Here is a 144,179-nt window from a genome sequence, read left to right as displayed (position 1 = left end):
AAATAGGAGCCAAGTCCATAAAAGTTATGGCAGACTCTGGTGCAAAGTACACGTTGATTGGTGACGATGTTTTGTTAAAAGAATTTCCAGATGTAATGTCCTTATTTCCCTCTGACATAAGACTAAGGGGTTATGGTAAAAAACCCATTGAGGTATTTGGGTACTTTCATTCCACGTTATCTTTTAAGGGCAAGCCAATTCCTGCTAAAGTATATGTTGCCAAAGATGGGTCGTGCTTATTAGGTTGGCCACAACAAAGAGAGTTAATGATGAAACTCGATCCTAATCATCCTGATCAGGTGCTGGGGTATTCTGATTTTATCAATTCAGTTGATGTGTCTTCAGACAACAAATGGGAAACTATCTTTCCGCAAGTCTTTTCCCCTAATTTAGGCTTGCTTAAAAATTTTAGTCACAAAATCATTCTAAAACACAATGCTGTTCCCAAGGTACACAAAGTACGCAATATTCCTTTGTCTTTAAGAGAGTCCGTTAAAAAAGAGCTTCAAAGATCATGTGACTTGGATGTAATTGAGGAAATTGAATCCTCTGAGTGGCTTTCACCTGTAGTTGTTGCTCATAAACCCAATGGGAGAATTCGCCTTTGTGTGGATATGCGCGATCTAAACTCCAATGTGTGGGTTGATAGGCATCCTCTACCTAACATCGGAGAGATGTTCTCTAAGCTTAAAGATGCATCTATCTTCACCACATTGGATTTATCTAACGCATATCACCAGATATCCCTCCATGAAGACAGTAAACATCTTACATCATTTATTACCACTGAAGGTGCTTACAGATACAAGAGAATGCCTTTTGGCTTGGTGTCCGCATCCTCAGTGTTTCAGCGGGTCATGCACAACATGTTCAAAAATGTTCCTAATGTATTATATTTTCAGGACGACATATTGGTTTTCGGCAAAAATGAATGTGAACACTCTGAAATTTTATTTAGGGTTTTGTCCATTCTTCAAGACAATGGTCTTACTCTCACCATGGAAAAGTGTAAATTTGAGAAAGCTTCAGTAGACTATCTAGGCCATTCCATCAGCAAAGAGGGTATTTCCCCCAAGTTGAGTTTAGTTAAAGCCATCGAGAATGCTCCCGAACCGACCAATAAGGATCAGCTCAGATCCTTTCTCGGGTTAGCCGAATACTATGCAAAGTTCATTCCTTCCTTTTCTGATAAAACTTCACATTTACGGAAGTTAATGAAAAACCAACAGCAATTCATTTGGGATGACAATTGCAAAGCTCAATTTAATTTTGTAAAGAAATGTATTATTTCTGCCCCTGCTTTATCGCCTTTTGACACCAATTGTAAATCATTTATTGTCACTGATGCAAGTAACATTGGCCTTGGTGCGGTGCTGATGCAGAAGCAAAATACTGGTTTTGTCACCGTTGATTTTGCATCAAGACCGTTACGTGGTGCTGAAACAAAATATTCCACTCTAGAAAAAGAAGCATTGGCTTGTTGGTGGGGAATCGAGTATTTTCGCAGATATGTTTATGGTACTGATTTTATTGTGCGCTCAGATCATCGTCCCCTTGTTGATCTTTTATACGACCAAAGGATGTAGCAAAGCCACCTCCAGGATTGCGAGATGGCAGTATAAGTTACAAGATTTTCATTTCTCAGTCGAATATATTCCTGGTGCCAAAAATGTCCTTGCCGACTTCCTTTCCAGGTTACCTGTTGAAGATGACAATTGTGTTGCCCCTGATGATGATCCCGATAAAGTTGTGTCAATATGTGAGGTTTCCAATGGTTGCATCCGAGAAGATGATTGGGCTCTGGCTTGTGGTGATGATCGTGATTATTTAGATGTTTTGTCTTTTGTCAAAAATGGTTGGCCTTCAAAGAACAGCTTATCTTCTAGCATTTTGCCATACTTTCATGTTGCACAAGAACTTTCTGTCCAGGGAGAAACTTTATTGAGGGGTTTGCTTTTGGTTGTACCTCATGGTATAAGAGACTCCGTGTTGGATATGGCTCATGAGGGTCACCCGGGCATGTCCGGCATGAAAAGAAGGATAAGAAGTGAATTCTGGTGGCCTGGTGTCGACAAGTTTATTGAGAAAAAGGTAAGATCTTGTATCGAATGCTGTGTGAGTGATAAATCGCAAAAGCCTATAAAATATCAACATGACTCTATTTCGAGGCCCTCTAAACCCTGGGAGTGCGTTTCCATTGACATTGCTGGTCCGATGTCTTTGGGTCATAGCCCTGTCTATGCCATTGTTTTAATAGACCAGTTCTCCAGTTGGCCTGAGGTAAGATTTGTTCCTCATGTATCTTCTAGGGTCATTATTGACTTTCTAAACTCCATTTTCGAAAAAGAGGGTTTCCCTACTTCCATTCTATCAGATAATGGCACTCAGTTCACCTCCATGGAGATGAAATTCTTTTGTTGCAACCATGGCATTTTACACAAACGTTCTTCTGTGTATTATCCTCAAGGTAACGGAATGGTTGAGAGGTGGATTAGGGTGCTCAAAGAAGGTTTACAACTTGCTGTATGCAATGGAGAGATTTGCTACGATGCTGTTAGGAAACTCTTGTGGAGTTATAGGAATACTCCAAAGTCTGTGGGTGATTTATCTCCTTTCGAAAAAATGCGAGGGAGGAAGGGTGTGTGTAACATGAGTCAGCCCTGGATGAGGGATCTTGTCGATGGCAAGTTCAGGAAACAGGATACTTCTGTGATTTGTAACAATCCCAACAATCCCTGCAAGGTTGGTGATTGGGTACGTGTGAGGAAGTCTGGTTTTATTAGTTCTGGTATGTCACGCTTTTCCGACCCAAAGCTGGTTGTAAGAGTGGGCAGGCAAGTTGTGGAACTGTCAGACGGTAATGTTTGGAGTCTCTCCAAGGTTGTTAATGTTCCGTCTCTTTGTATGAGACCGTCTCCCTCTAGTGGTTCTTCTTCTCCCAACCTGACCGTAACCTCTCAATCTTCCAACAAATGCCACCTACCTTCAACCTCTCGTCTGCAACTTCCTGTTCCCATTACCTCCCGCAAATTGTATACTCCCCGCCTAAAGAAACCACCTGTGTGGCATAAAGATTACAATGTTGGTAAATGAGTTTTCACCATATCAATCTGTAATGTTGTTTTATTCCTTATGTTGCTGGTATGCATTTTGGTCGTTATGTTTTCTTTTTCTTTTCTAGTAAGGGGGATGTGTGGTATCCTCGTGTATTATCTCGAGCACACCCACCGCATGCATTGGAACTTGGAATCTCTGGTCGGGGATTCCGTCCTGTCCTGTGCAGCGGTTGGCGTGGGTTCCTGATGTCTCCTTCTTAACCAAACAATAAATCTACTTTACCAACACCTCTATGTGTAGAGATCTTCTTCCTTACCTGGATTCTTCAGGGGGGAAATGGGTTAAGGACAGGGAAAAAAATATATATACAGTGACCTTAATAGATCGCATTTTCCCATGGGATGGATTCATTTAATCCGGAGACAGCCGTCTCCAAAATGAAAATCCAATACACTTCTCTTTTACTCCACAGGGCATCCGAGTTTCCATCTCTCGGACCATGGATGCGTTCAAGAATGAGCCATCTAAGATCTTCGATCTTATGCCCCAACTCCTTCCAGTGGGCTACAAGAGGGGCTCCCAGCCGGGAGTTTCTGATGCATGATTTGTGCTCGGAAAATCGCAGACGAAATTCTCTGCCTGTTTCACCCACATAGCCCTTCGAGCAGGGGCAGGTCAGTAAATAAACCACATTATTGGTCCTGCAGTTGGTCATCTCTTTAAACTTTATGTTCCTTTTTCCCCATTTTAGCTCAGGGGTACAGATGACTTGGTCACACACGTGGCATCCGCCACATTTGTGACTCCCCGTAATAGGGTTGGTTCCAGTGATACTTCTTTGGACAGAACCTATGGGCTCAGGTGTTGATGCCCAAACTAAAACAATTTTTAGGTTCTTATTGCGTCGAAATGCAAAGATGGGTTTGTCCAGTTGGTCTGAGGTTTTGTCTATATTGAGAAGGTGCCAATATGAGTTAATGATGAACCTCAGTTTATCATTAAAATTAGAATGAGTAGAGATCATCACAAGTCTGTTGTCGTCTTTTTTCTCTTTAGGTTTCAGTAAGCTCTCACTATTGTAGTATTTCGCTCTTTTATAAGAGTCTCTAATAAGTCTCTTGGGATAACCTCTGTCTATGAATTTCTTTTTCATAATTCCAGCGTGGTATTCAAAATTGCTCAATTCAGAACAGTTCCGACGGAGCCTGAGAAACTGGCTGAATGGTATGCTATTTCTCTGGCTCCGTGGGTGGTAGCTGTCGTACAAGAGCAAGGTGTTGCGGGCAGAGGGCTTAGTATAGAGAGATACTTCAATATGGTTGTTTTTCTCTAGAATCCAAACATCCAGAAATTCTATCTTATTAGAGCTGATATTCGTACTGAACTTTAGGTGTGGGTCGCAAAGATTCAACCACAAAATGAACTCATTCAATTGTTTAGATGAGCCTTGCCAGATGAAAAAAATATCATCTATATATCTGTTATACTGGGTCACGTTCTCAAAAAAGGGGGCAAGTTCGTTATATATATGTTTTTCTTCAAACATCCCCATGTACGCATTGGCTACATTCGGGGCGCAGGCCGCTCCCATGCTAATTCCCAGTGTTTGCTGGTAGATGTTTTTTATCAAATTCGAAAAAATTCTCCTTAAGAACTACCGCAAGGCATTCTAGAACAAATAATTTCTCAAACGGGCACTCAGCACTGTCTAGCATCTTTTTGACTGCTTTCAGTGCCCCATCTTGTGGAATGTTTGAGTATAAGGCCTCAATATCCATTGAGACGAGGAGGTCAGTCTGAGGATTAAAATCTAACCCTTTGATTTTGGTAATCAAGTGCCCAGTATCACGTACATAGGCAGGAAGACGGCATATAATTAGGGCAAGACAGGCATCCACAAATTTGGAGAGCGGTTCTGTAAGAGACCCAATGGTCGATACTATGGGTCTAAACGGTGGTTCTGTGAGATTTTTGTGTAATTTAGGGAGTCCGTACAATACTGGTATTTTGAAAAAGGTTTTATTGAACTAATCCAACTCCTGACTACAGATCGAACCTCTTGATAGGGCATCGTTGGTGATATCAAAAATCGTTGTCATAATTCTTCTTGCTGGATAGTTATTGACCTTGACAAAGTGTTCTGGACAATTGAGCATAAACAAAATACGTTCTTTATACGTCGAACTATCCAGCAGAGCAACGCCCCCTCCTTTGTCACAAGGTTTGATGGTTAGTGAATTGTCCGCTGACAGCTTCTTGAGGGCCTGATACTCGTCATAACAAGGTTATATGATGGTCTAGGGACGTATTTCGCAAAATCTCTGGATTTTAATACAGACCGCTTTCTCAAACACACCAACCTCCGGACCCACTTGTTCCCGAGATGGTGTGAAAACAGAGGGAGGTCGGAACCCAGAGATGTTATTAGAGGGTCCAATTTCTTTGTTCATAAAGCATTTTTTTAGCCTAATCTTGCGGAAAAAAGATTGAACATCTTTATGGAGTTCAAAAAGGTTGAATGGGGCCGTTGGAACAAAAGACAATCCACGGGATAAAATATCCACAGTGATTTTTTCCATAGGTTTCTTGGACAGATTGAAAATTGGGATGATAGATGTGTCCCCTGTACTAACTATTCTCTCCAATACTGGTTCCGCCTGGTTTCCAGAAAACGTGGGGGATTCTCTGTTTGTTGATACCCACTCTGTTGGTAACGTGTGTTCTCCTGGGGTCTGAATCTTACCCGTGACGTGCCTCGGCGGTTCCCCAAAAAACGATTAGATCTCTGGGGTCCGTTAAATCGTGCACGTCTGCTCGAGAAGTTATCATTGGAACTTGATGCACCTTCATTGTCAGATTCTGACGTTTCAGAGAAATTCCGGAGTTGTCTATTGGACCAAAATTGTTGGTCTCCCTGTTGCATTTCTCTAGAGGAATAATATTGAGCATTCAGGTAGGGATACACCCTTTCCTCTGAGAAATAGCGGATGTCTTTTTTAAGTTTATCGGTTTTTCTACGAAGGATATATTCGCTAAAGGAGTCTAGTTCCAAATTAACTTCCTCTAATTTGCGTTTTGCGTCACCGACTGCATCATTTTTCAGAAGTAGATCTTCCATTTCAGCAATTTCTTTCAAGAGACCGCTGGCTACTTCCCTAGCTGTTTCAATATTTAATAACATCAGGTCTCTTGAGCAGCGGTTGGCAATAAGAGACCATCTTTCCAAAAAGAGACGGATTTCTGCAAAAAGGCCTGGAATATTTCTCACGCGTAGGCCATTCGGAATTACCCCGGCTTTTAAATATTGAATCATAAACTCTGCGTGGGAATCAGTTCTCTTAGCTTTTTTCTTTAGGTTAAGAAGTTTCAACCATTCATCATTGGATCCTTTATTTATTGAAAAGGGTTGTTCTGAAGTCGAGGATGGCACCCCGTGTTCAGACATTAGTTGGTATTTTTTAGTTAAATGTGTAGTGTAGTTCCTATAGTCCCAATAGGCTCTGCGCATTGGAATAATATCTTCAGTAGTGTAGACGTAGGACAGAGGTTAACTAGGTCTTCTACTGACTATATTAGACTTAAGTTTTTTGCCAGCTAGTGCAGAGTTCACTAGAAACTTTCTCGAATAAGCGAGGAGGAGTTTAACCTCCTTGGATAGACAAGAAGGGATTTAGTTTCTGACAACCATAAAACATGACAACTTTGCTCTCCCTGAATAAGAGTATATCTCTAGAGTCGTGTGAAAACAAAAGACAGCTATTTCACTCAGTCAATAAGTGCATAGTTAGTTTCACCAGATTGCAGAGAAAAAGAGAGACGGGCGTTTTCAATAAAAGGTGTTATTTATTGAGCAGTCTCTTTCCTCATACAAGAGAAATGAATTGCTACAATTGCAATACTTGTAGTAAAGTAAAGTGCATATAGTAAAATCAGGATTATGAAATAATACTGTAAAAGCATGGATATGGTTTCTTAGCCATATGATACTTTAAAATGGATAAAATAGATACATACATATATACATTGACTAATCGTACTCAACTGGTGCTTCTAACTACGCCTACCCCGGTGTACCTGACCTAAGCCTAATACGTGGGAAGGAGTAAGTAAGTAGCAGTTTAAGTTAAGTTTGTTTTGCCAAGAATCTGACTCAAGAATTCTCTGTAAGGGTTTAGTCAGTTCAGTACCTGGGTATTAGAAGGCAGGAGGGCTGGTATCTCTCTCTCAGGACTCGGTATCCTAGTCACCCGCAAGGGTAAGCTGGAAACGCCGGAAGCTGGATTTCTTGGCAAGAGAAAAGACCGTCTTTCTCAGCGCGTCAAAAGGGAGGGGCAGCGTCCGTGGCTCTCGCATCAGCTGGGCTCTTCGGAAGTGGATAGCTGCTCTGCTCCAGGATTACCACCGTGTGTTTGCTTAAGGCAACGTTGGTATATTTATACCTGAGAGGTGTTGGGTTTGACGTAAGGATGGACATAAGACGTCAATAAAGATGTCACTAAGAACTGGTCGTTCTTACAGTGCTTTACAGGAGTTCTCGGACGAAATCAAAACAATAGCAGCGGGGATTTCCCAGGTTGCTGAAGGCTTGGATTTGTTTAAGAACTCGGTGTGCTTTCTAGGGGGCTGAAGGAATAGTGCTTGCTTAATGTGACAGCATGCGCTATGACTGAATTATGAAAAGGGTTTCTATGCCGTTGTAGGGATATTATTGATTTATAACCGGACCAGGGCAAAGAATATGAATATTGATTCAGGTACCTAGATAAACACACTACACCCACTCCACGAATTCATGTCCATAATTACTAAACTAAGCAAATAGTAAACATATCTAATAGTGCATGTGTATACCGATCCACTCCAAAATATATTTTTTGCATTTGAAATGGCATATGCGAAATACACGAAAAATGAGTATAGGTACAGTATTTCAAGCAGAGTAATCATTCATAAAATAGGATACGTATATCAGCGGAATGATTTTGCGAAATTACACATGAAATGGCTCTTAATACAGAAAAGAAGGTTCAAGACCACTTCATCACATATAAATACAGTTATTTGTAAATATGCTAGAGGCTGAGGTAATGTTGTTGTCTCTAGAGTTCCTAAAATTAGAAGCTCTGTTCTCTAAGAATAGTTCTACTTTAAGCAGAGGATGAGTGCCAAAAAAAATATATATATTTTGGAATCGGGAAAGAAAATAATTTTGTTTTTCAGGGGAAGAAGAAAAACAGTTCCAAATATTTCCAGTAGCTCTTGTTTTTCAAAGCTGAAGGCCAAATTTCAGAGTTCAGGGAACGCTGAGTGCTCGTTTGCTTAAAAGTTATTCTTTTTGTTCGGGGGGAAAACATCATTTCAGACAGACTTTCAAAAAAGCAGTTTACCGCCTCAGGTGAAAGTTCGACCAAGTTGGTGAATGTCGCTACCATGCAGTCTTGAGCATGATTGCTTTCAATGATGTTTTGATCAGCATTGCTTACAGAAGGTCGTACCTGGTTGATGCTGCTCTCATCTTGTACTTCACTACCCTTTATTCGCAGTGGTGAAGTTTCCACGAATGCCGTCATCAGGATAGATAACCGCTGGGGACAACACGATGCATGAGCCGTTAATGGACCTAGCAAAGTATCTGTATCCAATGGTACTTCTGATTATAGTGTTAGACAGATGTCTAACACGTATTCTTCTCCGCACAGCATACATCTCAACACAGGTAAGATACAATTCTGCCAGATGGGTCTGAATGAAAGAAACCAGGTCATATTTAGATCTCTTAGCCGGGCTAATCCAAGGACTTTAGTTATGCGGTCCCGATAGCGTATAGCTAGGATTGTTTCTTCCATTGTTGCAGGAGTATTGTCTGTGACATGGCTTGCCATAGCGAAGCAGGAGTATCAAAAATAAAATGCCTGCTACGAGTCCCAACAGGAGTGGAAGGCCGCCAAAGATCGAATGGACAAAATTAGGAAAAATGCCCAGGACTGCTTTGAAGGGTGTCAACAGTCCCGAAAAAAGTGTCTTAAATACACTTGGGATACCATTCGTATCAGAAATGTTTAAGATTTGGTTTAGCATTTTTGCGAAGTGTAGGGGGCAATTTGTTGATAATAATGCATGTATCTCTGTCGTTGTCCTTGCAACTTGGAGATCATACGTTTCTCTCGATGACGTCAAGGACACAGGCGTCTGTAGAAGAACAGACTTTATTCTGCTTAAAGTATCAATTCGAATAGAAGAGATTTTCAAACTGGGCCAAATTCTTCCCTCCCTGTCTGGAGTGTCGTTCGGATACAATACTTGCATACAACAAGTGACCATGGACGAAAAGCTTACGAGATAAGCTTTTCCTGGCACCAAGCCACAACATCTGTGGTCCACAATTAGAATGTAGATCCCGTTAGAAATCCGTCTAAAGAATGGCTCTATTCGAGTTGCAGGTGTGCCATGCTGGTGACATGAAAGGTTATTTGAAGTCCCCCCACAGGCCCCATGCAAATTTATACCCTGACACAGAAGTATACCACTTAGTGATTTTTCACAATTATTACCACTAAGAAATACATTCTGTCCTTTTTCACTATAACATGTGTGTGTGTAAGGTAATTTCCATTGTGACTTAATGTATCCTTTACCCAACCTTTCATACTGGCCTGCCTGTATATACTTTTGGCAGTATCGAAATTGGAAAGTTGTTACGGAATATTTATGATTCCGTGTATTATCCATTCAATGACAGGTCGTTCTGACATTGTCAATGGTAATCTCTCAAGTTTTTCAATGCTCAGAATTGTATATCCTGCTCCTTTTTGTGCCAAGCTGATTTGTGTATCAGTAAGGTTAAAGATAGAGAATAATGACGTTGTGTTGATTAAACGCCAAGGCACGTAGCCTGAACGCAGATTTTGGAGCGTCCAGCCAAGCTGTACAATAGAACGCAATTGGGACTGACCATGTTGTAACATTAGTAAGTCCTGCTCTATTATATCGATTGCAGATGATACAACACTGTCCAGTGAATATATTCTGGAAGACAGAGTCATTAACCCGTTGTCCACAACAGAAAGTGATTTTTCCAAATTAATACGGTCAATTTCCCGTATTTTCTCTGCTGTTTCAATTTGAGTTTCTTTCCAAGCTTCGTTATAAGCTGCATATATAGAGGCCACTATGAAACGTTTTTTACGCTGTTTGCGTGGTCCCAATATGAAATCACGCAAGTCAGCACCTTCTTTAAGTAAAGTCAAGTGTTGCTTAATTTCTGCCAGTGTGGATGTCTGTAGCCATTCGAGGCAGAGTTTTCCTACACTGTATGTTGTTACTATCCCTGGATGTTGTCTCTGGGAGTATCTAGGGTCTGGCCTGGTCAATTTGAACCCCTGTATTTTGTTCAGGAATCTATCTTGACAGTTATTTGTGTCTGTGGGCCAGATTAACCATTTTTTCCAATCAGGATGTGTTCTGTTCTGGTTTAAAATATGGGATACGTCTATCTCAACATCTGTAGTGCTATTACTGTCAGGTGTTGGCTTCGGAATAGACGGTTTGTTTAAGTCTTTAATTTTGGCTAGGCCAAAACAGGATGTTTGTTGAATTGTGTCATTCAAAAATATAATTTGTTCTGGGATCATGCAGGCTCTGAATAATGATTCTATACCTTGGACCTGCCAATCTCTGGTACCCCAGATGGTTTTCGTTTCAATGTTTTTGTTCCAAAAATCAAAACCAAATGTATTCATTTTTTCAAAAAATGATTCTGAATAGATTAATTTTGTATTTGTCAGCATGTTTTTCATTCTTGTCTTATTTAACAGTTTGAAATAAAACGTTTCTGTTTCACTTGTGTTAAACCCTGAGAAGTATGGGAATTTCTCATAAAATGTTTTTGAACTACCTTTTGGTGGAGTTGCACAATGTTCCCATTGATTATAATTTAAAACATTTCTAGGTTGAGCAGATTTATGCAAATAATGGTTAGCATAGTGGTTGTAGCAATACATCTGTTCATAATTTGATGAACCCTGTTCTGTAAATTTTGCTGACATAACTAAGTCTGACATCATATCATTAATACTCTCAAAGTCCCAATCATCAGAGAATGTGGTCGGTTTTACAAAGTCACTTAATGAAACCTTAAATTGATGAGAATACTTCAAGAGCTCGACCGGGCCATATATTTCGTAATCTGTTTTGTCCCATGCTACCCCACTGGGAATTGGATTGGCTGTGAAGTTTACTGAAGAAAGTTCTCTTTTCTCGATGTTTGAAGACTTGTGTGGCTTCAGGACCAAGTTGATATTCTGACTTGCTGTGTCCAATGTAATATATTTTCCCTCAATGAAATGTCCCAAGCATAGTACCATGATGAGCCAAAGCAGGAGAAAAAATACACCTAGCACCACCCAAAATTCAATCCATGGAGAAATCAGATAGGTTTCTTGTAGTTGATGAAAGTTCTTTAGCTTTGTTTTTAAAAGTTTTTGTTGTTGATGGCTGTTCCTCAGGTTCGCTCGGATCCTCAGAAAAGTCATCGAAATTGATCAAGTAGCCTGATGCAGTTCTGTCAATTGTTGGAATTGCTTCTGGATTTTTCTTTGTTTCATTGGCATAGTCTGTGGCTACATCGTTGTAGACAGGTGTTTCTTGACGAATTGTTGCAATTTGGGTTTTAAGAGGTGTAAGTTCCATGGCATTGTTGCATAGTCCTTGTTGAATCACTGTAGGTTTATCAAATGTGATTAGTCTCTCAGTTTGAACCTCTTGATTTGTAGCAAACTTTGGTGTTCTGCTATTTCTTGGGAGTCCACTTGGCCTACTACTTATTATTGGCCACATGATTGTGGTTTAACCAGGTCGATGGATACAACTCGGTTCTCCTTTTTACCAGCAAGGGGCGGTAGTACAACTGATCTTGTTCCGTTGATAGCTAAGACAGGTACTGCTTTTCTGTAAGAAGGCCCAAATTCCTTCTTCACCGCGATTTTCTCTCTGACCAGATCCCCAATCTTTGGAATCCAGACAGGCCTTGCTGGGACAGGTGGTTTCTCTTCAGTGGCTGTTGGCTGTTGTTTCAACTTTATGTTGCTCAGGTCTTTTCTTGTTTCATTTAAGTCCTGTAAAATAGCCAAACGATCTTTGATATCAAAGCATTTTCCTTCTACCACTGAAGTTTGACTATCGAGATCCTGGATATGCATTCTAGTCCCGAACAATAGTTCGTACGGACTGAAAACTTTTAGAGAATTTTTTGGCAGATTGTTAAGACTACGTTGGACACTTATTAAATGTTTGACCCACCCAACCCCCGAACCTAATACCTTTGCCGTTATAGATTGCTTTATGTCTCGGTTTTTTCTTTCCACCATCCCATTTCCCTCAGGAAGGAAGTGATAAGATTACCGCAATGCAATGCCCATGGTGGTCCTGGCCTCCTTATAAGCTCGAGAGCTAAAAGTAGGACTCTGGTCAGAATGTAGCATGCCAATTGCGTCTATGCCACTATAGACTCGCAAATCTTTTTATAACAGTTCAGACGTCAGCCGAGCGCTGGGGTCTACATTCTAAGTGAAACTAGTCTCTATATGTTAATATGACGCATTATTCCTACTGGGTTTTGCATATAGATAGCATTGTCCTATCTAAGCGAAGGGCCATGGCAATACACCGGCCGGTTCGCCACTGCGATCTCTGTTGCAGTCTGGGCAGTTTATTGTGAATTTGTGATGTTGCAGGCTCATTCCTGGCCACCAGTACACCAGTACATTGATTGTAATTCTTTCAGAGATTCCTTAATCTTAAGGTGTCTAAGACCCTCACCCATGTGTGCGTCTGCTATTAACAAGTTTCTCCTGTTCGTGTTTGGAATTACCCTATCCCCCACTCCAGGGATTTGAGCAAAAGGAACGGAGTTTGCATCGATTATGTATGTATAATTGAGTGGATAGTTGACGGGTAGCGCTGCTGAGTTGCCTTTTGATGACGTTTTTACTGCCAGTATCGTTTCCCCGTCTATGTATTTTTCTGAACGCTTTTTTGTAGCTACGGAAGCCGGTTTAGTTACTTCCGCTGTGGCTGTCTCAGCCAATGAATTCCTTGAAAAGTGAACGCCATCACGTTCATGACTCAGTGAATGTATCACGTGAGTCTTTTGTAGTTCTTTCTGCAAAAGAACTACCTGTTCCCAAAGCGATTTATGCTTTATTGTGGCACCTGTGTCATCTTTGTAACCGCTTTGAACCCATTTCTGCAAGTCGTTATTGTATGATTTGACGCAGTAATACGAATCGCACACTATTAGTGTCGGGAATTCGCGATCGGCATTATCTAGCGCCATTTTTAAAGCTATTACTTCAGTTTGTTGTTCTGAATTGTTCTCTACATAGTGTGATATTGTTACCAGAGGTCTCAATTTACCTCCGCGCCACACATTTTTAACAATTTCGCATGTGGCGTTATAGGCTTGTTCTCCCCAAACTGAGGGTTGTGCATATCCGTCTGTATATATTACACAGGCGTACTGTCGTATGGGCAGAATGTCGATTGGCAGAGGATATTCTCTTTCATATTCTAGATTTTTTAATTTTTTCAAGTTTGGACCAAAATAGTATTTCACTTTGTCTGTAGCAAGAGAATTTTCCCATTGTATCCATTTTGGATTTAATGCCACGGTAGTTAAATTACATGGGCTTGTTAATGCCTCAAAGGCTGATTCTGCTGTTATAACAGTAATCCGTCTGCCTTCGGCTTGGGCTTTTTCTTTTGCTACAGCTGTTTGAACCGCATGTACAATGTTTTCCTTAATACTGAATGTTTTTTCAGCTTCTGTGTACAAATGTGATTTGTATGCTATTGGTACCGTTTCTCCCTCATTAGAGGTTAGGTATGTGAATCCGCATCTTCCTGGGATGACTCGGATCACAAGGTTGCGTGTGTTATCGGGTGTTTGCAATTTTGTTTTAGCTAACATGTCTGTTTGCAATCATCTCAAAATTTCTGTGAGTTTTGAGTCCAATTGATTGTTTTAAAATCTGGTTTTATTAGTTCATAGAGAGGTTTAACCCTCTCTGCATAATTTAGAATGTAAGTTCTTCCGAAATTCAGGAAACCTAGAATTGATTGTAAGTTTTTCAGCGTTCTTGGTGCTTGGATTACAGCACATTTCTCTAAGAAATTGTCTGCCAGGCTTTTGCCTTCACTTGATAATTCATATCCTAAAAACAGGACAGTTAGATGGGCAATTCGTGACTTTTTAAAGTTGAATTTGTAACCCTCTGCTGCGAACCCAAGTATTATGGTGTTCACTCTTTTCAAGTGAGTATCCAAGTCATCATCTGTTAGATAGATGTCATCGACATAAGATAATGCCTCATCATCATACATTTGTAGTAACTCTGTTACTCTTGCTGAGAATAGTCCTAGGCTGTTCTTGAACCCCTGTGGGAGTCGACAGATTTTTTCTGCGAGCCCATTATTGAGAAAGCGGTCAAATACCTGCTTTCAGGTGCTATGTTTTGACAAAAGAATCCATTAGAGATGTCTAATGTTGTTTTGTATTTTTTGCGCACAATGTTATTCATCAGTGCGGCACTGTGTGAGTTTTGTACTGCAAAAGTTTTGCAACATGAGTTTAGGTGTCTGTAGTCCGAAACTAGACGATATGAATCGTCTGGCTTGGAGACAGGAAACAAAGGATTGTTCATTTGTGAGGTGCAAGTTTCAATCACCCCCTGGTATTCAAGTTGATCTAAGATCTCCCTGACCTGTTTTTTAGCTTCTTGCTTAATTGGGTACTGCCTCTGTGCAGTTGGTTGCTTTTTTAACTGGATTTTGTGAGGAGGAGAGTCCTCATCCCACCCAACATGTTTTTTATATAATGCAGGAGCTTGGGCTACTGCCCACTTTCTTGCAAGTGTATTTTTTTTATGAATTGGAATATGATTTGAGAAGGCAGGCATAATCATTTCTTCGCCATGAGGGCACTCCCTGACAAACTCCGGTGGCCAGTCTTTTTCAGCTAAAAGGATGTCATAGCCTTTGGAGAGGTTATCCCAAAATAGACCCCCTATTTTCCTAGTCTTATCTCCCTCTATACGTAATGTTATTTCATATATTTTATGAGGTTTGCTAACTCTGGTATCTGCAGTTTCCACCTGAATGTATTCATTTGTGTCCACTGTCTCCAGATGATTCATCAGGATCTTGCGAGCTATGCTCACTTCTGCTGCGCTGTCTAGCATTGTCTGAGCCCACTCTCCGTTTTTCAGCTGTGTCCTCAGGATCCTCGGCATCTTTGATTACTTTAATACTGGCTACCTTCTTTTTGGGAAATTGTAATTTTTTACTTTGATGAGCAGGTTCCTTGTCTTTGGACTTGGCGTGCTCTTCCCTGTGTTCTGACCGTCCTCTTCTTTCCGATTTCTGCGAGGAAGTCTGAAAAGATCGAGAGGGACGTGTATCAATATCTTGATATCTATCAGGTTTCTTTAGATTATCCCTATTTCTAAGGTTATATCTTTTCTCAGAGGGCTCCCTCTGGGGAGACTTGTGTCCTTGGTCCGGAGATCTTTCTCTCCGCCGAGGAGACCGTCCTTTGGACTGGAGTCTTTTTTCTTTGGGAGTGGATTGTTTATTTCCATCCCAGGTCTTTTTTGGAGTGTTTAGATTATTTTTAATAAATATATTTTCAGGATTTTCAGTTAGTTGGGGTTTTACTGGTTTCCCACCCAAACTATCTCTTCCTAGTTCTTCATAGGATTTTTCTATGATTCTGGCAAGTTCAAATGGTTGGTCTGCTATATCTGTTTCTTTCAGTTTCTGGCGGATCGCCACAGATGCTGCTTCTCCTTTTATGTTAGATAATAATAAAGCTGAGACCTTCTTGAAGTCTTTCAGTAATTTCATACCCAGAGTTAAAGCAGGTTCTGGACCGTATTCATTTTGAATCTGTCTTAGCACATCGGGTATTACCGCCATGGACGGAACACCATGTGTTTTTGTGTAAATGGAAGCAAAGACTGTGCCCCAAGTGTCACAGTCCTCCACATGTGGTGCGATCCCCATTGGAAGACAGATAGTTAGAATTCTGTGTTTCTCAACAGGAGTAGTATCCGGAAATACTGCCTCTATCTGAGTGATTTTTTGTGCTAACCAGAATGGAATTTGTTCCCGTTTTATGGGTACTTTACCCAGACATGACTGTATGTTCTGTGGTGTAATTTTATTTGTGTTCCCCTGATGAGGGGTCAGCTGTGGAATGTTAAAAGCTGGTTGAACTGTTGAAGTCCGCATTACATATTGGACTAATTGTCTATGTATTTTAATCAGTTGTTTTAGCTGTGCTAAAAGTTCTGGTATTGACATTTTTTCGATGTCTGGATGTGGTGTGTAGCTGGCTAGAACAGGCCACGTTGCTCCTGGTCTACCTAGTGGACGAGCCTGGTGATGTGATTATTATGTTTTAGGGCGCCTTTAAACCAGAGCAGGTGCTCTTGGTATTTTAATGGGATTTCCACCTCCTCGAAAAGAGTGTAGTCATCCGGAGGTTCCTCTATTTTGCAATAGTGGAACTCACGTGTGACAGCGTTTGCTGCTGGAAAGTTTATCCATGAAGAAAATACCTCTGTCTGCCGATATTCATGTGCCGATATTCATGTGCCTCAATTACGAATATGACTGTACCACCTCTCGATGTTAGTCCATTTTCTATAAGTTTAAGAGTTATAGTTTTTCTTATGTTGACCGGGATGAGTATTGCATCCGGGTCTGTCTGTAGGAGACTATTGTCATCCTCTAGTAGACGAGCTGCTATTCTAGCTTTCTCCCTTTCTTCTTCACTTTCTGTCATTTTACTCACAGGAAGGTTTTGTTTGCAGATCAAGTTTCAAGGAAACAAAGATTAGGTGCACAATATTTTGGAACACTGTATCCTTCAACGTTGAATAAACCAAAAACTATACATAGAAATCTCTTCCTACTAAGTTCCAGCGGATTTTTAACCTTTGACCCACTCCAGACGTCTTTGGAGTATTTACGGGAGAAAGGGTCTGTGTGAAAAAGCACGACTGAGTTACTCTAATGTCTTGCGTTAGATTTATTGCCTTACCAAACGTTGGGCGCCATGTAGTGTAGTTCCTATAGTCCCAATAGGCTCTGCGCATTGGAATAATATCTTCAGTAGTGTAGACGTAGGACAGAGGTTAACTAGGTCTTCTACTGACTTAGACTTAAGTTTTTTGCCAGCTAGCTCAGAGTTCACTAGAAACTTTCTCGAATAAGCGAAGAGGAGTTTAACCTCCCTGGATAGACAAGAAGGGATTTAGTTTCTGACAACCATAAAACATGACAACTTTGCTCTCCCTGAATAGGAGTATATCTCTAGAGTTGTGTGAAAATAAAAGACAGCTATTTCACTCAGTCAATAAGTGAGTACTTAGTTTCACCAGATTGCAGAGAAAAAGAGAGACGGGCGATTTCAATAAAAGGTGTTATTTATTGAGCAGTCTCTTTCCTCATACAAGAGAAATGAATTGCTACAATTGCAATACTTGTAGTAAAGTAAAGTGCATATAGTAAAAGCAGGATTGTGAAATAATACTGTAAAAGCATGGATATGGTTTCTTAGCCATATGATACTTTAAAATGGATAAAATAGATACATACATATATATATTGACTAATCGTACTCAACTGGTGCTTCTAACTACGCCTACCCTGGTGTACCTGACCTAAGCCTAATACGTGGGAAGGAGTAAGTAAGTAGCAGTTTAAGTTAAGTTTGTATTGCCAAGAATTAGAAGGCAGGAGGGCTGGTATCTCTCTCTCAGGACTCGGTATCCTAGTCACCCGCAAGGGTAAGCTGGAAACGCCGGAGGCTGGATTTCTCGGCAAGAGAAAAGACAGCGTCTTTCTCAGCGCGTCAAAAGGGAGGGGCAGCGTCCGTGGGCTCTCGCATCAGCTGGGCTCTTCGGAAGTGGATAGCTGCTCTGCTCCAGGATTACCACCGTGTGTTTGCTTAAAGCAACGTTGGTATATTTATACCTGGGAGGTGCTGGGTTTGACGTAAGGATTGACATAAGACGTCAATAAAGATGTCACTAAGAACTGGTCGTTCTTACAGTGCTTTACAGGAGTTCTCGGACGAAATCAAAACAATAGCAGCGGGGATTTTCCAGGTTGCTGAAGGCTTGGATTTGTTTAAGAACTCGGTGTGCTTTCTAGGGGGCTGGAGGAATAGTGCTTGCTTAATGTGACAGCATGCGCTCTGACTGAATTATGAAAAGGGTTTCTATGCCGTTGTAGGGATATTATTGATTTATAACCGGACCAGGGCAAAGAATATGAATATTTATTCAGGTACCTAGATAAACACACTACAAATGGGTTTCCTTTCTTTTCTCCTTCTATCCTTCGTTACGTGTATGATCCAGATTTAGTAAATACCCTAGCTGTTTCCCCCCCCTTTTTTTGTACTTTAATGATGAAAATATGTTCTGGCCACCTCTTGTTGAGACAGGAGATGTACTTTGGAGCCTAAATAAAATGTTTCTTTTCTTTTGCTACATTCTTTTCTCATCTAGACTTTCTGAAGCTATTTTTCTTTTCTCTTCTTTATTCTTTTTATCTTAGACTGCCCTCAACTGGTAGCGCCCATCCTTCGCTCTGCTAGAAATTAGGTTGTTTTTAGATATGTGTATTTAGTGTACGAACTGAACTGTGGTATGGATGTACTCCAAGATTGACCTGTTTCTTTCCCCCTATTTTAGTGGTTTTGATATTTTTGGTTTACATTAATTGTTTTTGCCCACAGATACGCTGCGATATGTTGCTGTTTGCCCAGAAACTTTGGAATTGAATTAAATATTCTATTCCCTCTACAAATTGGAGGACCTTGATGGCCACATACAAATGAATCACTTGCGCCCTGATGAAGGAATCCTCTATGGTGGCACTTGTTCCGAAACGCGCGTCGGCGCTTACTTTTGTCTGTTGGTTATGAATGTGGATGTTGTTTACTGTAATTTGATGTATGTGGTGATTTTTGGATGTGCGTATGTTTGAGGATATGAATGACCATTGTATATAAAATGTTTTTATTGTTCTCTGCTTTTCTGGGTAGACTCTATATGAACTACATGTGTTGATAGAAAATTTGAAGTAATGAAGTCTTTTTTATAAATATATTTGTATATGAAAATAAAATGATTTGATATCAGCAGCTGTTCTGTGAGCAATTGTTTATTTCCGGAACCTATTGGTCCGTTAAAGTAATGGGAACTTCCCGTTCATGTTTCTTTGATGGTGTGTTGATAACCTATAACTGCAGGGTAACAGGACAGCAAGTTACTGGTTAGACTGAAATATTCGGGGTAAAAATGTTCATTGTCAAGATCAGACATATTTGCCTGCTGGACTTACTGTAAACTATACACATCACTAAGTCAGTGTTGCTTTGTTTTGACTGCCAACTCTAAAATTCTGAAACTAGAAGGGGCGAGGTCAAATGACCTTGACCACAAAAGCCAAATTCCTAACACACCAATTACTGTGGCATCATGTGACTAAGTAGCAGATATTTTATGAGGACAACCCCTACCAAAATTACATATTACATGGGAAGACATTTTAATTCCACTATAGGTCGAATACCTAGAGAAGAGTAAAAAAAAGTGCAGAGCACCAAACAGAGTCAGGATTCATAAATGTTAAGGGTGTGCAAAATGTATGTAATTTCTATTTGTATAATGGCATTAAATGGAAATCTGGTATTTAGCGCCAACGTTTAGGGGAGAATGTGCCTCTGGATGATGTATTTCGTTCCTAAAAATATAGCGCAAGAAATAAAAGTGCTGCAAACAACACTTCATGTTCGGTTCGTTGACGTTGTTCACGTGCTCACGATAGTATTTCCACTCGAATGGTATTTAATAATGATCAGGAAGACGTCTTGATTTGTGAAATCTCACGTATGAAGCATAATGCAAAATGCCAGAAATTATGCTTGCGTGAAATACCAGAAGGTATGCCTACATTACAAAAAAGTTCACAGAGGTCAAATAAAAATGTGTAAAACAACACCGTGAAATATCAGATTGATATATAAGCAAGACACAGAACTTTTACAAATGAAACCAGATTGTAAACAAAGCTTACATTTTTAATGCATTTCAAAGGGTTTGTCGGGACCCGGTGTGTAATATTTATGCGCATAAAAGGCTTAAAATATGGGGCATTATTTATGAAAAGTGACGCATCGCTGCGTGAAAACAGCGATGCGTCACTTTTCACTGCGCACTCCTTGCGACACCAATGATGCGTCATATTTAACGTATGACGCATCATGTCGCAAGGAGTTACAGATACGTCAGTATTTCTGATGTATCTGTAAGCGCAAAAGTGGCGCATTGCTGGAGTGTGTCACAAAAGTGACGCAACTCCAGCAATGCGTCCTTTCACATGGGGAAAGCCCCATGTGAAAGGGCTTGCGTCAGTCTTACGCCTGCTGTGAGGCAGGCGCAAGATTTTGACGCAACAGCGTCCTAAAAGTGACGCAGTGAAATCTCATAGATTTCACTGCGTCACTATTATGAGGCTTTTTGCGGGGGAACGCCCCCTCTGCATACATTATACCTGACGCAGGTATAATGTGGCGCAGGGGTTTAAAAAGTGACGCATCTACCTAGATGCGTCACTTTTTAAATATGGCGCAACAAGGCGCATGTTTTACGCCGCCGATGCGTCACAAAAAGTGACGCATCAGCAGCGCAAAACTGACGCAAGGCCTCATAAATGAGGCCCATGATGCGGCAGCCCAGTCCCACACAGCCGACAGGTAGGGGCAGAACAGCTCTCAGAGGAGTGCTTTCGCGCAGAGCACCTCCAGCCTTCACTCGAGGCTGATTTCAGCCCAGACCCATAAAATGATGAACCGTCATTGATTCCCGCAGCTAGTGAAGACACTCACCGCACTTGTAGTGACCTAAATAATGATAAGCCCGGCAAGTGAAGACTTAAAGTCAGACAAAAAACTGTCTGATCTGGGATCCCTGCTGTAGGCTGAGCCGTGTGCACCACAGGCAGACTATACAATGGCGGCACTGGATGCAAACCCGCTGGTACTGAGATTCAACAGCAGCAAGAGAAACAGAGAGAGACTGCAGGAGGTGAGATGCTGGTGATGTAGGAGGTGTAGTGGAATGCTTGAAGCACTGTTTATTTCGCCTATTGGAAACTGACTCTTCAAAACCAACGCAACGAAGCCAGCAGGCGTTTATGACTTGTTGAGGGAATGCCCTTCTCATGACCTCATGGTCCTGCTCATGGAAACAAAAGGGAGGAAGGAGTTAAGGGTGGGTGCCTGTGGAATTGTGACTTAGGGGGCCCTTACAATGCCGGATGGAAAACCCCTCTGACCGTCATGGTGTTGGAAAAAATCCCCCCACTTGGCCCGCGGCATGTCCGTAGGTCAAATTACGATGCAGCGTACATAAAAGCAGATTGCAGCGTACGGATGTTACAAAACACCGTCCACCACGGTCGGAAAAAAGCTGAAATTCCAACCGCGGCAGACGGGGATAGCGGTACAATGGCTCGAAAAGGCCGCTCCTGCCACAGCATGACCGCATGGCCAATTATGAATAGAATGCGGAGCTTGCAGACTGAGCACTGACATCTGACCGCATCACACGCACACAGGCCAAATGAATGGCAGGCGTAACCAACCCCACAATAACGCAGAAGTGTGCCTGTACTCCCTGCCGCCCTCAATCACAACACACACACCACAGTGACACACCCCAACTTGCTCCTGGTAGGGAAAGCCATGCACAGCATGGACAAGACATCTAGAGGTCATAAGCCATGTGGACACACCCATATACCACAGATGACAGCAAACCCCTACCTGGACCATCAGCCTCTGCACATCACAAGGCAAGACAGAGAGACAGGACATCATTGACTCATACTGCACAACATCACAATCATCTATCTTCACACAATATGACTTACACCCACACACCTCACACACTACAAATATCACTACCATTACCTTGCACCCTGCACCCCTCATCCATTTGTACCATGCCCTCCCGAAAATGCCCAACTTCACCGACTCAGAGCTGAAAGTGATGATAGACGAGACAATCAGGGCCGAACCACATTTGTCCATGCACCTGGTCCAACACACCCGACCTGCGCACAAGAATCATATGTGGTCCAGGATCTACAGCAAAGTCAAGTCCGTAGGGACCCCCTTATGCACTGTGTGTGATATCAGGAAGCGGTGAGGCGACCCCAAGGGCTGGGACAAGCATCCGACCCAGAGGAACAAAGCGATGGCCCAGAGAACTGGTGGCGACCCTCTCATTCCAACACCAACCTTCCTTGAATGGGATGGGAAGGTGCATGCCATGATGCATCCAGAGAGTCTCACAGGAATCGAGGGGGGTCCGGAGTCTGGTAAGTCCCAAAGAAATGATCACATCACACTACAATACACCGCTGTGCACGACAACTGAGCCCCAATCACTGCCCACATCAAACTCATGTGGAATGGACGCTTACAATATGAATGAGTCACAAGGACAGCATTTCCTCAATCAGTTCACCCTCACAGGTAGGTGGCCAGCTCATGCACCATGGCCTCCCTCCCGAAAAAGCATGGCTCACCCTCAACATCCTACATCCATGTGGCAACTAACACAGTCGACTGTGCCTCCCAAAAGGTAGCTAGGCATCTCACTGGGGAGGGGGATGTCGAGCCCCGACAGCAACACCACAACTCTCACATGGCCCTCTGTCTCCCCTCACAAACACCATGGAGCCAGGGATCTATGACATAATATCGACAGACAGAATATCTACATACAAAAATATCGACACAAAAATATCGACATCAAAAATATCGAAGTCATATCTTCATGAAGGTAAGTACAAAAATATCGAAAAAATAATATCGTTGTACAAAAATATCGAAATTAAACATATTGCTTTTTTAAATGTATTAATAAACATGTAGAAATAATTTAAAAATACATATAATTTTACAAATATTAAAGAAAAACATTAAAACATATTAAAAAAATTATAACTAATACATATACATTTAAAATAAATTAAAAACTCTACATATAAATGTATATATATACTTACTCCACATATTGCAACAGTAGGAAAAGCATTGGATAGCGTAGGGGTAACAATTACTATTCCCACTCCAGAGGGTGCAACAGTAGGGAAAGCATTGGATAGCATAGGGGTAACAATTACTATTCCCACTCCAGAGGGTGCAACAGTAGGGAAAGCGTTGGATAGCGCGGGGGTAAAAATTACTATTCCCACTCCAGAGGGTGCAACAGTAGGGAAAGCGTTGGATAGCGTAGGGGTAAAAATTTCTATTCCCACTCCAGAGGGTGCAACAGTAGGGAAAGCGTTGGATAGCCTAGGGGTAAAAATTACTATTCCCACTCCAGAAGGTGCAACAGAAGGGAAAGCGTTGGATAGCGTAGGGGTAACAATTACTATTCCCACTCCAGAGGGTGCAACAGTAGGGAAAGCATTGGATAGCATAGGGGTACAAATTACTATTCCCACTCCAGAGAGTGCATGAGTAGGGAAAGAGTTGGATAGCGTTGGGGTAAAAATTAGTATTCCCACTCCAGAGGGTGCAACAGTAGGGAAAGTGTTGGATAGCGTAGGGGTAAACATTACTATTCCCACTCCAGAGGGTGCAACAGTAGAGAAAGCGTTGGATAGCATAGGGGTAAAAATTACTATTCCCACTCCAGAGGGTGCAACAGTAGGGAAAGCGTTGGATAGCGTAGGGGTAAAAATTACTATTCCCACTACAGAGGGTGCAACAGTAGGGAAATCGTTGGATAGCGTAGGGGTTTAAATTACTATTCCCACTCCAGAGGGTGCTACAGTAGGGAAAGCGTTGGATAGCGTAGGGGTAAAAATTACTATTCCCACTCCAGAGAGTGCATGAGTAGGGAAAGAGTTGGATAGCGTAGGGGTAAAAATTACTATTCCCACTCCAGAGAGTGCAACAGTAGGGAAAGTGTTGGATAGCGTAGGGGTAAAAATTACTATTCCCACTCCAGAGGGTGCAACAGTAGAGAAAGCGTTGGATAGCGTAGAGGTAAAAATTACTATTCCCACTCCAGAGGGTGCAACAGTAGGGAAAGCGTTGGGTAGCGTAGGGGTAAAAATTACTATTCCCATTCCAGAGGGTGCAACAGTAGGGAAAGCGTTGGATAGCGTAGGGGTTTAAATTACTATTCCCACTCCAGAGGGTGCTACAGTAGGGAAAGCGTTGGATAGCGTAGGGGTAAAAATTACTTCCCACACTACTCCCCCTTTAACACACAACCCACTACACATTAAGAAATCACATCATTTAATCACTTAATAATTATTAATTACCAATTAATTATTAAATAACAATAACAAAAAAATAAATATATTAGCACATTAACTCTAATATTTAATTAACTAATTAATATTATTTAATTACCAATTAATTATTAACAATAACACTAAATTAAAGGTATTAGCACATTAACTCTAATGAACTAATTAATATTAATTAATTACCAATTAATTAATGTAATTAACTAATTATTATTAATGAATTACCAATTGATTATTAATTAAAATTATTTACAAATATATATTAATTAATGAATTATTATTAAATTACTTCCCACCCTATTCCCCTATAAACCCACAACCCGCTCTGATACTAAAACGCAAAATGTAAATAAAATTACAAATTTTCAAACATACATTACAAAACATATTTAAAAAACATATAAACAAAACATATAAACAACATAATAAAATACATAACACTAAACAAAATTTAGATATTAGTAAATTTCGATATTAGTAACATACATACCTTAAAAAAACGATATTCTGTCTGTCGATATTTTACACATCGATATTCTAGTAACATACATACCTTAATAAACGATATTCTGTCTATCGATATTTTACACATCGATATTCTATACCATCGATATTAAAACATCGATATTATTGTATATCGATATTTTAATTTCGATATTTTGTCTCACTACCGCCAAGGGAACCCCACATCCCACACTTTGTTACCAACTCTGGAAACCGCCATCAGTTACTAGGCCGGGCCCATACAGAGCAATCCATCCAGAGGCCACATGATTCACAGTGTCGGTGATGAAGGAACATGCAACGGAAAAGCAGAACACAAGAAAGCGACCAGGAAAATCCTATGTGTAAGTCCCATTGCCTCAAAGCAGACACACTCGGTACAACACAACACATGCATGGAACTCTGTTAAATATCACAAAAACACAGGAGGCAAGCACAAAAACACAATACAGAGCATGAAGGGGTGGCAGAGTAGTGACATACACATAGAAAAGACACAAATGTCCAAGCATTAACTGAATCGATGAGCTCAATCCAGTACCAGAGTACATGTCCTCGAAAATTCTACATCGGCACATACGAAATAGGCCCTTTAGCCATGTCACATTGCTAACGAGCAATGTAGCTACCCAGGGCTTTAAGTGGGATGAAAACACTGTGGGAGTCCCTCAAAGGAGCCTGAACAATATAATTAAGGGCATGGCCCAAAAACCACAGACAATAATCTGGTTTTAGCAGATTGGGCTACACCACCAGCATTTCCCAGACCACTGCCATTGCACCCAGATGCATGAGACAACAAGGAACATGATACCTACCACAACTCCATACTACTGGCCATGGCAATGTCTGTCAGTTGCATAAGATAAGTAAGCTGCAACTATGGCTTGCATCTAATGTTGGAAAATATCACACTTAAAAACCAGATGACATCTAATGTTGGGAAATATCACACTTAAAAACCAGATGACACCACAAGGATGACACTGCTCATGTGTCTCCAAAGGAGTTATTTCCAGAGACAAAATGAATGCACAAAGGATTTTACTTCCCCACAACACTCACCTGTCATGATGTCATGCAGTAACTACTCAATCAGTGAGAAGTGAGGAGTGTGACCATGTGCACATCGTTGTGCCTGCTGGTTATGCATTCCAGCAGTAACGACGGACCGCCTGTATCAGGGCAGAAAAGAGAGCACGAAAGAGACCCAAACCGAGGCACACTCAGAAAAAGGGACGGTGCACAGCACCGGTAAGAACTGGTCCACTGAAAACCCTGTATGTACATCAACACCATGTGCGACTGATGACATTCTGAAATGAATGCCTAGTAAAGCCAAGGCAAAAGTCATATCACCTCACTTCAAATGTGACAAACATGAACAGCTAAGTTGTGCTGTGTGCAGAACATGCTGACAAAAGTGACCTAACTCCAAAAGGTGACCCGCTAGCAACAGAAGGTAACCTTGCCAATGGATGATCCCAATCAGCCCACCCCCGGAAGATGAAGCCTCGGATGTATAGGCCCTAGTCTGTTCAGGTGAGGAGGACCTACATGGCCCCTCCAGTGTGCACAGCCCAGGCATTACGCATATGGTTACAGTTGCACAACATGTTCTTTCTGTACCAATGTTCTGCTAACTCCCCCATAAGTGATTCTGGATAGTCAATTGTGGTCTCACATTTCCACAGCTAAAGCATACTACCATGAGTGAGCATGGACAAGTAGTCGCTCCCACACCAGCCCACAGACCTTCGGATACCAGGTGTCGTCACCGTCCTGCGTGATTCAGCCAGTGCTGAACAAGGCTTGCCCACTATTTTCATGGTGAACAGAGACACAGAGTATTGATAGCATCTGATACTGAAGGCTGTTGCACACTTTTACCAGCCTTGTGGGCTCTGGCCTTGTCCCTTCCTTCCATGCTTTACCGGGAGTACCTCCAGGTGTCAGTCCTCCAATTAGCACACTGCATTTTGTGCTTTGTGATCATAAGTTTGGCTGTACAGCTGAGTGCTGGTTCTGACTTTGAGCTCACGCCTTGTCTGACCGTCCAGTGGGCCAGGCTGAGCCCGTTCACTTGCAACTGTACTGTGAGTGCATGCAGCTTCTCTGTGGATGTGTCCCACTGGCTGTGCTGGGCATCAGTTATGGTCTAACGTTCGGCCATGCATATTTCACCTGCGTTCAACCCGTCTTTTCCCGCAGAAGATGTCTGTTTCAGTGGGCCATGGATGTCTGCCTTTCAAACACATCCCTCACTGATCTGGATCATGAGCTGTGGGTGACTCCATTGGTGGTCCACGTGCAAGACTGCTTTGGTGAGACACATCTATGGGATGCCTTACAATGTGTAAGGCAGGCTGGCATCTGCGCCTTTGCATTTGTGCAATGGCTCCAGTGCAATGCCTACATCAAACCTCTACCAGGTTGCGATGTGATGCACCGTGCAACCTCATGGTGCGAGGAACACATCTGTTCCTTGCTACTGCTGTATTGGATGGCGGTCCTCTTCGCTGAAGATGAACTGGATCGTCTCTTGGAACTGATTGCCTTCGAACCTGCGTGAGTCTTCTGGGATTCGTAACTGCCTCACAGCAAGAGGATCTGTTGGTGACTAATGCAATTGTCATTTCCCTTTCTTCATGCCACCTGGCAGGAATTGGCAACCAGCTCTCTGACTCTGGCCCTGTCTGCATTGACTTGGATTGTGCTGTAATAGGTGGTCTGTTTATCTTGGTACCACAGACCGGAGCAAGGGGAGGCTGTCAGTTGACCATCGTGGACATTGTCATCTGGCATTTTCCCGGCTTCCATGATGCAGCTGGTGCGCAAAGATTACATGGCGTTGTTGTTTTGCAAGTACACAGGGTTCAAGTCACGGGTACACACAGCTACACGGCGCATCGCCCTCTTTGCACGGGGTGGACGCTGTCCCCTCTGCCAGGATCCTGGTCCACACATGGATATCCTGAATTTGTCTGGGTCTACCCTCCAGATACCGGGGAACGTTCTGCACCACCTGCACGTTGACTGATGTCCATTCCCAGCAGCAATGTGCAGGCATCGAGTGAGCCTTTTCTCACCTCTAGCCAGGCTGAGCTGAAGGGGCCATCCGGCCTCCTTTTGTTTGTACATGCTGATTGGGCTTGCCTTGAACCTTACATTTAGATGTAGATGCCACTGAGGGAAACATATGCACACAGCTTGCCTGCTCTTCACAGGTACTTAGGGGAGGCATGCTTTTGCCGCTGTACAGTCCCTGTATATCACTGCAGACGCTGTTAGACTGTTAGGCCGGTTAGTCTGTCCCAGTATTTGCACATATAATGTTATTCGCACTATTTAGCTTCTTTCATAGCGTTGTGAAGTCATTTGCATTTTGTCTTACTTGGCCAATCCCCATCACTTCATTGTTTGGGAGCTGTGCCCTGCAAGTCCCTTAGTACATGTCTGTCACATGAGAGGTGTCCGCAGAGCTTGTTCTCTGCACGGTCCTGGAGAACTGTCTGGACATTCTATCTGTGGTCAGAGAACCTTGTCTCTTGTTATTCAGTTCTGTTCAGGCCCTAGCACCCCTTCTCTACATAGTCTCACAGCTGCAGGAAGACATGGATCCCCTTTGAATGACATGGGTTTGCGGGCCAGATACCCCACACTTGGAGGGTGATCCATCCAGTGATGAGTTTGACACAGCCAATGTGGTGTAATTTCACCATTCATAGGCTGAGTAATGGGTTCTGCTGACAAAGGCAGTGGACCAGGGACATCCCATTCAACTCCTTCCTACAAGGGGTGGGGGATATGCACGTGGTTCTATGTCCAGAGGGATTGTTGATGCAACATCTAGCTTCATGTTGAATGGATGTGTCACTGTGGTTACTGGTTGGGTACTTTTGCATTTTCAACCTGTTGTGGCACATATGTTGCATGCTTTGAAACTGTAGTAAAAACTTCACTTTTGAAAACGTCTCTTGTCTCCAACTTGTCTACTTGTGTACAGGCTCTTGTATGCCTCAGAGTGAGTAGGGGATCAAGTGGGGCAGTATGGCAATCATGTCCTGTGTGTAGGAGTGGTACAAGGCCAATGTGTGTACCATCAATTGATGCAATCGACATTTGTGATGCTTCCCAGGCAGGGCCAGTTCAGGGTATCTTTATTTGTGTTGTTCAACGAGGAATTCGGGTGGGCCACTGCGTGCCCACTTTGTCACTTATGTCTCTCACCTCACCTGCATCAGGGCTATCCTTTATCTTACCTCAGGTTTACAATGGCCATGGGGACACATTCCTTCCTTCCTAATTCTCTTGCTAGATGTTGTCACTTTCAAGAAGTGTGTTTTTTCCATTGCAGGTACTCCTGATGGGAGGAGGAGGTTTCCGGAGGTGGGAGTGTCAGACAAGTTACACTTCTCATGCTCTCACTCATGCCATCCTCATCGTATTCCCTCTCTGCCACCCTCATCCAGTGCCCTTCATCTCTCCATAGTCATTCGCTCATGTGCATTTCATTTGTTGTATGGCGCTACTGATATGAGTGTAGGGTGAGACAGTACTTTACATTACGCACACATTGTACAGAGACAATCAGTCAGGCAAGTATTTTAGTACATCAGTCTACAGGGAATGTCACGTAAGCCAATGAGGATTGCAAGGTCTGGTAATCACATGTTGTTCATGATGGTGGGCAGGATTTTTGAGTGTGTTTGGTTTGGAGAACCACTGACTCTGCACATGTGTGGGGACATTCACAGGCACACCAATACGTGTGTTGGACGGGCTAGAAATAACATGTATGTCTGATTTGCAGATAATGGACACCTCTGGTTGTCTGCCTATGCCACTGACCCTTCACAAGAGGACCCCTGGCCCAGAGACACCAGCCAGATATCAATGCATATTCAGGCGGTGTCCACAGGTTGGATAGTTAATTACACAACATTGGTACAGTGCTGGAGGCCTTTGTCCTTTTTGGCTACTTCCCTCACTTAAGTCCTTGTTGGCCATGAGGCATGGCTATCTATTTAATTTCACTCCCATTTCCTTGCACATTCCATGTGTGTGAAGAGTTAGCTCATGGGTCACACTCTCTCATCCCTTCACAGTGTAGTGACCTGCTGGTCGCTGTTCTAGTTGTTCTGATGTGCCAGTCACTCCCAGAGGGCTAACTTATCCCCCACCCCACAACCACCCAGCTCAGCCGTCACTGCACATGTGGCCCTGCCAACAAATGGGTCCAGACGCACGTGCCCTGGGCAAGTTCTCCTATGCATGTACGGAGTCTGTGTGGTTACTCGATATGCATGTGGGCCTCATGCCACACAACATTACACATGGGGTGCACCATTCACTTTGAGCAAATGAGTTGTGATGTGTGATGTAATAGTCAGGGGGCTTATGCAAATGCAGTATGTGTTCTCATGCGTGGTAGCTGGCATTTGCAGCGATGATACGCATTGGCCCCACTAGAAAGTTGCAGGGTTGCGGTCGCAGCTTCAATGCCACCAGGGTGTGGCACACAAAATGCGGATGAGCCATCAGCCAATGGGTGCCTTAGGCGTCCATGTTCAGATGTTGTGGAGTGTGCGCTTTGCAACGGCGAGGCTCGTCATTGGCTCCGATTGCCTTCTGGGGCACAGAGGGTCACTCGCACATTTTTGGGTGGGCCACGCACTTTGCATTTGGCAGGTTGCCACATTCATCGCGGTGCCGCCACGCTTGCTGGGAGTTGTAATTATTCAGGTGTTGTATGCGTGGACATGTCTGGTACTTACCTCTGCTGTTGGGCACAACGCAGTCTTGTCTGCCGGAGTTGAAGCCAGTAGTGCAGCGGGGAGGCCTGTGGCGCAGGTTCCATGGCAGGCTCAGGGGTTTAGATGGGTACTGTATCGGCTCTTCCTGTACGATGTTGTATTTCTGCCATCCGCAGTGTGGTGGTTTTTATGCGGCGGTGGGAAGGGCTGTCTGCAACATCGTGATTTGCTTGGCCGAGGGAAAAACGTGCGGAGCCTGAAAGGCGGTGGCGGACGGTAAATGGCCTCTTTGGGTCCATTGTGATTTGTTGGTCTCAATGACCGCACCTGGGGCAGGCCACCCCCCCCCCCCCCCCCGGAACGGGTAGTCTTAGTCCATCATCGTAATGGGTCCCTTAGTGAGGAAAACGTAGATAAAACCCCCAAAAAAAGCTGATTGTCTTGGAGAGAGGAAGTTTGTAAAGGGACAGGTGGCCCCTTAATATGAATTTGAACTGAACAATGACCATAGAAGATAAATAAGTTCTATGTTGAAAAAATTAAATTAGAAAAAATATAGATATTTAGCCAATCACTTAACACACAGAGACGTAATAAAAGTGGGAAAGAACAAAGGAACTGAAAAGTTATTTTCCAGCTCAGACGTTTTTGCAGTGACTGTAACAATAATAACCACATAGTGTTGCACATTTTTTGAAGTACCGATGCTATCAACTTAGGGACCAAAGACATTTGCGATAGTCATGGTACTGTATGTTGATGATGTTTCAATCTCACTTTTTTGTTTAGGGCTCCTCATCAGGATTTTAATTGTATATGCCTGATACAAAAAATCCATGTAAGAAAAGAAATAGGGAAAAGAAAGAGAAGGGTAAAGAGAAATGGATGAACAAAAAAGGAAGGCAAAAAAGGGGGGAAGTGAGAAACAGGGAAGGAAAAAGAGTTTTAGTAATAATCCTAGTCAATTTGGAAGGCGATGACCTCTCATTCCATGCACATATCTGGTTTGGTGTTGTGCATCATACCAACAACAAAGTGTCATGAGGAGCATGCTGAAAACCTATGTGCGTGATGGGTGTGGGAAACCTAAGTGGTCTATAGTAAATTAACTGAAGGAGTGCTGCCTAATTAGATTATGGCAAGTGATAAGTGCAAGGAACTATAGACTGACCTATCGTCAATCCAATTGTGTTGATGATGATATCCTGAGACAGGTGCCATTAAGTCAATCAATGGGGACTAAAGAAAAGGAATAATAATATTGCTAAGGATGAACACTTAGACGAGATCAAGGCAATTAGAAAATAATAAGAAACGCCTGCCACTAATCTGATCCTACCTAAGGGAAGTCGAATTACTTTAGGCTAAGGTCACAAACATGGAAATTTGTTGAAAAGTGAATCTGAAAGGAGAAGGTGCCAAATGAACAAATCCATGAAATCTCGCATTAGTGTCAAGCCCGGTGATACATGAGATCATGCCTATAGAAGAGCTAAGGAGTTTTGAAGGCAACTGTTAAAACAGGCTGAGCAATGCAGCCCAGTAGCGTGTTAAGGGCTCTCCCGATGTGAGGGAGAAAAGTGACACTAAAAAGAAAATATATGTTTAACACTGTTAGATGGCTGCAGAGGGGAGTCTGGCTGCATAAGGGATTCTGGAAGTCAGTTTAAATGTAAGGTGGTGAGTAAAACACCTACTGAAAATTTGTGGTGAACAAAGGATGATCTCCAACCACCAGTCTACATGAGCCAAACAACCGCGTTGAAAGTTGGTCTGCGGATTTTATTCACAAAAAAGCAGTGCTATATACTCTACATGAAAGTGTGTTCGATACTGACTGTGATTTAAGAAAAAGCAGAGACCATCTAAGTAATGGTTGAGAATATCAGAGAGAAAACAGTATGAATAAGGACATTATAATTTTACAGTGCCGGAGTGAAGAAATAGCTCCATAGGAACGCATAATATTCATTTATACTCAACCGGATACAATGTAGTATTGACTGAACATAATGTATTTACATATAAAGCAGCTATGGGAATCCTTATTGAAAGTTAATCACAACATCTATATAGATCCTTTCAATTGTCAGACATGAATACAAATAGATAGAGGATCACTCCAATTGTAGCCATCAATGGAAGAGTGACACAGTGAACTACCATTCCAATGAGAAAGTAGTATGTGTATCAACCATTTAACATTGCAATGCTAATTATGTAATAATAATAATGATAATGACAAGATTTATAAGAGCGCGAACAGTTACCTCAAACAGAGGTGTCCCGGCGCTGGGAAAACATCTCGGGGCAACCGCAAGGCCGGTAGGGGTGTTCACGACACTAAGGAGTTCGACTGAAGAGCCATGTTTTTAAAGCTTTCCTAAAACTGGGCTCTGATTTAATCTGTCTCAGAAAATTGGGCAGCGCGTTCCATAGCTTGGAGGCCACGCTCCCAAAGGATCTCCCTCCAATGCACGCCTTCTTGAACCTGGGGACGTTCAGAAGGTTTAAGTCATTAGATCTGAGAGGCCTGTTTAGTTTGTGGCTGCGCAGACGTAGTCTCAAGTACTGAGGGCAGTTCCCGTGGAGAGAGCGGAAAGCCAGAGTAAGTGCCTTGAACTCTATTCTGCTAGCTACTAGCAGCCAATGATGTATCTTGATGTATGGAGAGATATGGTTCCAGGACGGAACTCTCCTTATCATTCTTGCTGCAGCATTCTGTATAATCTGCAACCTTTTGATGTGGTAGGCCGGCAGTCCTACATACAGGCTATTGACGTAGTCCAACCTTCATGTCACCATGGCATGTATAACCAACTGGTGACATTTCTCAGGCAGTAGTTGGATGACTTTGCAAAGGCTTTTCAGTTTCCTAAAGCAGGTCGCTGACACCTGCGTAATCTGGGCTGATAGGGAGAGTTCAGTCTCCCATTTCATCCCAAGATTTTTAGCTGAGGTTGCTGGGGTGGGTGGGGGCCCATCTCTTGCGGCAACCAGAGCTCCGTAGGTGGAGGGATGATGTTCCTGAAGAATAGTATCTCCGTTTTGCTGGCATTGAACTTCAGTTTGTTGTTGTTCATCCAACGAGAGATATCAATTAGGCAATCCTTAAAATTGGTTAGGGCTGTATCTTTATGTTCTTTGAAGGAGAACACCAGCTGGGTGTCGTCGGCGTAGGATATCGCCTTGACGCCCCAGTTTTCGATAAGGGTGAATAAAGGAGCCAGATAGATATTAAAAAGGAGCGGGCTAAGTGCTGAGCCCTGAGAGACACCACACCAGATCTTTTTACCTTTAGATTTAAGGGTTTGAAGGGCAATTTGCTGTGACCGGTTAGACAGGAAAGACCTAAGCCAGCTAAGTACCGTGCCACTTATGCCGCTCTCTTTAAGTCTAGACAATAGTATGGCATGGTCCACCGTGTCGAACGCGGCAGACAGATCTAGTAGCACCAGCATTGCAGACTCCACAGCGTCTATGGTAGCTTTGAGGGATTCAGAGACTTCCAGCAGGGCTGTTTCGGTGCTGAAGCCAGGTCTGAAACCGGATTGAGTATCGTGCAGGATACCGGCGTTCTCCACAGATGAGGATAATTGTCTTTGCACCCATTTCTCCAGCATTTTAGCAGGGGCTGGTAAGAGTGAGATGGGGCGGTAGTTACTCAAATCTTCTGGTGCTACATTGTATTTTTTCTTCAGGGGGAGCACCGTAGCGTGTTTCCACGTCTCAGGGAAGGTGCCCATTGCTAGGCAGGTGTTCCAAAGGTGAACCAGATTATTAGTAATTAAGTGGGCCACTATGCTCCACAGTTTGAGGGGGCAGGGATCTTCGGGGGAACCTGATTTGCAACTCAAAATCAAAGACAACCCCTCTGACGGGGTGATGGGATTAAAATTGGATAGTTCTGCGCGGTGGTCATTATCGCTGGGCTTATCCGATTTAATAGTAACCTCGTTACCCGTAAAGAAATTGTAGATCGTGCGGATTGTATTATCAAAAAAATCGGCAATGTTCTCACAAAGTGAGAGGGGAGCAGGACCTTCCATATGTGCGGCTTGGGGTTGGAGGAATGTGTCCACTATCTTAAAAAGCTCTTTACTTGAGTTTTCAGCTGACTGGATGCAATTTACTATGTGTTCTCTTCTGGCTAATTTTATCATTTTTCTGAACTCTTTAAGGGCTAACTTGTAAGTATATCAGAATATCATATGTAGAATAATCATGCTTTTTGTATCTAGAACATTAAGGGTAATTTGTGAATCTTATATTTACAAAAACGAGCCAATCAATTACCATTTTAGAACAGTACAGATTTTTACACATGACACAGGCATAATGTGCTGATATATGGCGTTTGGCATTTTTGAAACACAGTTTAGGACCTAGGAAAAGTGTATGCACAGTATACAGGCGTAAGTAGTTTTTATAAGGCAGGTACAGTTACAGCAGAGTAGTCCAGTCCTCTGCTCTGTTTAGCCCAGTGTGTAAGCTGTTAGTTCGTAGTATCCACTTTAGCTCTTCTTTATTCAGTAATGAATTCAGGTCTGCATCTCTGGATGGGGGCTTGACCACCATGGTCACATGTCCTTTTCTGTGAGGCCTTTGAGTTTGAAGTGTTCGACCATTGGTACATTGCTCACTTTGCAATGAATGCAGCTCCTGTCCTAACAGATTCAAATACACACTTTTTGTGTTGTTTACCCTATACAGATCTGTTCAGAGGAGCAGGTAATAGCAGATATACCATTCATGGTATTGCAGTTAGAAAATTGGTTAAACACAATGTTCACATTATTATGTGCAAATTGTTTTGTCTCAATGGTGAACGGGCAGACACTGCAATTACTGCATTTGAAATGTCCCAACAAGGAGGTCAACCCCCAAAGTTCTGGCAAGTTTTGGAGGAGTTTGGCAGTGGGACGACTGGCCCTAATCAAGGGATCTTTGATACTTCTATTCTTGCGAAATGCAAACAAAGGTATTTCCGAGTTTATTTTGCCAGCATTTCGCAATGGCCAGTTTTTCAGTATGCATTATTTTACCTGAATGGCCATGGAGGAAAAAGTGGTTATCATTCGGTCATTGGTTTTCTTAGTTTTTGGTATCAAAAGTTCTTCTCTGGGGAAATATCAAGCCCTCTTCATTGACTGCCTCACCAGTCTACGTGGATAACCCCTGGATCGTGGTTTGGTGCATGTGATTTTTGCTTCAGTAATGAAATCCTGTTGAAAAGAACAATTTCGCCGAAGTCGGAGGAATTGTAAAAAGGGTAAAGAATCGCAAAGGGGCATAGAGGGATGGCTAGTGTAAGCAAGAAGGGAGTTGCTTTCTGTGGGTTTGAGGAACAAAGATGTAGAGTCCCTCTTGGGACGTTCTGATATATCGATTTCGGGCCTACTGTGGGAAAGTGAACATTTTAGTCCACAACAGGGGGTATTGAGCCAATTGACAAAATCTTTAAGGGTGCTCTAACAACCATGCCATATCAAAAATATGTTGTCTATGTAGCATCTCCAATGGCTAGTTTGGAGATTAAATGGATTACAATGGGGCATAATAACCTCTGTTTTTAAGTGGTCCATGAAAAGTATAGCTAAGTTGGGCAGAACAACTGCTCCCATGAATGTCCCTTTCAACTGCTTGAAAAAATCCCCATCTGTTTTTAAAAAGTTGCAAGTTAAGCAAAGCTCCAACAGTGTGAGAATAAAAGTTGTGGGAACTCTGTGTGGAGGTGTCCTTGATACAAGGATTTTTAATGACCTTTAATCCTTCTTTTTGGGAGATATTGACATAAAGGACTCGCCTACTTGAGTGGGGGTCAAAGGGAGAATGTTCCACCTTAATCATGTCCATAGTCCACGTATTGGCCAAGGGGCACCAGTATTGAGCCACACCTTGACACAAGTGGACGTCCAGGGGGTGTGTTCATATCTTTATGTACTTTGTTAAGTGTACAAATGACCGGTGTTCTCAGGGTTTTTTATTCAGAAATATGAACTTGCTCTGAGTCAAAAAACCTTCTTATTTGACATTTTGTGTGATGTCTAGAGTAAGTCTTTGTATGTCTTTAGTAGGACCCATGTTAAGTTTAAGATAATGGTCGGAGTTTGACAATTGTCGTAGAATCACTGCTTTGTATGAGTCTGTACTCTGTATTATCACCCTTCCACCTTTGTAAGTGGGTTTAATGACTAATGAGTTATCCAGTTTAAGACTGGTCAATGCATTCTTTTCATAATGGGTAAGTTGTCTGGAATGAAGGAGCAGCTCCTCTCTAAACTAGAGATTTCAATAAGAACTAATCTTTCGAAGGTGTGCATTTCCAGCCGAATACAGCTGTTTGAAGAGTTGAATGTTGAAGGTGGTTGAAAAGGTGTGTTAGCCGTACAAGGAAGGATAGGATTATCAAGAACAAAAGGCATGAAGATGAATCTTCCTGAAGAGTCTTAGCAACTCAGTTTATAGTTCAAGGAAGTTGGGGCATGTTGTAGGTACAAAGGAGGGTCCTTTACGTACTAATGATGTTTGTTCTCTAGAGACGTTAAATGGGTGGACAAATTGAAGATGAGAACAGTTTGGGTACAGCTCAGTGTGGTATTGATTCTGTCCTCATTCATCAACAACGGTAATATTTCTGCCATTTTTGGCGCTCCCCTGGTGCATTGTACTATCTCTGTGTTCGGCCTCTCCCTTGTCCGGGTTGGCGACCGTGGCTTCTTTTAAAAAAATTCAACGAAGGAGCTAGTACCTTCTCCTAGGTCAGAGTTGTCCGAGGACTCTGCTGAGGTGTCTGAGAATGTAACCAAGGTATTTTGTTTGTTATGTCTACTCAAAGCTCAGACAGAATAGGGTCTTGTGTACAACATGTTGTTATAAAAGCCATCAGTGAGGTATGGGTATGTTCTTTAAGTCCTATAATTCCTAATTTCCTTTTTTACTTTAGTGTTTTTTTCCCATCCTGTTCAATCCTGTAAAACTCTGTTGTTGATTTCTCAATTTTTACAAGTAGGATCTTAGTGTCAGGAATCATACTTGATTCTTTGGTTTGGTTCTCCAGGTCATTAATTTCTGTGTGCTCAATGGCTGTCTCAATACCAAGCACCATCCAATGTCTGAAGCAGGTCGTACCTATGAAACTAAAGCCATTCAAATAATTTATGTCACCGGTGAAGATACCTGGGATATTTCTGACTTGTAGGCCAACCAGGATAATCTCTGGCCTTTAATTATTCTGTTAGCATGCGTATCATGAGCTGCAGTCTAACATATTTATTTTTGCAATTATCCAATAATCATCTAAGCTAGAGCTAATTGGTTGTGCTGAATCTGGAGTATCAGAGAAAAGTGATGGGCCTTTTAGTATGTTCTTGATATAATCATCTGAGTACAGAGCTGAATGGCCTGTCATGATATGAAGAAATGGAGGAGGGCAGTGTTTTTTTTTAGGCTGGGTGAAACAAAACATGGGATGGTGAAGAAGAGAGGAGGGAAAGAGGAGGATGTGGCATAACATCCAGAACTACCGACTTTGCAACTGGGAACCGGGTTCCAATCTCGGGATCAGCTCTCCCCATGCCCTAAAAAAACAAACTAGAAAACTTAAGTTTCAATCCAAGGAGCATGTAATAGAAAAAAATTACAATAATATGAAACATGAGGCACGCAAAAGCATATCATTAATTAAAGTGTGTTTACACATGCAAGCACAGTTACATTCTGGTTGACAAATGGTGTCAGCTGAAAACATTTCATGGACACGAGCCCAAAAGAAAAAAATAGTGCGCAGAAACTAACCGAAATAGACAGGAGGGAAACAAGTACATGTATTAGGGCCAGTAGCCATGGCAGGGAACCAAACGCCGAAAATACGGACAAATACAGCCAGAGCACCATTGAAGATCCAAGTTTTCAGAACAGCACAAAAAAGAACCAATTAAAAGCAATTGGGTATGCTCGAAGCGGTACAGCATGTCTCCAAACAGCACATCTATGCTGCCTAGGTTCGACCTAAAAAGTGCACAAAACCAAATGTGGCAGATTGGCAGTTGTTGGTGTGCTTGTCAATATTTTTATTTTTAATTCAGATTTGAAAATAAATGTATTCAGTAGGTGTTAGGCAATGTCAACATTTCAACCCCTGGGCGGGTAAATAATTCGAATGGGGTCTTCATTCGCACTTTCAAGTCAAATACATTTTTGGTTGTCAATAGAGGTGAGCCAGCCAGAAAGTTAAACGAGAAAACCAAACCAGAGATGAGCCAAGGGTCTGGCTTGGATCTTAGAGCCCTTGCGCAAGCCAAGCCCTGAAAATTTTCGCTATGTAAATCATACAACAGACATTGAGCAAAAGATGATAAAGTATCTTCAAAATAAAAATAAAAAATGTGTTTCTTTAACATGTGGAAGCTTTGACATTATTCCGGCACATTATGGCAACAAGAAATATTTATTAAGAGTGATAGTGTTGTCCAACTGGTAGTCTGGATTCACATATTTGAAAATGTTTTAATATGAGATAACGAAGAAACAAGACTTTTTGTGAAATGAAATGTTTGCCTAACATCACACAGTTCACGCAAGGATGCCATGATTTATGCAGGTTTTCTGGTTTCACTTTGTACAAATCAGCCAATAAATGGCTATTTGTCTTTGCTTATGTTAAGAGTTTGTTTTTACCTCTTAGTGAATTTGTTGTGCAAACCCAACCTGAAGGCAGAGTGCTTTAAAGGCCCACCAGATACATGACACAAGGTCAAAGCATCAGGACTCATTTATGAAAAGTGACGCATCGCTGCGTGAAAACAGCGATGCGTCACTTTTCACTGCGCTCTCCCTGCGACATGATTGATGCGTCATATTTATAATATGACGCATCATGTCGCAAGGAGTTACAGATACGTCAGTATTTCTGACGTATCTGTAGGCGCAAAAGTGACGCATTGCTGGAGTGTGTCACAAAAGTGACGCAACTCCAGCAATGCTTCCTTTCACATGGGGAAAGCCCCATGTGAAAGGGCTTGCGTCAGTCTTATGCCTGCTGTGAGGCAGGCGCAAGATTTTGACGCAACAGCGTCCTAAAAGTGACGCAGTGAAATCTCATAGATTTCACTGCGTCACTATTACGAGGCTTTTTGCGGGTGAACGCCCCCTCTGCATACATTATACCTGACGCAGGTATAATGTAGCGCAGGGGTTTACAAAGTGACGCATCTGCTTAGATGCGTCACTTTGTAAATAGTGCGCATCAGGAGGAATGTTTTACGCCTCCGATGCGTCACAAAAAGTGATGCATCGGAAGCGCAAAACTCACTCAAGGCCTCATAAATGAGGCCCATCGTTTTTTAGGCACAGGGAGATTAAGTGATCTGCCTAGAATCACAGGATGTTGAGCTGATGCCGAGATTCAAACCTGGTTCCCCAGTTCTACAGTCGGTAGCTCTGACCATAACGCCACATTCCGGGTAAAGAGAGTGAGGCAGGCAGACGCCACATGAAAGCTTGGCTCGTTATGGGCTCGAGATTCCAACATGACCTTGAGCTGAGCCAGAGCCACACTTCAGGCTTGAGCCTTCAGTGGCTGACCCATCTGTTGGAGTAAACAAAAAAAAAACTGGTAATTTAAAATAAATATATTTCAGGAATAGCGTGAATGTGAAAAAAAGAGTTGAAAAGCTTCACTTACCTTATGGGTAGGAATCTGGTAAACCATATCATAAATGCAGAAGTAATAATGATCCAATGTGCCAAACAGTAAAATAACAGACATGGTGGGCATGCCGTCAAAAAAACGCATCCTCATTGACACCTCTGGGTCTTTTTAAATCTAAGCAGTGCTCTGGCACAACAAACAATAACTTCAGCTCCTTTGCCTTTAGTCTGCAAGGGCATTTCAGCCCATTTTTATGAGGCGTGGCACGGAAGGAGGCAAGCGCAGAAAAGTGAAAGGCAGACTCAAATAACAATATTCCAAGGCAAGGCAGACACAAGACACGCACCACTCCTGTACAGGTAGATTAATATCTAGCCACCTTTTCAATCACAGCCTGACTTATTCAGAGATCTCAGGAGGCACTCATTTGTCCACATCACAACCATCATATTTTTTACCCTGAAGATTGTTGAAATTCTCCCAAAAACTTAGATTGAATTTCTTTTTCAAGGTTCAGTCACATCAAGGACATACTGATGTGACAAGCCTCCACCCTCCATTTTCCTTCCTTTTAACCACATCATATAACATTCCTGATAAAGTAAAGTTTTTTTAGGGGATAACTCTATTAAAAATCAACGCCACAGTGAATAGCACAGACATGTTCAGTTCAATGCCAGGAAAGCGGAAACAAAAGTTTAGAGAATTCTTATCTTCAATACTCATATAACCATCAAACCTGCAGACAGGAGCAGAGTTAGTGTGATCACAAATACTTCTGATAGCTGAAATACTGAAATATTTAGAACCGTATCAGGCCCTGTGTACTGCTGCAAAATATGTTCTGGCCCCACCAATGACCTTGCCAAGACTGTTGAAACTATTGCTTAAGATTGTCTTAAAAGTGGTGTTCACTGTTCGGAGCCAAAGTGAAAACATGTTCCACAACTAGAGCTCACTGAGGATACCGGTACTTTATGGCCCTTCCAAAGTTCACAAAACATGGAATCAACTGCCTGTCAACCCTTTAACAGGCTATGACTCTGTTTGATACCAATTTGCCAATACATGAACTTCTTCCTCAAACCATTACTGCATTCCACTGCACTGTTTTAACTGGATAGTACGGATTTCATTAATGCTAAGAAAATGGAAAACTGGATGTCCAACTTGTTTTCTCCTCATAAACTCTCTCCCTAAAGTCTTTGCTACACTGAGGAGCTTGATAACACTGAAATACGTTGCAAAAAAACTAAAATGCCCATGGTGGCACTTCTACAGCTCGGCTGGTAAACGTCTATGCAAACAAGAGCTACACATGAATAAAACATTTGCTCAAACTACCCGTGTGTCTTATTACTACACTCATATTCTCCTCGCTAACAACTCAGTGAAATATATCTTTACCATCTATCACTCCCTTGCTCATTCTGACTCCCTCTTCACTGCTGCTCCTCTCTCACAATCATTCTCTTCTGTGTTTTTAGACTTCTTGCATGCTAAGATCATCAAGCTCATAGACTTCTTTCTTGATATAGGTCCTTATCACTCCCCTCTCTTGCTCAATGGCTGTATTTTATCTTCTTCCAAACCCTCGTCTTCCTTTGCCCATGTTCTCTAGGACATTTTTCTACTCCTCTTACCTCAATAACCTACGGCTTCCTGCTTGACCCAATTCCAATTAGGACACTGAAAGCAATTGCTCGGACGAATCTGCTTTCTGTACTGTCTTGCTATGCTATCTACCAGCCTACTAGTACCAGATACCTGCAAATGGGCTCTTATCATCCTTCTACTTTTAAGAAATTCTTGTTTGAGCCTTCAGTTTTTCCATATTATCTCTTTCCTTCCACTTTTGGCCCAAAAACTGTGTCAACACACAACTCATCAGATATATTAAGGAAAACGTCCTCTTCAACGCCTATCAGTCGGGATTCCTTCCTAATCTCAGCAATGAGACCATTCTTATCACTAAGTATGGGCGGATTTTGCGGATTCGCAATCCGCGAATTTGCGGATTTGCGGATTTGCGGATTGCGACAATACGCAAAATCCGCGAATTCTCGCGGATTTGCAGATTTTTGGGGGGGGTGTGTTTGCACTGGTTTCTGCAAGTTCGCGAGGGTTTTGTACAATTTCGCAAATTGCGAACTTACTTGTCGGGTCGCCAGTTTTGCGAACTTGTTGTTTCTACGTGCCCAGCCTGTTTGCAAGGCTTTCTTCATCACTGCCACCCTCTGTCACCACTGGCACTCTCTTTGGTCACCCATGCCACCCTCTGGCTCACCCATGTCACCCTCTGTGTCATCACAGCACCCTCTGGTTCACCATTGTACATTATTGGGGCAAAGCAAAGCACTGCCATCCTCTGTCAACACTGGCACTCTGGTTCACCCATGCCACCCTCTGGTTGGCACACCCATGCCACCCTCGGTGTCATCACAGCACCCTCTGATTGACCAGTGAGTGTACATTATTGTGGCAAAGCCAAGCACACCTGCTAAGTGCTTTAAGTTTTGCAAACAACAACACCTGCCCTGCCCCAACTGACATTAATGAAGGCTGGCACCTGCTTGTCTGCTCCCTTTCCTTTTTGTTGCAATGTAATTTTTTTTTAAAGGATGCAAAGGCATACTTGTAACTATTCTGTGACTGTCAGAGCAGGGTCACACAATAGTTGCAAGTAGGCAACCGGATTCTGGAGGGCCCCTTCAGGAAGCACTACAGGTAAATGGTTACAAATGATGAGCTCGAACTTTTGCACCTGCTCGTTGGTTTTGCTTTTGCAAAACTCGTTTTTCGGTAATTTCGCCCTATTCGCGAGGCGCGGCGTCGTGCGAAATCGACCGTGGAAGCCGCGAACTCGTGCGAGTTACCCCAAGGTTGAGTATGCGCGCCGCCATTTTGTTTGCGTGACGTATTTCCGTTTCCGCCCGCTATGTGTAATCTCGCGCAATGAGCGCCTTGCGAATGCAAGTTCGCACGAGTTCGCGAGAGAAATCGCGTGCAAACTTACTTACACGCACGTGTTCGGGCCGCCATCTTGTTTTTCATTCATTCCTATGTGTCTGGGCATGGTGTTTCTATCCTCTGTATATCTCTGCCATCCTTTGCTTGTTTTAATATTTTTTTGATCTATTTAACTTTTTTTCTATCCCTCTAGTTTTCTAGGTCTATATTTTTGTGTTTTAGGCTACTTTTGTTTACTTTTCAACTTCTTTTTTAAACTTTTATTTCCTTCTTCCCTACTCTTATTCTTTTTCATTTTCCCTCCTTACTGCTAACACCTGCCCAGAACATGGTGAAGACAGCTGTCAAGCTGCCCAAGACGGGCACCGCAGCCCGTGCCCGGCTCCCGTGTGGCCGTTTGAGGGCGGAAATGGTGGTGCCCAGGGAGATCTTCAGCCCTGAGGAGGTGGGCTCACTCGTTTTTTATGTGCAGCGCCGTCTCCCCAGGACCATCGCGGCAGGCGGCAGGATCGCTGCTGGTTATACCAACAGCCAGGAGCGACGGAAGCGGTGGGGGCAGGTGTGCCGGGCCCTTTTTGACATCACAGGGGTCCAGCGCACCTACAATCAAGTGACCCACCGCTGGACCGATATCCTGGACCGGGAGCGCGACCTGCTAGACCTGCTGGGAGTGGAGGTCCCCGGGCTTGGTGAGTAGTAGTAGCAATTTTTTCATCACTCACTACTCTGTTTTTTCTCCTGCTCTGTGTGACTGTGTTATATTGCAAATGTTTGCTTTAACTTTTTTACAAAGAGCAATAATGCTGCTGATTACATTGATAGGAGAGGTAAATTAATATTTCAAAATCTTCTGTGCATTTCAGGTGCACTGTTCTCCTTCTCTGTGGCGGTGCCACTGCTTATTTGTTTTCTATTTTGTGTTCATTTAATTGGGCTGAGTAATGTATGAGTGTACTTTGCAGAACTGCGTAATGCTAGACACAAAGGGGCAGATTTACAAGCCCCTTGCGCCACGTTTACGCTGCCTTACCTGACGCACAGCGACGTAAACGTGGCGAATCCATGCGAGTCATGTACAACGAGATGCATCTAAGGAGATGCGCCACGTTAAGGCCTGGGCCTGCGCCACAATGGGTGCGTTCCCACGCAGGGGAGGGGGTGGGGGGTGGGGGGTGGCGGTCAGGCAGCTGTGCGCCTCGCAAAAGTGCCTGCGTGAAATCTACAAGATTTAACGCAGGCACTTCCGCGACGCTGCTACGTCAATTCTTTATGCCTGCTTGCTTGAAGCAGGCGTAAGGACTGATGCGGTATGTTGAGTATTGGGCAGCCCTGAGCATTGCTATAGTTGCATCGCGCCTGCGACGCGACTGTAGAGATGCGCCCCTCTTTCGTCATGAGATGCGTCACGCATCTGCCTACCCTTGCGCCAGGGTTTGCCGCATTGTAATTGCGGCGCATCTGCCGTGACGCAAGGTTAGTTTTGCGTTACGCATTTGTTCTGGTGCACATCTGGAGATGTCCAGCTCAGAACTCGTAAGTATGCCCCTAAGTGTCAGATTAGCAATTACCTGCGCATCCCTGCAAAGTGTGCGGCACGCCAGCACCACCCATGGTGCGCCGTATTTACAATGCGGCACACCATGGTCCCAAAACGTCACCGAAGCGTTACGCATCGGTGCCGGAAATGCGGCTCATTGATGGAGTTGCGTTGCAACGATGGCGCAGCTCCAGCAATGCTGCGTCAAGCCGTACGTCTGCTTTATGCAGGCGCAGGGTTTCAGTGACGCATCATTGTCCTAAATGACTGATTGAAATTTTATATATTCCCCATAGCCACTTTTAGCATGCGTTCCTGTGCAGGAACGCCCTCCCTTGCGCTGGAACGCTCCCTTATGGCGCAGGGCTTTAGAATGGGATGCATCTCCCATATGCGTCACGTTGTTAATATACGCCACACCATGGCGCCTCTCTTGTTGTGGCGCTGCGTCACAAAAGTGACGCAAGAACGGAGCAAAAGAGCTGCAAGGGGCTTGTAAATCTGCCCCTAGAGTAGAGGCTCAGGTGCAGTCCTTCCTTTGTAGCCCTCTTTTTGGCTGAAATAGTTGGTTCTTGTTCTTTCTAAATGTTTGATTTGGTTGACAAGGACATCGAGAAGCAGCAATCATCAATGTTTTCTGTTAATTCTTTCATGTTGTACATCAGGTCCGCCCAGGGGCAAGCGGACAGAAAAAGCGGATGCAGTGGCTCCAAAGGAGGAGGATGCAGGCCAGGGCGGCGAGTGCTCCTTTGCTGGCCCCAGTAAGTTTTCATTTAAATATAGAGGACCTATTGTTGTCCAAGCGTTCCTAATTGAATTTTTTTGAAATAGTGTTTAGATAGGAGCAAAATCCATAATACTACTGTTGCAGGGACAATTCTCCACAAACCTAACTATGGACACCAAAGACCAGAGTAATAATATTTCAGAGTGACGTGTTTGGCACACTGTATAAACCTGGTAGTGTCAGCAGCACGGACTCCTCCTTGCAAAAATTACAAAACCTTTCGCTCAGTCACTCTAGTCTGGAGGACCAAAAACCACAGAGTCTATTCAAGTTTAAAAGCTTTATTAAAAGTTAAAGTAAACACATATATTAAAATAAAGTTAGCTGGAAATGGAAAAGTGCTTGGTGCTGAGTTGATGAGTAATGGAACACATTTCTTGTGGTCGAGCCGAGCTTTCACCTGGTTTGAAGTTTATGTTGCTCTTGTCCTTAGAAGTCCAGTTTCTGTCTGTTCAGAGAAAAATGATGTGTGTTAAAATTAATCAAGCATTCATCAATTATGACAAAAAAATGCAGCAAGACAACAGCCTTCCCTGGAAGGAGGGACATTTTTACTTTAGACTAGAGTAGACAGTCAATTAATTTTTCTGTTGTTTTCACATTTCTTCATTCATAGACCAAATACTAGTGAGTGGTGTAATCTAACATTCTTAAATCTACTTTGTAGGTGGAACATCTGGTGGCGGGGCCAGCTCGGATGTGGTGGTGATCATTGACTCTGAGTCCGAGGACAGCTCTGGGGAGAATCAGGCGCAAGTGGCCAATGAACAGACTGTGAGGAAGCAGACAGTGGCGGTGGCGAGTACAGGTAAGCTGGATCATGGTACTATCTGACTCTTAGATAGGATATGATGTGTATCCAGTGCTGGCCCAGTGACAAATTACAATATGGTAATTACAGCAGGCTGGGACCGACAGACAGATAGAGGCAGAGACAGAGAGAGAGGAAGACAGAAGGAGAGAGAGAGAGGGAGGGAGCCAGAGGGAGGGTGAGGGAGGGAGACAGAGAGAGAGAGACAGCGAGGTAGAGGGAGACACAGGGAGACAGAAAGAGGGAGACAGAGAGAGAGAGAGAGAGGGAAACAGACATATCGCCTGTGCCTGGTGCAGATGATACGGTTGCTGGTGTGGTTAACGGCTCAGAGGAAAAGTCACTCACTTCTGCCAGATCTCTTTCATATGAAAGAGCATCAAACCAAGGATACAAGTGAGTTGTGGGAAGGGAAATGGTGATTCAAGCGCCCCCCCTTGCCCCTCCCTGCGGACGCCCATGATACTGGCCTGAATAGTTTTGTACTGCGCTGGCTAGTTGCTAGTTGTACTGTGACTAAGCATGAGCGCAAAATCTGCTACGCTCGCGGATTTTGCGAATTTTCGGTAAATCCGCGATCCGCGAACTCTCGCGAATTTACCGAAAATTCGCAATCCGCGAGCGGCGGATTCCGAGGCCAAAAGTTCAAGCCTTCCTGGCCTGTTGTTGTAACTAATTTACGATGGCGCCGGCAAGCTGCCAGCGCCATCGTAAAATAGTTACTAAATTAGCTTCAACAGGAAGCACTAATAGATAAAATCAAGCAGGCGCTCGTGCATCTGCTTTATTTTATCTATTCGAGCTTCCTGTTGAAGCTAATTTAGTAACTATTTTAGGATGGCACTGGCAGCTTGCCGGCGCCATCGTAAATTAGTTACAACAGGCACAAAACGGTGGCGTCTTCTTGAATAAATATGAAGGGCAGGGTTCATTCTGGCACGACGGTCCTGGCACAAAAATTAAACCTCAACCGCAAGCACTTTCAGATATCGATTAAGCATGTGCCCTAGTTGAAGCTTAAATTCAGTGACTCATTCATTGGCCCAAAAACAATTGTGAGCGTTGTCAAGGCTAGGCAGATGTGCCTTCTTCCCTAATATACCATCGCAAATCAGCTGTGATGCTGGACAGAGGCCTTTGCATCCTTGACTTTCACGAGCGCAATCCTCGTGCTGTTCCTGTGGCCAGGAGCTTCTGTATCTTCATCTGCTGCTCTGATCGGTCTCTAACCTTTGCTTTAATGCACACAAGAGGCATGTGCACTCTCATGGAAGCCCCGTCCGTTTGGCCCCGCCCACACACTCGCGGTGTGCACCGTCTTCCCGCCATTTACCCACTATGATGGACAGCTCACTCAAGGGACCCCTGCGCCCTTCGGCGCGATTGCATAGTAACACACACCTGGTCGCTGTAGACAACTCTCTGGCACTTTAGGCAGCTGTAGTGTAGTAAAAGCACTATACATCTACCCAACGAGGTAGCACTTACTGATTATCTAGTAGAAAGTACTCCAGTTGAGTAGAGGTATGGCACAAAACGGTGGCGTCTTCTTGAATAAATATGAAGGGCAGGGTTCAATCTGGCACGATGATCCTGGCATGGAAGCCCCGCCCCAATCCGCCGATCCGCAAAATCCGCGGATTTTGCGGATCCACGATCCGTGAATACGCAAATCCGCAAATCGTGGATCCGCAAAATCCGCCCATGCTCAACTGTGACACAACTTCCTGCTGAATCATTTTGTGTTAATCATATTCTTAAAGAGCATTGGTTACATATTATGTCTTTCTTTCTTCATATAGTTGGTAATACTAAAACCTCAAAACCGACGAGGAGTATGCTGGCTGTACTGGCCCGGCAACGGAGGCTGGAAGCAACTGTTGCCCAATATCGGCGGCTGGTGGAACTGGAGGGGGACGACACGCAGTCCAGTGCATCAAATGTAACATCTGCATCCTCCTCCGTGACCCCACGTTCTGCCGGTAAGCGCAGTGCTCCAGCGAAACGGAGCCGTGCTGGCAGACGCCACCGCCAAGCAGCAAAGGCTGCACCTCACAGCAGTGTAAAGGCTCGCTTGCGCCGAGCACTCCGCAGAGTGTCCGACCTAGAGGCGGAGGTCCAGAAATGGAAAGACTATCAGAATGTGGTGGAGGGCCTCCGCTTAGATCACGCCACCCTCCAGGAGAAGTACGATGCCCTGGCCCTAAGGCATGATGCCCTGGAGGCCAAACTCAACACTGTGCATCCCTAGAGTGTCCCTTGCCCCTTTTTTAGAGACTTTTGGGGGGTGGGAATTGGGAGTTGGGTTTTTTGGGGACTTTTGAATGACTATTTATTTGTTGGGGTTAGGGAGGGTCTTGCGGGAGATTATTTTGTTAGGGATATAAAAATATACTTTTTCAAACTTTATCTGAGCATACCTGTTTTTTTACTACTTTTGAGCTTGGTGGGTGGTGGTTTTGCAGTAAGTTCATTTAACTGAACACTGTCATCGTGTTGGTTGACGTGTAATAGGCCAAATGTTTTCCAAAGTAAATGCCTGTCACAGAGTTTGTTAATTCAAGAGCCCTAGGACTTTACTACTAGTACCACTGTCACTCTCTCGCCTCTCCGAATACTCCATTATACTACCTCCCATCCAAACGCTTATCTTACCTGTAATTTGTGTTTGAGGGCTGGCTCCACCTGGAATTCACAGTGTCCTAAGGCGTTCTGCAGCAGGGCCCCAACTGGAGTTTCCAGGCGTGGATTTTCTGCAAAACAAAAGCAATCAACATTAGAAATATGGCAGCGGTGCTCACAGACCCCAAAATCCTAGAAGCCCCACAGACAGCACCCCTAAGACAGGCAAGCGAGCAATAATAACGCCTAAACGTTCACGTGTAATAGGCCAAATGTTTTCCAAAGTAAATGCCTAACCAATTTCATCCCTTAATAGACCTTGCCAGCAATGGCCCAGCCAAGACCCCTAAACCCAAACGCAAAAAAGTCACACTTAGCAAATTGTATTTAAATGAGGACTCACTACTTCCAGACAGTCCCTCTTTAGGGGACTCGTCAACGTAAGTTTCTTCATTGTGCAGAATCCAGGCATCAGCATTACGGGAAATGGATAGGGTGAGTCTGGAGGAGGAGGATAGACGACCAGGACTGAGTTCTTGCCAACTAACTGTTGTGAACCTGAGGAATGCTGCGGCATCAAAATCAAGACAGTTCTGTTGATGGGCTTGTTGTTTGATGGGGTGATTACAGTTTTGTTGTGAATGTGATGAAGCACTTGCTAAAAAAAGAAAGACAGACACACAGGAATAAAAGTGAATAAGGACTAATTTTAAGGTTAATGAATCATTGACTCATTTTCAGAACTCGCTGTCAGGGAAGCAGAGCTCGTCCTCAAACTCTGCAAATTGAGTCGGTAGTACTTCTGGTAACTGAGGAGAACTTTCCTCAGGTAGGTCGGTGTCTTCGTCTTCTTCCTGCGTGCATTCTCGTACTTTGTAATCTGGTGGTATGAAGTGCTGGTTCATCTTTATCATGGTGAGCCGCTCCACATTTGCGGGCAAGAGGCGGGACCTTTTGCAAGTCACAATGCCACCAGCAGAACTAAAAACACGTTCTGAAGACGCGCTTGCGAGTGGGCAAGACAAGTAATTGATAGCCAGGTTGGTGAGCTCTCGCCATATGTTTCTTTTCCCATGCCAATACGCCAATGGGTCCTCAGTAATATTGACCGCTGTTGAGTCATCCAGATAGGCCTGCACCATTGAAAGAATGTCCTCCCGGATTCCTGTACTTTGCACTTCTGTGTGCTTTCTGGGACAAGGAAACCCTAGCTCACTTAGCCAATCCGCTTCAGACATATCGCCTGGGCCTGGTGCAGATGATACGGTTGCTGGTGTGGTTAACGGCTCAGAGGAAAAGACACTCACTTCTGCCACAGGCACAGATGCAGAAGTGCTTTTTTGGGACGCCTGATGGCCTGCTGATTCACTAGTAGTACTGTCTTCTCCTACAGTTTCCTTCCGCTCTCTTTCAAAATGAATGGCTGACTGAGCTAGCCAACCTTTGTACTCTGTAACATCTGATGTTTCAAAAGGAATTATTACTTTGCCAAACAATGGCTTTTTGTAACGTGGATCCAGAATAGTAGCACAAATGTAGTGCTGTTGTTTCTTGATATTTACAAGCCGTTCATTGCTAACTAGGCATTGTAATAATCTCTGCGCCAACTCATATGCTTCATTCTTTCCAGCATCCTTTAATTTTGAAGACACCACCTTGACTTGGTGCTCGAGCTTCAGCAACAATGGGATAGCTTTGCTCAAAGAACAGTCCTCCCTGCTGACGTCACGCGTGAAGACCTCAAAAGGACGAAGCATGTCTGTCAGGCTTTTAACTAGCTGCCATTGCTCCACCGCTAGCATCATTTCTGTCGTATCACCACCCAGGTTGTAGAAATACTCATTGACTACTGGAAACAGCTCATGCAGACGCTCAAGCATGTAGAAGGTTGAGTTCCAACGTGTTGCCACCTCCTGGATAAGTGCTTTCACTGGCATTCTACGTACATTTTGCTGGCGCCTCAGCTCCTTCCGGGCCTTAAAAGAATGGTTGAAATGTGTGCATATTCTTCTGCAGATGGTCAGTATTTTGTCGACTGCAAGTTCTTTTTTCAAGAACTTTTGCACGACAAGGTTCATACAGTGCGCCAAACACGGCACTCTGAAATAGTAACCGTCCTCCATGGCCCTAACTACATTGCTGCCATTATCAGTAGAAACATAACCAACCTTGCAATTTCTTGGGGGCAGCCATTGCGAGACCTTTTTGTTAAAGTCATCCAAAATGTTGGCTGCAGTATGACTTTTCTCCATGCCAAACATGGCTAATGTTGCATGTTTACGAGCACCCTTAAAAATCTCGACCAAGTCACCACCTGCATTTATCTGTTTTGTAACCCCTGAAAAAGAGACCCAGTGTGCAGTGATGCACATGTAATCAAGGGCTTGGCAACTGGTCCACATGTCTGTTGTCAGGTGTATAGTGTGAACAGCACTCTTCTGCAAAGCTGCCCCAACCAACTCAAGCACCTCTTTATGTAGTGCTGGAACAGCAACCCTGGCAAAATAGAACCGGCTAGGAACCTTCCATTTAGGGGCCAGTGTTGCCACGAGTTCAAGAAAACCCACACCTTCGACAAACGAAAAAGGGAGAAGGTCCACCGCTAGCATTTTAGCCAGCTTAGTGTTATACAGGCGTACAGTTGGGTGGTTGCGTTGAAATTGCGCATCTGAGGAGAACATGGCTGAAATGGTGCGCTGGACAAATTTCCTGGATGATGCTGATGCCTTCTTCGACGCACTTCTGCTCAGTGTTGACATTTTCCGCATTGGTGTGTCTCCCAGACTCTCAGTGTGCCTCCTATGTGTTCCGGAGGGTGTGGTGCTGGCAGGGGTACTGGGTGCAACCGGACAAATGTCTGATGCTTCTTCTACCTCCCCATCATCTTCAGATGAAACACCTAGTATGGGTATATTTTGGCCACTTGCCCTTTGGGATTGCTTTCCCTTGATGTTTGCTAGGTGCGCAAACCATTCGACAGCGTGCCTTCTTTGAAGATGACCTATCTGGCCTCCGGTTCCATAGTTGGTACCAGTCTTACCACGGCTAACTCTAGTCTTACAAATGCAACAAACGGCTATGTTATCATACTTTGCATGGACACTAAAAAAGTTCCAAACTGGGGACTGGAAACTTCTGGTTTTGCCGCACGAGATGATACTGCCAATGCCAGATGAAGCAGTGGTGGATGAGCCTTGCAGACATCTACTGGGTTGTGCAATTATTGCAGCAACCCTACTTGAGGGAGTCGAGCTGGATGGAGTCCCCCTCTGGGGTGAAAATATGGGAGCTGTAGGTTTTGTTGAACTTGTTGTACTACTTGACTGCGTTGGTGGTGCTACCAGTGCCACGTCGCCAGGGTCATGCTCAGCATGATGTCGGGATAGGGTATAAATGTCTGTCTGCTGCATGGCCGGTGTGGCTGGAATGACGTGTGTGATGACTAGGTCATTGCTGTCATCCTGTTCATCAACATCAGAATGCACCACTTCATCAAGTCCGGCGTTCGGATCCATAAGTATGAGCTTTCCGGGGCCCTTCCTTTTAACATTTGATACCTTTCGCAGCGAATGGTGTGCCTCCCTCTCAGACGTCGGAGATGGTTGCCAATCTAGATCCAGATCATCTGATGGAGCGGGGCTTGAAGAGGAACTTCTACACACACTCCTTGATCTTTTCCTTGCTGGGGAGCTGGGAGAAAATGAATCATCAGGAGGAATGCCTTCGTCTTCCTGACATGATACCCCGGCTCCAAAGTCAATTTCCTCCTGTGCCCCTACTTCTGGAAGAACAACCATTGTGGGCACTTGCACCGCTCCATGCGCCGCTACATGGGCCTCTTCACTGACCTCTACTTGCAACTCTCCATGGACCTCTCCTTCTCGGCCTTCTCTTTCTCGGCCTTCTCCTTCTCGGCCTTCTCCTTCTCGGCCTTCTCCTTCTCGGCCTTCTTCTCGGCCAGCTCCTTCTCGGCCAGCTCCTTCTCGGCCAGCTCCTTCTCGGCCAGCTCCTTGCGCATGTACTTGTGCTTGTACTAGTAGCCCATGCAGTTGTTGTTGCTGCTTTGGTTGTTGAATAGTACTTGTGAGATGAGTTACAACGTGTGTTGATGGTGTGCTGCTACTTTCTTGCGATGAGCCAACATCACTGGTCGTTGGTGATTGAACCACTAAACAGGCTACCTGTGCAGCACTCATGGTGGGCCTTTCTTTTTTCCACAAAAATTTAGTGGTGGTGCCACCAGTCTCCTTGGTAAGTGGTGCCACTTGCTTCTTCTTCTCCTTAGTAGAGACATCTTTCTTGCAAGAGGAGCTACGGGCACCTCTTTTTGGAGCCATCTTCTTCAGATGTCGGAACAACATGCCGCAGCAGGACTTCTTCCTGGCACTGATGCTCAACGATGATGCGGAGTTATTGACTTTGTGCACCTAAAAGCAAACAAAGACAGAGGAACATCAGTAAATATATGTTGCATATGTAGCGCTACAATAAATAGTTTGCAAGTAGGCATTTATGAATACACACGTGCACACCACACAATATGGAAATTTCAAAATTAGGAATTGCTAAATTTTTGGGAAACAGGAATTTAACATTGATCCAAGAGAGCACACACAGAGAGGGTTATAGTTTCATGTACCACTGACTCCCCCTGGGCACAATGGGTGAAAGCAAGGCAAAATGGGTGCAGGCCTGTGGCACAAAGCTCTCTGCCTGCCTTCAAAATGGCCGCTTGACCCCCATCCACATGGCCAGGACCATGCCTCAAAATGGCCCCCACCAACATAGCCAGCCCCCAACCCCTACTCCAAAAAGTCAAAAAACACAACACCAATCATATCACCACAATCCAATGCCATCCATCAAGTTTCAGAAGGTTTATGCTGCCTGCTGGTGGTTTTCTGGTGCAGAATTGCAATTTTTGCAATTTCGCGAGTGCGAGGTTGTTGCTTCACGACGGGAACGTGGCGAAAAACCAGCTAAATCCACGAACAGACCGATTCTGGGCCCCCTGGGCATGATAAAATCACAGCACACTGGGTGCAGGCCTATGGCCTAAAGCACACAAACTGCCTTAAAAATGGCCCCTAGACCCCCACCCACACGGACCAGGCAATAAAATGGCCCCCACCCACATAGCAAGCCCCCAACACCACCCCAAAAAGTCGTAAAACATACAAATATCACCACAATCCAATGCCATCCATGCCCTGGCCAGAATCATGGTAAAATTCAACAAAACAGTTGTATCATGCATGCACCCATAACTAAGCCTGGTAGTTTTCAACTCATGTGCAGAATTGTAATTTTTACAATTTCGCGTGTGCGAGATTGTTGCTGTGCGGGACGCGAGCAGTGCGAACACAGGCAAATTTTTTTTTAAAATCCGATTTTCGCCTGGGCATAATGAAAAAAATCAGAGCAGACTGGGTAGCCCCCCTAGGGCACAAAGCACACTGCCTGACTTCAAAATGGCCGCTTGACCCCATCCACATGGCCAGGACCTGCAGGATCATGCCTCAAAATGGCCTCCCACCAACATAGTCAGCCCCCAACCCCACCCCAGAAAGTCGAAAAACACACACAAAAATCACCACAAACAAACAACATCAACTTATCAACTTACTTGTGAAAACAAATTTCGAAACCAAAAGTAATCCAAGAAGCCTCAAAGCCAAATCTCCAGCAGCATCCACAAAAAGTAATCCTTCCCAGTCAAGATCGAATTCAAAGTGGCCAGGAAATGGACTAAGCAATGGGAGGAGCTTGCTGGACAGGAACAGGAAGTTGGAGACTGGGTCACTTCCTTCACCCCTCCCCAATTGTAATTTTTGTAATTTAGCGAGAGCGAGATTGTTGCTGCCCGCGCCGCGGCCCGCGAGCAGTGCGAACACAAGCAAAAAATCCGCTGCGCGCGGATTTGCGTATGTTCGCCACATCCGCGAGAGTTCGCGGATTGCGGATTTACCGAAAATCAGAAAAATCCGCGAGCGGAACGGATTTTGCGCCCATGCTTACTTATCACTGCCATGAACAACATTCGGATGATGCTAGGTGTTCGCGGATGCTCTTTGTCATCGACCTATCGTCATTCAACATCGTCTCTCAGAAGCAAACATCAGCAGTACTGCGCATATCTGGTTTACCTCTTTCCTCCATTGGTGCTCTGAGGCTGTTTTTGTAGCACATTTTGACTCTTCTTTCAAACCCATACCCTATGGTGTCGTTTTAATCTTTATAGGGCTCCTATAGTTGATCATATTTCTTTTTTTGGTTTTCAGTTTCATTTGTATACAGGCGACACACCAATGTCCTCAATGTTCAGGGTCACACTGATGCTCTCCTGAAACATTTCAGAAACAGTCTATGCGCTCTCTCAGCCTGAATGAGGATCAATTCATTTTGCCTGAATGCAGATAAAGCAGAAGTTCTCTTTTTCCCAATCCTTCCAGTTGGTCCTCTAATTGGTGGACCTCCTCTTTTATTTATTTATTATTTATTTATTGAAAACATTTATAAAGCGCGAACGAAGGCCCTGGGGCATCTCGGCGCTGAGGTCTCTGCAGTGTTTAACCAGCAAGGGGAACTAAGTTTTATTGATTAAAAAGCCAGGTCTTAAGTTGTTTACGAAAAGACCATAGGGAGGTACTCGTTTTAATTGCGTGTGGAAGATTATTCCAGAGTTTCGGTGCAGCTACAAGGAATCTTCTGTCACCCCACGCGACCGATTTGGTGCGTGGTACCAGTAGTTGATGTGAGCTGGCTGAACGTAACGTTCTAGCGGGACGGTAAGGAATGAGGTTATGAATAAAGAAAGCAGGTCCAACATTATGTAAAGCTTTATATACTAAGCAGAGGGACTTGAATTCAATCCTCTTTCTCACCGGCAACCAGTGCAGCTGTCTTATAGTTGCTGACACTGATTGGTATTTTGGAATGCGCCCGAGGAGCCTGGCGGCAGCATTCTGAATGATTTGCATTTTTTGTAGCACTTTCTCTTGAGCACCCAGAAACAAAGCGTTACAATAGTCTAAAGTAGACAAAACCAGGGAACTAACCAAGGTTTTTCCGGCGTTCTCAGGTAAGAAAGGCAGGATTTTTTTTATGAGCCGTAGTTTGTGAAAGGCTGAGGAGGAGATCTGGTTTGCATGAGGTAGGAAATTCAGGCGATTATCAAACACAACCCCCAAGTTCCTCACCTTGCCAATCGGATCTGGGGGCTGACCCATAGATGATGGCCACCAAAGGGAGGGCCATTCCGGGGATAAGTTGCCAAAAATGACAACTTCCGATTTATCGGAATTCAATTTCAGGCAGTTGGAGGCCATCCAGCTCCCTATTGCCAACATGCCTTGATTGAAATTGTTGGCAATCCTAGGCCCATCATTCTTGACAGCGAGGACCAGCTGGGTGTCGTCTGCGTAGGAAGTAAGACTCATCCCATGTGCCTTGATGACTTTGGCAAGGTCCGACACATAAATGTTAAATAGTGTCGGACTCAGGGATGAGCCTTGAGGAACTCCGCATGGCAGTGACAAGGGGGATGATTTGAAAGGTCCGATAGTAACAACCTGAGATCTATTTGCCAAGAATGAGGCCAGAAGTTCCTTGGCGTTACCTAGGATGCCCATGCTTTCGACACGATCGACCAGAGTGACATGGTCGACCGTGTCGAAGGCCGCCGATAAGTCCAGTAGAATAAGAACTGCTGTTCCACCTGCATCCCGGATGGATCTAATGTCGTCCGCCGCCTTAACCAGGGCAGTCTCTGTTTCGTGGAATTGGCGGAAGCCGAACTGTGATTCATCCAGTAGCTTATGTTCCTCGATAAAGGATGATAGTTGAAGATTCATGATTTTTTCAACTACTTTAGCCAGGAGTGGATGATTAGCGATAGGACGATAGCTTTTAAGTTCATCCTTATCGAGGTTGGGTTTTTTAAGGAGAGGTTTTATGAGGGTCTTTTTTAACAACTCTGGGTAAATGCCCGTGCAGAACATAGAGTTGCAGATAGCAGTCATGGATGGAAGAATCGTTTCAATAATTGGGCGTAGGACTTTCAAAGGACATGGGTCTGTAGCAGAGCCGGATTTAATAGATGATATGATGTTCCGTACCTGAAGGTGGGATGCTTCTGTGAACTGCAGGAAGGTGGGGCCTTGATGGAAAATAGGAGGATTCGGCAAGTTGGTTACATTATTTGCGAAGGCCCAATAGATGTCCTCGACTTTACTAAAAAGAAAGTTCGATAGGTCGTCGCAAAGAGATTGGGCGGGGGGAGGGGTCAAGTCGGTGGAAAAACCAGCTAGCTGTTTGGTGGTTTCGTATAATAATTTATTAGAATTTTTAGCTAAATCTATTCTTTCACAATAGTATTTTTTCTTTGCCTCACCGATTAAAGTTTTGTATTTTGACACTGCATCTTTGTACTTGGATTTAGCTTCGTCTGTATAATCTTTCCGCCAATGCCTCTCTCTGTTCCTACACTGTTGCTTATGGGTACGTAGCTCCTCTGAGTACCATGGGGCCGACGGGACGGATCTATTACGTGACCGTTGTTTGATCTGAACCAGTTCTGTGGCCGCAGAACTTACCCAGTCGTAAAATTGGGAGATAGCAATATTGGGATCAGTGGATAGCAGCGGAGTGGAATCAGTAAGAGTTGTCTCCAGCCTAAAAGTATCTATATCGTCCCATGCCAGGTAGGGTTGGCGGGGGTTAAGGCATGATTTGCCAATAAGAGAATCCTGCACTGACAAAGATGCCAGAATAAGATGGTGATCAGACCAGGTAAGGGGAAGTATTTGGGTGACTTGCAGGCCCGCTGCATTAGTGAAGATGCCATCCAAGGTATGGCCTCCTTCATGCGTGGGGGAATTAACCAGGGAGTAAAGACCAAAAGTGGTCATGTCTGCTAGGAAAATGGCAGTGTCGGGATTATCTGGTGTGTCAAAATTAAAATTAAAATCACCCAAAATCGTGCGGGAATTATCTAGGGCGGATGTTTCCAATGTGGATCTAAGATCCGAAATGAACTCATTCCTGGGCCCTGGAGGGCGATACAGAAGGATCCCTTTAAATGTGTGGGATGGGGACAGGTAAATGGCGAATTCTAAAGCTTCACAAGAGGATCGAGTGATGGTTTTAGTCCTTACGGAGAAGGAATCGCGTGCAATAATGGCAATGCCTCCGCCTTTTTTCTTGAGTTGTCTATCCAATCTGTATATGGTGAACCCGCTTGGTACAGCGATCACTAGATCAGGGTCGGACGCATCGTCCATCCAAGTTTCAGTCATGAAAAGTAGATCTATTTTGTGATCATTGATCAGCTCGTAAATGTCCTGACGATGTTTACCTAATGAACGGACATTGGTAAGGGCGACAGTATAAGATGTCATAGAATTGTGTTTATTACAAGGGGGTGGTTTACGGATAGAAGGTATAAAGGCTTTGCAGCCCAAGCAGTGTGTAACCGGGCTAGTGAGCAAGGAATAAGGGTTTGATATGATACAAGCCTGAAGGGTTGGGGGACGTAGCTGCCGAAGCTGGGAGGCGGAGTAGTAGCCTCCTGGTGGCAAGGAATGGGAGCCAGGGGGGGTGGACCTAGGCCCGGGCCAGGCGCGGACGGGCGCAGACGGGCGCAGACGGGCTTGCCTGTGGCGCGCCTTCGGCGCGCCGCCTGCGCGGCCGGGCGAGTCTGTTATTTATATACATGATTACTAGGGGCGGGAGGAGGGTGGGAGGGGCGCAGAGCTATCCGGCCAGCCTTCCCAGTCCAAAATGGCGCCTAAAGTTGTGCTGAGGGGTTCCCAGCGCCTCGTAACAGCGGCGTGGTGGGAGTCAGTGTGAATGAGCCTCGGCGATGTAATCTCGCCTCGAGGTAAGGGCGGGTATTAAAAGCGCACTATTAAAATATTATACACAATTTTAAAAAAAGCGATTATTACATCAATCACCTTCAGAAATTGAGGAAAGTGCAAGGGAGCGCAAAGAACCTCCGGCTTTCCGCCTCACATTTACTATTCCTTCCATAGCCCACAATCTTGGAGTGATGCTTGTCATTTTTATTATTATTATTATTATTATTAATATTATATTAATTATCTTTGTCTGCTAAACAAAATCTGGTTTAATCACTTTTAACCAGTAGACCTGATTATTGTAATGCTCTTTTTGTTGCTCTACCTGCTTTTCTGGCTTACAAACTGTAACTTATTCAGAATGCTATAGCCTGTCTAATCTCCAGTAACAGCAAAGATTCCAGAATTTCTAGCATTGTGCGTTCGCTACATTGCCTTCCTATCTGCAAGCGAGCTGCATCTGTCACATAGCACGTCATATCTCCCACTCTAGAAATGTTGGGCCAGATGTGCTGAACACTGGCTATAAAATACTGTCCACAATTTGCAACTAGTATTTTGGCACTAGAGTTGTATTGGGAAAACTGACCTATGTACTAATAGGTCGGTTAGCAAAATCATGAATCATAGTGGGTCGTGATTCAACCTACCTTATGAATATTATAGAGGTAGGCTGCAAATTATTAGCCACGATGATTAACTGCCATTACAGGGAGGGTGGCCTGGTGGGACAGCGGACCATCATGTTTGTGATTGCTTTAAAATACAGATATCATTTTTTTTAATGCTTATGTTTTCCTTAACAGAAACTGGAATGCATTAAAACAAATTAAACATTTACCAAACATTTTTTAAGATTAGATAGTGGTTCATAGGACCACTGTGTCAAGAATAGGTCTTATTGGTGCTGGGCTCATGGACCTCTTGATACTTTGGAACAGCCTATTATTTCTGGAAACAAACCCACACACCAGAATGAAATTGGAAGTCTAGAATTGCTCCGGAAAATAATTTCCAGCAGGAAGGAAAAAAATCTGTAGATCAGAAAAACCTTATAACTATCCAGGTCAAGCAGTAAGGGAAAGAGGAAGGAAAATCCAAGCAGAAATTAGAGGAATCAGAGATTCCACTAATCCAGTGAGCGAGCAATCAAGCAAGAATAATTCTGATGCAATTGGACACATCAGGACTCCCCTTATATAGTAGTGAAAGGTATGTGATTTAATCAAAAAATGGTAAAGTCATAATGGATTGGGAAAACAATTATGAATCACACCATGAATATAACATTAATGTGCATTCCTTTCAGAATTTTTCAAATAATACATTGGCATGAATATACATATATACTATTTCTTATCACGTTCCAGAATGCTTTTGAATTAGTAAGTTCCACTGCATGTGGTGTTTTCCGAAACAATATCTTGCAGGAAATGACTTGCTAATGCAACATGCACAGGAATAGACATGATGGTGCCAGAGAAGGCCGTCACATGTCGGGACCTCCAGGTATCGGATTTCAGGCACATGGGCAATGTTCCAGTGGGAGCTAAGCCCATGTTACCTGAGTAAGGTAAGGAGAAATCCTTACACTATGCCTCCTCTTAGGTCCAGTCAATAAGATACTGAAGGTTCCCTTTGAAGTTTGTACAGTTACACATCTCCTGAACCTCATACTGAGGTTGCCCATCAACCAGCATGAGAGCTGGACCTTGTTTTACCTTGGGTTCATTTACAATGAAGATAGGTTTTTAGCAGGACTGGGCTAGAAATTAAAACCAGCTCTGGCAATGCTGTTGGACCCGCCCCAAGGGGGTGGGGGTGCTAGCCTGAAGCACTGCTGTTGCTTTTGTTACATGGGGCCAATAGTGCATCACTGCTTCAAAAGTGATCCCCTGTAACAAAAACAGCCCACACCCTTCATAGCCCACCGGGAAAATGCCCGATACCTGCTCGGCCAGTCCGGCCCTGGTTTTTAGATGGGAGACATGAAAAGAAGATTGAACCCATCAGGAAAAGGGAAGCTGGAGTATGACTGTTACAGGATCAATAGTCTTGGACATTTCACAAGGGCTTAAATATCTATGAGAAAACTTAGACTTATAGATCGCTACCAGGTAATTGATTGAGTGTAACCAACCTACTAATTTATAAGAAAGAGCTGGACAGCTGTATGGCTTAGCAGCCAGTAACTTTTGAATGAATTTGACTCTGACTTTTTAAAATGTTTCCTAAGAACCTTGAACTGCAGGTACCAGATTATCAGTTTTCAAGGAACAGAAACCAGTGGAAGTATGGATTGAGTTACTGTAAATAAACTGTATTGCAGTTAGGAGAGTTTTCCAGTTGTCTTGGGGAGCTGAAATGTAGCTCCTTATGAATTCGGCAAGTGTTTGATTTCGTCTCTCAGTCTGGTCATTTGTTTGAGAGTGAAAGCCAGAAGGTAATGCTCTTTGGATGCCAAGTTTATGACATAGGGATTTCCACAATTTAGAGACATATTGGGGTCCACAATTGGAGACAATTTTCAAGGGTAATCCATGGAGTCAAATGTGTCACAGTAAAAAATCTCAGCCATTTATGATGAAGGTGGTAATTTAGGAAGAGTATAAAAGTGAGTTGTTTTAGTAAATAAATCCACTTCAACCATTGTTGTGGTACGATTCTCAGATGGAGGCAAATCTGCTATAAAGTCAGTGGAAATGATTTCTCTGGGGTTGGAGGAGATTAGAGGCGTTAGCAATAAACCTTCATTTTTTTGTGTTTCATATTTATTTTGGGCACAGATTTCGCAAGAGCTACTGATCTTTTAAAATCGTGGGGAAGAGATGGGTATCAGAATTTGCTCCTTAATAACTCTTCTTTGACCCTTCTACGAATATTTCCTTAGATAAATGGTTGCCTGACAGAATATCGATGTACAAAATATAGAAGTAAAAAATATCGCTGAAAAAATATAGGATGCAAAAAAATCGGCTCCCTATACTTGAACAGGTAAGTACAAAAATAAGGGGAAACATGTTGGAGTAAAAAATATAGTTGGACAAAATATCGATTTTTATTTATATATAAAATAAAATAATAAATATTAAATATGTTAAATAATACAATTAATATAAACAATAAAGTAGATTTAATATACATTTTAACAAATATAAAAATAAACGTAATTAAAAAACAGTTAAACACATATATAATAAATATTATATATATTTACTTTAAAACAATTAATAAGCTATGAATTTTAATCTACTTTATCATCTAAAATTGTATAAAAATGTACATATATGTATATATGATATATCTATCTATCTATCTATCTATCTATCTATATATTCACTGAAAAAAACATAGGTTTCACACATGTTATAGTTAGCTGGACATTTCACTCATACAAAAGCATTGAAATTCCCCCGTTATAGTTATTTCAGCTAACTATAACTCGCCGCCCACAATGCACCGCTGATGACGTCACATAATATATCACTCATGACATGGTCAGTGACATCACTCATGACATCACTGATGACATCTCAAATGACATCACTGATGACACCATCCAGTGAATGTGTGTCTTTCTGAAAAATAAATATTTTTTTATATATATATATCTAAAGGTCGACGGAAGAATAAATGGGTAAAATTGATTGTATAACTGACTTATCAATTGTATCTTAGTGAATACATGTATTAACAAGTAATGTTTAAATATTTAAATATCTGTATCAGAGTCTCACTTTGTGTATAAGTGGCTGCATGGGTTGGTGAGTAGCTACATGAGTGTGTATATGGGTTATTAGTTTGTTTTATGAGTATCAGAATGAGTGTCTGTATGGATGTATGACATTACAACGCATGCTATTACAACACATGCCTTTACGATGCAATTTTTACAATGCAACTTTTACAACGACTTGCGTTGGGGGGAGCTGGATAGTGAATAGTTTAATTTACTATTCCAACTCCAGTCCCCGTGGATAGTAGGGAAGGTGTTGGAAACTATTCCCTATCCTAGAGCGCCCCCCAGCGCAAGTCGTTGTAAGAGTTGCGTTGTAATGGTTGCGTCGTAAAGGTACTTAGTTGTAATAGTTGCGTTGTAAAGGATGTTTACCGTCTGTATGGTTCGGTGGGGGATATTACTTAGCGTATAGATGCATGAATGAGTGACTCACTGTTTGTATGTTTTTTGAAGACAGCATGTGTGCAGGACTGTATGGGTGGATGAGTGTGTGTATGGGTGTGTTAATCAGTGAATGACTGTCTCAATAGTGTCATTATGAGAAGTACATATGTTTTAAACTAGTATATGTGAGTATTGATGTATATAAGTGAGTATATGTGAGAGTGAGAGATTGGAAGAGTTCCTGTATAAATAAGTATGTGTTTCTATAAGTGATTGTTTAAGAGAGTAAGTATGTGTACGTTTCTGTAGAAGTAAGTGTAGTGGTGTGTGTATAGCTGTATATGCAAGTAAATGGATGTTTGATAGTTTATTTGCATGTGTGAATTACTGAATAGGTTGTTGTAACTGGTATTGGTATCCCCATTGTTTTGAAATTTTTAGTTTCTAGTTTTTTATGTGTCTATCAAAGGTTATATTACACTGAGAGGAGGTCTGCCACTCTTTCACAAGGATGATGTCATCAGTGATGTCATCAGTGATGTCATTTGAGATGTCATCAGTGATGTCATGAGTGATGTCACTGACCATGTCATGAGTGATGTAATATGTGACGTCATCAGCAGTGCATTGCGGGCGCGCAAGTTATAGTTAGCTGAACTAACTATAACGGGGGAATTTCAATGGTTTTGTATGAGTGAAATGTCCAGCTAACTATAACATGTGTGAAACCTATGGTTTTTCAGTTAATTTCTACGTTTTTTTAAATGCTAATTCCTAACTATAACTATTACGTGGCTGAAACCTATGTTTTTTTCAGTGAATTTCTAAGGTTTTTTAAATTTTAATTCCTAACTATAATGTGGCTGAAACCTATGATTTTTGCAGTGAATTTCAAAGGTTTTGTAAATAATAATTTTTAAATGTATTAATTGTTATATTTTTTTACACTAATTTACTACATTGTTTTAAAGTATTTATTTTTAGATATTTTATTTTTCAAATTACATTACATATTTTTAATATAAATCGAAAAAAAAAGTTTAAAAAAATATCGAAATTGTAATATATATATATTTTTATATATTTTTTAAATTTATATATATTTTATACAGCAGGCAATGATATCCTATGGAAGGAAATTCAAGTTACTGGTAAGTACAGTTAAATTTACTTCTCAGGAATAGTAGTGAGCTGAAAGATGCAGCACTGAGGTCTCTCTGGAATTCGCAGTTCGGCTGATTTTTGAGGAATTTTTTAAAGTTCCAAAACTCCACATTTAGAAGAATTTCCAAGTGAAACCAGTCAATGTTTGCCCATGGAACGAAATTCAAGTTACTGTAAGTATGGTTACATTTACTTTTCAGGGTTGGTCCTAGGCTCAAAGATGCAGCAATGACGTCTCTCGTGATAACAGGTGAGTAAATCAGAATTCGTACTTCGGCTGATTTTAGAGGAATATTTCGCTCAATAGTGAAGGAAGGGGGCGGGCCTGAGGACACATGTGTGCAAACGCGCCCTGTGGGGCGTTTTAGGTTGGGGAATATATTCCTCTTCAATCCTGAGGTCACCTGTGAGCCAACTAGCTCATCAGGTACCTCCAGTTTGCGCCAGGGGGCTGCGTTGTAGAGAGGTGCTCAGAGGGCACGCCCCCTTTTTTACAACACTCTGCAACGCAGCTCCGTGGCACTTACTAGAGGTACCCGTTGGACTAGTTGGCCCCTAGGGGAGCTCTGCATTGAAAAGGAATATATTCCCCAACCTAAAACGCGCCACAGGGCGTGTTTGCACACATGTCAGCTCAAGCCCCGCCTCCTACTTTCACCACTGTGCAAACATGCCCCGTAACACGTTCTAAGTTGGGGGATTAAGTCCCCTTGCATACTGGTGGTCCCTGGGGGCCAACTAGCACAGCAGGAACCTCCAGTGTGCGCCAGGGGGCTGCATTGCAGAGAGGTGTAAAAAGGGGCGTGACCTCATTACACCTCTCTGCAACGCAGCCCCCTGGACCGTTTGCAGAGGGAGAACTAATTCCCCTTGCATACTGGAGGTCCCTGGGGGCCAACTAGCCCACCAGGAACCTCCAGTATGCGCCAGGGGCCTGCGTTGCAGAGAGGTGTAATGAGGCCACGCCCCTTTTTACACCTCTCTGCAACACAGACCCCTGGCGCATTTGCAGAGGGGGAAGTAATTCCCCTCGCATACTGAGGGTCCCTGGGGCCAACTAGCCCACCAGGAACCTCCAGTGTGCCCCAGGGGGCTGCGTTGCAGAGAGGTGTAAAGAGGCCATGCCCCTTTTTACACCTCTCTGCAACGCATCCCCCTGGCACTTTTTCAGAGGAGGAACTAATTCCCCTTGCATACTGGGGGTCCCTGGGGGCCAACTTGCCCACCAGGAACCTCCAGTGTGCGCCAGGGGGCTGTGTTGCAGAGAGTTGTAAAGAGGCCACGCCCCTTTTTACACCTCTCTGCAACGCAGCCCCCTGGTGCTTTTTCAGAGGGGGAACTAATTCCCCTTGCATATTGGGGGTCCCCGGGGGCCAACTAGCCCACGAGGAGCCTCCAGTATGTGCCAGGGGGCTCTATTGCAGAGAGGTGTAAAAAGGAGCATGGCCTCTTTACACGTCTCTGCAAGGGAGCCCCTTGGCCCATACTGGAGGCACCTGGTGGGCTAGTTGTCCCCAAGGGACCCCCTGTATGCGAGGAGAATTACTTGCTGCTCCCCATACAGAAAAGCAATCGGCTTTCATTTTTGAAAGAGAGAGCAGGTTTCCTGCTCTCTCTTTCAAAAATCCAAGCCAATCCAAGCAGTTTTCTGTGGTAGGGTGGGAGCCGCAAAGCTCCCGCCCTACCACAGCAAACAGCAGTGTCCCAGGGGTGGGCACCCCGGGGACACTGCAGGAGCCGGCCCAGGGGGTGGCGGTCCCCAGGGCCATCAACGGCTCCAGGAGGGGGGCAGCGGGACCCCCCTCCCATCATCTAGGAAGCCCCGGGAGGTGGCGGTCCCCAGGGCGTGTGGGGGGGCTCAAGCAGGTTTTTTTCTTTTTAAAAAACGAAGCACCGGGGGGTGGCAGGCCTTGGGGTTGCGGGGGGCCATGAGCCCCCCATACTTACAAACAAAGCCCCGGGGGTGGTGGTCCCTGGGGCTCGGGGGTCCTTAGAGGCCCACCATCATTAATGTCTTTGCCCCGGGGGTGGCGTTTCCCGGGGCTGCGGGGGGGCCATGTGCCCCCCCGCTAGCATAACAACTTTTCTCCGGGGGGTGGTGGTCCCCGGGGCAGTGTGGGGGGGATTGGGCCCCCCCACACTTTTTATAAAATATGCCCCCGGGACTTTGTCCCCCCGGGGGCTATTTTTTAAAAAAAGCACCCAGGGGATTTTTTTTAAATATGATTTTTTGGCCTTGGGGGTCCTTGTGGGACCCCCTGAGCAGGCCTAGGGGTTCAGGGTGTGTGTACCCTGCCCCCTTTGTGTGTTTTGCGCGTTTGTTTTCAGCTTTCTACCGAGGCACAAGATGGCTGCCAACACTTCCTGGTTTGGAGTGTTGACAGACAGTTGACATCCAATTAGCATTCAGCTCATGCTCGGGAAGGTACGCGTACTGTACGCGTACTGTACAGAGTACAGTAAGCTTCTATAGATGTACTTATGATTTTACTTATGATTTTATCAGGACCTACTGAATGGATATACACCATTCAACAAAAAGCGTGTTCTGCGAACAGAACTCTACCTTTTTGCCAAATTTGGTGTAATTCCGTTCAGCCGTTCGGGCTGTAGCCCTGGCTAAAGGTCCTATGGAAAATTGCATGGGGAAAACAATTTTTGGGACCCACCTTTTTTTGCGGCCCCCGCTTCATGAATCACCCCCAAACTTTCAGGGAAGGAGCGGAGCGGAGCAGGCAATTTTCTTGGAGAAATTCGCGATGATTCAGCTACCAGCGTCAAAGTTAATCCAAATAGAATGTTACGGATTTCCTATGGAAACAAGGTTTTAACTATAACTACCTACTGGCGACTGCCAGTAGGTAATATACATACATACATATATATATATATATATATATATATATATATATATATATATATATATATATATATATATATATATTACCTACTGGCGGTCGCCAGTAGGTATATATAGTTAGGATTTTTTCTCTATGGGATTTTTGAAAATTCTATGTCTAATAACTTTGGCGTTTGTGGACGGAATTGGCTGAAATTTTCTGGAAAATGGAACATTTTGTTTCTGAGCAGCCCCTGGAAATTTGGGGGGGGTTCGTCCAGGGGGGGTCGAGAAAAAAGGGGGGTCCCAAAACATGTTTTTAACATTGAGTTTTCCATAGGGCGGTTGGCCTCACTTTTAGCCCGAACGGCTGAATGGATTTGCATGAAACTTGGCAAAATTGTAGGGACTGGTAGCCCGATGTGCCTTTTGTAGGTCTCAATATATGTGCTCCAGTGGATTTTGAGAAATTAACGTTTAAAAAAAGATATATATCTGTAAGCGCGCTCTGGGCAGCGCTCCGGTCCGCGGACCTTAAGCGTACCGGAACTTCGCGTAGCGAAGCTGATTGGCTCTCCGGTGTCTGTCAACATTCTAAACAGTCCGGAGCGGCCGCCATCTTGTCTCTCGGTAGGATTGAGAGACAAGAGGAGGCCAAAACAAAGGGGGAAATAACCATAAGGGGGCATACTAGATCCTCCCTGACCCCCTAGGTTTAATGTGGAGGTTTTAAAAGGGCCCCGCGGGGCAAAAAAAACAAACATTTTTTTTGTTTTTTTGCGTGGGTAGCGCCCGGTCCGCGAACCGGGAAGCGTTCTGGGCAGCGTACTGCAATGAAAAATGAATGATAGACTTTTTAAATGCTGTATGTTAATTGATTGTTGGTTTTGTTGATTATTTTTTATTTTCTTTATTTTTTAAGCATTTTTTTTATTGTGATTGTGTTTCATAATTTATTAAACTTTCTAACATTTCATTGTCAGAAATTTCATAATTATCATTGAATATACATTGTAGTCTCTGAGGGTGTAAAATGTCCTCATTTTCAAGGAGGTTATCTACTGCTTGTACACATTGCAGTAGTTCTTTGTCCCAAGTTTCATCGAAAAATTCAATATCATTTTCATCAATGATTTCTTGGCTGCTCTCTTGCAGGACAATTTGAAATTCAACTTTCTGTTCGCCTTCCATTTTGCCTGAAATTTAGATTCAAAAAATATATATTAGTAGAGATAGGGCACTGTTGGGATTAATTTTAGATAGGCAGTTTTTATCAGTGAATTTATCTTTGGGCAGTGTATAGTATCAGAGTGGAAGTAGGAATATAAAAAAGTGTATGTGATTTAACGTAAGTAAATTCATAATTATACAAGAGAAGCCTAACTCCATCCATAACTATAACAGAGAAGTCTATCTAAATCTATAACTACTGCAGAGGGATAGTATATAACTATCAGAAAAAGTTTACCATATTAACTTATAGTGCACAATATACTTCAGTTTTAAAAATAAAAACTTACCTTTAGAAAGAAGTTGAAGGAATTAGTGAAAATACTATTGAAATGTACACCAAGAAGTAGTAGTCAAAATGGCTGTGTTTTCTTCTCTTCCTTTATATATATTCAGGTATATAACCAATGAAATGTCAGGTAAAAAAAGTAGAAAATGAAAGTAACATATTAATTGGTTGTCAATTCCAACACTTCAGATGTGTTTTGTGAAGTAATTTACCTCAGGGTATTTAGAGAGGTCTACAGGCTAAATGGCTAAATGGAATTCCAATCAAATTTGTGAAAATGGTAGGGATTGGTATGTAGTATGAGCTAATCTATATTTGGTGAAATTGTCTCCAGTGGCTTTTCTGTGAACTACTTTCCCACCTTTTTTGATGGTGCGCTTCCCAGGGAGCGACCCGGTACGCGAACCGTTGAGCGCCCCGGTTCGCGAACCTTAAGCGTTACGGGAGTCCACCATTTTGTGTTTCGGTCGAATTAAGATACAAAATGGAGGGCAAATAATGTTCAGAATGGGTAGAAGGGGGCACGGTAGACTTATCTTGACCCCCTAGGTTTTGTGAGGGTGGCTGAGGAGGCTTATATGTGCGAAAAAAAACCATTTTTTTAAAAAATTTCGCGAGGTTAGCTCCCGGTTCGCGTACCGGGTAGCGTCCCAGGGAGCGTACTTTGTTGAAAATTAGTGAAAAAAGTTAGAGGAAAAATAACAATTGTGAGTGATCAGATGTAGGGTAGCTCTGAGAAGAGCTTTTGGGTTTATGGTACATTTAGGTACTTATAAGTAGGTACCAATGCACATTCTTAAATTCAGAGTGAAAATTCTGTTGCCCTCATCTGAGAAGTGAACTCCATCTCCTCTGTAGATATCTTGCATGTAGTAACGCAAGTTATTGTTGTACAGGGAGCCCATTCCATGGTCTCTCATGTAAGCTGAAACAGATTTGTTTACATGCTTCCTCGACTTCTCAATTTGTGGACAAAATTGGTTTGACCACTTCCATTTCTGTCTTTGGCATATATTTGAATATACCAAGGCAGTCTGAGGAAAAAGTGCCATCAATTGCTCAAAGGTGTCCTTTAAAAGCATTTCCAGACCTACCCCAGTCAAAGTGCCCAAATCATTACCTCCACAGTGCACAATTAACAGGTCAGGTTTGGGCAAATGCATAAAGGTTTTCACCAATGGTATCAATTGGTGACATTTTAATCCTCTGTGGCCAAACCACTTAATTTCCACATCTTGTAAATTGAGGTTAGGTAATTTTCTGTTCTCAGCATACCTGTGAGCCCAGTGAATATAACTATGTCCAACAATCCAGACAGAAAACATGGTGAGAGGAGGTTCTCCTGCAGTCAGATGAAGTGTGGCAATGAAATGGCAGTTGAAAAAATGAGAGTTTAAAATGAAAAAAACTGTGGAGTTTCTGTGTTCATGAAGCAGTAACAGTGATTGGTGGATTTTGATTGCTGAAAACAGAAAGTTAGGGTGCATGGATGTGTTCTTTGAAAGATGTATTTTGAGTGGTCAATAAAAAATCATTAAATGAAAGATTGCAGTGGATACGCAGGTGCACTGAGAGTTCAGAGTTCAATTGCAACATTGTTGTGTGAACTTGCAAACACCAGAGGTCTTCCAAGAGGTGGTTGCTATGCAGAAAAGGCATGAAATGGCAGAGGGGGGAAGGGTTTTCATTTGAAAAAAAGTGAGGGAAGAGTTTTGATTGGGTGACATGAGAGATATGTGTGAAGAATTACAGCATTTCTGTGCTTTTGATAGCTGCAGACTCTGGAGTGCATACCTTTTGCTCTGCTGAAGACAAATTGGTGTGTTTCTGAGACTGTTTTCAAACTCAAAGTATTTGCTAAGGTGGGAAAATATTTCTTTAATTTAGATAGAGAATAGTGTGCTTTAAGGAAAAAATTATGAATTATGTGGCGCAAATTGCTTGTAAATATGCTCCCATCTGTGCATGGAAAATTTAGATTTTGAATGTTTGTGTTACATAGCCATGTTAAAAGTGATACAAACATGCTGCAAAGGCAATTAAAAAACGCTTTTATGTGTCTTAAGGACATTTTAAGTAATTTTCCCATGTGCAGTGTTTTGAAATTATGATTTGAAAATCGTTTTTGGGGAAAAGGAATTGTTTTTAAATTTATGACAAGGACATAATGGTGTATGCTTCTTTATACGGCAATTGACTGTCCCTGATGTTATTTTTCCCATTTTAATGTAAGACCTTTCTCTGTGGCGCAAATTGCTTGTAAATATGGTCCCACCTGTGCATGGCAAATTTAGATTTTAAATGTTTGTGTTACATAGCCATGTTAAAAGTGACCCAACCATGCTGGAAAGGCAATCAAAAAACACTTTCATGTGTCTTAAGGACATTTTAAGTCATTTCCTCATGTGCAGTGTTTTTCAAATTATGATTTGAAAATCATTTTTGGGGAAAAGGAATGGTTTGTAAATTTATAACAAGGACATAATGGTGTATGATTCTTTATAAGGCATTTCAGTGTCTCTGATGTCATTTTTCACATATTACATTAAAAGACCTTTCCCTGTGGAGCACATTCCTTGTAAATATGCTCCCACCTGTGCATGGTAATTTTAGATTTTGACTGTTTGAGTTACATAGCCATGTTAAAAGTGACCCAAAAACTTGCAAAGGCTTTTAAAAAAAACTTTCATGTGTCTTAAGGACATTTTAAGTAATTTCCCTGTGGGCAGTGTTTTCAAATTATGAATTGAAAATCGTTTTTGAGGTAATGGAATGTTGTTAAAATTTATGTGCGCCATATGCCCCCAAATTTATTTTTCAGGGGTGCAGCAGGGTGTTCTTGAGACACCCCTGCACCTTTGGAAAAATTCCTAATTTGCGATGAGCTAATTGCTAATCGCAAATTGCACCTTCATTCCTATGGGCATCCTGGCCCATGGAAATGAATGGGTAATTTGCAATTAGCAATTTGCTCATTGCAAATTAGGAATGGTAAAGAATTGCTATTTATTCCTTAAAATTCGCTATTTAGGAAATGCAAAATAGTTTGATGGTACATATGGTGGTTCATCTGTAACAAGATAAGAAGCTTAGGGATACATTTATGATGACTGGCGAAATAAAGTGCACATTACTTACTTCATTGGTAGGCCTTTACATGTATTATCTCCTCTGTATTCTTCATCAAGCGTAACTTTAATCTGCAATCCTGAGTAGGCCTCACCTTAAACAAACCTTTGGATAGGCCACACCTTATCGTCATCCTGGATTAATCATTTAAAATGCTAGGGACAGATTTATGATAGGTGTATGCCTCTTTTGCGCCACTGTGCATCACTTTTATGATGCAGCGGCGGTGCAAAAGATTTGCTATGAGGCGACAAAATTACAAATTGATGCATTTAGGCAGATATGTCATGGTGTAAAAAAAACGTACCGCATGAAACCGATGCAGCAGTGATGCAAAAGATGCACCATGTTGCAAGACAGGCCTCACTTGGGGCCATATGTATCAAGCTAATTAGCATTCGCAAAGATCAAAATTCTGCGAATTTCGGCCTTTGCGAATGTTAATTAGACAAATGGTATGTATCAAACAAGTTTGATGCAAAATAAGGAGTAGCAAAATTTGCTATTCCTTATTTTGCGATTGCACTGAAGGATTTGCAAATGTTGTGATTTCTTAAATGCAATGTATCAAACAAAAAATATGCAAAAAATGCCATTAAAGATTTGCAAATTACCACCAACTTCTAGTTGGTCGTAATTTGCAAATTCTTTTCAAAAAGCTTTTTTTCCAAAAAACAAAAGGTGCCATATGACGCCCATACATGCCCTTAGGGCATGTATGTGCGCCATATGCCTCCAAATTTCTTTTTCAGGGGTGCAGCAGGGTGTTCTTGAAACACCCCTGCACCCTTGGAAAAATTCCTAATTTGCGATGAGCTAATTGCTAATCGCAAATTACACCTTCATTCCTATGGGCCTCCTGGCCCATGGAAATGAATGGGTAATTTGCAATTAGCAATTTGCTAATCGCAAATTAGGAATGGTAAAGAATCGCTATTTATTCCTTAAAATTCGCTATTTAGGAAATGCAAAATAGTTTGATGATACATATGGCGGTTCATCTCTAACAAGATAAGAAGCTTAGGGATAGATTTATGATGACTGGCGCAATGAGGTGGACATCACTTACTTCATTGGTAGGCCTTTACATGTATTATCTCCTCTGTATTCTTCAACAAGCGTAACTTTGATCTGCAACCCTGAGTAGGCCTCACCTTAAACAAACCATGTTCTAAGATAGGCCTCACTTCATCTGCATCAAGATACTGTTAGTTTAAAATGTATATCTTTAGGACTGTGTAGGGGGCCTGGAGAAGCAGAAGCTTCTGTAAGTGTCAAAGTTGTTGAAAAACTGTTTCTCCTTCAATCTTTTCCCTTGTCTTTTCTAATTTTTAAATACATGTTTTAATATTTTTCAAATGTTTGTTCTCTCTTTCACAGATTGAAAGTATAAAAATAACAAGTGACTGAGTTAACGACAATTATAAGGTAAATGTTTTGTACTCTTTTCGTTACATTTCTATCACATTCACCTACTATTAGTTCCACAGCTTCATTTCTTTAACCCTCAGTTTCCTGCCTTTGCTACTTTCCACATTCCTTTCTCTATTACCTACTTACTCAACTCCTTCCACTCTTTTTCTCAGTCCCTCTCTTCTCATAGTTCCTCACTCTTGTTCACTCACTCCGTCTCTATTACTCTTAGTGTCTTTGACTGATCACTCTATCACTACTTGTTCATAATGCTTTCTCTGTGTAGTTGAAGCACACTAAGGGGCATATTATGAACACAGCCAATAAAATTATTGCTCTTTTTATTGGCAGAAAACTGGTGCAAAAGTGGTTTTAGCGGCAGTTTTCTGCCGCAAAAGCAGCTTTAGCGACACATTTCTGCCAATAAAAGCTGCAAAACTTTTATTGCCTATGTTGATGATATGGCTCTATGTTACTTACATTTCTTTGCTGTTTCAATTAATCTTTTTCTGTTATTTTTTGTTTTCTGTTTTCTATTTTTTCTCTCTGTTATTCCTCATGTTTTAATCTTATTTTGAACATTCACTCACATTCTCCAAGAAACTCTTCTTTGTTAATGTTATACTCTCTTTTTTTTTCTTTCACTTCGTTATCTATTTTGTTTTTCACAATTATACCCTCTTCCGTCTTTTCTTCGGTAAATAGATCTATTAAACAGTATCTCTTCTTTAGTCCCTATAGCTGTCTTTCTTTTAACATCACTCTCTGTTTACTTTCCTTATACTTACTCTATTTTTTTTTTTATTTTTTTTTGGTTAGCTCCCGGTCCGCGTACCGGGAAGCTAACCGGGAAGCGAACCAAAAGAAATAGAGCTTGCCAGAGTGCTAAACATTCTAGCAATTTTTTAATAACGGGGGAGGTAGTTCTGAAAAGAACTTTTTTTTTTATATTTTTGTTGTTTTATATATTTTTTTTCTTTTTTGAACATTATTTGGTTTTTTTGTATTTTTTGAACACTTATTTGTTTTTTTGTTTTTTTTCAAAGGGAAAGAACAGAAAGAGGCATTGAAAAAGGCTCAACAGGAGCAAAAAAAAAAATTAAAACTTGCTGCGTTTGGAGCATCGGTGTTTCTCGAAAGCCAAATTAATTAATTTCAGACTCATGTTTGCGCATGAAATTAAAGTGCCACAATATAAGCATGTCAGCTTCATATGGACAAATTTTTTTTGAATATTTGGCACTGTTTTGTTGGCCTCTCCAAATGTGAGAGAGATATCAGTAGATGTTCTTGTCACCGAAGTTGGGGGGTTCTGTTGTAGTTCACGCATCTCTGCACGACTATAGTTGTTTGGATGCCACCTCTGCATATGTCGGTGCATCGTGTGATTTCCATAACTGTATTTTTTATTAGTGCCCCGGGATAACTTTTCTTGGCAGATAAGGCACGTAGCATAGCGTGCATTGACTTTTTTCTCTCCTGGTGGAATGGAAAAAAATTGCCAGATAAAGCTAACTTTGCGATGAGATACCCGGGGTAACTCTTTGACAAATCGTGGTCCCTCTTCTTCCTCTCCGTCTTGTTCTTCCTCTTCCTCCTCTGTGTCTCCAATAAACTGTGCAGGTGGTCCTCTCTTCCTATGAGGAGATGGTGGTGGTGGTGGTGGGGGTGCAGAAGCTGAAGCTACTATTGAAGCCATTTTTTAATCAGAGCAAATGATCAGGTCTTCCTTTCTCAAAGTTGAAAGTCAGAGTGAGAAAAAAGGTGGGGGCTTTCATCATTTGGGAAAAAAATAGTTCTAAACCAATGAAAAGTGTTATTTTTAGGTCACCTGACCTAGCCTTACATCATTATGAAACCAAAAGTGAAATGAACCAATGAAAAGTTTTATTAACAAGTCACATGACCTCTCACGCTCATGTTACGCGCTGCGGAACGCGCCCCGGTTAGCTTCCGGGTCGCTGAGCTTCGCGCCTCGGTCCGCGCCCCGGGACACTTCCGGGTGCGCTAACGCGGTACGTCACAAGACGCATTACGCGGCAACGCGATACGTCGCGCTTTCGCGACGCGCCGCGGATCGCTTCCGGGGAGCTGCGTTTCGCGCCTCGGTCCGCGCCCCGGGGCACTTCCGGGTGCGCTAACGCAGTACGTCATAGGACGCATTACGCGGCAATGCGATACCGTCACTATGTTGATTTCTTACCGGTTCGCGGACCGGGTCGCGGCATCAAATTGAGCTAACGGGAAGCTTCCCGGTTCGCGGACCGGGAGCGAAACAAAAAAATATTTTAAAAAATTTATTAATAAACATATAAAATATATTTTTGGATTTAAAGAAGAATACATTTTACAGCTATAGATATTAGCTTTTAAAAAACCAATGAAATTCACTGAAAAAACCATAGGTTATAGACCATATATAGTTAGGAATTAGCATTTACAAAACCTTGAAAATTCACTGAAAAAACCATAGGTTATACACCATATATAGTTAGGAATTAGCATTTAAAAAACCTTATTTTACTCACACAAAACCATTGAAATTCCATATATAGTTAGTTGTACTAACTATATATCGCGCACCCGCAATCCACTGCTGATCATGTCACATATTACATCATTCATGACATGGTCAGTGACATCACTGATGACATCACTGATGACATCTCAAATGACATCACTGATGACATCACTGATGACATCTCAAATGACATCACTGATGACATCACTGATGACATCTCAAATGACATCACTGATGACATCACTGATGACAACATCCAGTGACTGTATGTTTCTGTAAAGTTAAAATATGTCTTACATATTGAAGAATGAGTGGATGTAGAAGTGTCTGAACAAAGGATTTAGTAGGTGCATGACTGACTGTATGAGTGAGTGATTAAATGTGTCTCACTGAGTGCATGGGTTAGTGACTAAACTGTCTTAATTTGTGCATCATTATGTCTGTTGTTCTGTAAACTGCTGCATGTGTTGATCAGTAGCTATATGATTAACTATATGGGTTATTGATTGGTTGCCCAAGTATTTGTATGGGAGACTGAGAGTGTGTATGGGTGGCTGGGAGGTGTATGACTCTCTGCATAGATGTATGGGTTCAAAAGTGCATGTGGAAACAGCTGTATGGGCGGTTGACTGTGTGCATGACTGCATTGGTGAGTGAATAGATATCTCAGTGCTACATGTCAAAGTAAGTACATATGTAAAATACAGTACATGTGAGAGTTGACATATATAAATAACTGTGCATAAGAGCCAGTGAATGTGTGAGTGGCTGTATGGATCATTGTGAACTTGTATCCAGGATTGTATAAGTGAGTAAATATGTTTTAGTATATGTTTGAATAAGTAAGGTGTGTTTAACTGTATAGTTAAGGAAATGGAGGTGTGATTGATTGTTTGCATGACTGACTAGGTGTGTGTGTAACTTCATGGATGAGTGACAATCTGCGAGTCTGTGTTTACACTGAGTGTATCTAAGGTTATATTAGAGTCTGAAGAGGTTCATCGTATTATCACATGAATGATGTCATCAGTGATGTGATCAGTAATGTCAAATGAGATGTCATCAGTGATGTCATCAGTGATGTCATTTGAGATGTCATCAGTGATGTCATCAGTGATGTCATTTGAGATGTCATCAGTGATGTCATCAGTGATGTCATTTGAGATGTCATCAGTGATGTGATCAGTAATGTCAAATGAGATGTCATCAGTGATGTCATCAGTGATGTCATTTGAGATGTCATCAGTGATGTGATCAGTAATGTCAAATGAGATGTCATCAGTGATGTCATCAGTGATGTCATTTGAGATGTCATCAGTGATGTCATCAGTGATGTCATTTGAGATGTCATCAGTGATGTCATCAGTGATGTCATTTGAGATGTCATCAGTGATGTCATCAGTGATGTCATTTGAGATGTCATCAGTGATGTCTTTAGTGATGTCACTGACCATGTCATGAATGATGTAATATGTGACATGATCAGCAGTGGATTGCGGGTGCGCGATATATAGTTAGTACAACTAACTATATATGGAATTTCAATGGTTTTGTGTGAGTAAAATAAGGTTTTTTAAATGCTAATTCCTAACTATATATGGTGTATAACCTATGGTTTTTTCAGTGAATATATATATATATATATATATATATATATATATATATATATATATATATATATATATATATATATATATAACCAGAATTTCGTTTTCATAGCTTTCTTTCGGTTTTTAGGCGCAGAAAAACGAAACGGACCCAAAGAGGTAGAGTTGCTGAATTTATTTCATCGTGTGCACCACTCCGTCCGCCATGACGCGTTTCGGGCCCTGAAGCCCTTGATCACATGACATGGTCAGCCAATCATTAGTATTTTTAACGAGTGTACAGGCATCATCTGACCTCTGGGCCTGTAGAGATAAACAACAGACTTCAGCCTGATCGTCTGAACATCATCCACAAAAGTTTTTCACTCCTCCCCAAATATACTGTACATAGATTAAAATACCAATGTACATCCTTATTTCCCTCCCCTTGATCACTTCATAATATACACCTTGTCACAATATGATAATTAAAATCGCATTTGTATTTAGCAATTTCATGAACCATAGTGAAGTCAATCTTAAAAGCATACGTAGATAGATATATATCTCTTTCCCAATGTGCAAATCTCGCAATTAAATAAATTCATAAATATACTGTACAAATAAAACCAGTATTATTTGATCTTACATAAAATGTATAAAATTCATGATCTGGTAATATTAATATAATACACTTAATATTTACTTTGTGCAAATAAGCAAACAATGTGCAAAATTCCGCTTTTGAGATAAGTGCAAATCAGCAATGTTACAGTTGGGAGAAATATCTACAAGGGGATTGATAGGGAGAGATTATAATAAAGCCCTAGTGGGCTAGATTGATGTCCTGGATCACTGCCTCTATATTGCCCTAGTGGTTCAATTCCTGACACTCGTTAAAAGGAATCAAATAATAAAACGAAAAAGTTATATAGTGTGTTTTTTTATACCCTTGTGCTTAGAAAAAAGGAATCTAAAAATGTACTCTTATTTTTAAATCAACAGACAGTTAGCGTTCTTGACATTTACTCTTCCCTTTTTACAAAATCGATGCTCAACTGATACTCAATAATGTTGGAGACAGGTATACAAATCCTCTGTAGCATTGAGCCCATTGGGGGTCTTGGTATTTAGTTCTAGAATATACCTGGTCTCCAATGTTCTCAAACTGGCTTCCCTGTCTCCTCCCCTGCGGAGAGGCAGTACTGTGTCTATTGCATAGTAACTGAGACAACTTAAGTTACCCCCATGGTGTGCGTTAACATGTCGTGCCACAGGGTAAGACTCATCCTTGTTGTGGACCGCCCGCATGTGCTGGAGTATGCGTTTGTGGACCTGCAACTTGGTACTTCCCACATACCGCAGGCCACAAGCACACTCCAGCACATACACGACGAAATCTGTCTTGCATGTTATTTTCTTGGAAATCAGAGTTGGTTTCTCAGTAAAAGGGGTCATGTATGCAGTTTTATTTTTCCCCATTGTACATGCTTTGCATACAGCGCACTTGATGAATCCCTTACTTTTGTGCAGCCAATCATCTTTTTTGGCTACCTCTGGGCTACTCATAACCAGCATGTCGCTCTTTGACCTAGCTCTACTGTACGTAATCGCAGGGCGTGATGCCAGGGGTTCTCCAATTACAGGATCACCCTTAACAATAGGCCAATTTCTGCCAATGATCTTGTGTATCTGCTTGTGCTGGCGACTGAAAGCTGTAATCAGTCTTGGTTGGTCGCTATCACTGCTGGTTGTCTTTTGGGTTTGATGTAAAACTCCCTCATGCTGTGTGAAGGTGCCAGTTATGTTGGCTCTTACTACAGCTTTTTCTATTACGCTCAAAGAGTAGCCTCGTGCCAGAAATCTTTCTTTACTGCCTTCCTGTGCTGCTGTACAAGACTCCTCTGTACTGCATATTCTCCTGAGCCTTAGCATCTCCCCATAGGGGATGCTTCGGATCAGGTGGGCAGGATGATGGCTTGATGCATGCAGGACCGTATTGCCCGCTGTAGTTTTACGATGCAGCCTGGTCTGCAATTTACCCTCCTCAATGTATACCTCCACATCTAGGAAGTTGACATGGCTTTCACTGATTGCCCCAGTAAATTGTAAATTTAAGTTGTTAACATTGATTTCAGAGATGAATCGCTCAGCCTCATTCCTTGTTCCTCTCCAGATCAAGAAAAGATCATCAATAAACCTATATAATGACACTATGTTGTTTCTCACTGTATCAGCATATGCGATTCCTAGGACCTGCTCCTCCTACAGCCCCATGTGCAAGCACGCGTAGCTTGGGGAGAAGCAGGCCCCCATCGCAACTCCTCTCAACTGCTGAAATACTTGGTTCTGGAACAAAAAATAATTATTTGTGAGGCATACCTCAATCATGTCAGTGATCATTACATTGTGCTCTAACATGCTAGCTGGTCTGTTATTTAAAAAGTGAGTTACTGCTTTCAGACCAACGTGGTGATTTATGCTTGTGTATAGAGACACAACGTCAAGAGTGATCAATAAATAATCATTCTGCCAAATCACTGTCTTTACTTTATCCAGAAAATCCATAGAGTCTTTCAGGTACGATGGTAGATTTTTGACGTGTTCTTGGAGAAAATGGTCGATGTAGCGTGAAGTGTTCTCAAAGGCTCCCTGTCTGGCCGAGATAATAGGCCTTCCTGGCGGTTTTAACAGGTCCTTATGAACTTTAGGAATCATGTAAAAAACTGGCATCACTGGGTAGTTCATTTTAAGGAACTTGAGTTCATCTCCGCTCAAAAGTCCCTTACTTTTCCACCCATATAATTTGGTATTGAACTTGTCCCATGCTAATTTGGCTTTCTGGGGGTCACTCCTACAGTAACATTGTCTGTCGTTAAGCTGTTTCAGAGCTTCCTCCATATACAGTTTTAAAGGCCAGAGGACAATATTGCCCCCTTTGTCCGATTGCCTGACAATTATGTCCCTGTTGTTCTGTATTTTCTTCATTAAGCTGCCAAAAGCATTATTACAATGATTACTTTTCTTTTCTTCACATATTGACGCTTTATGTAGTTTCTTTATCTCTGTTGTTACCAGGTCATTAAAGACATCAATATTGTCATGGGCCATAACTGGGTTGAACGTTGACTTTGGTCTAAAAGAGGTGGCCCCTGGGGTGTTAGTTCTGAAACGCCTCTCCTCCTGTGTGTCTTCCTCAGTCCCACCTTCCTTATTCAAATCTTATAAGTCACAAAAAAGGTCAAATTCCCCCGCTGTGACTCCCAAGGTTATCAATAACATAAAATCTAATACAAATTATATAATAAATCATTAAACTATTTACAAGTTTTCAAACTTACATTTCCCACTCTAGTCAGTGCAACAGTAGGGAAAGTGTTGGAAAGCAGAGTGGTAAAAATTGCTATTCCCACTCCAGTGAGTGCAACAGTAAGGAAAGTGTTGGAGAGCGGAGGGGTAAAAATTACTATTCCCACTCCAGTGAGTGCAATAGTAAGGAAAGTGTTGGATAGCGGAGGGGTAAAAATTACTATTCCCACTCCGGTGAGTGCAATAGCAGGGAAAATGTTGGATAGCAGAGGGGTAAAAATTACTATTCCCACTCCAGTGAGAGTAACAGTAGGGAAAGTGTTGGATTACACAATTAAAACTTATTTTCAATAAAAACAAATAGTATTTAATAACTAATCATAAAGTAAGCAAAATTAATTTACTCCCCACACTGGACCCCTATAAAAGTAAAATACACACACAAAAACATATAAACAAATACCCTAGTTAAATATAAATTAATTAATTATTATTAACGATCAACTAATTAAACATGAACTACTTTACCCCTTTAAGCCCCACAACCTGTGCCTTGAAAAAATTAAATGATTATCATAATTAATCACCAATTATTTAATTAACATTAATTAACCACTAATTAATAATTAACTACAAATAAATTACTTCTGACCCTTTACCCCTATAAACCCCACAATCCACACCTAAAATATTTTACTTCCCACAATTAACATTCTAAAATATCAATTAAATAACTATTAATAAATAGAAAATAATAATTAATGTATTATAATTAAATTACTTCCCACCCTATTCCCCTATAAACCCACAACCCACTACGGAACTAAAAAACACAACATTTACTGAAAGAAAATTGATAACTACTAAATATGTAACACATACATTAAACAACATACACAATACTTTTACAAAAAAACATACATCACCTACATTTAAAATATTAACTAAAATACATAACACTAAATAAAAAATTGCTATTTTAAACAACTATATTGGTGCAAATGATATTTTCGACTCCAATTTTTTTTAAAACAATATTTCTTACCTTAAATTCGATGTTCTTGACCACGATATTCTTGCTGTTGATATTTCTGTGTCACGATATTTCCAACTCGATATTTGTGTAGGTCGACATTTCCAACTCGATATTCTGTCTGAATACCAGATAAACGAATCAAGGCATAACTGAAGTATAACTTTTTGTCAATGGTTTGACGGAATAAAGAGCTTGTATTGAATGAAAATCATATATTTTATATTCTTTGATTGAGATCAAGGCAATATTTGTCTAAATCATTGCAATTAAAAAGTTTGGCTTCATAACAAATTGTCTCTAGAAAGGTGGAGATAGATGTGGAGATGAAGGCTTGAGGACCAATAATCTTCTTCACTGGTCTGGAGAGCTTTTTTCAGGATCTCATCTGGACAAGGAATCCGCAAAACATTGTCTGACTCAGGAATATAACTAAGAATAAAGTCAAGTTGTTGAAAGAAAAATGCCCAATAGGTATACCGGCTATTCTGACATTCTGCCTGTTGAAGAACTTGAAAATGTCTGTGATTGGTACAAACTGTTAAGCAAAATTGGGCTCCAAGTAAAAAAAATGTGTTTCTGTCAACATACCAAAGGAGAAGAGTTCCCTTATCTGTGAATGGCTTATATATGTATTTCTGTAGTCGGTAATATATTAATGTTTTGTGACCAAATTTTGGTTGCAAAACATTAATACGTTTCATTCTTAATCACTATTTGGAAAGGGACATCGATTTGGTAAGTAGTTGCAAACCCAAATTGTGATTTGGTAACATGTTACCAAATTACAGTTTGAGTTTGTTACATAAATAGGCATTTTACTGCTTACTATCCTGCCATACCCCTCTAACAATTCTTACAAGCAATGTCAGTATTAATTGCCAATCTTTGAACAGCCTTCACCTTGCCATTCCTGTTAAAGTGCACTTTCTCGAATTTCGGAAACCTTTAAAGACTCAGTTGTTCAACTGTTAATTATGGACACTTTCTACTAGAGCCAATACACCTGATACTGGTAAATTATGAGCACTTAAAATGTATTCATTATCATCAGAATTACTTTGTACAACAGGTACCCAGACAGAAGCATTTTTGGTGATTTTTCCAGGTTCTAAACTCCCACTTCTATTCCATTCGCATCCGAATTTATTGTGAGTTTTTGAAAGTAGATTTGAAAACACACTATTTCCAATTCTAAAAAACGTTTGCTATCAGAATAAAGTTGTAGTTATGAGAGTTACCTTCACTCCCCAAAATGGCTAACTGTTACATGACTGTCTTTGAAAATCAGTTCATCTTTTTAGACATGCATCCATGTGAAGAAATCCTTACTCTTTGGCAGATATATAACAATAAGATGTTTCCCCTCCATACTGCTGAAGTAAGCCATAGACAAGTGTTAATAAGATGGCTTAATCTTTGTAATACAGGCATACAATTTGCCATAGCAATGGCACAGGCAGGGTACTATTGGGTACTATTGGTAGTACTGTTTTCTGTAAACCTACTGAATAAACTCCAGCCTCACCCACTCTAGTAAACACTCTTGAAGTTTGAAACGTAAGGCGAGGTCTCTTAAAACCCCAAATAAATCTGGAGAACATGGTCACGATAGTTTTATAGTGCTGAGGAGAAAGCTCCAGACATATTGCTAGAAAAAAGTACAAAAACCTGTGCTAAAAAAGCATTTTGATTACATTGCATCTACCACCGATGGTAAGATGTAGATTATCCAGCCTGGTCAGTTCTTTTCTAGTATGACCAATCAATGGGTCAAGATTTATACTAACAATGTTATCTATCTTTGCGCTTATATTGACACCGAGATATACTGCATGATCTGTTACCCTGTTATTCCTCATCCTGATTTTGCCATTGAGGACAATCTGGGTTTTCCCTGAATTCAATTTATATCCAGAGACATTTCCGAACCTCTGTGCCTCCTCCTCAATCACATCAATAGCCCTATTGGGATCACTGGTGACCAATGCGATGTCGTCAGCATATGCTAGGATTTTTGTGTCATGATTATGTACTCGAATAGGTGGCACTGAGGGATGATTTTCAAGTTTACGGATAAATGAATCACTATAGACAGCAAATAAGAGAGGTGAGCAGGGACACCCCTGTCTTGTTCCCCCAGTAATAGTGAATTTCGCAGACAGGGTCCCATTAATCATGGCACTAGCACCTAGGTTGACATAGTGTCCTTGGGTGGCTTTTATGAATCCCCTAGTGATTCCACAGCTCGTCATGGCTGCCCATAGAACCTTCCAGGAGCCCCCATTAAACGCCTTCTCCGCGTCAAGTAGAATAAGTGCCATAGGGTCTCCTGTCGTCTCTGCATAATCAAATAGGGAAATAACTCTTTGCACGTGATCGGTTGTTGACCTCCCTGGAATAAACCCATATGGACGAGTTGACACAATTTTATGGATAATTGGCGCTAATCATGTGGCCAGGAGTTTAGAATAAATTTTGGAGTCCCCGTTTATCAATGTTATGGGGCGGTAAGATCCCATTTCCATGGGCTTCTTGTTTGTTTTCAGGAAAACCATGATTTTTGCGGCTGACCAAGAAGGAGGTGGATTCCCGCCCTGAAACATAGAGCTGAATAGTTCCAACATGACTGTGTTAAGTTGATCTGAGAACTTCACGAAGAACTCTGTTGGAATCTCATCCACCCCGGCTGCTTTGCCCATTGCCAATGAGTTCAAAGAGAGCAGTATTTCATCCCACCAAAGGGGGTTATCTAGGCTATCTTGGTCTTCTTTCTCCAAGCAGTTGCCCTCACATTGATCTAGGTATTCCTCAGGGTCCTCCTGATCTCTCTCTGGTTCTTTATATAAGTCTGGATAGAACCTCTGAAATGATGCTCTAATTGCGGATGCTTCTGTTCTCAGCCCACCTTCTAGATCTTTAATGCATTTTATTATATTAGCTGTCATCTCCTCTCTTGTGCGAACTGCTAACTGGTGCCCAACTTGTTCGCTAAGCACATACGATTTTTCCTTTTAGATTGTGGCTTTGGTAATGGCTTTCTTCGTAAAGATCTCTGAAACAAGGTTTCTAGCAACGGCTACCCACGCCAGTTAGTCTGTTACCTGCCCCCGTTGTGTAGCACCGATAATGTCTGCCTCTGCTTTACTCAGGTTCTGCTGTAGCATAGCTAGTTGTTGTTTTCCTTCTCGATTGATCCTGACTGAAAACTCAAGTGTTTCTCCTCTGATGCCTGCCTTCATTGCATCCCAAACCAGCTCAATAGGTGCGCTACCCACATTCATTGCTAAGAAAGTTGGAATCTAATCCCTCATATGTTGACAGTATTTTTCATTTTTTAAGGAAGCCCTTTCAAACGTCCAGGTCCTTGTTATGGGGTTGCTTCTATTGCATACTATATTAAGTTCTAATGGGTTATGATCTGATAATACCCTTGGAAGCTTTCCTACAGTGCACATATCCTTCAAAGAGTTAGAAATTGACATATAATCGAGTCGCACATGACGTGAATGTGGGTGGGAGAAGTATGTAAATCCATGATCTCCGGGGTGGTTTGATTGCCAACTATTAATTAACCCGTGTACTACGTAGAGATCCTTAAACGCCCTAAAAACCTTAGGTTTCCTCCCTTGATATTTAAATTCGGGGCCCATTGACCAATCCCCTGGTAGGTGTAGATTAAGGTCCCCACAGACGATTAGGGGTAAAGGCCAATGTACCAGTTCATTAGCAACACTCAACAGGATGTCTGGATCGTCACCCACATTGCCATAGATAGTGCATAAAGTCTTCTTGTTTTCCCCGTTATTATATTACAATCAGTGATGGCCCATCTTCCAAATTTGTCAGATATTGATCTTTTAAATTGAAGCCGTCCCCCTTTCGCTAGAATAGCCACCCCTCTAGTTTGTGCGCCCTGAGAAGAGGCGACTATGAGTTGATACCCTAATGTTTTTAATAAATACTGTTGCCCCCCTCTATGTGTGTCTCCTGTAAGCAAACTATATTAGCCTCCATTGCTTGCAATCCCATAGCTACCTTCTGTCTTTTCTTTATGTCATTAAGACCACATATATTCATTGATATAATTCTTAGCCTTGCCATCCTATTGCTTGACCCTTCTTCATACATTTACTGTAGACATATTCTTGGCGCCTAATCTTCTTTCCTACCATCTTTTTACTATTGTGACTCTTTTGCCCCACTCCAACCCCTACTTCTGCCCATCTTGTGTTTATCCTCCCTTGGTCTTCCCCCCTCCCCCCCCAGCTCCCCATCCCCCCACCCTCCACCACTTTTTAAGCCGCCAAGGTCAATCCTGAACCTGTGTGATAGGGTCTGCCCAACCTCACCCACACCCTACACCCCTCCTTCCCTCCTGTCCTTACATGTATACAAATCGTGCCCTACATTGTTTCATGAGAGGAGTATACATTAGAGAGGGAGAGGACTATAGCATAGTTATATGGAAAACATAACATGACAATGCCCAAGTCCAGTCATTAAATCGAGTCAATTGAGGTGTCCTCTTAGTCCCGCAACTTTGTTTCGTTTTCACAAATCAAAGAAGAAAAACCAAAGAGAAAAAGGGAAAGAAAAAAAAAAGCAGTTGCTTACAGATAGATCGATTATTTCTTCCCAGTACCCCCCGTGCCCCCCGAAATGATATCTTTCAGAGCCTGTTCAGCCTGTATCTCTGAAGAGAAAAACATTGTACGGCCCTGTGACACTACTTTTAATTCGGCCGGATTTTGTAGGAAGGCAAGAGCCCCTGTATTATGAAAGGGAGTAATCAGCTGCCGTAGCCTCCATCGTCTTTCCACAGTGGCATGTGCAAAGTCTGGCTTTGCGAAGAAGGAGAACCCCTCCTAGTTCCTTTTTTTATTTGGCTGGGCCAGATCATAGACTGCCTGTCGCAACAAAAAATTGCCAAAGAATATCAAGATGACTCTAGGGAAGGCTTGTTCCTTGCGAGGCTGTTTGGGAAGTGAGAGTGGGAATCTGTGCACTCGTTGTATCTCCTTGTCCCAATCCCATTGTGTTAGCTCTGGGAAGGCGTTTTTAAACAGCTTAATAGTAAATGCCGGATATCGCTTCCTTTGCTATTTTCTGGTATCCCAAGGATACGGAGGTTATTCCGGCGTTGCCGATTTTCTGCCTCTTCAAGCTTTCACATGATGTCGGTAACCACTTTTTCTTGGGACGTAACCTGGGTTTTCAGAGGGCCCACTGTGGTTTCCAGTATTTCTGTTCGGGTCTCCACCATAGTCATTCTTTCGGCAATCTCCGTACACGTTTTACCGATTTTACGCATGGACCCTTGTAACTTCTTTGCTGCCACACGGGCAACCCGGTTCTCTGACTTGACCTCATTGTGGAAGGTGCTCAAAGATTGTAATATTGTAGTTAGCATTGGCTCGGGTGCTTGAGTAGACTCCTTCTGTTTGTCCGCCCCTTATTGTGTGCCCACAGCTCCATGTCCATCTATTGGCAGTAATTGTGCATCGGAATAGTCCGATTGGAGATCTGTCTCATCCTCGGTATCCGTCTTCTGAGCTGATTTCTTTCTATCAGAGGACCTTCTTTGTTTCTTTTGGATTTTTATGCCTTCATGTTGTCTGCTTGTGGAGGTATCAACTTCCTCAGCATCGCTACTTCAGCTATGTGGTCCCGAGGACTCAGAGCCGAACGACTCTTCATTTAATGAGAAAAAGTTTTCAGTGGGGGTCGGAGACTGATATCCTTGCTCCGTGACATCGAGAAGGGCCGTCTGAACCTCTTTAAGTTGCTGCCTTAGTTGTGATTCTTCCCTCGCAGATGTACAATTATCCTTTATCTCTCACACTGGCTCAGGTATGTTATCAATATCATTGACCATCTCGTGCTCTGGTTCCGCCTCACCTTTTTCCAGTGTAGTGCCCCCCACATCATTTGTCAGCAGGACTGTTGTTTCGTCACTTCACCCCCAGGAAACATGCGCCTCACTGTTTGATACGCTGTCTTCATGTATCAGTTTTTTTTGTTTCAGCTCATTTAAGTCATTTAAATCATTAAACTCCAAGCCCTCTGCGGTACCAGTCTTTGTCAAGGGTTCTGGTGAAGAATCTGTGCCCCGGTCCACATTATGCTTTTTAGAAAATATTTTGACTATGATCGGTTGCCTCTCATCCCCTGCCATTAATGTATCTTTAACCTGAGGGAGTTTAGTGATTTTCCCACTCGGGTTTTTCATAGTCTTACCGGGGTTAGTGCAAGGTTTCTGCTTCCCCTGTTCCACTTTGGCATTGTCCTTCTTATCGGATCGAGTGACTGCCGTGGGTCCGGGCACTTTGGACCGTTTTTTGGGTCGAGCTCCTCCACGGACGCCTGCCATTGTGCACGCTTCCTGCACCAGCTCCTTCTCCTCTGTATCGCGGTTGCATAGCAACCAGAACCTGTCTCCTTGATTGACGATTTAGCACTGCCGGCAAGCGCGGTGAGCAGCAGCCTAGCGAGTGCTTCCCAGCGCGATCCGTGTCCCAGCCAGCAGCGGGGCTCCAGCTCGCACTCCTCCTCGATCTGGTTTCGTTTTTTGATGTGCTGGTGATGCAGAATGCCACGGTCCCAATATACGATGCCCGGGCGCATATCTCGGGTGACAGGACACTTTGGAGCTCCGGAGCAACGTAGAGGTGAGAGACTCAGGTCTTACTCAGCCGCCATCTTGGCTTTTGCACTTTAAAATGCACTTCCGAATGATGGGCCTTTCCATGGCGGCAATGCTGCCATGGAAAGACTGGTGGGGATTGGCTTTGGGAGGGGCACCCTCCTGGTACCCCCCTGCACTTCCCTGCACCAAGTGGCAGGCACTGCGTGGTGCCTTCAACATGGTGCAGGGAAATGCTGTGCATGCCCTTTTACAATTGTGGGCGGTGCTGCAACCAGCAGCACCGTCCGCAATGGTAAAAGGCCAGGATGTGCTTGCCACTATGGCAGGCGCATCCTAATTGGGCTGGTGGGACCGCCACACATCTGGTGGGCGGTTCTATTGCCATTATGATGCCGGGCGGACTGATGTCCGCCCACCATCATAATGAGCCCCTAAGTTTTTACATTGAAAGAGAACACTACATAAAACTTTTGCAATGTTATCTACACTATTTGGTGGCCTTTTAATAAATTATACATTGGACTGATTATGCAAAAGGTGACAGGTCGTAATTCATCACATGAGTGGGATCCACTGCAAAACTCCAAAGGCTCCCTTGAAAGAACACTTCATCAAACTTGACCACCTACTTAGAAATCTTCAGTAATAGGTGTTTAAAATGGTGCACCGGAATCCTCATGCAGATACTCCTCTGAACACGAGAGGGTACAAATGAATAGATTACCTACAAAAAATAAATTTTGGACCGAACAAGTATGAATTTACTTCAGTTATCAATATGATTTAACCTTCATTTTTCTTGAAAGTCCTGCTGTATAATGTGTTCAGTGATGCATTGTTTGTTTTCATAAAAATATTCCTTTTATTGTTTGATATAGTCATCTCTCCAAATTACCCATTTCCATTGATTTAGGACTCGATGTACAATGCACTTTTGCTGTCAAAAGTTGCCACAAATGAGAGGATCAGGCCATTTGAGACCTCAAGAATACTTTTTGAAATGTACAAATATTGTTACTGAATCACAGTTTGGTTTTGCTACCCAAAACAGCATTGCTGTTTGGAGGGGGCATGTTCAGAAGGTCCCTAACAAATAGGGAATCTGAATGGTATGTACTAATTTTACGACCGAAATGAAGTTGCAAAACATTTGTATTGTACCACCAATTCAAAATTGGTGGCAACCCATTCACAAATGGGAAAGGGGCCCCTTTGGATGCCTTTCCCTTTGAGAATGTTTGAGAAAAATATTTTTTACGAGCAGGTAGCAGTCCTAAAGACCACTGCCTACTCTTAAAAAATAAAAATGAAACATTTAATTTTTAGGATCAAATCTCTTTTTTATGGCATTTCTATCATAAGAACAATTACACAGCATGCTGAGTTCAACCCAAGACAGGCCGGCCACGTGGAAGTTGTGGAATGTTAGTGGGAGTAAAGCTCTAGGGATCATCACATTCCAACCCGGCTGGGCAGGGTCACAATTATGTTCTCCAAAAGATCCCGTCACCTGGACTGGGGGGCCAGCTGGCAGCAGATGGAAAGTACATAAGACATTAAGATGATGTTTACACAGCATGTCACCTACAACCCTAACTGGGCCGGCAGAGTAATGAGTAAAACTGTAAATGACCAGTTCAAGCTTAGGACTGTAGTCACATGGACTCCACGGGCCGGTTTCGGGCGCGTCTCCCACACAATGCCTTGCTGGCGGTGGTGGAAAGCCTCATTGTAGCCAATTTTTATTAATAAAAACAGAGAAACATAAGGATAAATATAAAACATAGGAAACCACCCTACCACCACCCCCAATCCCAACCCCTTCCGAGCGCGCGACTAAAGGTATAAAGTGTGTGCTCTTGCAGTCTGCCCTCTGAGCCTATTAGACAGCTCAACAACACTTAGACACCTCTATCTTCTCCTTGGACATCTGGTATTAATCTCAGTATGCGCAGATATGTAGGGCAGGTCAACTCTCTAAATTCCGTGAGGAGAATGGTAATGAATGGAGCCCAGATTTTAGTATACGCCGTGGTGTCTGTATTCGTCACCATCGGCAGTTGCTTCATACCCAGTAGTAGCAAAAGTTGGTGAAGCCATTGCCTCTGGTCCGGAGTTTTGACTGTACCTCAATTGACCACCAAAACCAGAGTTGCCGCATTCATGGCAAGAGCTATCTGTTTCCCCCTCGTGGAGCGAAGTGGGAACATGAGTGCATTAGGGAGGCCTAATATTGTGTATGCAAAGAATTGGAGGATCCTAGTGCTAAAGGCAGAGTCCTTGTCATCTAGAATCTACTCCCAATATCTAGTTAGCTTTCGGCGATGCCAGAGAAGGTGGAGCAATGTCCCAGGACTACAAAATCCTCGCCAGAATTGGCCATTGCAATGTGTGTTCCACTTCTGAATGTGTGAGGTGGTGTAAAACCAGTAAGAAAATACTTTGTAGGCAGTTTCTGTGTGCCCTGCAGTGTGCATTGTGTGGTGCTTTTTATGAAATATATTTTCACTCTTTATCTGACAAAGTTCATCCTAGCTCTGTTTCCCATTGGATATGACCTGGGGTTCTGTGGCTTTGCAGCGTCTTTGACAGATGGAGATAAATCTCCAGGATCAGCTTCTTCTTGTCTGCCTTAAGGAACAGCCATTTCTCAAGGGGAGTCAACAGTTGTCCCACCTAATGGCTTACATCGGGTTGAAGTAACCAATGTTTCAGTTGTGTGTGGGTGAACTAGTCGGTTTCTAACAGGGTTTAGTCTATTTTGAGTTGTTGAAACAGATTGAGGCCTTCCTGGTCAAAGACACATCCCATTTGCTTGCATCCCCCTGCGATCCAGTGCTTGGTCATGTCTGGGGTCAGACCCGGAGGGAAGTCCGGTCTAGTGAATAGGAGTGTCATGGGCGAAGGGAATGTAGTGAGACCCGCAGCAAGTGCCACTTAGTCTCAGACTTTGAGTGTCGGGTTGGTTACCAGAGAAGAATAGAGCCCCCAAGCCCTGTGGGGTCGGGGCAGCCACACCACCCTCCAAATGTGGGAACATGCAACTGTTTGTTCCATAAAAACCCAGTGTTTCTCAGTCAATGGGTGGTTCCACTCCACCAAGTAACACAGCTGTGCCGCCTGGTAGTAGCGTGGTAACTTGGGCACTGCTAGGCCCCCGCTTTGCTTCACCTGTGGTTCTTCCTGCCCCATAGAAAGTGTTCAATCTCCTTCAGTAGAGTGCTAACTGTGCTGGGCGGTGGGGCCAGAGGAAGCATCTGGAAGGTGTAGAGCGCACATGGAAGGATGTTCATTTTTACGGATGCCATCCCGCCAAGCCAAGATAGTGGGATTCGCTGCCATTGTTAATTTTCCCTGCAAATGTGGGCCACAAGCGCTGAGTAGTTGGCAGCTGCAGTTTTGGAGAGGTTATTGGTAAGACCAGCCCTGAGTAAGGTAGGTCACCGGAGATCCACTGAAATGCAAACTGGTCTCTCAATGCATGCTGTTTGGGAGGGACAGCAGTAAGATTTAAAATTTGTGACTTCTGCATGTTTGCCTGAAAGCCAGAGATTCCCCAAACTCCTGTAACTCTGAGACAATAGTAGGGAGAGAGACCAGAGGATGTGTGAACAGAAAAATGACTTTGTAGGCATACAGACTGATTAAGTGATGGTCAGCTCCGAATGGGATGTCCACTGCCTTAGGATTATCCCTTAGTCTCTGAGCGAGGGGCTCCATATAAAGAGCAAAAAGTAGCTGGGAGAAGGGGCAACGTCAACAGGGAATCCGTCAGACCTCACGCCATTCACCCACACTACGCACAGAGAGCACTATATATGCTCTTTATCCAACTCTTGAAGCACGTGCCAAGCCCGGAGTGTTGGAGGGTCATGAACAGATATGGCCAGTGGACTCGGTCAAACTCCTTCTCACCATCGACCACAAGCAGAAGGGCTTCTTGATTGGTGGACGTTATCTATAGGATGGCAGATGCACTTAACATTATCACCACACTGACAGGAAGAAATAAAACCAGCCTGGTCTGGATCTATAAGTCCAGACATGAGGGGGTTGAGGTGGTGTGCTAAGACACTGGCAAAGAGCTTCATGTCGACATTCAAAAGAGAGGTTGGTCAGTATGAGCTACAGTGTCTCTGGTCTTTACCTTGCTTAGGGATGACCGTTATTGAGGCTTGCAACACAGACTCTGTCAAAGTGCCCATTTCAGCGAAGAAATTAAAAAGGCGGGTAAGGATTGGAGCGTGTTCCATGCAGAAGATCTTATAAAAAGTCGGGCTGAACCCATCTGGACCCGGAGACTTCAAAGTCTTTAAGCGGGCGATCGCAGAGATCACCTCCTCCACTCAAATGGGCTTATCCAGTGCGTCAGCTTCTGTTTGGAGAAGGGGAGTGATCGCCGTGGCCCCCAGGTACACCCCGGGGGTTTTAGTAATAGCCGTGTCCCAGTGAGTTCAGGTCTGCGTAATAGGTCTGGAATGTGGCCACAATACCATCTGCGTCGAATACTTCAGGCCCTTCATTTCTCCGGACAGATTTAACCAAGTGCACATATTGCTTACTACTGAGCCAGTGTGCCAACATACGACCACTTTTGTTTCCACCTATGTAGAATTTATGTTTGTGTTGCAGCATCGTGTATTCAGCTCTGTCCAGATCGAGGTGCTTCAACTGTAAACGCTCTCTCTCCTGCTGTCGCCAAACCTGGGGAGCACCAGTGCATTTATGAACGGATTCCAGCTCTAGAAACAAAGTTTCCGGTTCCTTCCTCTTGTACCTTCATGTCTTATTTTCATTCGCCACCTTCACAATGAGTGGCCCTCAGGCAACCAGTTTTATGGCCTCCCAGACCAAGGAAAGCGTGTCGTTGAGCTCAAGATAAGCTTGCAACGTATCTCTAAGGGCTGCAACCATAACCGGGGAATGTAGCAGTCTCACAAAGGTGCCATGGGAATGTCTGTATGAGAAGGGAGGACATGTGTAGGGTTAGTGTGATGGGAGCATGGTCCGACCAGCAAGCGGGGTTTAATGGTAGAAGCAAGCAACCGATCCTATGCAGACGGGGAAGCTAGAAAGTGGTCTAATCAGGCATATGTCTTTTGGGCTGCTGAGTAAAACTTATAGTCCCTCTCTCCAGGGTGTTGGGCACGCCAAACATCACACAGGCCACAGTCTGACAACCAGTCTAGGCTCTCTGGAGAGAGTGCCCCGTGTGACCAGTTCTGTGCCCGACCAGTCTTGGTCCACATTCATCACTGTGTTCAGATGCCCACCCACCTCCACAGCTGCATCTGGGGAGTTAAGCACTTTGGCAAGAGAGTCAGTGGGAAAGGGTTCTTGTCGCTCATTCAGGGCATAGATCGATGCCACCGTTGAATGGAACGCGCCCAAATGCACACATAGCACTATTAGTCGGCATTTAATATCCGCAATAGAGCCCAAGACAGTGCCGGGGAAGTGACTGGAAAAGACAATAGCCACCTGCCTTTCATCGCCCTCCCTGATGACCAATGTGGCTGCTGGAATCACTTAGAGTGCATTCTGTGTGTATCTTTTGCAAGTAGTTGCGTTTCCTGTATCAGGCATATGTCCCCACGGGAGTGTTCTAGGAGTGGGAGAACCACAGACCTTTCGGTGGGGTGGTTAAGGCCTCGTACATTGAGGCTAATTGTCTTCATCTCGATGATTCACGTAGGGGGACGAGAGCTGTAGGGGGATGGGTATCTACTCCATGGAACATGTTTGGAGGGGCACTGGCACGCCTGTAAAGGAAACCCGGTGTTGGTCCGTATGTGTGTGTAGCCTGCCTGGTAACGCGTGCCGGAAGAGGTACCCAATAACAAACCTTCAACCCCCAGAACAACAAAGAACAAATATAATTTAAAACAAAGATAAGTACCTTGCAGTCCATTTCAATGGGAATTTCCAAAGGGGAGGGGGTCAGCCAAGGCAAAGTGAATCAGCTGCTAAAAACTAGTCTTGTCATCTCTGCCCTGCCCCCACCCCACTAAGGCCCATAAAACTTTTCTACCCTACCTTAAGAGGGGGAGTCATTGTCTCCTTTACCTTCCCTGGAGAGCGAGTGCAGCACTGCCAACCTCTCCATAGCAATAGAAGCTGGGTCAGGGTGGTGACGTTCAAGCCGGGATCCATGTCGCACCTCTCTGCAATTTCTGCTGAAAATGTTGTCTCTTGTAGGTGATTGTCGAGACTCCTGCACTTTGAGATCCAGGCCCAGAACATTACAGGATTCTGCTACAGGACGCATCTGGTAGGTTTTACCCTCCAGGCAAAAGATGAGTCGAAAGGGATGCCCCATGAGTATGCAGTGCCCAACGCTCCCAAATGATTAGTGACAGGTCAGAATTCCTTTCACTTCTGTAGGGTAATAGCAGCTGCATCCTGGTAAAGCTGTGGCAAGTGGTCTCTAAACTGCAGTTTCTGAGCATCCAGGGCGGCCTTAAGTATGGATGCTATCACTTTAAATTCATGCACACAGACCAAGATGTCCGCGGGGGGGCTGGATGTCTCGTGGGGAGGACCCACACTGTGGCACATATCGATTTGGATGGCGTTATCCGGCATGGAGCCAAGGACAAAATGGAACAAAGCCTGCACGTAGCCCTCAAGGTCTGAGGCCTCCACATTCGTTGGGACCACTTGGATGCAAACATTGTTTCTTCTGGACCTGTTTTCCTGGTCTTCAGCTTCGGCTTGCAGGTTGATCTGCTGGTCCTGTAAACAAATTACTTCTTGCTGAAGGGACACTATTTCCTCATTCCCAGCATTGGAAGTCTCCTCCAATGCTGCCATCATTTCTTCGACTTTATTGATATCCTGGCATCCATCCCTCAGCTCCAGGGACAGGTCTTTCTTTACTGTCTGCAGGTCCTCTCAGATGGAAGCAAACAAAGGCTCCAGAAATGAGTGGGTTTCCGCGCTGTCAGCTCTGTCTCCCCCCAGGCTGGGTTTGGTTCTCCCGTTCCGTTCTTCTCGCCCGGGGGGGATTCCCCAAACTTTTGATGAGCAGGTCCTAGACCGAACAGTCCTTCTTCGTTTTAGTCAGGGCTGTGTCCTGCTGGCGACAGTCCCAATGCATGCAGATCATCAGGAGCGGGAGTAGGGGGGAGGCCAGCGGTCGGGCCGGATGGAGCAGAAGCGGACTAATGCGGGGCCAGCTCTGGACCCAGCCCTGACCAACATGTCTGTTCTCAAATACTCAAGCTAGTTTATTCAGGGTGTCTAAACAGATTCTGAGGAGATTAGTGGAGATTCACTCATTAAGAATGGCAAAGTAATCCCAAGGCACCTGCTAAGTCTTATTCTACTCTGACATGCACTCTTCAGTGAGCCATTGAAATAAATGGCCCAAACAGAGCAATGAATTTTCAGATGCACACATCAGATTCAGACCGCTAATAATTCACAGAATATAGCGAAGCCTAGTTCTTGCTTAGAGTCCAATGACGAGTTGCCTGAAACCTGCGGTCCTCTTGCGCAAACACCTCTTTGTGTAGGACTCGCAACTAGAAATGCATCAGTTTGCCGCCATGGGAAAATTCGAAGGGGCTTATGATCAAGAGTGGCGTTAAAACTAGCGCCGCTTTAGCGACAGTTTTCTGATGCTAAACCGGCGATAATTTTTAACGTGTTCATGATAATATGCCCCCAATGGGCATATCCTCAAGGGCTCTATCTCCACTGTTTTGGCTTTAAAAGCCAGAAAAGCGTAGATGAAACCATCGCCCTATCAGGTAGAGGGTGCTAACATGCATATTCGCATGTTAGCACCCTTTTGTACTACGCCTACCTTTGCATCTCTAATGAGATGCAAAGTGGGAGTTCCTGACATACTCTACGTGTCAGGACATCAATAGCGCGGCTTCACGCTATCAGCAAGGATGCCCTAGCAGTTTAGCAGATGTTAGTTTTTGGAGAAAACTGCTGTTTTCTCCAAAAACTAACATCTGCTAAATTCTTGACTTAGCCACCACTAACATAGGGGGTGGATTCTGCTGATACGACCACAGGGTTGTATCAGCAGGTTATCGCCGTTTTGCAGGGAACATCGCTGGAAAACCAGCGATGTTCAATGCAAAACGGCGATTTCCCCGCTATCGCAGACATTTTTAGTGCCTTGGAGATGCGCGTTGCTAATAACGCAATATCTCCGTGATAAAAACCTGCGATAGCGGGCGTTAGGGAAAGGAGCACTAAGCACGCTTTGCGATAGTTATCGCAAAGTGTTGCTGATATGCCCTCAAGTGCGCTAAAATCTGACCGTTTGGAATTCAATTTTGGCGATCAAACCTGCTGTAATTTATTGTGTGAAAAGTGACAGAAAAACAGCCAGACGTGAGGATTTTGGTGCAGTGATGTTCACATCCCCACTCGGCCATCCTAAGCGCCATTTGGGCTGGCTTCACAGGTGAACTTAGAGGCATCAGGCTTAATAAGCACTTGCGAACTGCAGACGCGATTTAGGAAGTGCCTCTTAGCAATGATATCTCTAGCAACTGTTTCTAAGCAAACATCTAGAACAAGGAGTGATGTCCCTGTCTGCGCCTCCAGCCTCACAGAGCTCTTTTCATAAAGCACAAAGCCTGCTTTATTCTCACTCCCTGAAGCGCGGCTTTGCAGCTCTAAAGTAATCGAATGTCTATTAAATATATAATATTCAGAAAAGGTCAGTCTCCTCTTTAAAGTGTGGCCTCGAACCTAACGTGAAAAGGAATGCATTACTGGCAGAGCTGTTAGCCTGCGTGAGCTGTTACAGCCTTTACACACTATGAAACAGCTCTCTAACGAGCCGCTGCTAACTAATAATAGAATTTGCATTTTGTAGGATCTTTCACATAAACCAAGCTGTTAAATGGACACTATTCTGTACCAAGCAGTTTACATCAATGCCCAACAGGCAAAGGTTGTAAACGGAGACCGTTAAAAATAACGGAGTTGAATCAGAAATGTATATATATTATATCCTTAAACTCAGGCCGTCCTCCCCACCCCTCTTGCTACGCCACTGGATATATGGCCGGGATGCCCGCCACCCCCTCCCAACACACATCCCCAAGGATGGGAAGTCGGACAATCGTTGAACTTTTGGAAGACGGGAGGGAGTCACCCTCCCGGCCGTATTTATTAAAATATGAAACAAAATTTAAAACATTAAATTAAAAGTTTAATCATTATGCATTATGTACAATTTGACATTTATTACATTTCGATGCAGTCATGTACTTTTGGCTAACATCCTGAAAATGCATACAATCTAATTCAAATTGTACATCCTAGCATTAAGGGCCAACGGCAAGGTCTTAACCGGTGTCAGATCCCTACTACCAACTCCCGCCCTCACCGTGTGAGCGGCGCATGCGCAGAGGGCTCTACCCTCATTGCCAACTGTAACTTCCCTTGTCTTGGTGGGGGCCCCCTTTCTACTCGACGCCATCTTAAGGGTCGTCCGAGTTCCCGTATGAGGTCTCTGTAGGAAGGACAGCGTGGACTCTCCCCCCCACCCCATACTCTCTATCCGCCGTCGCGGATATCCGGCCCCCGGGAAATTAGTCAGGAGGGGCATTTAACCGCCTCCCCCCCTGGGAGGGGCCCATGGCCATCTCCCCCTATTATTCTGAGTTTTGTATAGCGCCTGGTTACCATTAGGCATCCCAGCGCTCACCAGAGAATGAAACTACCAGAATAGTGCGGAAGTTAAGCAGAGAACAAAAAAGTTTTTAAAAGTTTGCGGAACCGAAGAAGGCTAGCTTCCGAACGTAGAAGTAGGGGAAGAGAGTTCCACAGGGTGGCCACGTTTATAGAAAACCTTCTGCCACCAGTTCTTGCCTTCTTCACCCTCCCTACCTGCAGAAGATGTTGATGGTCGGATCGGAGAGAGCAAGGGGCCTTATAAGGCTGAACCATCTCCCCCAGAATAGGTGGACCTACCCCCTGCAGGACTTTATGAGCGATACAGAGTGACTTAAACTTCACCCTGTCCCTCACAGGGAGCCAATGCAGCGCCTTCAGCGCGGGGCGAGCAGACTGATGCCTGGGGAGACCTGTCAAGAGCCTGGCGGCCGCATTCTGCACTTGCTGTAGTTTGTTCAAGGTGGCTTCTGGGGCACCCAGGAACAGCGCGTTGCTGAAATCCAGCCGCGAGATGATAAGCCCCTGGATGAGAAGTCTCCTAGTGGCCGCTGGAAGCAGAGGTAGAATCTTCCGAGCTGAGCGGAGCAGGCCAAAACACACGCCAGCAGTCTTTTTAGCATGGGTTTTAAACGAAAGGTCCTGCTCAAGCCACACCCCCAGGCTCTTAATCTCCTGCTTGGGAGTGGGTGCTGGTCCAAGGCAATCAGGCCAGCTGCTGGGGGACAGAGATGGAAAAGAGTTCCCCAGCAGCATCAGCTCAGTCTTGGAGTCGTTGAGCTTTAGTGCTGAGCTGCACATCCATGTATAGATCTTCTCCAAACACGAGTGCAGCCGGTCAGGATGGTGAGCCGACTGGGAAAGGCCTACCACCAGCTGAGTATCATCAGCATAACTGATGATTTTAATACCCAGCGGCAGTACCACACTCTCCAGGGGGGCCATGTAGACGTTGAATAAAGTAGGGCTCAATGAAGAGCCCTGTGGCACACCACACTGGAGAGGGATTGAAGATGATTTTTCATGGCCTTCCCACACCTCGAATGTACGTCCTTTCAAGAAGGAAGCAAACCACTCGAGGGCCAGACCAGTGACCCCCACCCCCGCCAGCCGTTGGAGAAGCACCTGATGGTCCACGGTGTCGAAAGCAGCACTGAGGTCCAGGAGGATCACTGCCACTGATCCCCCCGAATCCAAAATGCTCCTAGCATTCTCCACGACCGCCAGCAGGGCGGTGTTGGTCCCCTGACCAGGGCGAAAACCCGTTTGGGAGTCGCCTAAGAGGGAGTTGGCCTCCAAGAAGTCCGACAAGCGGCAATTCACCACCTTCTCCGCCACCTTACTAAGGCCCGGCAGCAGGGAGATAGGCCTAAAGTTGGCGAGGTCGGCGGGGTCCAAATTAGGCTTCTTTAAAAGAGCCTTAACCACCGCCCCTTTCCAACTAGGGGGTACTACCCCTTGAGTGAGGGACAAGTTTATAAGGTCCGTCACTGGGCCGCCGATAGTAGAGGCCACCTGTTTTAGGTATTTAATAGGTGCCGGGTCTTTCGGGGAGCCACTCTTCATGGTTCTCAAAACCGAAAGAACTTCCTCCATAGTGACGGGGCCAAAAGAGGCCAGCTCTACTGATCGCATCCTAAACTGAGAGCTGGAATTGTCACCCAGCGAAGAAACCTCAGCTTGCCGGGGAAGGGAAGCCAATATATTGTCGATTTTTGTTTTAAAAAAGGAAGCCAATTCTGTGCATTTTTTGCGTGGGTCCTCGTGGATGATCTGAGGTTCGGGGGTATTCAGTAGTTCCTTAATAACCCTGAATGACTCTTTAGAAGAGTTGGCCGCAGAGCCAATTCTCTCCTCGAAGAATCCAGATTTTGCCTCCCGAATGGCAGATTTATATCTACTCAGAGCCACCCGATATTCTTTCCGACTCGTTTCATTCCAGTCTTTCCTCCAGGACCGCTCTAACCTCTTGCAACCCTTCCTCATTGTTCTCAATTCAGACGTATACCAGGGCGCCGAACCCACTCTCTTCCCCTTCATAAGTTGTTTCTTTTTGGGTAGGAGGATATCTAACGAATCCGTAAGCCAGATGTGTAAATTCGCATCCGCGACTAGCAGGTTAGATCCAGGAGGGGGCCGCGTTGCCTCCAGGTGTACCGCCCAGGTATCGACCGGGAGCCTCGACCAAGCTCTTTCCAAGGTGTAAACCCTTGGGACCATTGCAGCTAGGCTATCAAATTGCCACACTGCGGATACCAAAAAGTGGTCTGTCCAAGGCAGGGCCAGCGCAGGAGATGAATTAAGGTGGTCCAGGTTTGAGAATATGGGGTCCAGCAGGTGTCCCTTCTCATGGGTCGCCCCCGGGTTGGCCAGATAGATCCCAAAAGCTTTGAGATCATCCAGCAGATCTACTCCCGGGGCGTTAGAGGGGTCATCAAGATGGATATTAAAATCCCCAAGAGCAACGAAGTTGGTAGTCGAGGAAGCAAGAAGTGTAGTTGTTTCAAGGAAAGAGTTAGGGAAATTTCCCAGGGATCCAGGGGGTCGATAAATCAGCAGGCCCGCCAAAGACACCGTAGATGACAAACGGAGGGAGAACTGACAGCTCTCACAATCGGTCACACCTCCATTCTGAACCTTGCAAGCAAGCGTGTCTCTAAAAAGGATAGCAATTCCTCCTCCCCTCCCCACAGGTCTGTCAAGGTGAGATATGAGATAACCTGGAGGGAGTGCTCTGACCATATCAGGGCCCGAGCTGGGGGAGAGCCAGGTCTCAGTGAGAAACAACACATCAAGCTCGTGGTCCAGAATGAGCGAGTTGATCTCAATAGCGTGACTCGGCAGCGACCTGCAATTCAGGAGCGCCATGGAAAGAGCGGACTTCACGACAACAGACTTAAGACCGGTAGTACAGGCTCTGCACGGTAGAAATGGAATTGTTCCCTCCTGTGCAAAACTACAGATGGTAGGGTGGGACGGGCGACAAGAAATGAGGGCCTCCCTCCCGTATCGGAGCCTATTAGTAGGTGGCGCCGAAAAAACGGGCATAATGGCCGGCCCTAGGCCCGTCAGGGCCCGGACGGGCACAGACGGGCTGAACTCTGGCGTAACTCCGGCGTCATTTCGGCGTCCCCGCTGCGCGTGACTGCTGCGCGTCAGCATGGCTACCTAAGTGTTCAGCGAGCAAGGTAAAGAAAGGACTACCTGCACGCTGATCCCACTCACCAAAGATGGCCGCCTCGAGACAGGGTGAAGGACCCGCAAAGCGCGGTGAGTAACCACAATTAGGGTGCAAGTAGAGATGGCAGAGGTGAGAGTATGTGGGCCAGGCTGTTAAAAACGAGGGAAAGTGCCCAAAACAAAATTAAAATAAAATACCAAAAACGGGAGGTTAAAAGCAGAGGAGCTGCCACCACACACACGCTACATGAAATAGCGCCACACGCTGGAAAGAACGCGCTGCCAAGTTTGCCTACCTAAGTACTCAGCGAGCAAGGTAAAGAAAGGACTACCTGCACGCTGATCCCACTCACCAAAGATGGCCGCCTCGAGACAGGGCGAAGGACCCGCAAAGCGCGGTGAGTAACCACAATTAGGGTGCAAGTAGAGATGGCAGAGGTGAGAGTATGTGGGCCAGGCTGTTAAAAACGAGGGAAAGTGCCCAAAACAAAATTAAAATAAAATACCAAAAACGGGAGGTTAAAAGCAGAGGAGCTGCCACCACACACACGCTACATGAAATAGCGCCACACGCTGGAAAAGCCCCATCCTTAGTGGGTGCCGCCTCCCCTTGGAAGGGGCCAATGGCCGTCTTCCCCCGGGCGCTCCCATCCATTGTGGGTGGCGCCCCACTCTAGGGACCTTTAAATTCCTGCTCACCGATCATGACCTTACCGCCCGACAAGTAAATACGACAGTTGTTTACCTACTAAAAAGAAAAAATTCCACATCATCTTACTGCTATTACTGATCTTTCCTGCAAGAAGAAATTTCTCCAATGCAAACCATATTTACATTCTCAACATTCCTTTATTCACTCTACCAAGGAAAAGGAAAGGCTTATACTTTCATCACTCAGAAAACTTTATTTTCTCCAAACATTTGCTATCAGGGGCTGGTGGGTGGGTCAAAATTGCTGCTTGTTCCGTCGAGGGCTCACGAGCAACGAGTGGGTGCAGCCTTCCGATCCGAGGAACAAGAGGACGATCTTCTGGGTTCCCGCTCCTTTATCCTTCTGCGGGAGGGCGTGTACCCGTCCCTGATACGCCTACTGGGCGTGGTCTTCCTTCGAGGTGTCTAGGACAACCCCTCTCGGGCGGGGGAAGGCGCGCTCCGGCTACGCCGCTTTGGGCATACCAGCCGGGCCACGCCCACCCCGCCCAAAATGGAGGTTCGGGCCCCCATCCATACGTTCGGGGGGACCGAGCGGTCGCCCCTTTCCATATGGCCGGGATGCCCACCACCCCCTCCCAACACACATCCCCAAGGATGGGAAGTCAGACAATCGTTGAACTTTTGGAAGACGGGAGGGAGTCACCCTCCCGGCCGTATTTATTAAAATATGAAACAAAATTTAAAACATTAAATTAAAAGTTTCATCATTATGCATTATGTACAATTTGACATTTATTACATTTCGATGCAGTCATGTACTTTTGGCTAACATCCTGAAAATGCATACACTCTAATTCAAATTGTACATCCTAGCATTAAGGGCCAACGGCAAGGTCTTAACCGGTGTCAGATCCCTACTACAAACTCCCGCCCTCACCGTGTGAGCGGCGCATGCGCAGAGGGCTCTACCCTCATTGCCAACTGTAACTTCCCTTGTCGTGGTGGGGGCCCCCTTTCTACTCGACGCCATCTTAAGGGTCGTCCGAGTTCCCGTATGAGGTCTCTGTAGGAAGGACAGCGTGGACTCTCCCCCCCACCCCATACTCTCTATCCGCCGTCGCGGATATCCGGCCCCCGGGAAATTAGTCAGGAGGGGCATTTAACCGCCTCCCCCCCTGGGAGGGGCCCATGGCCATCTCCCCCTAGGCGCCCCATCCTTAAAAGCAGAGGAGCTGCCACCACACACACGCTACATGAAATAGCGCCACACGCTGGAAACGCCCCATCCTTAGTGGATGCCGCCTCCCCGTGGAAGGGGCCAATGGCCGTCTTCCCCCGGGCGCTCCCATCCATTGTGGGTGGCGCCCCACTCTAGGGACCTTTAAATTCCTGCTCACCGATCATGACCTTACCGCCACAGACCGGATAGTTGACCGACTATCCGGTCCCCCCAACTCCTCCTATAGGTCATACTTCCTCAAACCTCTCAGCCATGCAACCAAATCTCCTATTAGTAAATCATTCCCCTCCCTGGACAGGTGAACCCCATCGTACAGATACATATGGTCACCCCGGATACACCCATGAGGAATGACATGCAACTGTGCAGAACGGAACAGTCTATTAATCTTATTATTGACCCGTTTAACTGAATGGTTCAGAGCTGACACCGAAAGGCCCCCTTGCCACCTCCTTCTAGGAATCATGTGGGACCAGGCAATCGTGCACCCCGGGACTCTTTTAGCCAACCAGCTAACAGCCGACAAGATTCGTTCAAGTAACACTCGTCTACCCAGTGTCACCAAATCGTTGCCACCCAGGTGTACTATGACTATAGATGGCGGTGACCTATGCCGCCCTAAAAGTCCCTCGAAAAATGACTCAAATTTGTCAAAAACGAGCCCACCTTTCCTATGGAAAGCCACTCTGAACCCGTATTCCCCAGGTGCGTGAATCGCGTCACCTTCCTTGAATACGTCACCGGCGCGCCTCACGTATGAGTGGCCCATGACCCATACCATCCTCTCCCCAGTCGGTGATCTCTGACCGCTGGTCTCTTGATGTAGGGTCGACCTCCAATTCTGCCCTGCATGGCAGGCCCGCGAAACTGCAAAGTAAACAAAAGACAGAAAACGTGAGTGCATGTCAATTGATCACTTACAACATGTGCAATCGCACATACCTCTTAAAGCAATTCGAGGACCAACGGACCAATTGTTTCACTTCCTCGGCACTCTGACCCCTGGCTGTAGCCTCCGTAGCAGCCCCTATCCTGAAGGAGTGGGTCCCAAAATCGCACGGGTCCATGTCCGCGTCAGCGATTGCCAGTGCCAGCACCCTCTGAAACTGAAATCTCGTCAGTGGGGTGCCATCCTTGTGTCGGAGCAAGCTCCCCCCCCCAAGCGGCCGCTCTCAGCGCCAAATAGTCTTCCACACACTTCAACGGGCAGACGGGGGACCCTCGCTTGCGCTGTACGACCATACTATCTCCCATAGCCCCCTGGTCGGTCTTGGACCTGGCTATCATGATTACCATCGAATCACCCCTTATCTGGATGTGATCCCTGCACAAACCTCCCTCCATATCTCTCTTGTTCCTTGCGACAAGCTCGCTCACCCTCATGGCCCCATGGAATGCCAATGTGAACGCTGCCCGGAACAGAACTGCTTCGTAATGGGAGGAACACGTCTCGTCCAGCTTTGCTAAAAGCAGAGACAGTCTGTCTAAGCCAATCGGGTGCCTCGTATCTCTCTTGCAACCCTCAAGGCGCAGCCAGCCGCGAAGGGCTTTCCTCACCAAAAAAGAACCTGTAGGGTCTTTTATGCCGTGTACCTGGGCCATGAATGAAATGGCCGCCCTATGCCTACCGGCCGTTGCCATTGATCGGCCCTCCCTGTGTAGTGCAACCAGGTACCCCAGGAAGGATTCCTCCTGCCCCCAATGCAGACTCCCCACAGGACCCAAATATGTGCAATAAGAACGAAACGCTCCTTCGTATGCTTTCCTTGTCCTGGGGGCTAGACTCGCTGCCACGAGGTCTTGTAATCCGAGGCACCGATTAGCCACATTGCTTCTGGGAATGGTGCTGCCTCTAAGTCTGCTGTGGGCAGATAACCCCTGAATGCCTGCATACGTGAACGAGAGAGTGCATCAGCCGCATGATTCAGTACACCTGGCACATGTTTCGCCCTGAACAGTACATTCAATCTCATGCACAGCAGCACAATCTCTTTCAACAATCCCAACATCATTTTGCAGCGTGCTGCCTGTCGGTTAATGCAATCTACGACAGTCATATTGTCGGACCAAAACACCACTGAGCGGCCCCTGAAGTCATCGGCCCATGTCATCAGAGCAACCCAGATGGGGAATAACTCCAAGAACCCAATTTTACCTGTGAGGCCGTCGGAGTGCCACCATGTTGGCCATGTTTGTGCCGACCATCGATCACCCAAGATGGCGCCAAAACCCACGCTCCCTGCCGAGTCGGTCCATAGACCCAATTCCTCCGAAGACTCTGGCGGGGAGCTCCAGACGACTCGACTGTTGAAGTCCGCCAGAAATGCCAACCAAATACGCATATCCTGGCGAACCTCTCCAGACAGTCTCGTACGGTGGTGAGCCTCTTTGAGACCACCCATAGCCTGCGCGATAGAGCGCGAAAACGGGCGGGCCATAGGAATCACCCTTAAGGCAAAATTAAGCTGACCCACTGTTCGTTGTAACTGGTGCAGGGTCACTTTCTCCCCACCCAGGCATTGCCTCAAGGAAGCCCAGAACTTGGTCACTTTGTCTACTGGTAGTCGGAAACACCCCTCCACAGAATCGAGCTCAATACCCAGAAACTCCAGTGAAGTAGATGGTCCAACCGTCTTACCTGGTGCCAATGGGACACCAAATTCATTCATGAGGATGCAGAAATCATACAGCGCCTGTGCGCAATTCATATCATCGGCTGCCCCCAAAAACAGAAAATCATCCAGATAATGCATAACATGTCTATGGCCTGTGGCCTCTGTAAATGCCCATTCCAAAAAACAGGTAAACATCTCAAAATATGCACATGAAATGGAACAACCCATGGGCATGCATTTGTCCATGTAATAATTTCACTGAAATGCAAAACGTAGCAGGCGCTGATCCTGCGGGTGCACCGGAAGCAACCGGAATGCTGATTCGATATCACACTTCGCCATCAGCGCCCCAGGGCCTAGGTGGTTCAACCTGGCCACGGCATCGTCGAACGATGCGTATCGTACCGAACAAACTTCTGGGTCTATGGCATCATTCACCGAGGATCCCCTGGGAGCAGAAAGGTTATGTATGAGTCTAAACTCCCCCGGATCTTTCTTCGGGACAACCCCTAACGGGGAACATATGAAATCGGCCAACGGCGGGCAGGAAAAGGGGCCAGCCACTCGTCCGAAACTGACTTCTTTTGCTATTTTCTTTTCTGCCACGCTTGGGTTGTGCTGTACCGATAACTGGTTTCTACAAAAGGAATTCCCCCGAACTTCCCCCACCGGGATGTGGAAGCCATGTGAGAATCCCTTCCTCAACACCCCAGCGGACACATGATCAGGGTATTTGTTTAACCACGGAATCATAACCATTAGATCAACTGGTGTAGGCAAAAGGTCCACCTCACTCCTGCTTAGGTCCTCCTTTTCCACCCTTCCCGCCATTCTTTGATCTACATGCACTTTCCGGGTGTGAGGAATTCCCACAGCCGGCACACACATGCTTAAACTTGCATGTCCCCTGTGGTCTGTTACAATTGCCTCGATTGAAGCCCCAACAGACCCCTCCTTGTCCGCCCTTCCCGCCAACTCTAGGCTGATAGCCCCCACCTGTGCCTGCTCGAAAGGGCACCCCGGGCTTTTGGCGGACAACTCCGGACCCGCTCCCGCCTGGCGAGGACGTACCTGTCGCCCCTGGTAGGAGTTGCTTGTGCCATGACACCGAGTCCAAACAATCCCAAGACAGAGAAGCATCATATTCCTTTGCTTTACGGAACTTCATGTCATAGCCTTTCCATTCTTCCTCCTCATACATTGAATAAAAATCCATAATGCGATTCTGATAGCAAACCAACTCAGTCATAACATCAGGTTTACGTTCCCCCATAACTGCGGTAAATATAGAGAAGGCCTTAACCCAGTTCGTCACTGTCTCTTCCACCCTGAACTCGGCCATCTTGGCGCGCCATACACTAGGGTGCCACAAATCTTTCTGCGTTTTAGCATACTCCATCTCACGATGGTCCGTTAACAATGAAAACATGTTGACATACTTGTCTCCCCATATTAACTCTTTCGTGGCCAAGGGAACGTGCTGTGCAACCTTTTCCCGCCTAGAGGGTATCGAGCCCTCCCCCGCCATTGGCAATGCGAGCTTACCCGGATCGGCTATTGTTGCCGCCACCTTCTCTTGACCAGCTGCTGGTACTCCTGGCGCCACCTGTGGGGGAACAAGAGGAACACTCGCTTTCGCGACATCTCTCGATTGCCGCAACTGCTTCATTAACACTCTGGCCTCTTCGGCCGGATATCCCGGGGTCGCTGTGCCCCCCACCTTTGTTTTAAGCCATGCGGTCAACTGAGCAGCCAATTCTGGGGGCATTTCATCATCCTCGGTCGAGGTGATCACCACTGGGATAGGCTGGCCTAAAACTGGTTCCTGAACCGGGTTACCAGCCGGTACTGGGGGAGCGATGGGCGGCACCACTGGTGCCGGGACCCCCCCCGAGACTGCCCTTTCTTTGACCCGCTTCCCTCTTAACCCGGGAACCTATTACCTATTACCTTTTTCGGCTGACCTGGGTCGTTCATTGTAGCCAATTGCTTCTTTACCTCCGCCAAACCTCTACCGAGCGATTGGACTTGACCGAGCTTTCGGTCCATACACGCCATCCGGTTCGACAACAGGCGTAACATCTTCTCCATCTCGGAACCCTTTCCTGCTTGCTTGCTAGGCATGGTTGCGAGTCCTCCAACTTTGGTCGATCCACGAGGTCCTGAAATCCGTGTCGAAACTGAAAGATAAAAAACAGGATTACCACGTTCAAAATTGCTGCTTGTTCCGTCGAGGGCTCACGAGCAACGAGTGGGTGCAGCCTTCCGATCCGAGGAACAAGAGGACGATCTTCTGGGTTCCCGCTCATTTATCCTTCTGCGGGAGGGCGTGTACCCGTCCCTGATACGCCTACTGGGCGTGGTCTTCCTTCGAGGTGTCTAGGACAACCCCTCTCAGGCGGGGGAAGGCGCGCTCCGGCTACGCCGCTTTGGGCATACCAGCCGGGCCACGCCCACCCCGCCCAAAATGGCTTCCCGGGAGGTTCGGGCCCCCATCCATACGTTCGGGGGGACCGAGCGGTCGCCCCTTTCCAGAAGAGCCAGGTTTTGAGATGCTTGAGAAACAGCTGCAATGTGCACCAAAAAAGTATTCCAAAATTGCACGGCCACCCCATCTAGTTGTGTGAAATCTGGGGGCAATCACCTGCCTGTGGGAGGATCATCTGAGCAATCTTTTAGGCATGTGAGGTGCAGCTGCTCCGCAGCGCAGGGTTCGCAGTACGATCCCCAGCGCCAGAGGCAGATCAGCTCAGCATCTTGTGACTCTGGGCAATAGCTCACTTAATCTCCCCGATGTCTCCCAGTTTCTAGAGACACTTACAGGTGATTAGTATGTGCTTTACAAATACTGTTTTTTTTACCTACCACTGACCCTCAAAAGAGCATAGGTCCTTAGTGGTGGATATAGCATCCTCCCCAGCCTGGTAACTCACTAATGACTGTGCCATCCATGGAGCTTAGTAAAACACGTTTTATTGTTCTGCATGTGACTGCAAAGTCAACAGTCTAATTCAGTCTTCATTGCATCTGCTCTGACACTTACGACACACCTCTACGGAGTCCATCAGGAACCAAAAGGGTTCCACCATCATTTCTAACTTGCAAGACACTACGTCTCTCACTCTTATAACTTTTACAAACTATATATATATATTACCTACTGGCGGTCGCCAGTAGGTAGTTATAGTTATGACCTAGTTACCATAGGAAAATGGCAACATTCTATTCCCAATAACTTTGGCGCCGATTAACAAATCTCTGCGAAATTTTCTAAACAAATTCTTTGTTGAGATCAACTCCTATGTTGAAAAGTTTGGGAGTGATTCGTCAAAGGGGGGCCGAGAACAAAGGGGCTCCCAAAACATGTTTTTTCAAAGTTAATTTCTATAGGAAACTATAGACAAGGCTACAGGTCGAATGGGTGAACGGAATTACCCCAAATTTGGCAGGGAGAAGGGTCTTGGTCTAGAATGCACGGTTTTGTTTATTTGGTGTAAATCCATTTGGTAGTTTTTGAGAAATATCGAAATTTACAGATATCGATATTTGGGAATTCTGCAATCTGATTGGCTGAGGCGTTATGAGCACGAGCTTACTGCTGATTGTCTGCGAGCGCTGCAGGCGTTTGCAACTAGGAAGTGTTGGCCGCCATTTTGTGATTGCATTGAAGCGAGTAAGGGGAAAAAAGGGTGGAAAAAGTGGGAAAGAGGAGGGTGTGCGAAGTGAAGTATTCACCCCTACCAGTGTGAAAGTGCTGGGTTACGGAAATTAAGTGCCAGATGTAGGTAGCCAAATACCGGTCAGTAACGGCCGATTTCGTCCGATACCGACCGGTATTTGGCTTTTGACATGTAGGTGGCTCGGAATTTACAGAATCGGTATATTTACCAATTCGGTAAATTTACCGTTTCGGTATTTTTCTGAATCGTTAAATATACCGATTCTGTAAATCCATATGTAGGTGGCACAGTTTGCAGTGCCACAGGCCCTTAGGAATTCTTGGGTGGTAAAATACCGAATTCCAGTGTACGTGCACATCTGTGCATGTACACCTATGGGCATGTATGTGTGCCACATGGCACACAAGCCTGCAATTGGGGCGCTACAGGGTGTCAAAGTGACACCCCGTTCCCCCTGCCAGGATTCGGTATTTACCCATTCTGTGAATACAGAATCGGTATTTCCCATTGATTCCTATGGGCTTCAAGGCCCATAGGAATCAATGGGAAATACCGATTCGGTATTTACAGAATCGGTAAATACCGAACCTTACAGAATCGGTAATTATGAAATCAAAATTACCTACATCTGCCCACTTCCAATTTACCTACTCTTAAATACCGAATCGGTATGATTCGGTATTTAAGAGTAGGTAAATCGGAATTACCTACATCTGGCCCTAAGTGAGGTATTGTTAGTGTGTTAAGGTGAGCTGGTGCGCGAAACAGGGATTAAATCATGAGCCCAAACTGTGTGTCTTATGCTGTGAAGTCATGTGGTCTGGCCGCTGCAGTAGAGTTGTGGAAGTAGTGTCAGCATGTGTTTATACCTAGTAGGATGAACTACTGACCTGTACTGGTGTGAAAGACCTGTGGTATGGAAAATATGTGAGGTATTGTCTAGAGTCTCATGGAACTAGGAAGTTTTGGCAACCATTTTGTGATTTCGTTGAAGCGAGTAAGGGGAAAAAAGGGCGAAATACATGGGAAAGAGGAGGGTAGGAGCACTGTTACCTCTGTGGGGTGTTTAGGGTGTGGTACACTTGGGGTGCGAAGCAAACTACTCATATCTACCGGTCTGAAAGAGCTCAGCTACGGAAATTAAGTGAGGTATTGAGTAGAGTCTGATGCTGCTAACGTGAGGTGGTGCGGGACTCGGGGATTAAAGCGTGAGCCCAAATTGTGTGTCTTATGCTGTGAAGTCATGTGCCGTGGCCGCTGCACTATACCTGTGGAGGTAGTGACAGCATGTTTTTATACCTACTAGGATGAACTACTGACTCGTACTGGTCTGAAAGGCATGGGGTACGGAAAATATGTGAGGTATTGTGTAGAGTCTCATGGTGCTAAGCTGAGCTGCTGCCGGACTCGGGGATGAAAGCGTGACCCCATACTGTGTGTCATATGCTGTGAAGTTATGTGCTCTGGTCCCTGTGCCACATCTGTCCAAGTAGTGTCAGCATGTAGTTATAGCTACTCAGAGGAACTTTTTTTTCGTATATTGTAGCTTGTGTATGGTGTTTAGGGGGTGTTATAGAAGGATTGCGAAGGTAAATTTGCGCGTATCAAATCAATTCGGTATTTGTTAAGCATTAAGTACTTACTCCTACGGGTTTGATGGCACTGGGGGAGAAAACTGAGTTGCTGACGGACTCAGGGTAATTCTGTTAAACTACTGACCCCTACCGGTCTGAAAGTGTGGGATACGGAAATTAAGTGAGGTAGTGCATAGATGGTGTTAAATTGGGCTGCTGCTGGAGTCGAGGATGAAACCGTGAGCCTAAACTGTGTGTGCTATGCTGTGAAGTCATGTGCTCTGGGCACTGTGTCACACCTGTCCAACTTGTATATGGTGCTTAGGTGGTGTTGTATAGGGAGTGCGAAGGTAAATCAATACAGTATTTGTAAAGCGCAAACTACTCACCTCAATGGGTAAGAAGAGCCAGGGATCAAAGCGGCAGCTCTGTGCTAGAAAGTGAGATGGTCTGGCTGCTGCGTGACAGCTGTGTGGAGAAAAATGTTTTGGCGAGGGTCCGAAAGTTGCCGTTATGCGGTTCTAAAATAAGGGGCCTAAGTTGTCAGTTATAGGGTGGCTCTAAAAAGAGACCTTGTGTTCATTAGTTGGAGCTACATATAAGTGCGGATTCACAGCTTCAAGTTAATCAGGAAAACTCGATTTCCCTGATCTGTGAAGTGTACTCCATCACTTCTGTACATATCTGCCATATCAATCATATGTTGTTGTTGTATATGGACTCCATTTTGTGGTCTTTGAGGTATGCTGACACAGCTTTGTTCACTTTCTTCTGAGATTTTTCAATCTGAGGACAAAATGTTTGGACCATTTCCACTTTTGTCTTTGGGATATAATTGAATATACAAACACAGTTGATGCAAAAGTAACATTAATTGTCCAAAGGTGTCCTTTATAAGCATTTCCAAACATATTCCAGTCAATGTGCCTAGGTCATTTCCACCACAGTGCACAATGACGAGGTCAGGGCGTTGGAAATGCAAACAGGTTTAAACCAAAGGCAACAATTGGTGCCAGTTCAATCCTCACTGTGCAAACCATTTAATGTTCACATTTTGTAAATCTAGGTCTAAGTCATTACGTCTCTGTTCTGCATACCTCTTGCACCAGAAAACATAGCTATGTCCTACGATGCACACTAGTATTTTGAAGGTATGGCTGTGTTGTATGGCGTTTTAGGATCCGAGTGAATTCTCCAGATTCATGCCCTTATATAGGTACAATTCACATTGCCCTAATATAGGCATAGAAATCATTCCCTTATTTAGACATAGCACAAGCAGTCCAAATAAAGGCAAGGCTACTTCCACCCGTACCAAAACGTCACAATAATTTCTTGGAAAATCGGTTTAAGCAGTCAGTGACCTCCCCTTGCTTCAATATTGATTTATCCAAGAACTTTACAAAGAACTACTATTCCCTTGGGGTTCTTTACTGACGTTATTATGCCTGACTTTACGTCAAACTAGGCACCTTCAAGGTATAAATATGCCTTCACTTGCTCTAGCAAGACATGGTGGTTTGGAGCAGTTCGACTATCTACTTGCCCAACGCAGCTCGCTACAGCAAGTGACGAAGGAAGCTGACCCTCCAGCTGACGCACTGATCGAAAAGCTGTCCTTTCTCTCGCTGAGAATCCAGCTCCAGTGTTTCCAAGCTCCCCTTGCGAGGTGTTGGGAAATCGAGTACCAAGACAAGAGATACCAGACCTCCTTCATTCTAATCCAAGGTACCGAGCCGATTAGAACCTAAGAGAAATCTTGGATAGATTCTTGGCAAAGAAAACCAAACATATGCTACACAATACTTACTCCCTCCCGTGTACTAGACTTAGGTTAGGTACATTGGGCTATGCATATTTTAGAAGCACTAGTTAAGTACTTTTAGCCATTGCTATTTATGTATGTATTTATATATGGTTTAGAAACCATACAATGCTCTTACAGTGTTATTTTATAATATTGTTCTCGCTGTACGCATTATACTTTTCAGTCTGCATTACGATTGTAGCAGTTCACTTTACTTGCATGAGAAAGAAGGCTGTTCAATAAACCTTTTTATTGAAAACGCCCGTCTCTCTATTTCTCTGCACCTCTGTTGAAACGAAGCATGAATGATTGACTGAGAGAAATACTTATCTATTGTTTCCACGACTCCAGAGATATATTTCTTATTCTTGATAAACAAAGTTGTCATGTTTATGCGGTTGTCAGAAACTAATCCCTTCTTGTAAATTCGAGAAAGTTTCTAGTGACCTCTGAGCTAGCTGGCACTCACTATTACGTTTAATATATTCGATAGAGACCTAGTTGACCTCAGTCCTACGTCTAAACCTATAGGATATATTATTCCAATGCGCAGAGCCAATTGGGAATATAGGAACTACACTACAGCTGGAAGGTATGAAAAGGTATGGAAAGATGTCTGTAGGTCGTAGAATAAGAGATATGTTTAAAGATGGGGAACTAGTTTCTTTTCGCATGCAAAACGGTACCTGATTGGGAGATGAAAAGGATTGTTTTTTAAAAGTAGGGTGCCCATTCGTTTCGTGGAAAAGCATCTTTGTAATTTATTAAGGAAAAGCAGTTTGAACATGGAGTACATATTATAGATTAAAATTTGCTCAACTCAACCACACCTGCTACTTGCATTTGGAAGGCACAGTTCGAATTTAAAAAAATTTATGAACTTTTAACCTCCACGTGTAGTAGAATGTTCTTGAAAGTGTGTTGATAGAATACGTTGCATTTCTGAGTTCTATGTGTACTTGAACATTAAATAAAACTGTTTATATGGAAAATTAGAAAGACAGTAATAGAGAGAAGGTTTGCAACCTAAAAGAATCAAGGAACTATTCTAATTTGTTCTTTATGTGTATTTATGTGTGGAGGAGCAAAATTATAGAAGGAAGAGCAGCAGGAAGAGGAAGAAGCAAGGAGTGGGGGGATGGGGGAGATGGGCACAATGGCATACATGTACAGTGAAGGACAGCACAAGTATAGACAAACAATGGCCAGAATGAAACACACCAACAAGGAGCATAAGTCACAGAACTCAGCAATATCACAGTGCTGTACGAGCATAGAAGTGAAAACCACGCTGCATTCATATAGGATGTGTACAAAGGTCGGTCGTGGGTGTTGTTGGATGTATTTGAGTGTGGTCATCATGGATGAGATGTCCAGCACGTGGCACATAGGCGAGTTCATTGTGTGTTACGTTGCCAAACAGCTGCTCCTCCTTCCCTTGAGTCTACATACATTTGTATGGTGCGCTGTTGTATCCCGTGCACTCGTACGGCACAACATTGTAATTTGTATTTCGGCATGTTGTGCGGTATTCCAACTATACCATGACACTGCCGTTTGGAGGAGGTGCATGCTACTTTACAACATTGCCAGCTGCGGCCCTTTTGGCAGGCTACATCAGAACACAGAGACACACCTACCGCTCTTCCTGCACACAGACATGTGGGAGACACCCTGTTTCCCTTGCCAGATAGGCACACCCCTGCGCTGACCTGTGTACGCCAGACCAGCACACACCTGTTGTGCATGCAGGAGGATGCATGCGTAGCTACGTATCCAGGGAAACTGCCAACGCTGAGATGACATAGTAACGTCTGCTGAAGACAGCAGACTGTGATTTTGTAGGGCATTTTCTTATCATGCTAACACAATGAGCACATGGACAGACTTGCTCAGATGCAGGTTTGGTGGGAGTTGGTGGTCCTGGGGTTGTTGCGATGAGTCTTGTGGCCCTCATGGGTATTCCTGTATCGTGCTCATTGACTCTATGGCACCTATGGTTGTTCTGGTGTCTCTCTTCAGGCTGCAGGTAGTTGTCCTGTTTAACACTAGTATAAAGCACATGTAAAATTCTTGGTGGTAACATGGGTTATCGCCGGAATTAATTTTGCATTGTAGTTGTGAAAGTTGTGATGTAATTTGTTCGTGTGTAGAACAATATAGGTACTGGGTAGTGTATCCCGTTAAGATCCAGCATCTGATGCACTATTTGTAATCAATATAAATACAATGAGATTTCTTCATTGATTTTGTGTGTACACTATAAGTGCACGGACTACCTCAGTGCTATTCAATATGGGATTTTAGTATTTAGAATAAATCACAAAGGTGCACCTTGTGTCTTTTGCACGGGAACGGCTACTCTGCATTTCATTATTAGAACTTTAAAGCAACTAAAGTTGAGATAAATCTAATACAGTACTTAGAAGTTGGTGCAAACTGGAGAGCTTAATATTATTCCCGCGATAAGTGTTCTAAAATTTAACATCATGGTGGATACCGCCAAATAACAGTAATAAGAACAAAAAAGAGTCACACAGCAGTTAAGAAAAAAATCAAAAAGGTTTAAAAAATGTTGGTCAAACTTTATTTTTTAATAAAGTTATATAAACCATAAACTATTCCCAAATTTTAATATTTTAATAATATATTTATAAAATTTAAAGCAATAAATAAAATTTTACAAATAAAATAGAAAACAACAAGGTGGAAGATTCCTCTGGGGTCCATGGATGTCAACGACAGAGGATGGAAAAAAAGCACAAAATAAGGACGTGTGTAATGTGCATATGAAAGGACTGAGAGAGAGAAACAGAGAAGGAAAAACAAGCCGGAGAGAAAAAGAGAGGGAAGGGAAGAAAGGACATGAGAAAGGGAGAAGGGAGAGAGAGATAGAAGGAAAGGAATGAAGAGAGTGAGAGAGAGTGAGAGAGAGAGAGAGAGAGAGAGAGAGAGAGAGAGAGAGAGAGAGAGAGAGAGAAGAGAGAGAAGAGAGGGAAGAGAGAGAGTGAGTGTGAGAGATTGTCGCCTCTGGCATCGATTAGCAAATAATTAGTTGGTGCTATCGGAGTGTGCAGCAGTGGGCAGACTGCACGTACCTGTCAAAACCCCGCCGATCTCAGATGGGTTGCAGAGTCCTGAGTCCTGAAAGGCGGACACCACATCACATTGTGCGGGCATCTGACGGATGTCGTTGAGTCTTGAATGGCGGAGACCACATTAGCTTCTTCGCGGATCTGATAGATGTCATTAAGTCGTGTATGGTGAAGACCACTTGAACTTCTGCGCGGTCTGGCATATCTCACAGATGTCGCTGAGTCATGAGTCATCAATGGCGGAGAGGGTTTGGTGCCGCTCAACTTGTGGAACTCTAGTTAGTGGCATGTGGTGGTAGGCTCCTGATGGCCACATGAGTTTGGGGTGGCAGTAACTCTATGTATATGAAGTCCTCGCCAAGGCTGCTGACGGCCATATAGTTGAGGGTGCAACTATAGTTATGTGCAAGTTTTCATGGAATCTTTATGGTTGAGACCCGTGGACCGTTTGCCAGCTAGTGAGCACCGGCAATACAGGATGTGATGTTGTCGAGCTATTATATTTGCATGGTCTCATGGCCTGTGCTACATGTGCCAGATTAGTGTGGTGTGTGCGCAAACCTGTCCTCAGGGAGTGGCCATGTGATGTTGAGAACTAGACCACTGACCTGCACAACAATAGCGAGTACGCCTGTGACAGGTAGCTATGTGGGCCAACGTGAGAACATAATCGGAGTGGCGTGGCGTGGCGTGATGTACAATGGAACAGGGCAGGGATAGACACAATGACGCGGACGGCTCTTAGTACTGCATCTGTGATTCGAGCAGACGGGCGATGTGCGAGCCTGGGTCCGAACTGTTCATAGCTCACACTACATAAGTATTGAGAAACTATTTTGTTATTCAGTCCGTCAGCTGGCATCTGTCGAGGCATTTGTGAAAACATATCAGTTTTCTTTCTGTGGGTGATACCCCTTTGGACGCTTCCTCTCCCACATTAGGATGTAACATACCCTTTTTCAAATTATCAACATACCCCCAACAACCTTCTTGGGCCCAGAAGTATCTCTGTGCAGTTGAACAAAGAAGAATCTTAGTCATGTATAGATTTACATATAAAAAAATGTATTTAAAGAAAAGAAGAACAAATAAGACTGAAGGGAGTCTGGTGCTGTGGACGCTGCCAGGAAGTAGGGGTCACTGCTGTTCAGGACTCAGGACACAATTAGATATGTGGGATTTGTTTGTGTTAAATAGGGTTAGTGGTACCAGAAGCTTTGAGAGTGTAGGAGCTTGTGATGATGTTTTATGTGGACGGGTCGCACTGGGAGAAATGTGTCTTGTGTACTGGAGTGCTTCATGTGGAATCGGGACTGTATTTGAATTGTGAGGACTGCTGACCGTAGTGTACATCAGAGGTAGCGATGAGGAAGGGTCAACAGCCTTGTGCATACGTTGGTGGCGTCACTGGCCTGCCTAGTGCAGGTTCAGTGGCACCACTTGTCGGCATACTTGAATCTGAAAATACTCCTCACTAATCGAAGGGAGTGAGGTGGTGTGGTCGTTGACACAAAGTTGGGGTCCCTGCTGTTCAGGACTCAGGACACAGTTAGACATGTGGCATTTGTTTGTGTTAAATAGGGTAAGTGGTACCAAAAGCATTGAGAGTGTAGGAGCCTGTGATGATGTTTGATGTGGACTGGGAGCAACATGTCTTGCGAACTGGACTGCGTCATCTGCAATCGCCACTGCATCTGAATTGTGAGCCCTGCTGTCCGCAGTGTAGATAGAGGGCAGTAGTTAGCATAGACATCGAGCAATGCTTTTTGTTACTTCTTCTTGATAAAAACCGAGGACATAGAGTACAATTCTCTCTGCATTTAATAAATCAAGGCTGAATTCAATGCTGTCCGTAGTGTAGATGCAAACCTGAATTCAAGTTGTGAACCCTGCTGTCCGCAGTGCAGATCGAAGGCAGTAGTTAGCATAGACATCGAGGAATGCTTTTTGTCACTTCTTCTTCACAAAATTCGAGGACATAGAGTACAGTTCTCTGTGTAAATAATAAATCAAGGCTGAATTCAAGTTGTGAACCCTGATGTCCGCAGTGTAGATCGAACGCAGTAGTCGGTACAGACATAAGTCTTCAGAGTTGTGGCGCTGGGTTCGCAGGGGGCTTATGTCGAGGAGGCCCGCGGTCATGGCGGCAGCCACATGCCAGGGTGAGGGCCGCTGCTCTGGCAGACTTTTGTCTTCGCACAAGTGAACCACGCCTAGGGAGTGGCCTATGTATTTATACTCTTACACTGGAGTTGCGTACGTTGGACCAGCTCACTCCGCTTCTGCTTCGGGGGGAGACAACACAGCTACATGACTGAGATCTTCCCCAGTGTCTGAGGTAATATGGTTGCGTCCACTGTGCAGTGCACTACACGTACCAATACTATATCTCCACATGGGGAGGTTTGTATAGTGAGTTCTCTGCAGCACATCACTAGTACACTTGGGATTGTGTGAATTATTGTTGATGGGCGAGTTGCCTCCTTAACACATGGGTGGTTGCCACATCTCCAAACATTCAGCTATTGTGCGGTTGAGGGGATATGGTATTTTGGGAAGGTCCATTGTCCTGTTTTGCACTGCCTCGGTGGTAGTAGGGGGGGAGTGGTCCGGGGGGAGGTTCTGGTGGTGGTGGCGCTGGGTGTTGTGGCTTTGTTGGGTGTCTAAGCTGCATGATAAGTACCTCTATCACGTGTTGATCTTTAGATGTGGGTGTGAGTTGGGTCTAGCTCACGCAGTAGATAGTCGACCTTCTTACACCATTTAAAGGTTGATGTTCATTTGTTATTGGTAAGTGGGGCTATCACCTGTTTTTAAGTAGCATTGCAGATTTGGCTGATTGTTGAAAATATGGGGAAGTGGTGTTTTCGTGTTTTTTTGCCAGTGGAACACCTAGTTTGTATATCATTAGCGTTAGTTGTGGCTCTGGTTTGTGGTGTTTTTGTCGACGGAAGGTATCGATGGAAGAGTGGTGATATTTGTAGTTTTTACCAGGTTGAGAAGGGGATGATACTTGACAAAGACAGAAAAAAAATATATGCTTAATGAACATTATATTTAGAAATTAGCACTTAAAAACCTTTGAAATTCACTGAAAAAAACATAGGTTTTACAGACGTTATAGTTAGGAATGAGCATTTAAAAAACCTTTGAAATTCACAAAAAAAAACATAGGTTTCAGGGACGTTATAGTTAGTTGGACATTTGACTCATATAAAACCAGAGAAATTCGCTGGTTACAGTTAATTGAGCTAACTAAAACTTGCGCGCCTGCAATGTACTGGTGATGACGTAGCATATTACATCACTCATGACATGGTCAGTGACATCACTCATGACATTTCAAATTACATCACTCATGCGCGACTCCGGCAAACATTTTTTAGGTTCTAAGAGATTATCTAAGATAGTCATAAAAATAATATATTTGTACTTATAATAAACTTTATTATTTTTAAATATATTTTTGCAAAGTCTCATTGGGTGCGTGCTTCGTGAGCGCATAGTGCGCGGATCCCATGTGACCTAAAAAAAAGGATTTCATTGGTCCATAACGTTTCCCACTGTAACTATTGAAGGACCCCACCCATTTTAATCCTTCTTGTTGGAGCATCTTTAGAGAGACATCTCTTTTCCTACAAGAACCCTTTTTACTTGTTTTTTTGGTGTTTTTCAAAAAATATCAAACAAAATGGTATCTGGACAGCAGCAGGAGGAAGTATTTTCTGAAGAAGAATTCTTGTAGGAGGCACCACGTCCACAGAGACTGGAATCTGTTGTGTGGAAATTCTTCAGTTTTCCAACTAGAGAGAAGAAAGTAAATGCGAGAAAGGTGACGTGCAAAATTTGTGACCGAGTCCTGTCAAGAGGCAGTGAAAAAAATACTCTTTTGGCACTGCTTCTATGTACAAGCATCTCTGGACCACACATCCTCTCAATCTTGCTCGGGAGGAAATGAGGCGAGCTGCTTTGAACCCCTCACCTGCTGTGGGAAGTACGTCTGGAGCGTCCTCAGGAACACCTGCAATGGACATTAGGCAGAATTCGCCATTCTCTGGGAAACTGCGTGAAGTGGAAGAAACATATGCTTCGGTGAGCAGTCGGTGGATGCAGTTTGTGCTGCGCAACGCAACCATCGTTATTAATTTTTTTTGTTATGTTTGTTTTTGGAATGTTAAGTAATTCCAAAAAATTCCTGTTTATTCGTTGTTGTTTTTGTTAATTTTTTGAAAAAACACCAAAAAAATACTAAATAGTTAAAAAATATACAAAAGAAAAAAAAAGATCTTATCAGAACTACCTTATCTGGTTAAAGAAAGAACTATAATTGCAAGGTAATGTGCGAAAGTTTGGTTGAAAATATGTATACAGCATGACTGACTGAAAGAATGCATTAGTAGTGTATGATGAATTTATAGGTGAAGATTTATGAGGAAGTACTACAGCGTGACACTGCACGCTCTTTAGCTGCACTGCACTGTGGCACTTCCGAAGCACAGGGATGTGACATATGTACATGAATATGTTGCAACTCTGTGCTTCCCTCTGCACTGTGAAAAAAATGCAGCCATGCGGGAAAAACACAGGCACCCTTGCAGCATGGTGCAAAGATTTCTGTGTCATGCAGAGATTGTTTTTGTGCAGGAAGGGACACCTTCCTACACAAAAAAAATCAGTAAAGGCATTTTCCTCTTTCAATGTATGCTGTGGAATGCAGTATGCATTGAAAGAGGAAAAAATGAGGAAAAATGAAAACAATTCTCCTCGTTGCGCCTTGCTACACCAACTCTAGGATGGCGCAGCATTACACACATCTCCAGATTTACGATTTCTCATAAATCTGGAGATGTGTATTGTTCTATGGGTGTTGCTTGGGAACACTCACAGCAACACCTATGGAACGCCCCTTCAAAGCTAAGTTCTGTGTATGAAGGGGTCGTATTTACAAGGAGAAGAAAAACCACGCAGGGTGGCTTTTCCTCTCCCTGTAAATATGAAGGAGTGCCTGGTGCCATCACTACGTTATAAAAAGTGACGTACTGGTGGTGCAGGGTGCTTGTAAATCTGACCCATAAGTGCTTAGGTATTGGCAGACTGATACAATAAGAACATAGTGCTGGATGGGTGATTGAAGAATTGCACGAGACTGACAGGAGGTATCCTACGCTGCATGGGTACTACTTCAGTTTTTAATGGAGTGGACCAATAGTATGTATCTGCTTAGAGATTTGTAGGGATTATGCACAGGATATTTTATGTGTACTTGTGTTGGTGTCTATGCCATTTTATAAGAATACCACTAGAAACTGGAATGATGACAGTGATGCAAACAGAGGGAACACTTAATTTATAAGTGCTTGCGTATTGGTGGAGTGATAGGATAAGTAGCTAGTGATGAGTAAGTGATTAAAGAAGTGCATGGGACAGACTGGATGATTCCTACACTACATGAGTACTAACTGGGCATTTAGAAGAGTGTATCAATAGTATGTAGCTAGTTAGAGGTCTGCTTGAATAGTGCACAAAATATTATAGCTGTACTTGTGTTAGTAGCTAGGTCATTCCATAAGTTCATGACTAGTAATTAGAATAATTACAGTATTACAAGCAGAGTGTATAGTGAATTTATAAGTGCTTAGGTATTGGTGGAATAATAAGATAAGTAGATAGTGCTGGAAGGGTGATTGGAGAAATGCATGGGGCAGACAGGAGGAATCCTACACTGCATAGGTACTAACTGGGTATTTAGAAGAGCGTATCAATAGTTTGTAGCTGGTTAGAGGTGTGCATGCATAGTGTACAAAATATTGTACCTGCACTTGTGTTAGTGACTACGCCATTCCTTAAGTATACGACTAATAACTGGAGTAATTTCAGTGTTGCAAAAAAAGTATGTGCTGAATTTATAAGTGCTTAGGTATTGATGGAGTGATAGGATACGTAGATAGTGCTGGATGGGTGAATGGAGAAGTGCATGGGACAGACGGAAGGATTCCTAGACTGTATAGGTACTAACTGGGTATTCAGAAGAGCATATCAATAGTATGTAGCTGGTTAGAGGTCTGCATGCATAGTGTACAAAAATTGTACCTGCACTTGTATTAGTGGCTAGGCCATTCCTAAAGTATATGAATAATAACTGGAGTAATTTCAGTGCTGCAAAGAGAGTGCATGCTAAATTTATTAGTGCTTAAGTATTGGCAGACTGATAGGATATGTAGATAGTGCTGGATGGTTGAATGGAAAAGTGCATGGGACAGACAGAAGGATTCCTAGACTGCATAGGTACTGAGTATTTAAAAGACTGTATCAATGCTATGTAGCTGATTAGAGGTCTGCATGCATAGTGCAGAGAATATTGTAGATGTACTAGTTTTACTGGCTAGGCCATTCCTTAGGTACATGACTAGTAACTAGAATAATTTCAGTGCTGCAAAGAGAGTACATGTTGAATTTATAAGTGCTTAGGTATTGCGGAGTGATAGGATACGGAGATAGTGCTGGATGGGTGATTGGAGAAGTGCATGGCACAGACAGGAGGATTCCTAGGTTGCATGGGTAGTACTTTACTAAGTAGCTGGTTAGAGGTTTATATATATAGTGCTCAGCTGAATGTAGTTGTGCATTGATAGTGTTTGGATTACTTAATCTTACCTTGACAGTAGTACATATTAATCTGGGCACGTTGCGTATTATAATGGTTCTTACACGAAAGAACAAAAAAAAAGGGGTGCTAATATACACACACTATCCCTAAATAAAGTTCTAGAGATTATAGTTCCATTCCATTCACAGCTCATTTGAGATGTCATGAGTGATGTAACTGACCATGTCATGAATGATGTAATGTCTGAGGTCATTAGCAGTACATTGCGGGGACGTAAGTTACAGTTAGCTCAGGTAACTCACTGCTAAATTTCACTGGTTGTGTATGAGTGAAATCTGAGTCTAACTATACCGTCCCTGTGATCTTTGTTTTTTCAGCAAATTCAAGTTTTTTTAACATTAAGGAAGATGCCTTTCACAATGGATAGTGGGGTGTTGAAAGCAGGGCCTGGCATTGTGCTGCCCCCATCCAAGCTTGCTGCTCCTGCCTTCCCTACTCCTAGCCATCCATTGTCCAAGTCCATGTCCCTGCTCCCTTATTTCAGCCCTGTGTGGCCGTTGTTCTGCCACTGGCCTTCCCGCCTTCTTCGAACAGTTATCTTGCTGCCCCATCCACCTCCTCCCTATCCTCTGTTGTCTGAATCCATTGACTAGCCTCCTCCCTCCTGCCATGCATGGCCTGATGTGCTGCCACTGCCCTCCATTTAGTATGATGTACCAGTCCACTCCTCCTGCCCTCCATTGCCCAATTCTATGCCCCATCATTGACCTCCTGCTTAGCCTCTGTGCTTAGCTTGCTGCCCCTATTCTCCTTCCCCCTCCCGCCGATGTCTGCGTGCATGCCCATCCTCCATCCTTTTTGCTGACTATGGTCCATGGACCTGCCACTCCTATCTACTCTGAGTGTTCAATAGAGCTGCCACTCCCCTCCCACCTGCCTAGCATTGTCAGATGACTGTAACCTGCCCCTGCCACCTCCACCCTGCCTGTCCACATTCCATGCCCCTATTCCCTTTCTCCTGTTCTCCATGGTCCATTTTACTGCCACACCCTTCTGCCCTCCCTGGTCTGTTGTGCTGCACCTGCTCCTCCTGCCTGGCCCATGTGGTCTGCTGTGAGGCCTCTTCCCCTGAACTCTCTTGTCTGTGCCAAGGTCCTGACCCTCCCTTCTATTCTCCATGGTCCTTTGTGCATGCCCCTGCACCCTCCTTCTTGCCCATCATAGCCATTGTGCTGCCACTAACCCTCCCGCTTGCCATGCATGATCTTCTGTGCTGCCATGGCCCCCTCCCACCTTCCCTCCATGGTCTGTGTGCATGCCATTATAGTCTCACTGTTGCTCTCCATGGTGTGTCTTGCTTCTAGTGCCCATCCTGCCTGACCACCATGGTCATCTTGCTGCTCCTGCCCCCTTTACCCCAGCCCTCTGTTTCCATGTGCAGACCTCTATTCCCTCCCTCCTGGCTTGTCTGTTCCATTGTAATGCCCCTGATCCATCCCTCCTGCCCTTTATGGTCTGTTATGCTGCAGCTTTCTCTCCTGTCTGTCCATTATGGTCAGCTAGCTACCACTGCCTCTTTCCCCTTTGTTCTCTGTTGTCCATGTGCATGGTTCTGTCCCCTCCCTATTGCTTTCTATGGATTGTTGTGCTGCGCTCCCGTCCCGCATGCCCTTTGTGGTGTATTGTGCTGCTGCAAACCCTGATGCCTGCCCTGTAGGGTCAGTTTGGTGCACCTCTCCATGTCTCTCCTGTCCTTTGTTATCCGAGTCCATGTCCCTACCCCAATTTCTCCTGCCTTCCATGATCCAATGTACCATACTTAATAACATATTGAACTTGGTAAGAGGGAGATTTTGAAAAAAACTGGGGTATTGGTTTTCCCCTTCGACCTACATTAAAAAAGAGGAGATTGTAGGATAGGATAGGATATGTGTTTGTATAGCGCTCGAATGCCGCGGCGTCTTGGTGCTGGTGTGTATGGAAGTGGAACAGCAGTTTTTTACAGGAGCTAGATCAAGATCGAAGTAAACAGCCGGGAATTCAGATTGTAGACAGGAGACAGATCAAATAAAGCCCATTTGGACTTAAAAACCTTGGACGTTTCCTGGCTGTATCGGGCCTATGGCATGTATGGTTGTACGACCACTGCCTCTTCCTTCTGCGCACAATGGTCTATTATATTGCCACAGCCAGTCCTGTATTGTTGGTTTGTTGCCCCTGCCCCCTTTGCACTACCCTCCATAGTATGTTGTGCTGCCACTGCCCTTCCTGCCTGCCCAGTGTGGTCAAATTGTTGCCTCTGCACCCTCCTACATCTGAGTGATATTTGTGCTACATTTGGGCTCCTTTGCGCCTGGTGGCCATCTTGGGAGATTTATGTGTTATGAAGTTTCCTAATTTCCTCATTTACTGCAATCTCTTCAGTAGGAAATGCTTTCAGTTTTTTACTTTGATTCCATCAAGAAGGCATTCAGAGGGTCACACATTTGCCATAACTCAGAATGTTAGCACTCTGGTTGCTTATTAGAACACTGTAGTAAAGCTACTGCTCACCAGGGACGTCTCCTGCTGGTATTGAAAGTGCATCTTTCAGTTTGCATGTCAGAATTTTTTAATGAAATAGAAGAGGATTTCAGAAGTCACTCAAAATGTGCCCTCATTGTTCTTTCTGCAGCACTAATCATACTTTCTATGGCAAAATGAACCCCCTCATTTTGTTCCTTTTTAAGTTAAATGTTTTAAGAGTTACCACTTTATTCAAATCAAGATGGCTTCAGGTGTGCAATACGTTTGGCACAAGTAGGACTGTTAGTACTCTAATTGTTCTTTAGAACAGTCTGGGAAGCTGCAGTAGAACACAAAGGAATCAACTGACAGTCTCTGGTCTTGTTGGATGCACACGTTTGTCTGAGAATGTCAGACTTCATTCTTACATGACTGAGATAGATAATGTGAATTTACAGAAAATATGCTCTCAGTTTTGCTTATAGATCACCTTCCAAACCTCTGTGGGAAAAGCATGAGAAAATAGTTTTCTCTCAAACATGATTCATGATATCCCAACAGAAGGCTTTTTTACATGGTAAAATCACTTTAGAACACACCACAATTCCTAAAATGAGTATGGTACCATCAACAAATGATTTATAATGTAACTAAAGCCTTAAAACGTATTAACTGCAATGCTTTGTAATGAGGTGCTATCATGTATATTGGTCTCAAGATGGCTGCCAACACTTCTTGGATGAAGTGCTGACAGCCAATCAGATCTCACGATGAGATGTGTGGTTAGGCTCTGCCCAGATATATATATATTTCTTTTTCCATTAATATTTTGAAAACTACTGAACGGATTTACACCATTTAACAAAAAGGGCTCTTTCTGAACCAAGGGCTACCTTTTTGCCAAATTTGGTGTAATTCCGTTCAGCAACTCGGGCTGTTGCAGGGTCTAAAGTTTCCTATGGAGAATTGCATGGGGAAAACATGTTTTGGGACGCCCCTTTTATCTTGCCCCCCCACCCCCCTTGACGAATCATCCAGAAACTTTCAAGATAGGAGCTGACCGGAGCAGGCCATAAGTTTTGAAATTTTGTGTAGAATCGTCAATCAGCGCCAAAGTTATTGGGAATAGAAAGTTGCAATTTTCCTATGGTAACTAGGTACCTCCTATAACTACCTACTGGCGACTGTGACGAAGGAGCGCTGGACTAAATATATCTATCTATATATATATATATATATATATATAAAATGCAATAACAACCAATACCAGTGTCCTGGGTCAAAATTACAGAGCCGCCATTCAGATTCCAGGTCAGCGTATGTTTATACACACACGGCAACATCAAAAACCCAACACGTTTTGGAGTTCCCGCACTCCTTGGTTACGGGTTAGGCATATGCATAATTCCTGCCTTATTTAGCCTCTTGGGCGCTCATGACGAGGTCAGCTCAGCATGAGCCCGGCGCTCCGGTGCTCATGACGAGCTGAGCTCGTCATGACCGCGCCGGTTACATGGAACGCTCGCACGCTGGGCTGATTCCCCTGCTGTGCTGAACGTTCCATTGGAACGGGCGCGGTCATGACGAGCTCAGCTTGGGGCATGTATGTGTGCCACATGGCACACAAGCCAGAATCAGGAGTGCAACAGGGTGTCAAAGTGACACCCTGTACCCCTTGCAAAATCGGTAATTTTACCGAATCGGTATTTACCGATTCGGTAATTGACATTGATTCCTATGGGCCTCAAGGTAATTACCGAATCATACAGATTCGGTAAAAATTACAGAATTTTTCCTTACATCTGATTTACCAAATCTAGAATACCGAATTGGTAAAATTCGGTATTCTAGAGTCGGTAAATCAGATTTACCTACATCGGGCCCTATGTCCTTAACATGTCGTCTTTTGTCAGCACACACTTTTATCTTTTGTTTTTGAACCAAGTCCCTCTTACGAGTTGTGTTCTCATCTTTCTCACTCAGATTGGTCCACTGAGGTATCTTGGTTGCCATTGCTCTCCCAAACATCAATGTTGCAGGACTTTCATCTGTGGTAGAGTGAGCTGTTGAACCATAAACTCACAAGGTAGAATTGAACACTGTTTTAAAATCTAGCTTCTCAAGAGTAGTATGCTGCACTGCTTTCATGAAGTATTAAACCAGTCCTGCGGCCACAGAAGCAAGCTCTTCTGATGCTTTATATTCAGATGCTCTAAGAAATCTTTTGAACCTTCGACTGTTAAAAGGTGGGCCATTGTCAGATTTCAATATGGCTGGACAAACCCATGTCGCAAAGTTGCCGTCTAGTCTCTCAATGAATCGGTCTTGACTGGTAGAATAGAGTGCCTCAATTAATGGAAATCTTGAATATTCATCCGCAATCACCACCAGGTAATATCCATTATCAAGAGGACCAAAAAAGTCAATGACTACTCTCTACCTGGTATTCTGACATGTTTAAGGTGTGTTGAGTCACTTTTGTAGAGAGGCAGTTGCATAGATTGCAGGCTTTTAAAATCTTTTTCAACCCACTCATCGAGATACATAAACCAGACTCGGTTTCGGAGAGCTAGATTTGTGGCATTGATTCCACTATGTCCTTAATGGGCCACTTCAATCATTTTTTGCTGCAGACTCTCCTGAATCAAGATTCTCAAACCCTGCAGTATATATCCTTCCTGAGTTATGGAAAGTTCATCTTAGACATTTTTGGATTGTTGATATTCACCATCACTGGTGAGAGGTCAAGGATGCTGGTTCCATGACTGATGTGTAATCATATACTTCAACTTGAACATGTCACTATCATGTCTTCTGGCAGTGATAATCTGGGCTAACGAAATGGAAGCTGGTTTATTTTACAAAGAAATTGATATAGGCTTCCGCCGTCTTGGATGGAGTACTATGAATTTATATAGGCATTCTGGAAAAGTAGTCGGGAAGGGACTGATCCTTACCTGGATGATGCACAAATGTATATTTATACTCTTGTAATCATAGTCGCCATTGTTCAATGTGAGATGGCATCTTAGCTTTTGGGTTGCCAAATATAGTTAGTAAAGCTTGATGATCAGGTATCAGCATAAACAGCTTTCCATACAGGAACATATGGAAATGTTCACAGTCCCATACCACGGCTGAGCTTATTTTTTCAGGTTGGTAATAAGCATATTCTGTTTGGAATAAACTCATATTTGCATAAGCCAAAATATGCCTTCAAGCTTTCGGGTTCCTCTATGCAGTGCAAGGATAGCACCTACCCGAGTGGGCTAGCATCGACAACAAGCTCTGTAGGAAGTTTCAGATTGAAATAAGCTATTTCAGTAGCATTTCTGATTTTCTTAAAACTGTTCTCAAATTAAGTTTTAAGAAAATGAACCATTCTTTTTCGCCAAATCCCTTAATGGAGCATTTACAGTGGCAAAGTCTTCTTTATATCTGGAACAGTAGCAGGCCATGCCAAGAAATGAACGCACAATTGAAACATCTTGCGGGGATCAGCATTTGACAGCACTTGTACTTTAGCAGGATCGGGTATCATTCTCCACCATAAAGCATATGGCCAAAGAATTTTAGTTTTGTCCTATGGAACTCACATTAATATGCATTCAAAGACCAACCAGCATCAACCGTTCATCAGTCTTTAAACAACATACATGTGTGAGAGCTTTATCGTGCTCTTTTTTTGTAGCTCTGAAAACAAATATGTCATCCCTATAATTAAATGAATTCATGACAGGCTGTGTGTTACGTCAAATGGCGTCTTGAAAAACACAATGCAGCTGATGGCACACCATAATGTAGTCTTTTGTATTGAAACAGGCCAACATGTGTAGAATGTGTTGTAATGCACCTGCAAATTTCTTCAAGTTCCAACTGATGACAATCTTTATTCAAATCAAGGTGAGAAAAGACCTTTCCACCATTTAATTGCAATATCATTTCAGCAATGTGTGAACCTGGATGTCATTATCGTTCAATTTCCTTTTTTGCCTGACACATGTCAATGTCCTCATTACTTTCATAGTCTTTAGCTTTTGTAAACAATGAAACAATGAAGGAAATTGGCTTGCTATTTAGAAATCAGTCCCATATCAGGTGCTGTGCTGAAACTAAGTAGGCAGGCACTTGACACTGAACCATGAAGCACATGGATGGGTGATTACACCTTCGTTTTCTTGTGTTTCGTTGTCGCTACAAAGGAAAAGTGACTGTCTAAGGGTGTCAATGAAGCCCATCAATACACTTTGGTTTACGATGGCGTAAGCTGCGGCATTGGGGATAACTCATTATATTTATCCTCAGTCATAATATTTATTGACACACCAATGTCGATGATGAAAGGTATCTGGTATCTTGTGGCATGGTCTTCCCTGTCTTTGTGCTTCTGGCCTCCTGTTTTTAACTGTGTACTGACTTTGTTTTTACTTGTGTTAGGATTCTGGGCACTTTGCCACTGCTGACCAGTTTTAAAGTGAATTAGCTCTGTGTGTCTAAAATGTAATACCATTTGGTTTCTTCATGATGGGCATATTTGATTGACTAATAAGTTCCTAGTACTGTGCACTCTGTGTGCCCAGGGTCTGTAAATCAAATGCTACTAGTGGGCCTGCAGCACAAATTGTGCCACCCACATGAGAAGCCCTTCAAACCTGTCTCAGTCCTGCCACCACAGAACCTGTGTGTGCATTTTTAAAGAACAATGTCGACCTGGCAAGTACACTCACATGCCAGGCCAAAACCTTCCCTTTTGTTGCATGTAAGGCAACCCTAAGGTACGCCCTAGGTAACCCCAGGGGCAGGCTTCATTGTATTTAATCAATCAATCACTCAATCAATCATTTGTAAAGCTCACTACATACCCGCAAGGGTCTCAAGGCACTGAGGGGGAGGAGCGCTACTTATCGAACAGCCAGGTCTTGAGTATCCTCCTGAAGGTCGGCAGGTCTTGGGTCTGTCGTAGGCTCAGTGGGAGGGTTTTCCATGTCTTGGCGGTGAGGTGGGAGAAGGATCTCCCACCGGTGGCTGCTCTTCGGATGCACGGGACGGTGGGCACAAAGAACGAGTGGAACAGAGGCAGAGGGGCACAACAAATGAGTGGAACAGAAGGCAAATGGGGCACAAAAACAAGGGAAAAACAAGTGGCACAGAAGGCAGAAGGGCACAAAAGACGGGTGAAACAGAAGGCAAAAGGGGCACAAAAACGAGGGAGTAGTGAGTGGCACAGAAGGCAGAAGGTCACAAAAAACAGGTGGAACAGAAGGCAAAAGGGGCACAAAAACGAGGGAATAATGAGTGGCACAGAGGGCATAGGGGCACAAAAAACGAGTTGAACAGAGGGCAGAAGGGCACAAAAACAAGTGGAACAGAAGGCAAAGGGGGCACAAAAACGAGGGAAAAAACGAGTGGCACAGAAGGCACACGGGCACAAAAAACAAGTGGAACAGAAGGCAAAAGGGGCACTAAAACGAGGGAAAAACGAGTGGCACAGAAGGCAAAAGGGCATAGAAATACAGGAAAAACAAGAGGCACAGAGGCAAAATACAGAACACAGAAATACAGGGGCAGCTAAGAACAGAAGGCAGAACGGGCAGAGAGGTACCGGGGCAGCGAGGGGAACAGAAGGAAAGACTGGGCAGATAGAGCACAGGGACAGCGAGGGGAACAGAGGGAAGAAAAAGGGGCACGTACCACGTACAGGCAGCAGGGGAAGACAGACAACAGCAGTCACAGGCACAGCAATGAAAATACAGGCAATACAATAAAAGCAATAAAGCGGAGGATGACCAAACCCACCTACGGCCTACCACTGGCCACCAGGGATGAGACGCAGGTGGTAGCCTGCGGGTGGTGGAGGGCCTCGAACTTCCACAGCAGTGGCAGCCGGGGCAGGGAGACACAGGCGGTGCTGTGCGGAGAGGGAGCGACCTACCTGGTAGGGTGGACAAGTGGTTTGATGCTTTACATGTCTTGTTAGAGAAAAACTGCTAAATTTGTTTTTCACTACAGCAAGGCCTATCTTTCCCCTTGGTTAGCGTTGGAGCCGTCTTGTAACACTACAAATGTATCGTCCAATTGGGAACGGATAGGAAATTAGAGTTTGGTGCCCCTGGACTGATCATTTAAAAACACATCTTTTAGTGAAGTTGGCTTTTAAGTTGCATGTCTGAGAATGGCACTTTTGGAAAGTTGTCCTTTTCTTACTTAACCATTCTGTGTCTCTGCCTGTCCCGAGAATACACGTCTGGATTGAATGACAGCTGGGCTTTGTGAATTCACTCTAGACAGTCACACGCAAAGGGTGCTGAGGTGTGCCCTGCATATCATAGTAACCCATAAACTTGATAGGTCTGTCCCCTCACAGAGAGCAGACTACCCCCCTTTAGTGTGTCTGAAGCACATGCCAGAAGGGCACGGTCTTGTGCACTACAAAGACCTATCTTTGAAGTCTCCCGGGTTCAGAGGATAAAAAGGGTATAAGTACTTGACCACTGACACGGAACACTCTGGACTGAGGACATTCTACAAAAAGAAGAGATGTTGTGCTGACAGGCGAGACTGTCACTTTGCTGCTTGCTTTGCTGTGTTAGCCTGCTGCTTCCATCTTGGGAGTACGAGGACTGGACATTTTCTTCTCTGCATTCTGAGGTTCTGCACATATTTGAGTAGAGCTTTCCTCCTGGTGAAAGTCTCAGGGCCATCAAAGACTTCACTTACAGCATCAAAGCTTTTTTGCAGAAACCCTTCTTTGCCAAGTGGTGCCAAATCCAGTTCCTGGGCCTTTACAAGTGAGTTCACTTTGCTAAACAAGGAGACACCAGTCCATCAACTTTGAGTGTGACTTCGGACCTAGTGCCACTCTTCGACACTGCACCTGCTGCCTGCACTGAGGACATTGTCCCCGCTCAGCGCAGTGACAGTGGCTTGCAATGCAAGCCTGATGATGCTGCAGCACCTCAGAAGATCCACCACAGTATGAGTTTCAACATTCTGTCACCAAAGTCTGTGGCACCCAACTCCGCCGCAGCACCTGTGGCCCCGTAGTGTGAAAGTTAATGCCTCGTGGCTTGACCCTCAACGCTTCATTGACCTTGTACCGGCAGAGGATTCAACACTTCTCTGCCGACGGTCCATCACCTCCCCTGTTGCCTTACAATGTTCCGAACATTCTCAACATGCCAATGACCTGCACCAACAGTAAGAAACCGTTGGCCTCACCTCCCTGGTACCTCTTTGTTTTGTCAACATTTTCGAGGTACTGTAACCACGGTCGGTACGACTCCGTAGCCGGCAAGCGCTCGGCCCCAAACTTTGAGATTCAACTGCATCAAGTACGTCGTTCGAGCCAGAGCCAGAGCAATTGTGCTTCTAAGTGCTAGAACTGGATTTATAGCACTTAGTAGAGATTCATATTTCGATTTTTGTACGTTGGATTTTTGTCATTTTTCGTCTTGTTTTCATCAGATAATTTTTGGCTATTTTTCAAAAGTTTTGTGGAGTACTTTTGTGGTGTTTCCACTTTGTTCCTGTGTGTATGTGCACAAATACTTTACACATTGCCTCTTTAGCTTAGCCTGACTACGCAAAGCCAAGCTGCCCAAGTGTTGTGAATGAGACCCTCTTGTGGTCGGGTACTTGATGATGACCATCAACCATCATCATCTTAAACTGACTTTACTGTGTTATTTTATTCTAGCCTTAATGTAGAACAATATATATAACTGCCTAGTGAGTACAATTATGAAGTAGAACAGTACCTTTTGTGCCATTGACTTTGACATGGCTTCATGTCAATCTTGCTCTTTAACTTTATCTTGCTTCACGGCAGTGCTGCTATTGGCTCTGACATGATCTCATGTCACCTTGCTTACTAATTTTGCTCTGCTTTAAGCCTCTTTATGTGCATGACAGCGCTTGCATAAGTGACTCAATTTTCTCGACTGTCACCATTTTCTGTGCTTCACAAGTTGGGGGGGGGCATGTGTTGCTCCTAACTTGTTTTTCGCACCTCAATGACCAGAGCCTACTGGATATTATCTGTGGAATGTACAAACTCCCCCCCAAGCAAAAATACAGAGGTTTGGCTAGCCACTGTCTTGACCTTGACGCCGACTGGTACGAGCCAGCCCAGTTTTCCAATGAGAAGGGGCGAGGCTTTCCAGAAGCTTTGTTTCATGTTAGAAATTGTATTAAAGTGAGGGGCCTCCGCGGGCCAGACGGAAGTTCACCACAGAATAGACGTATTGCTGTGGACGGCGAAGGAATTTGAGTCCTGACTGAACCCCTGTCGAGGCTGCAGAACCGGATTCCCCTCAGCTTGGGCTGGCAGGATGGTGATGAATCAGTTGGTGAGGTGTTCCTAAGCCAAACCTTTTTCGTATTTCTTTCTATTCTTTGCCACTCTTTTCTTATTTCTTTTCCATTCATTGTTGGAATAAATGGTCAAAATAGAATGTAATTACCTACTGGCGGTCGCCAGTAGGTATATATAGTTAGGATTTTTTCTCTATGGGATTTTTGAAAATTCTATGTCTAATAACTTTGGCGTTTGTGGACGGAATTGGCTGAAATTTTCAGGAAAATGGAACATTTTGTTTCTGAGCAGCCCCTGAAAATTTGGGGGGGTTTGTCAAGGGGGGGCCGAGAAAAAAGGGGGGTCCCAAAATGTGTTTTTAACATTGAGTTTTCCATAGGGCGGTTGGCCTCACTTTTAGCCCGAACGGCTGAATGGATTTGCACGAAACTTGGCAAAATTGTAGGGACTGGTAGCCCGATGTGCCTTTGCTAGGTCTCAATATATGTGCTCCAGTGGATTTTGAGAAATTAACGTTAAAAAAAAGATATATATCTGTAACAGCGGACCGGGCAGCGCTCCAGTTCGCGTACTTTTCGCGTTACGGAGCTTTGTGAAGCGAAGCTGATTGGTTCTCCGGCGTCTGTAAACATTCCAAACAGTCCGTAGCGGCCGCCATCTTGTCTCTCGGTAGGATCGAGAGACAAGAGGAGGCCAAAGCGAAGGGGCAAATGACCATAAGGGGGCATAGTAGATCCTCGCTGACCCCCTAGGTTTGATGTGGAGGTTTTAAAAGGGCCCCGCGGGGCAGAAAAAAAAAATAATAATAATAATCGAACGGCTGAATGGATTTGCACGAAACTTGGCAAAATATTAAGGACTGGTAGCCCGATGTGCCTTTGCTAGGTTTCAATATATGTGCTCCAGTGGATTTTGAGAAATTAACGTTCAAAAAAAGATATATATCTGTAACAGCGCTCCGCTTCGCGTACTTTTCGCGTTACGGAGCTTTGCGAAGGTGATTGGTTCTCCGGCGTCTGTAAACATTCCAAACAGTCCGTAGCGGCCGCCATCTTGTCTCTCGGTAGGATCGAGAGACAAGAGGAGGCCAAAGCGAAGGGGCAAATGACCATAAGGGGGCATAGTAGATCCTCCCTGACCTCTTAGGTTTGATGTACCATTTTGCCAAGTTTGGTGTAATTCCGTTCAGCCATTCAGGCTGTAGACGTATCTAAATGTCCTATGGAAAATTGCATGGGGAAAACACATTTGAAAGTGTTGAAATTTAGAACCAATTAAAATGTTACTTTGATTTTGTATTTGTGTGTGATGAAAGTTAATTGGTTATGTATATATCTAAAATGAGAGGAAACCACAGCCATTTTGTGATACTACTGTCTGATGTACATTTGTGAGGAATTATTGGTGCTCAATTTCTGGTGTTTGGTTTACACAGTACTAACACTTCTCCTACTTTTAAAAAGGTGAGTTGTTAATTTGTAAGGGGAACTATGTTGTACACTTTAAGATAATTTGAAAAATGTTTTCTGTTATTTATTTACAGTCCTTCTGTTATACTAAATACTTGATAAAGTTAGTTTTATATTATGTATTACTAAAAACGATAAATGAAAGTGATTATTTTTTTCTGCAATTTACAGCAAGCAATTTCAAAATAAAATGGCTCACAATGAAGAGACCGTGGCAATTTCTTTTGAATTATCCACTACATTTATTGAAATTGACAGCACCAATAATGAAATATTCTCACAAGGAGGAGATGACTTGAATGATTTTTTTGATCAATCTCTTGATGGCGAATTTATCGAATGTTTGGAGACCATAGAGTTACAAGAATCATCATTGCAGACTTTTCATGAGGAGATTCCAGATGAGATGATTGAAGAGGAAATTCCTGATGAGGACATGTTACTAGTTCTTTCAAATTTTGAAAATTCAGAAGAATAAATTTATATTTAGAAATACAAAAATTGTTTGAGACATTATTCATTTTTAATTTATGAGGTTGTAGCGAAGTGATTGTAGTATAAAATGAGACTTATAGTATAGAGTGGAACATTTTTATGTTACATGGTAAGTTTACTCATATTTACTTCCCTTCTTCCACTATATTATCTCCAATGTGTATTTGACATCTCTTCTTCATCTCCGGCCTCCTTTCTCTCACTGTCTGTCTCTGATGCATCTTATCGCTGCCATTTTGTGTAATTACAGAAGAGAGTAAAATAAAATAGTTCGGAACGTGAAAAGGGGGCAAAGTAGAGTACCCCTCACCCCCTAGGCCTTCTCAGGCGGTCCCAAAAGGATCAGTTTCTGCTTTCCTGAGAGATTATGGTATGAGTTCCATATACCACAATAACTTGCATTACAACATGCAAGATATCTATCTCCTATTACCAACTTTTGGAGATATTCGCGCTAAGCGCGAATATCTCCAAAAACTAACACCTGCCCTGAGCAGTTCTTAGCCATGTTATCCAATGGGAGGTGGATAACATGGCTAAGAGCATTAGCTCGGTAATGCATGAATATCGCTGACTTTTTAGCGATATTCATGCATTGCGGCCGTTTTTTATCGCATTTGCGATAAACCTTGATAATAGCAAGGTTTATCTTCGATAATTTCTGACGATGCTTAGCGGTAAAAAAATTCGTTGCTAAGCATCGTTAGCGATAAATATCGCTTAACTTTGGCAATATGCACCAACGTCTGTTAACGTTCGATTAGAAGGAAATGAGGAAGTGTTGAAAAACATTGTCTGCGCCATCTTGCCTTTTTTGAAATGCCACACTTTTGTTGTGCACGGCAGCCATTTTAGATGCCTTGACCAGACCCACTCTCTGCACGCTGTCGATTCGTAGCATGGCTCCCCACCCTCGCAAGCATCTTCCCCAGGCACTGCTCACCCCCGCTCTCTGTCTTATGCATGGGTAATAAACCTCCCCCCATCTGCGCTGCTCTTCCCTGAGAATCACAATCTGTGCCCGCCCGACACCTCCCTTTCGCCCTATTCACTACCGCACCCTCTGACACTCCTCTTCTTCTGTGTCCGATTGTCCAGGCCGGTCCTAGGCTATCAGCTAGCCCTGCAGATGTAGTTTATGGCCCCAGCTGTAAAGAATCACCCCTCTTCAAAGGAGTTATAGTAGATCAAGGCCCACACCCGATGAGATCCGTCACACCACACGTGTTCATACTATCTGAAAACCATCCTGTATTGTGATTGGGGAGGGGACCGAGCCTGAAGCGGAAGATTCCAGGGATGACTCTTTGTACATCAAAGTTTTTACAATTATGTGTCACATTAAAAATATATAGCACTCCAACAAAGTAGTAGGAATATAAAACTTTAATAACTTATAAATATATACAACAAAACAAAAACAGTAAAAACATTTAAACAACGAAGAGACCGTGGCAATTTCTTTTGAATTATCCACTACATTTATTGAAATTGACAGCACCAATAATGAAATATTCTCACAAGGAGGAGATGACTTGAATGATTTTTTTGATCAATGTCTTGATGGCGAATTTATCGAATGTTTGGAGACCATAGAGTTACAAGAATCATCATTGCAGACTTTTCATGAGGAAATTCCTGATGAGATGATTGAAGAGGAAATTCCTGATGAGGACATGTTACTAGTTCTTTCAAATTATGAAAATTCAGAAGATGTTGCCTGGGTGCCGCACTGATTTGGGTATCCGGCGTGGGGCGTCCCGGGGGGTGGGTTGTCAGTAGCGGTCTGTTGTGCGAATAGTTCCAAGGCAGCAGAACGCGCTGAAATCTGGATGTCACGAAGGTGATGTCTAGTAAGTTGCCGCCCAGCAAATAACTGCGTGGGGCGCCGCGGGGGGGGGGGGAGAGGCAGTCCAAAGTTCCGTTAAAAGGGCAAAGGAAAGGATCGGTGGTTTGAACCATCAGTCAAAAAGGGGAGGGGGTGCAACAATTTTTCCTACCGGGTCACACTGTGCTTTCACCGGAACTGAGGTCTGCAGGATTCTAGTCATTCAAACTGAGGCTGGCGCCAGCATGGGAGCGCCGACGTCCCGCAGCTACAGTTTCGTCACTCCACGGACGATCATGGCAGCCATTCCCCATCGGGGGTGTCTGCGGGGGTCGGGGACTCCCGCGGCTCCTCTAGAATCTTCAAGGTCGTGGAGGACTACGGTGGTGGAGTCAACCAGTGACCGGGCCATTTCTTTATGCTGGGCCCGCTCTTGCCAGGTCGACCGCCATTTTGAGAGTTCGGTAGCTACTGGCGATCGCGGGGTCAAATGAGCGGACGGGCTCCACCCTCCCGGGCGAGACGTTGCAGCATCGCCACAGTGGAAGAACCCTTTTCCGGGCGCCTGGAGCGCTGAGGGTGCAGCTGGGAAGCCTCCACCTGGGGAGGCGGGAGAGGCCTGTTCGCACCATCTCTCCCTCCCAGTGCACCCCGCGGCGTCTCGCTTGAGATTTGTTATGGCCGGACCAGGCGATGAGGACGAGAGGGGGGGGGGGTCGGAGGCATGTGCAAGACATCCCCCCCCCCCCAGGGTTGTTGCAGCAATTATTCAAGAAAGAAGAAATGTCCCGTCCGTCTTTGGGCCGGACCTCCGGTGGATGGTGGCCGGACGCCCTTTGCTCTGGCCCCATGAACGGGTTCCTTGGCTCATCGGCTGCAGCCAGATCCCGTCGGCCCCAGCCCCCGGCCGTTGGTGGCTGGACCGGGAGAGAGTGTGGAGGGACAACCTGCAACTCTCAAGGGCCACCGCGGCCGGACTGGGAGAGAGAGGGGAGGGTCGAGGACACGGACATTCCCCCCCCTGAAACTCTCCAGTGTTGTCAATCCCCCTGGCCGGGTCCCGCTGGCCTCGGCCTCTCCTCCGGCTACACCCTACGTGATGATCTCCTGGCCGAGGCGTGGCAGCAGGACCCGCCTTATATGTGTTGCTTCCGGCTGGGCGTAGCCGAAAACCTGTTGCCCTTTGGAAGTTTCTAGAATGGGGCAGATGTCTGCTGACTTCTATCTTTCCCAGTTTGCCGTTATTTGGCCGTGGCAGGCGGTGGGACAGACACGTTTTGGGGCAGTGAGGGGCGATGTTTTCAGGTTTCTTATTACGGGCTTACTTCTAACGTTTCTTGTTTCTAGGACAATAATAGGTTTTATCATTACGTATTGTTATCGTTTCTTTGTTTGTTATTTAATAAAAAGTTCATCAGTGGCCTACTGATTTTCGTTTTCCTATTCTTTTCTTTCCAGGTTGTTTCATGCTAAAGTTTCTGTTAACAGGATACAGTGATCACTTCGTTATTATTGCATATGTCCTTTTCACTAGGGGTGCTCTCTTGTCGGGCCAGATGACCTATCTCTAGTAAATGGTCCGGGTGAAACAGGTGCATCAATCAGTGGGGAGTAGATAGGCATGACAGATTACAACGGGGGAGAAAGGTCCGCATTACGTACCCTTTCACTACTTGCAAAGATTTTCCTACGTTTATTTGCAAACAGGGAATACCTCCAAAAAGAACTAATTCCCAAACAGTCAATGTTCGGACAATCAATCAATCAATGAGGAATGAAATAGGTACGACGTGTTAAAGGCTTGCGTTACCTACCCTTCACTATCTGCAAAGGGAGAGAGAATATTCCTATTTTTCCTCGTTTGCAGGCAGAGAAGATCCTTAAGAGAACCAACTTCGAACAATTCAATGCTCGATTCAAACAATCAACAAGGGGTACTGTGAACACAAATGAACGCCGCTTATGTACATACACATTGCTATTTTCAACAGGTTGTTCCTAATGTTTCTATTTTAGCGAGGTCAAAAAGAGATCCCATTAGTGGCCTACTGATTTTGCTCGATTCCTTTTGTTTTTTTACACGATTTTTCGCTATCTGCAAAGACTAAACAGAGTATTGCGACTCTGTGCTTGTTTGTAAATAGAGAATGAACCAAAGAGAACAATCAATCAAATGGAGAGAGAAGTAGGCACGACGGATTACAACGGGGGCAAAGGCCTGCGTTAACTACCCTTCACTATCTGCAAAGAGAGAGTACTCCTAATAGAAATGAGGGGTGGGGGGCAGCATTCAAAGCAGATCAGTGTGCATAAACACGAAAATGTTTTTACTTACCACGTACTTGACATTCGACAGCTTATGATATTTGCTATTAAAAAAACATTGAAATTCACTGAAAAAACCATAGGTTATAGACCATATATAGTTAGGAATTAGCATTTACAAAACCTTGAAAATTCACTGAAAAAACCATAGGTTATAGACCATATATCGTTAGGAATTAGCATTTAAAAAACCTTATTTTACTCACACAAAACCATTGAAATTCCATATATAGTTAGTTGCACTAACTATATATCGCGCACCCGCAATCCACTGCTGATGATGTCACATATTACATCATTCATGACATGGTCAGTGACATCACTGATGACATCACTGATGACATCTCAAATGACATCACTGTTCATTTTTCAGCCCTCCGGTGGGCCCCAGACATGATGCATAGGGGAATTGAGAAACAGCCATAATGTGCCGCTTTGAGAAATAAAGGGTTTGTTAACTCACCTCTGAATGGAGTAGCGTCTTTGAATGAGAGGCATACGTGGAGAATATATTACCTACTGGCGGTCGCCAGTAGGTATATATAGTTAGGATTTTTTCCCTATGGGTTTTTTGAAAATTCTATGTCTAATAACTTTGGCGTTTGTGGACGGAATTGGCTGAAATTTTCAGGAAAATGGCACATTTTGTTTCTGAGCAGCCCCTGAAAATTTTGGGGGGGTTCGTCAAGGGGGGCCGAGAAAAAAGGGGGGTCCCAAAACGCGTTTTTCCCATGTTAATTTCCATAGGGCGGTTGGCCTCACTTTTAGCCCGAACGGCTGAATGGATTTGCACGAAACTTGGCAAAATTGTAGGGACTGGTAGCCCGATGTGCCTTTTGTAGGTCTCAATATATGTGCTCCAGTGGATTTTGAGAAATTAACGTTTAAAAAAAGATATATATCTGTAACAGCGGACCGGGCAGCGCTCCAGGACGCGTACTTTTCGCGCAACGGAGCTTTGTGAAGCGAAGCTGATTGGTTCTCTGGCGTCTGTCAACATTCCAAAAAGTCCGTAGCTGCCGCCATCTTGTCTCTCGGTAGGATCGAGAGACAAGAGGAGGCCAAAACAAAGGGGCAAATAACCATAAGGGGGCATAGTAGATCCTCCCTGACCCCCTAGGTTTAATGTGGAGGCTTTAAAACGGCCCCGCGGGGCAAAAAAAAAAAAATTTTTTTTTTGTTTTTTTGCGTGGGTAGCGCCCGGTCCGGGAACCGGGAAGCTTTCTGGGCAGCGTACTGCAATGAAAAATGAATGATAGACTTTTCAAATACTGTTGTTAATTGATTGTTGGTTTTGTTGATTATTTTTTATTTTTTTTTATTTTTTAAGGATTGTTTATTGTGTTTAATAATTTATTAAACTTTCTAACGCGGCGCGTCATATGACGCATTACGCGACAACGCAGGTCCAGAATATAGTGAAAATGTCTCCACCAACCAGCGGACGGCACACAACCCCTTTCAGCAGGCTAAATAGTTCTGTTAAATGACAACAGAAGGGACAGGCAACAAGAACCATCAGTCAAAGAGGGGAGGGCAAGTTCTTCTCTACCGGGTCACGTTGGAGCGCTACCGGAACTGATCGAATTGGTAGTCTACAGTGTTTCTGGATGTTTCAGACTGAAGCTGGCGTTAGCATGAGAGCACCACCATTTCGTAGCTCCGTCGTGGCCATTCCACGAGCAATCATGCTAGGCGCTCCCCACCAGAAGCCTGCGGGAGTCGGGGGCCCCCAAGACTTTTGTAGAATCTTCAAGGATGAGGGGACGGTTTCGAGAATGGAGCCCAAGCTCTAGCAGACAAGCGTCCGAGTTCCAAGGTGTCGCAGGCCCATTTTAGTGGACCACGCCCAAATCTGAAGAGATGGCCGCCATTTTGAGAGTCCTGTGGCAGCCGCCTATCGCTGCACCGCAAGAGCGGGAGCAACTCAAGTACATGGTGAGCGAGACGCTGTAGTCGAAAGAGCGGGCGGTAAACAGCTGAATAGCGGAAGAGGCACAGTGTAGCAAAAGCGGGCTGAATGGCAAATGAAATGGAAAAGGGGTGCCCCACTACAGCGTGTCTTTAGGTGAAACGGATTGTGGGACAAGGTGAAGAATGGAAGAGTCACCAAAAGGAAAAAAGTTCCGCTTGACCCCGGGAGCCGGCCACCTATGTCGGGGGCGATCTCAGGCCACACCAGGGCAACACGACTTGGGGAGGGGGCCGGAGCCAAGCGCCCCCTCCGAGTCCGCGACATGACACCGTCCCTCGGGGGCCTCCGTCAAGCGGTTCAGGGTGGCACCGCATCACAACAGCCCCCACTTACTTTAAGAATAGTGAAGATGAAGCAATTGCAAATAGGCTTCAGACAATGTTACAAGCACTCCTCAAAACTTTGAACTTTCAGAGTGCATGAGTTGGGACAGCGAGGGGTGATTTGGTTTCTCGGACTGTTTTTCTGGTCTCTCACCACTGGCATACTTTAACGTTTTCTTGTTTCTAGGACATTAATAGGTTTTATCATTACGTTATGTTATCGTTTCTTTGTTTGTTGTTTAATAAAAGTTCATGTTCATCAGTGGCCTACTGATTTTCGTTTTCCTATTTTTTTCTTTCCAGGTTGTTTCATGGTAAAGTTTCTGTTAACAGGATACAGTGATCACTTCGTTATTATTGCATATGTCCTTTTCACTAGGGGTGCTCTCTGGTCGGGCCAGATGACGTATCTCTAGTAAATGGTCCGGGTGAAAAAGGTGCATCAATCAGTGGGGAGTAGATAGGCATGACAGATTACAACGGGGGAGAAAGGTCCGCATTACGTACCCTTTCACTACTTGCAAAGATTTTCCTACGTTTATATGCAAACAGGGAATACCTCCAAAAAGAACTAATTCCCAAACAGTCAATGTTCGGACAATCAATCAATCAATGAGGAATGAAATAGGTACGACGTGTTAAAGGCTTGCGTTACCTACCCTTCACTATCTGCAAAGGGAGAGAGAATATTCCTATTCTTCCTCGTTTGCAGGTAGAGAAGATCCTTAAGAGAATTAACTTCGAACAATTCAATGCTCGATTGAAACAATCAACAAGGGGTACTGTGAACACAAATGAACGCCGCTTATGTACATACGCATTGCTATTTTCAACAGGTTGTTCCTAATGTTTCTATTTTAGCGAGGTCAAAAAGAGATCCCATTAGTGGCCTACTGATTTTGCTCGATTCCTTTTGTTTTTTTACACGATTTTTCGCTATCTGCAAAGACTAAACAGAGTATTGCGACTCTGTGCTTGTTTGTAAATAGAGAATGAACCAAAGAGAACAATCAATCAAATGGAGAGAGAAGCAGGCACGACGTATTACAAAGGGGGCAAAGGGCTGCGTTAACTACCCTTCACTATCTGCAAAGAGAGAGTACTCCTAATAGAAATGAGGGGTGGGGGGCAGTATTCAAAGCAGATCAGTGTGCATAAACACGAAAATGTTTTTACTTACCACGTACTTGACATTCGACAGCTTATGATATTTGCTATTAAAAAACCATTGAAATTCACTGAAAAAACCATAGGTTATAGACCATATATAGTTAGGAATTAGCATTTACAAAACCTTGAAAATTCACTGAAAAAACCATAGGTTATAGACCATATATAGTTAGGAATTAGCATTTAAAAAACCTTATTTTACTCACACAAAACCATTGAAATTCCATATATAGTTAGTTGCACTAACTATATATCGCGCACCCGCAATCCACTGCTGATCATGTCACATATTACATCATTCATGACATGGTCAGTGACATCACTGATGACATCACTGATGACATCTCAAATGACATCACTGATGACATCACTGATGACATCTCATTTGACATCATTCTTGTGCTAATACGATAAACCTCTTCAGACTCTAATATAACCTTAGATACACTCAGTGTAAACAGACACTCACACACTGCCACTCATCCATGGAGTTACTCACACACCCAGTCAGTCATGCAAAGAAACAATCTCACCTCCATTTCTTCAACTATACAGTTAAACACACCTTACTTATTGAAACATATACTAACACATATTTACTCTCTTATACAATCCCTGATACAAGTTCACAATGATCGATACAACCACTCACTCATTCAGTGGCTCTCATGCACAGTTATTTATATATGCCAACTCTCACATGTACTGTGTTTTACATATGTACTTACTATGACATGTAGCATTGAGATATCCATTCACTCATCAATACACTCATGCACACAGTCAACTGCCCATGTAGCTGTTTCCACATGCACTCTTGAACTCATACACCTAGTGAATAAACTGCTCACACATCTATGCATAGAGTCACACACCTTACAGCCACCCCCACACAAACTCAATCTCCCATAGAAATACTTGGGCAACCAATTAATAACACATATAGCCTCTCGTATAGCTAATGATCAACACATGCAGCAGTTTACAGAACAACAGACATAATGATGCACAAATTAAGACAGTTTAGTCACTAACCCATGCATTCAGTGAGACACATTTAATCACTCACTCATACAGTCAGTCATGCACCTACTAAATCCTTCATCCAGACACTTATACATCCACTCAAGACATATTTTAACTTTACAGAAAAATACAGTCACTGGATGTTGTCATCAGTGATGTCATCAGTGATGTCATTTGAGATGTCATCAGTGATGTCATCAGTGATGTCACTGACCATGTCATGAATGATGTAATATGTGACATGATCAGCAGTGGATTGCGGGTGCGCGATATATAGTTAGTGCAACTAACTATATATGGAATTTCAATGGTTTTGTGTGAGTAAAATAAGGTTTTTTAAATGCTAATTCCTAACTATATATGGTCTATAACCTATGGTTTTTTCAGTGAATATATATA

This window comes from Lissotriton helveticus, chromosome 1_1 (genome assembly GCF_964261635.1).
Source record: "Lissotriton helveticus chromosome 1_1, aLisHel1.1, whole genome shotgun sequence".
Taxonomy (NCBI): domain Eukaryota; kingdom Metazoa; phylum Chordata; class Amphibia; order Caudata; family Salamandridae; genus Lissotriton; species Lissotriton helveticus.
This window is presented reverse-complemented; position numbering follows the sequence as displayed.